General features: G+C 59.7%; 4 protein-coding genes across 28 annotated transcripts; 1 reads left to right on the top strand and 3 right to left on the bottom strand.

Moving 5' to 3' along the window:
* Nucleotides 1–22,945: 22,945 nt before the first annotated feature.
* NRARP (NOTCH regulated ankyrin repeat protein) lies at nt 22,946–23,487 on the bottom strand. The gene has a single exon (XM_060299898.1). The coding sequence runs from the start codon at nt 23,438–23,440 to the stop codon at nt 23,096–23,098; it is 345 nt and encodes a 114-aa protein (XP_060155881.1). The 5' UTR covers nt 23,441–23,487; the 3' UTR covers nt 22,946–23,095.
* Nucleotides 23,488–28,748: 5,261 nt separating this feature from the next.
* EXD3 (exonuclease 3'-5' domain containing 3) lies at nt 28,749–106,030 on the bottom strand. Of its 12 annotated transcripts, none has more exons than XM_030838154.2 (22): nt 105,367–106,030; nt 90,550–90,663; nt 82,641–82,705; nt 79,182–79,355; nt 78,676–78,843; nt 73,774–73,827; nt 72,579–72,718; nt 65,170–65,267; nt 58,717–58,790; nt 58,573–58,611; nt 56,802–56,968; nt 56,293–56,416; nt 55,786–55,996; nt 55,562–55,671; nt 54,873–55,035; nt 54,628–54,794; nt 53,974–54,129; nt 45,283–45,336; nt 44,936–45,067; nt 31,163–31,256; nt 29,438–29,476; nt 28,749–29,138 (listed from the first exon to the last, which is right to left on the bottom strand). In XM_030838154.2, the coding sequence occupies exons 2-22, from the start codon at nt 90,641–90,643 to the stop codon at nt 28,825–28,827; spliced, it is 2,637 nt and encodes an 878-aa protein (XP_030694014.2). In that variant the 5' UTR covers nt 90,644–90,663; nt 105,367–106,030; the 3' UTR covers nt 28,749–28,824. The 12 variants fall into 12 exon arrangements, 9 of the variants coding, with proteins under 9 accessions (XP_030694014.2, XP_030694015.2, XP_060156063.1 ...); XM_030838155.2 differs by having other exon boundaries at nt 90,568–90,663; XM_060300080.1 differs by lacking the exon at nt 105,367–106,030 and adding an exon at nt 95,083–95,218.
* On the top strand, nt 105,613–116,013 carry NOXA1 (NADPH oxidase activator 1). Of its 11 annotated transcripts, none has more exons than XM_060300091.2 (14): nt 105,613–106,215; nt 108,073–108,155; nt 109,027–109,135; nt 110,142–110,276; nt 111,396–111,503; nt 112,438–112,497; nt 112,744–112,787; nt 113,257–113,389; nt 114,643–114,682; nt 114,897–114,955; nt 115,157–115,311; nt 115,438–115,566; nt 115,657–115,771; nt 115,873–116,013. In XM_060300091.2, the coding sequence occupies exons 1-14, from the start codon at nt 106,039–106,041 to the stop codon at nt 115,999–116,001; spliced, it is 1,476 nt and encodes a 491-aa protein (XP_060156074.1). In that variant the 5' UTR covers nt 105,613–106,038; the 3' UTR covers nt 116,002–116,013. The 11 variants fall into 11 exon arrangements, with proteins under 11 accessions (XP_060156074.1, XP_060156072.1, XP_060156071.1 ...); XM_060300089.2 differs by having other exon boundaries at nt 114,520–114,682; nt 115,452–115,566; XM_060300088.2 differs by having other exon boundaries at nt 114,520–114,682.
* ENTPD8 (ectonucleoside triphosphate diphosphohydrolase 8) lies at nt 115,992–119,448 on the bottom strand. Of its 4 annotated transcripts, XM_060300086.1 has the most exons (9): nt 119,256–119,448; nt 119,055–119,172; nt 118,341–118,491; nt 118,057–118,216; nt 117,742–117,972; nt 117,403–117,666; nt 117,110–117,220; nt 116,767–116,901; nt 116,376–116,692 (listed from the first exon to the last, which is right to left on the bottom strand). In XM_060300086.1, the coding sequence occupies exons 1-9, from the start codon at nt 119,379–119,381 to the stop codon at nt 116,504–116,506; spliced, it is 1,485 nt and encodes a 494-aa protein (XP_060156069.1). In that variant the 5' UTR covers nt 119,382–119,448; the 3' UTR covers nt 116,376–116,503. The 4 variants fall into 4 exon arrangements, with proteins under 4 accessions (XP_069901746.1, XP_060156068.1, XP_060156069.1 ...); XM_060300087.1 differs by lacking the exon at nt 117,110–117,220; XM_070045645.1 differs by lacking the exons at nt 119,055–119,172; nt 119,256–119,448 and having other exon boundaries at nt 115,992–116,692; nt 116,767–117,220; nt 117,403–117,972; nt 118,341–118,917.
* Between the last annotated feature and the right edge of the window lie 1,621 nt (nt 119,449–121,069).

Genomic DNA, 121,069 nt, shown 5'->3' with positions numbered 1-121,069 from the left:
TGCTGAACTCGGGGGAGGCCTCGAGTAGGGATCCCTCAGACCTCAGAGGTCCACTGCTTCCCAGGCCTGGGCTGGGGCCTCACGCTTGCCATCCTGGCTTCTCCACAGCCCTGACTCCGCAGGCTCGTGTCTCCCCGAGCAGGACTGCAGGAACCGCGCCGGCTGCCTGGGGTGGGTGAGCCTTGGGGCCCCTCCTGGGCTGGGCTCCCAAGGGGGGCGAGGCAGTTTCAGTGCTGTCTCGTGGTGGGCACGCGGGTCAGCACGGCCCCACCCACCCGGGAGGAGGGCGCGGCCTGGGAGGTGGGCGGGACAGGAGCACAGCTAGGGGCCGAGGGGAGGGCTGGTCAGGGTGGAGGCGCCGCCAGCGTGGACTGTGCCGGGAGCTCCAGTCCCGCACCGCCGAGCTCAGCCCGACCCCTGCCCTCCCAGAACCTCAAGGACCACGGGGGCTGGTGTCTCTAGAGACCCTGTCAGACGCCCCATCCCTGGGGGTCCCGCATGGTCACAGCCGCCTCGCCGCCATCCATCCTCTTCGTGGTGGTCATGGTGGTCGGCTGCAGACCTGGATGCGCTGAGGTTTGTCAGAGAGAGGAGCCTGTTCCGGCACAGGGAAGCGGCTGACCTGCCAAGCTGGCACGCAGCCCCTGGGCCCCGACGGGAAGGGTGGGGAGGGGGCACGTCCTGCCGGGAAAGGCTGGATTCCTCCCGGCTCCAGGGCTCCCTGGGGGCTGCGAGGGATGGCCAGTTTGCACGGTGCTTCTAAAGCAGGAGGCAGACCTGCAGGTATCCAGCTGAATACACCGGAGAGACAGCGGGTTGTCCGTGACGTCGCTCTAGCCCACGTCCTTGCTCTTTAGCCTTATGTCATCGGGTCTCTGCTTCCCCAGGGGCATTTAACCACTTGCAGCAAGAGGGGTTTGCTGCTGCAGACACCTCCTTGCTCAGCAAGTAGGTAATTGCAGGCTCGTGGTTACCTGAAACCACCTTGGCTGGTGAGTTAAGTGACCATCACTGAGCTGAAACTGCTTTGGCTCCGGAGTGGCTAACTCTCCTAGTGTCAGGGAGAGATTCCTCATCATATGTCCATTGGTGCTCATTCCCATCCGTGGGAGGAAAGCTCTCCCTGCAGAGGTAAAGGCAGAATCTCTTACGCCTGCTGGAATTTGTTGTTTAAGGCAGTTATAGAGGTTTAATGGGACGGATCAACGTGAGGCTTCTGTTCAGTTATGTCGGGAGAACAGGACAGTGAATACAGCAGGGCACACCGTCCTGTGTTCTCCAGCCATCAAGACAATGGGCTGCCCAAGCATAAAGGCCATCCCCCAAACTTCCACATATGGAGGTGAAACCAGGGGGCGCACATGAAGCCTCCACACGAGTGATGGAATCTCTGGGTTCCTTCATTGGTGCAGAGGCACTGGCATTGCTTAGCCAAGGCTCGGAAATTTTGTTGTTACACAACAGGAAGTTACCTAGATGTACGGATATGTCAGCGAGTTTACAGATGACTCAACTTGCATTGCCAGCTCCGTTGAACTTTCATGCAGATATTCAAAGGATCTTGTTTTCCTATGCCAGGGGTGGGTCAAATTGAAGCAAGGAATACATTTAGGTGGGCTTAGCTCCCTAACTCTATAAAATGGGCCTGCAGGACAATTTGGACAGACAGCAGCATCTGGAACCCCAGTGAAATTACTTATAGGCTGAACCAAGAGGCCGTTGCTATGCTGGGCCAGCTGAGGATTCCAATGGCAAATGGAGCAATCGGAGAGGTTTCCCCCTTTCTTCAGGGACTGGGAGATACGAATGAGGGTGTTGTCCTTCCATAGAAGGGAGGGAGGAACAGGGTGAGGGACGGTATTGAAGTAAAGGTATACAGGCCTGGTCCAGACGTTTTGGGAAAGCTGTTGGCCTCAGATGTCCTCTGCTTCGGGTTCTAATGGGCATTATCTTCAGGTCGCCAGAGAGTGTACAGGTCCAGTTGGGATTTGGTGCCTCCTTTAGATGGGACACTGAACCCAGGAGTCCCCTCTCTGGAGTTTGGTGGCACAAGTGTTAGTCAACAGGATTTGATGGGGCCCTGCTGGCAAGCCTGGAGAGGATCCTTTTGGAGGTGCCTTTTCCAGTACCCAGAATCTCCAGGCTGTGGGCTGTGACATTCGGGGTCTTGGTCTTCCGGGAGTGCGCTGCAAAAGGAGTGCTCTGCCAGAGCTTGGTGATTTTCTTTCTTTTTTAGTTTTTCAAAATTTAATTGAAGTATAGTTGATTTACAATGTTACGTTAGTTTCAGGTGGACAGCAAAGTGATTCGTTACACACACACACATATGTGTTCTTTTTCAGATTCTTTTCCCTTATAGGTTATTATAAAATATTGAGTTATCTATTTTATGTATAGTAGTGTGTATATGTTAATCCTAACTATTTTCTTAAACTTTTTTTTTTTTTTTTTGACCACACCATGTGGCTTGCACGATCTTAGTTCCCCCACCAAGGATCGAACCTGGGCTCTCGGCAGTGAGAGCACGGAGTCCTAACCACTGGACCGCCAGGGCATTGCCCAACTGGTTATTTTCAGTAGAAGCAATGAGGCCTTTACAATGCAGAAGTATTTCTCCCTTTCTCAGCTCGGATCAAAGAACCACGTGCTTTGGGTGTCCTGTTCAGGGACAACAGACTCCATTGAACGTGTGCACATACGTCCACTGTCATGAAAAACAAAAATACTTAGTAAGAGTTTCAGAACTCTTGAGGGACCAGGTAGGGAGAAAATGTAAATGCTTCAACCTTTGATGCCAACGTACACTTTACCAAATTGTTTTAAGTTATAGACAGCTTAAAGGAGAGGAGAAAAGGGGATCCGTTATGTCTGGAAAGCAAAACATTAAAGCAATTGGTTTTCCATTAGAGTTTCAGAAATTCTTACACAGTTCAGTCGTATGATCTTAGAGTTATAAGAAAGAAAACTGTTTCAGAGTACCCGTCAGAGTCCTTTCCGTGAATCTCTTTAAAGAGGAACACGTTTGGAGAAGCATCAGAGTAACGCAGTAACTATAATGACAGAAAGACTTGAAAATGCCCATTATTAAAAATCTGATGAGAATTCATTATAATGGGAGTGGCAAGGGGATCAGCTTATCTTTTTGACATATGTTTAAAATGGTGAGCGGTTGGAAATTCCCTGGTGGTCCAGTGGTTAGGGCTTGGCGCTTTTGCTGCTGGGGCCCGGGTAACTAAGACCCTGCAAGCCATGCAGCACGACCAAAAAACCCAAAAAACAGAAACAAAACAAAAATCATGACCAATAACATTATATCAGGACATCTCAGAATTTAGCAATTTCATGATTTTGAGCGCGTGTTAATATGTACCTATACAACTATAAGGTTAAAAGTTTCTGTATTCCTTCTTATTTAGAAGCCTATTACAAGCTTCCCATGTAATCTAGCTCATCAAATAAGCCTGATTAGTTCAGCATTTTACCAGGTGAGAGACAAATCCTTTGAGATTCTCCAGGGGCCCTCTGGAAGAGCCCAGTTAGTGTGAGGTCAGCAAGACTTCATTTATAACATGATTTGGGGTAAGTTTGTCAAAAGTAACAAAAGGTTTTGGACATTTGACCAAACAGGACCACAGATCACTATGAAATGATACTTAATTATCTGTCTGACCAAAGTAACAATAAAAGATTTCAAAGGCAAATACAAGAGGTTACATAGTTGTAAGCAAAACTTAGCTCTTTTATTTATTTATGTATTTTTAAATTTTTTTAGCTCTTTTAATATTGAGAAGAGGACTTCCCTGGTGGCGCAGTGGTTAAGAATACGCCTGCCAATCCAGGGGACACGGCTTTGAGCTCTGGTCCGGGAAGATCCCACATGCCGCGGAGCAACTAAGCCCGTGCACCATAACTACTGAGCCTGCACTCTAGAGCCCGTGAGCCACAACCACTGAGCCTGCGCTCTAGACCCTGCGAGCCACAACTACTGAAGCCCGTGAGCCTAGAGCCCATGCTCCGCGACGACAAGAGAAGCCACGGCAATGAGAAGCCCGCGCACCACAACGAAGAGTAGCCCCCACTTGCCGCAACTAGAGAAAGCCCGCGTGCAGCAACAAAGACCCAATGCAGCCAAAAATAAATAAATAAAAAATATTGAGAAGACTCAGTTTTCTTTAGTAATGAAAGTCCTGAATAAGACAACGTAAGCACAGGAAATAATTTTGTTAAAACACAAATCTTTGCTTTCTAAGCAGTTTACTTTAAAAAATGGTAAAGAAAAATTCATAATCTCCCACGAGAAGCAAACCAATATTCCAAGAAAACCTTGTCCTCTTAGCAAATGAAAGAAAATTGTTTTAGTTTTACCTAAGTACACTACTGATTTTTATTTTTTTATAAATTTATTTATTTTTGGATGCATTGGGTCTTCGTTGCAGTGCACAGTCTTCTCATTGTGGTGGCTTCTCGTTGCGGAGCACGGGCTCTAGGCACACGGGCTTCAGTAGTTGTGGCGCATGGGCTTAGTTGCTCCGTGGCATGTGGGATCTTCCCGGACCAGGGCTCAAACCTGTGTCCCCTGCATTGACAGGCGGATTCTTAGCCACTGTGCCACCAGGGGAGTCCTGCTCCAGTTAACTTAAAAACTATAATTAGGGGTTAAGCATTTGGACCCTAAGAGGGTTCAATTTTATTTTATTTTTATTTAATTTTTATTAAAGTTTTTTTTGATGTGAAGCACTTCTGAAGTCTTTATTGAATTTGTTACAATACTGCTTCTGTTCTATGTTTTGGTTTTTTGGTCTCGAGGCACGTGGGATCTTAGCTCCCTGCCCACGTATTGGACCTGCACCCCCTGCATTGGAAGGTGAAGCCTCAACCACTGGACCGCCAGAGAAGTCCCCCTGAGGGTCTGATTTTAAAGGGGCAGGTTTTCACAGGGGAGGGGAAAGGAAGAAACAAAGGGGGCGGAGTCTGAGACAAAGGGGACGGAGAAGACCCACAAGATGGTGCCAGAGACAAAGAAGTGAGGGGAGGGGAACTCAAGGAGCACAAGGCTTCAGAAACTGTTGTGTTCTTTTCAAGTTTTTTAGTTGTTTTGGCCAATTTGGAAATGGTATCTTGCAAAGAGGCAATTCTAGACTTTGGTGCACAGTTGCAAGCTTCCAGGTACCAATGAAAATAAATATCCCATTCTTCTTATTTAATTTTAGAACCACATGGGACTTCCCTGGTGGCGCAGTGGTTAAAAATCCGCCTGCCAATGCAGGGGACACGGGTTTGATCCCTGGTCCGGGAAGATCGCACATGCCGTGGAGCAACTAAGCCAGCGCGCCACAACTACTGAGCCTGCGTGCCACAACTGCTGAAGCCCGTGCGCCTAGAGCCCATGCTCTGCAACAAGAGAAGCCACTGCAATGAGAAGCCCGCGCACCGCAAGGAAGAGTAGCCCCCCTCGCCGTAACTAGAGAAAGCCCGCGTGCAGCAACGAAGACCCAACACAGCCAAAAGTAAATAAATTAATTTAAAAAATAATAAATTAAATAAAATAAAATTTTAGAACCACAGTTCTCCAATTTAATCTTAAGAAAAACAAGTTTGGGAAGATTGAAAGTTCCCTGTAATGGCCGTGATAATTCTGGATTACTTTTAGTTGGTTCAGCCCACTTAGTTAAAAATGAGCATGTCAGGGGACAAAGAAACGAGCATGTCAGGGTCCATAGCTTTCAAACATGAACCTTCCAGAGTCCCTGAGGGAGGGCTGCCCTCAGAGCGCATAGATGACCAGGATCCCTTTTCCTTAAGTTCTCCTGGAAACCCAAGAAAGTTGCTGGAGTCCTAGCCCAGATTCCAAAAGGAATAAAGCAAATTATTCGATTCCAGTTAGCTCGATCCCCCCACTCTTGCACACTCCAGAAGACAACTGAGTATTCACCAAGGGCGAAACCTTGAACCAGAAAGGATGAAACCTCTCCCCTGAAAGGACAAAGCCTTTCCAGATCCCGAAAAAAGCTAGAGAACTCAAAACGCAAAGAAGCAGTTTGGAATACAAGAAGAGACTCAGGGAAGTGATGAGCATGAAGGGCTCACAGTGTGGGTACCTCGCTCCATTCCAGGGCCTGTCATCTCTTGGGGTTCGCCGCCTTCAGATCCCACTTCTGACACCATATAAATATATCAACTTCAGTAAATGGTAGCCAGTTGTTTTACCAGCGAAAGCAAGCTTATTCAGGAATAGCAGAGGAATTGCAATTTGGGATGTGGAAACTATGGCAGACAAAAAAGCCAAATCCAGAGAACAAGGAGGGGGAACTTGCTTTTATAGGGAAAAGGAGGAGTAGGGAGGGGCTGTGATAACCAAAGATTCCATTGGAGGAGCTGGGGTTCAATGGAGTCTTCCCATTGACTGGGCCCCTGCAGTCTCTGATTGGCTGGGCTGTCGGGGGTGGAGGGAAGTTTCCTTCCTCCTGACTGATGGTAAGTAGAGGCACCTTCCTGTCCAAGATGTAGGCGGAAATCTCTTCCTGTTTGGGGTAATTGAAGTGCATATTCGTGGAGAGAGCTCCCTACAGACCCGTCCTGACTCCAACTTTAACTGAGGGTTCTATAATTAATTCCACAACTTAAACTTCTTCTTTTGACTTTATTTTGTGCCTTTTAGTTGTCCAGTTTTTTCTATGCTTCTTTTTTCTTATTTCTCACTTCTTTTTGTACTGGTACCCTCCAGTGCCCAGTGTTCCATTTTTCTCCTTAATTGGTTGGCAGTTATACCAGGAACACCTAATCTAACACGTCTTATATCCTCACTGGAGCAGCGAAGGGACTTTCCATCACATGGGCTCCCGTTTAGCCCTCTCCAACCTAAGGACGATTCTTGTCCAAGTATTTTAACTCTGTCCCTTTGTTTCAACCCTGCATATGAGATATTATTATTGTATTTCATTTATATTGATTTTGATATTTTATTTTATTGATTTATTTATGAACTAGTTCCTTCAGATGCTCTATAATCAGTGTTCCAGGTTGTGTATGTGCCTGTGGACTGTTCTGGACTCTCTATTGCCTTTTGTGGATCAGTTTGTTTTCCCTGGGCCGAGATCATGCTGTCCTGATAGTTATGGCTTTATAAGTCTGCAGAAGCCATAACAGCTAGCGGGATATCATTATTCTTGAAGAGTCACGTGGCTCTTCTTGGGCTTGTTTTTAATTTGATTTTGTTAAATTCTTTGAAAAACCTTTTAGGATTTGATCAGAGTTGCATTGACTCTACAAGTCAATTTGGGGAATAATGATCCCTTTGCCCTGCCGTACACTTATTCAGGGCTGATCTACTGCTTTTCAGTGAAGTTTGTAATTTGCTGTAGACACGTCTTCCTCGTTTTTGTTAGATTTGTTCCCAGAAACAATACATTTTTTGGCTGGTATTGTAAAGGGTTACTATTGTGTAATATAACATATGTCAAGAAACATGTATAAAACAAAATATATATTTAAAGTTTTATGGGAATTCCCTGGCAGTCCAGTGGACTTGGTGTTTTCACTGCCGTGGCCCAGGTTCAATCCCTGGTAGGGGAACTGAGATCCTGCAAGCCATGCGGTGTGGCAAAAATATATATAAATAAAAAATATATATATTCTATATATATAATATATAGAATATATAAATAAATACAGAAATAAAAAAGTTTTACTGTAAAGCAAGCACTCATGTGCTCACCATCCAGGTCAAGAAACAGGACGTGGTCAGTCTCCTAGGAGCCCCCTAGCCTCCCCTCTACTCACTGGCTCCCACCCCCACCCCTCCCTGGGGCCTCTCCCCTGCCCCACGCGATAACCACCCAAATTTTAAGATAATTACCACCTTGGTGTTTTTTGTTTTTAATATTTATTTGTTTGGTTGCACTGGGTCTTTGTTGCGGTACTCGGGATCTTCATTGTGGCATGCAGGATTTTTAGTTGTGACATGTGGGATCTAGTTCCCTGAGCAGGGATCGAACCCAGTCCCCCTGCGTTGGGAGCACGGAGTCTTAACCAGTGGACCACCAGGGAAGTCCCTACCACCTTGTATTCTTCATACTTCAACCACCTAAATTTATAACCCTAACCAGTCTGGTTGAGTTTGTTTTTTATGTTGTAGCTTTCTTGTTTATTTTTTTAAAAAACAGCTTGATTGAGATATCACTTCCATACCACAAAATATACTCGTTTTAAGTGGACAATTTATTTCTATTTTTTATTTTTTTTAAAAATTTTTATTTATTTATTTATTTTTGGCTGGGTTTGGTCTTCATTGCTGTGCGCGGGCTTTCTCTGTTTGCCTTGAACGGGGACTACTCGTCCTTGCGGTGCGTAGGCTTCTCATTGCAGTGGCTTTCTCTTGTTGCAGAGCACGGGCTCTAGGCCGGAGGGCTTCAGTAGTTGTGGCGCACGGGCTTAGTTGCTCCGCGGCATGTGGGATCTTCCTGGACCAGGGCTCAAACCCGTGTCCCCTGCATTGGCAGGCGGATTCTTAACCACTGTACCACCAGGGAAGTCCCGCTAATTTATTGATTTTTAGTAAATTTGCAGAACTGTGCAAATATCACCACAATTCAGGTTTAGAGTATTTCCATCATCCAGAAAGATCCATCCTGCTCGTTTTCCATGAATCCCTGTTCCTACCCGTTTCTCAGACAACCACTAATCCTCTTTCTGCCTCTATAGGTTTGCCTTTTTAAAAAAGCATTTCAGGGGACTCCCTGGAGGTCCAGAGATCAAGACTTCGCCTTCCAGTGCAAGGATTGAGGGTTTGATCCCTGGTTGGGGAGCTAAGAACCCACATGCCTCGCAGCCAAAAATCCAAAAAAACCCATAAAACAGAAGCAATATTGTAACAAATTCAATAAAGACTTTAAAAATGGTCCACATCAAAAAAAAATAACTTAAAAAAAATAAAAAAGCATTTCATACAAATGGAATCTTTTGCAGCTTTTCGCATCTGACTTCTTTCACTCAGCACGTTCTTGAGGCTCACCCGTGCCATGCCCAAGGACGTATCGGCAGTTGGTGTCTTTCTTTCTATTGCTAAATAGTATTCCATTCAATGGATCAAAGACAGTTCGTTTACTCATTCACCAGTTAATGGACATTTGGATTGTTTCCATTTTTTTTGCTCTTATGCATAAATGGTGCAAGGAACATTTGCCAAAAATTTCTTTGTATGGACATGTGTTTTTATTTATCCTGAATCAATAACAAGGAGTGGAATTGTTGAGTCATATAAAAAGATTTTTTTTGTTTAATTTTTAAAGAATCTGCCGAACTGCTTTCCAAAGTGGCAGCACCATTCTTCATTCCACCAGCAGTGTATGAGAGTCGCAGCTTCTGCACATCCCTGCCCAAACCTGTTACTAACAGTCGTTTTATTACAGCGATACTAATGTGCGGTTTTACTTTGCATTTCCGTAATAACTAACGGTGCTGGGCATTTTTCCATGTGCTTATCAGCCATTTCTATTATTCGGGTTGTTTGTCTTATTATTGAGTTGATCTTTATATATTTGGGCTGTAAGTGTTTTATCAGATATATGATATGCAAATATATATTTCTCCCAGTCTGTAGGTTGTTTTTAATGTTCATAATTTAAAAATGTATTTTTTGTTTTTCAAATATTTTTATTGAAATATAGTTGATTTACAATGTTACATTAGTTTCAGATGTACAAAAAAGTGATTCAATTATATATATGTGTGTGTGTGTGTATATATATATATTCTTTTTTTACATTCTCTTCCATTATGGGTGATTATAAGATAGTGAGTATAGTTCCCTTAAAAATGTCTTTTGGGGCTTCCCTGGTGGTGCAGTAGTAGAGAGTCCGCCTGCCGATGCAGGGGACACGGGTTCGTGCCCCGGTCCGGGAGGATCCCACGTACCGCGGAGTGGCTGGGTCCGTGAGCCATGGCCGCTGAGCCTGCGCATCCGGAGCCTGTGCTCCGCAACGGGAGAGGCCACAACAGTGAGAGGCCCGCGTACCGAAAAAAAAAAAAAAAAAAAGTCTTTTGAAGTGCAAAATGTTGGTTTTTTTGTTTTAGTTTTTAATTTTTATGAAGTCAAATTTCTTTTTTCTGGAATGGATCATGCCTTTGATGTTGTATCTAAGAACTCTGCTTAATCCAGGGTTGTAAAGGTTTTTCTAAGTTTTTTTTAAAATAAATTTATTTTTTAATTTATTTTTGGCTGCATTGGGTCTTCGTTGCTGCGCGTGGGCTTTCTCTAGTTGCGGTGAGCGGGGGCTACTCTTCGTTGCGGTGCACAGGCTTCTCATTGCGGTGGCTTCTCTTGTTGTGGAGCATGGGCTCTAGGTGCCCGGCTCAGTAGTGTGGCTCGCAGGCTCTAGAGCGAGATCTCAGTAGTTGTGGTGCCCAGGCTCAGTAGTTGTGGCTTGCAGGCTCCAGAGCACGAGCTCAGTAGTTGTGGCACACGGGCTTAATTGCTCCGCGGCATGTGGGACCTTCCCAGACCAGGGCTCGAACCTGTATCCGTGGCATTGGCAGGCAGATTCTTAAACACTGCACCACCAGGGAAGTCCTAGTCTATGTGTTATTCTAAATGGTTTTATGTTTTTAGCTCTTACATTCAGGTCTATGAACCATTTTTGTACTAATTTTTGTACATGCTGTGACACGAGGGTCTAAATTAATCTTTTTACACGTCAATATCCAGGTGTCCCAGCAGCATGTTTTGAAAAGACTATCGTTTCCTCATTGACTTTTGCTTTGATCCCTGTGTCAGTTAGGGTTCGACCAGAGGAAAAAAATCAGTGGGAGATATATTATAAGGAAATTGTTTCTAGAATCAGTTTACAAGACTGTAGGGGCTAACTAGGCTCCGCGGCATGTGGGATCTTCCCAGACCGGGGCACGGTGTATAGTTGCTTTATAATGCTGTGTTAGTTTCTTGCTGTACAACAAAGTGAATCAGTCATACGTATGAATGTATCCCCTCTTTTTTAGATTTTTAGATTTCCTTCCCATTTAGGTCACCACAGAGCACTGAGTAGAGCTCCCTGTGCTATACAGTAGGTTCTCATTAGTTATCTATCTTATACACAGTAGTGTATGTATGTCAATCCCAATCTCCCAGTTCATCCCACTCCCCCAGATTAATTTTTTTGCATGTGGATGTCCAGTTGCTCTATGACCAGAATCTTGTGGATTTTTTATTTCATTTGTTGAGCTTTTTTAAAATATAAATTTATTTATTTATTTTATTTTTGGCTGCGTTGGGTCTTCGTTGCTGCGCGCGGGCTTTCTCTAGTTGCGGCGAGCAGGGGCGACTACATTGCGGTGCACGGGCATCTCATCACGGTGGCTTCTCTTGTTGCGGAGCACAGGCTCTAGGTGCGCAGGCTTCAGTAGTTGTGGCTCGCAGGCTCTGAGCGCAGGCTCAATAGTTGAGGCGCGCAGGCTTAGTTGCTCCGTGGCATGTGGGATCTTCCCGGACCAGGGATTGAACCTGTGTCCCCTGAATTGGTGGGCGGATTCTTAACACCTGCACCACCAGGGAAGCCCTGTTGTGCTTTTTAACTCCAGGTTTTTCCATTTGGTTATTTTTTGTCTTGCAATTCTTTATTACAAAACCCCATTATTTTCAGTCTTGAAAGTTTTAGAACCTAAGCACCTTCTCTTTCTGAAGAGTTGAAATGTTTGCAGCCAGTAGAAAGTGATGGAAGTCTACAAAAATATTCTGAAGAGCCAAAGGAGAAGCCTCAGACTTGCCTCTGGAAACACCAGCGGCTGAGATGAAGGACTGCACAGCAAAGTTTTCCCTAGAATGCCAGACCTCGGGCCAGCTCTTGCTGCACTGTGAGAACGGATGCATCTTATCACACGATACAAGAATCAATCGAAGCCAAAATGACGGAGATTGAAGTGGAACCTATGACATATCTCGATCTTCCCAGTGTGAAGCTCTTCACGCAAATCCTGACTACCATAAAAGATTACAGAACCAGAGGAAGGTCTTAGATTGTATGGCAATGGTTATAGAAGAACTGCAATTATCAGTGGGGCAGCTTCAGGCCTTCATGGGCACAAGTTCTCAGTGCTTCCAGTAGGGGTCAGTACAGTTTGGGAAGAGACGCCACCAACAGCCAGATCCCTCGCCGGCTTCAAACTTCCGGAGCTTCAGCTGCAAGCCCCGCCCACCACATGTTGCTCTGGGTCTTGTCAGTCACCTTCTGCAGCTTTCCTGCCACAAGATGCTCAAGAGGAGAGGAATGGCAGACTTCCCAGCGCCTGGGGACTGCCTGGCGTCTGAGCTGGTATTCTCCACCCTCTCGCCTTTGGAGGTGACCGGGTGGCTATAGGGTTCCTTAAGTTTTTTCTAGACGTGATGGGAACTGTCGACTTAAAAAAATGCACAACGTGAGAGTTGCGATTTGAGTTTTATTTGGGGCAAAATGAGGGCTGCAACCCGGGAGACAGCATCCCAGATCGCTCTGAGAAACGGCTCCACGGAGGCAGGGAGGAAGGTCAGTATAGATGTGGTCTGGGTGAAGGGGGAGTACATGCAGTCAAGCGTTATTTTTTGTAGAAGGTTTCTGCTCGTCTCGTGCATGTCACTGCCAGTCATGAGGAGCAGACGTCGCCGTGAAGGATTTGAGTGCTTGTCTAGATACGAGGAGATACAAGAACTGGGCTCATAAAATTGTCTCCTGAAAATATCCATCTATCGGAAGACCTGTTCTGCCAGTGTCACCCAGAGCCCAGAGCGCCTCTGTTCAGCGTTTCAGGGGCTGTTGCAAGGCAGCAGCCGCAGCAGCACATGATTTACGCCTTGTAGAGGCAGCTGGCAAGTGACAATGGCGAGCGCCAATTTGTAGCTGACAGAACGTTGTAGGAACACTTTTCCCAGGAATGTACAAAATGCTTGGAACTTTTTTCGGAATTAACCTCAGAACCAGTGGCCCATTCTTTTGAATATCCTTCATGGTCAGAAGTCATCATCCTGTGAAGAAGTTTTGCAGGTTTTGAAACAATCCAAAATCACTCAGGACGAGTCTGATGACACATTCGGGCATTTCAAGTCGTAAAGTTATGGGACTGCCGTTCCAGTGTGTCTCAAAGGTGGTTCCAGGTGCAAGAGTTTTGCATCACTGGGGTACATGCATCACTCCACACGATGTCCAGACTGTGGAAACGCCATATGCTCCGTGTCCTGATGTCCACTGTGTGCTGTAGCTTTTAGTTCCAAGTTGACATTCTGAGTCCCAGACCCATGGCAGGAAGGGACCAAGTGCCTTTTTTTTTTTTTTTTCTTTTTTTTGCGGTACGCGGGCCTCTCACTGTTGTGGCCTCTCCCGTTGCAGAGCACAGGCTCCGGACGCGCAGGCTCAGCGGCCATGGCCCACGGGCCCAGCCGCTCCACGGCATGTGGGATCTTCCCGGACCGGGGCACGAACCCGTGTCCCCTGCATCGGCAGGCGGACTCTCAACCACTGCGCCACCAGGGAAGCCTCAAGTGCCCTTTTTAGCTCTTCTCTGTACTTGTTAAAATCTGCATTACAAATTGCAGATTATAACTACACAGTTATAAAAAGCTATTTTTATTTTAAAGAGCTTTCAAAAATTGAGATATAATTCACATACCATACAGTGCGCACAATTCAGTGGTTTTTAGTACATTCACAAAGTCGTGCAACCATCTCTATAATCTAATTTTAGAACACTTTTGTCACATCAGAAAGAAACCCTGTGCTTCCCCATTATTCTTACCAACCCCGCCCCCTGCCCTAGGCAGCTCATAACTGGGTCATGTACAATATTTGTCCCTTTGTGTCTGGCAGCTTTTACTTAACATAATGTTTTCAAGGTTAATTTTCAAGTAATATCAGTATTTCATTCCTTTTTATGGCTGAATAATATTCCATTGCATATATATCCCATATTTTGTTTGTATCTTCATCAGCTGATGGACATTTGAGTTGTTACTACTTTCTGGCTATTATGAATAATGTTGCTATGAAATTTGGAAGCAACTTTTTTGTTTTTTGGCCGCACTGTGCAGCATGCAGGATCTTAGTTCCCTGACCAGGGATGGACCCCATGCCCCCTCCAGTGGAAGGTGAAGTCTTAACCGCTGGACTGCCAGGGAAGTCCCTGCATACATTTTTTTTGTGTGGATGTATTTTTTTTTAAATATCTATTTAGTTTGGCTGTGCTGGGTCTTAGTTGCAGCACGTGGGATCTTCGTTGCAGCATGTTAAGTTGTGGCATGAGGAATCTTTAGTTGCGGTATGCAGGCTCTTAGTAGCGGCCTGCATGTGGGATCTAGTTCCCCGACCAGGGATAGGACCCAGGCCCCTTGCACTGGACCACCAGGGAAGTCCCTGGATGTATGTTTTAATATCTCTTGGGTGTACACCTAAGCTTGGAAAAGAGTAATACATATGCTACGTTATGTGGAAACTCTGTTTTTTCTTTTCCTATAAATTTATTTATTTTTGGCTGCGTTGGGTCTTCATTGCTGCACATGGGCTTTCTCTAGTTGCGGCGAGCAGGGGCTAGTCTTCGTTGTGGTGTGCGGGCTTCTCACTGCAGTGGCTTCTCTTGTTGCGGAGCACAGGCTCTAGGCACACGGGCTTCAGTAGTTGTGGTGCATGGGCTTCAGTAGTTGTGGCACGCAGGCTCAGTAGTTGTGGCTCGCGGGCTCTAGAGCGCAGGCTCAGTAGTTGTGGCGCATGGGCTTAGTTGCTCCGCGGCATGTGGGATCTTCCCGGACCAGGGCTCGAACCCGTGTCCCGTGCATTGGCAGGCAGATTCTTAACCACTGCACCACCAGGGAAGTCCCTAAAGTTTCATTTTCTAAACGTTAATTTGATAAGATGATTTTCTAAAGACACTCTGGGGTCAGAGTCCCAGTCCTTAAGGATCAGTGCCCAGGAGAAGGGAATGGAGTGTTTTGGAAAGGTAAGGGGTGGGCCTGTGCTCCCCTTCCCCTGGGCTCTCTGAGGTACCGTGTGCTGCCAGCACATTTACTGAGGATAATTCTGTCGACTGAAAAACTACCAGTGGAAACTATCCTGTGTTTTGTGTGGTACCAGCCAGATTTTTCTAGTGGGGAAAAAAAAAACCCAGAAAAAAAAAGACCTCCCCCTCCCCCACAAAGTTACTGCAACCACATGGGTGAGTCTGGCACTGAGGGCCAGAAGCCAGGAAGTGCAAACCACACCAGTCCTTTTATAGATAATCCTATGACCTGTGGTGATAGAGCGGTCGGCGGTGACCCAGGACTGGGGGGCGAGAGGAGCCAGCTGAGTCGCGGTGTGGAAGAACTTTGGGGGCTGATGGAAATGTTGTATGCTTTGGTTATGGTGTGGGTTCTGTGGGCATACACACCAGTCCATACTCATCACACTCTAAGTGGCTGCATTTTATTGTATATAAATTATACTGCAGTAAAGTTGATTTTTAGGAATATGAATGATAAACCTAATCATTTTCTTTTGACCTTGATTAAAACGAAAAGAAGCCATGCCCCAAAAGACATCTTGGGACACTCGAGAAGGAGAACTTTATTGACAAAATAACCTTGAGAATTCCAAGTCCTGGGTTACTTATTACTTTGCTCCGAGATAAGGGAGAGGGAGGTTGGAGAACAGGGAACGGGGAGCAGAGGGGGAAAGGCTGGCTCTCCTCTGTACCGAGTCCTGCTCTCGCCTCGTGCAGGGAGCAGGGGTGTCCCAAGTGCTTCCTGGGCCCTCCGTTTCCTGACGGCCACACGGCAGGGCCTTGTTCACCTAACCTGCAGCATCGTTTCCCGTGGAGAATGGCTCTGGGGCTCCTAGGGCACAGCAGCATGTCTGCTGGACCCATCACTACACAGACGGGCTGTGCTCCCCCCGTCGTGTTTCTCGTGGGGCTGTGCACGTATAATCGGTCAGGTCTGGGAGGTGTAAATCTCAGCGCAAACAAGCACCCAGGTGTGCTTCCGCTTTTCATCCTTTTCAGTCCATTGCTGGACAGTTTTAATCCTTAGAAAGTTCTTCAGCACAAACCTCTAACGTTAGAGTGTAGAGTGTATTCCCGTCAGGGAAAGCAAGGCAGAGCGTAAGACACAGACAACTCTGCCTGACCACGCGGCCTGGATGCTGCTGTCGCCTGGGCAGGGACAGACCACTCCCAAATCTGCAGCTCTTCTTCGTCTATGGCCCCATTTTAAGCTGGGCACATCACTGAATAAAGACTACATTTCCCAGCCTCCCTTGCAATGAGGTTGGGCATGTGGCTATGTTTTAGCCAATGGGATGTGAGTAGATTTGGCAAAAACAGACTTCTAGGAAGTGTCCTGGAGGGAGGGGGCCCAGGCCCTAGTTCACCTCTTCCTCCTCACTGTTGGCTGGAATGTAGACTTGATGGCTGGACATGGGCTGCCATTTTGAGCCATGTGAATGAAAGGTCCACCCAGCAGAATAACAGCCTGTATCCTAATGCCACACACCAGCCCCGGACCACCTGTTCTAACTTCAGTGATGAGAAATACATTCCATCTTGCTTACAGGCTACTGTTCTGTATATTGTCATATGTCTCTGGAAAGTTTATGGGACAATTTGGGTTGGGCTCCCTTGGGGGTTCTTGTCCATAGGGTACCAACAAGGAGGCAGAGGTGGATTTTATCCACTGGCGGGACACGTACTGGGGGTAAACCTGGTCTCCAGGCCCCACCTCTGAGCCGGCCAAGAGTTCAGACAGAGAGAGAAGTCCTTTCCTTGCTTATGCCCAACACAGACACTTCCTGTGGAATGGGGGATGGGGTGGGGAGACTGCTGGCAGACTCTGCAATTCCAATGCCAGCCTCACCTGACCATCAAAGCCTTGCCCGCCACCCTCTGCTGAGGCTCCAGGCTCTGTGGGGTGCTCTGGAAGCACCCCACTGCTGGCCCTGATGGTTCTGACGGACGTGGTCTGTGTCTTGAAGTGACTCACATGGTGGCCATGTCCACAGGGCTGTGACACATCCTGTGTCCTGCTGACCACCCACTCTTTGTGACTCCGGGGCCCTGAAACGTCCTCCCTTCCCCTTTTGACCAAATGGGAGAATACTGCACCACGGCCAATCGCTCCACGAAGACCGTGACGGGGTCACTTCCCCAGGCCCTGGTTTGGTTCTACTTCCGGGGCCTGCAGAAGCCAGGAGCCACTATGGGTTGTAAAACCAAGAATGTGGCCCACTGGCCAGCTCTACAAAGATCTTAAGTCATCGGCCACTGCCGTCGCCGACCTACAGTGCACCCTGAAAGGGGTTCGGGGGGAAGACGGGACGAGGCACTCTGTGATTTGGGAAAACAGGTCCCTTAGAGAGTTAGATAGATTTCAGGAAAAATTTTAGTGAACCGGATTCCTGCCTCTTTCCATACACAGCAAAAAAGGGCTAAAATCATTAATGGAAATACCCCTTCCCCGTGACTAGCAGTTACCTTCTACCGAGATGTGTGCTTGGCTGCACACACCCCCTGGCCCAGACCACACAGATCCTGGCCGCTCCCCCACCTCTTCAGAGCAGCCCCTCAGAGCTACTGAGAAGCTGTCTCCCAGGCTACAGTCCTCGGTAAGATCCGGAAGAAAACTCAGCTCACGGCTCCTACGTTGTGCATGTTTAATGCCAGTCAACAGGTTCAACACAGCTGCCCCTTCCAGGGACACGCCCACCCTCTCCAGGGCCCTCCTGCCGGGCAGCGGGCCTCTGTGGCCGCCCTTCTGCAAGGTGACCCCAGTTCTGGCCCTGCCCCCTCCCCCAAGCCCCACAGATTGCCGGTGTTGTCACTGTAGCCTAGGCCGACCAGGCTCTGCTGGACGTTCTCTCCCGTGGTCGCCCGAGCGAGACCTGGGCCCACCTGACTTGCTCTCAGCCTTTCCGGCGCTTTCCTCTGCGCAGCGCGCACCTTCGCCCCGCCTCGCACGGGACGGCCACCGCGTGAAGCGGACCCAGTTTCTCGGCCCGAGCTGGGCCCGAGCGCCCCCATCCGAAAGGCCTTCGGCTCCCTACCCCCAACCCCTCGCGCCGCGGCCCCGGCGCCCCGCGGCCGACCCCCCAAGGGCCCCGGCCACCTTTCAGGGGACGAGGTCGCGGGCTCCAGGCACGCGAGGCTGGTGCGGGGCGGCGCCACCAGTAGGCCCGGGTCCGCAGCAGGCGGCGGCGGCGGGGGTGGGGGGTGCGGGCGCCTGCGCTCAGCGAAGGGCGGGCGGGGGTCTCGCCGCCCGGGCCCCCGGGCCCCAGGGCGCAGTGCTCGCTGCCTCCGCAGGGTGGCAGCACAGCCCGCACCGCGCGGTGCTGGGCTGGCGTCCTCGCCCGGGTCCGAACCCTGCCATCGGGCGCTGCTCGCCGTGCCCGTTCGTGGGAGTCCCGCCCAAGGCGGGGGGCGTCCCGGGCTCCGAGAGCCATGTTTCGGGGGCCCTCGTCCTCATCCCTCGTCGCCCCTAGGACGCCGGGTGGGCGGCGGTCAGGGTCCCCGTGTCCAGCTCGGGCCGCCTCCACCCCTCCCCCGTCTCGCCGAGGCCCAGGGTCCTCGGGCGCCGCCCCCGGGAGGGGGGCAGCACGCGCCCGCCCCAGCGTCCAATCACCCAGGCCGGGGGGCTGCGGGGGTGTCCGGCCCTCCGTCTCCGGCTCAGACCCCCAGCCCGCGCGGGGCGCACCCAAGCCCCACGCGCAGCGGCGTCTGGTGGGCGGGGAGGGGGTGGGCGGCCTCCGGAACGAGCCGCCCTCCAGGCCGCGACCCCAGAACAGAGATGACAGCTGGTCTCTACTCCTCGCACCCCTCGCTCGGCGAGTGGGTGCGCGGGGCGGGGGCGGCGGGGGCGGCGCCCTTTCCCAGCGCCCGCGAGTGGCCCCCGCCGGTTCTGAATGCAGAGATCGGGCCTCTGTGAGCGCCCGTCCCTCCCCTCTCTCGGTCGGGCCCCCACTGCCGAGCCCCCGGCCTCCCGACGCTGGTTTCCCCCTGCGGGTGCCCCCACCTCGTCCCCCCTCCCCCGCCGATCCCCCGCCGCCCCCCACCCCCTTCTCATTAGCATAGCAGCTGCTCGCCGAGCGGAACCCGCTCGCAGGAAAGGGCAGAGGCCTCGAGGATGAATGGGGCCCGCGGCTTTGGAGGGGGCGAGAGAAGAAAGACCGACAGACGGACGCGCCGAGGGACAGTCCGACGTACAGCCAAGCAGAAGAATGCGCCGGGCAGAGGGAGGGGCGTGTTGGCGGCGAGCGGGGAGCCCAGGCCTGCCGAGGCGGAGTGGTGGGGGAGGGCGGCCTCCCCGAGACCCCGGAGCCCCGGGAGGGGCTGCGCTGGAGGCCTCGGGAGGAGAGGAGCCGTCGGTGATTCCCATACTTCCCAGGGCCTGCACCCGCAGGCTCCGCGGCCTCAGGCTTTGTTTCCCAGTTGCACGCAGCGCCTCCTTTCCTGTCCTCAAGGCCCGGGTGGACGCCGGCCTCCTCTCCGCAGGCTCCACTGCGACGTCAGGAGGTACTTGGCCTTCCGAAGGTCAGAACTGCAGGGCCGCGTCCCTGTGCCTGTGTGCGACCGGGGCTGTGCCTCCCTGCGCTGAGCCAGGGCCTTTGAGGGACAGAGCCCGGAAGGCAGCCCCTTCCCTCTCCTCCTCCGAACCCGTCGCTTTGGCCCTTCGCTCTGGCCGGCTGTGTCCTGGCTCCCACGCCTGCTGGCTTTGGACATCACTCTTTCTGGCTGAGCATTTTCCTGCATTTCCTGGTCTCCCTCTGGCATCCCTTCCAACAGTAAACACTTCCTGCGTCCGGCCAGGGTCAGGTCAGAGAGATGGACAGTTGGACAGGAGCTGCCAACACTCCTGGCCAGGGGGGTGGGAGGTGGGGGGGAGTGGGGCGGGCCCTGCCCTTGCCCATTTGGTCTGCTTTCTCCATGGCAGCCACTCCAGGGGTTCCAGAGGCCCAGCCCCGGGGAGGGTCAGCTGTGCCTTCTTTCTCTCCCTGGCCACAAAAAGGCTCGAAGAGCTGTTCCCACCCCTGAAGACCTGCCTGAGGCGGGGTGGTGGGGACTCCCGGGTGACAGGGGTCCCAGAGTGGGAGCCTGCACCCTCTGCTCATCTGTTTATAGCTTTGACCCCCTCTCCTGCGCGAGTGCCTGGGGTGGGACGTGGAGACGAGGTCCGGCCCACCTGGGGTCCAGGTAGTGCCCAGGCCTTATACCCCAACAGCGTCCAAGTTCTAACACCTCCTCCTTTGGGGCCAGGCACCCCCAGCACCCTCAACCACTCCCCCTGAAGGCTCAGGTCAGGCCTTCCCCTGGGGCCTCATTTGCATCAAATATTCCACTCACCTCTGTGCCGTCTAACGAGGGAGCTGGTCCACCTAGTGGGCCAGCTGGGGGTCAGTAAATGCTTGTGTAACCAACTGAAAATTCACTCGGAAAATCCTCAGGGCAGAACAGAGTTGGAGATGCAAAGTAGGAACAGGGTAAGGGCAATGCGTCTGTCTTGGGACAAAATGTAGCTGCGCCCCCCTGAGGGGAAGCTGCCACCCTCAGGCTTCTCACAGGGGCTCTGGAAGCTTTACAGGAGAAAGTTATCTTGTAACTCTCGAGTCCCAGTAAAGTTAGAACTTCCTTCCGTCTCCTAAGGGGGGCCTGATCCCTCCTAAGACCCCCGTCTTTCTTCCTTCCGTCTCCTCTGGGCGGGCTACTCTTGCCCCTGGGGGATGTCCTCCCCTGCACCCTCTCCCATGCAAGCTTCCAGGGTGGACCCAGAGTTGAACTCGGGGTCTGCGCCCTGGGGGAGTGGCTGCCTCATCTCCCAGGCACCACCAGGGACCGGAGCAGAGGAAGGGGTCTCTTACTCATCAGAAGTTCCCCAAAATTTAAAAGATACCCTTTCTGTGCAGCAGGTGGTCCAGCAGAAACCCACAGTAGCAGGGAGCTAGAGGGGCCTGATCCCTCCTAAGGGGGGCCTGATCCCTCCTAAGACCCTTGGCATCTCAGGCTGGCTTTGGGAGGGGGAAGGGCGGGAAGAGCTTCAAGTAGAACTTTCCACGTGGAGGCCTTTGCCAGGGAGCAGAGGAAGTGGTTGTGGGCGCCCTCAGGTGCCCCACTCCCATGGCTGGAAGCAGGCAGGCGGGCCCTCACAAGTCCTGTGCGTGGCCACTGCGGTGCCTTTGAGCTGAGCCAAGAGGCAGCTTACCAGGCTCTGTCTTCAGGTGGAAACAAGCCAAGCGCTGCACAGCCGTCACCCGCAAACAGCATGTTGCCGCCTGACCCTCGTCCCGGTGCCAAGCCCAAGAAGAACCAACAAACTTTTTTTTAATATAAAAAGATCAATGAAAAATTTATTTATAAATTTTTCACGCTGGGCTACAAGTCTATATCGTACACTCAGGAACGTGCCGCAGACTTCATCCAGTTGGAAGTGATCACACCGGGACCCATACACAGCTTCCATGTAAGCCTAGAAAGTCTTAACATTAATTAACATAATTAAAAAAGGTATTTGCATCTAGAAAAAATATACAGAAAAACTCCTTTTGGAGTAATCTGTGCCTCAGTTTCAATGTCTGCTTGTTTCACTGACATTATCAATATATTCTTCTCACACAAAGTTTTATAAAAAGCCACAGATGACTGCCCAAATCTGACCAGCCACGCACAAAGGGCCTCCACCCACCTGTGTCCTCAAGTGCTCCCCATTTTTGCACGAAGGGTCAGCAGCACTTCTACCCAGGGGAAGCCTCATTTAAATTTGAATAATTCAGCCTCCCTTTTATTTCTCAGGATCAAAACAACAAGGGGTGTGGGGTTGCATAGAAAATTGGAACCTCTGAAACCAGGAAGGGCGCCTTTCGGGACAGAAAGTGACGCAGAAGCACCGCCTTCGTCCTAGGTCCTCGCGCGGCCCCTCCCGGCGGCCCCTCCCCCGTGGCAGGATTTTCGGATTCGAATCGGGTCCTTGAAGCTCCGGGAGGCTGAAGAGGGGCAAAGCGGCCCTTCAGCTCACTCAGCAATTAGCACAAGAGATTCACAGTCTTATAGGCATTTTATAAAAATATAAATATGGGTACAGTTGCCCTCACAACGCTGGATACAACGCCCTTTAAAATTGGGTCTATAACCAAGATTCAAAAAATACACCTAAAACTTGGCTTAAAATATGTTAATATTTTATATTCTGTCATAAATGTTATGACATTTAATCGTGGCAAATCCATTTACTTTTTTAAAAAAAGTGTGCAATCGACTGTTAACTATAATAGAACTCACTAGAAAAGGCTTGACCCCCACCCCCACCACCCCATCACCGCCACACCCGAGCACCCAGGCTCCCGCGGAAGCTTTGCAAACCGGCAGGCTTGGGGGATGGTGGCCTCTCACCGGACAAGGCGGAGGGAGGCCGGGGGCTTCCAAAACTCACGCGGATTTGTGTGTGTGAGTGTGAGAGAGAGGAGGAAAGGGAGGGCGGGGAGGAGGGGAGAGAGGTGAGGGAGAGAAGCCGGAGGGAGACGGAGCAGCACGGGGAAACCAGCAGGCTGGGCGGTATTTCAGTGCAACCAAGAAATGACAGACTCAAGTTTTTAGTTTTAAGACTAGAAAAAAAAAATGCATCTTCCCCCCCATAACCACATTGACCACGCGAAATATTTTCCAAACAGAAAACTCAGGCGCACAAACAAAACCCACAAATATGCACACACGTGATAAATAGTTTAGAAGCCCGGGAAGAGCAGAGCGTCGTCTCCGTCGCGCGTCGGCCACGGGTCCTTCCACCTTCAGGAGAACATTTTGAGCGGAGGATCCGGTGTCTCGGGATTCCGAACTTGCTGGTAGCGAGACTCAAATTTCAAAGGGGCTGGAGCCCGCGCCCTGCCCCCACCCGCGCGGCGGCGGGCGGGGCCGTGGGAAGCGCTCCGGCCGGTCCCCGGCGGCCGCGGGGGGCGCCGACCCCGGGCCGCGGGTGGGCGGGCGCGGCTCCCGTGGGCACCGACTTGCGCGCCGGACTTGTGGTGGCCGCGGGCGCCGAGGGCCGGGCGCACACCGAGGTAGTTGGAGGGAAGGTACAGCAGGGAGGACACGCGCGGGGTCCGCGCGCGGGTCGGGGTCCGGGCCGGCATCACCGGCCGCTGCCCGCGTACTTGGCCTTGGTGATGAGATAGAGCACGATGTCCTGGTGGCCGCCGAACGCGGCGATGTGCAGCGCGCTCCAGCCGTCGCGGTTGGCCAGGCGGATGTCGGCGCCGAACTTGACCAGCAGCTTCACGAGCTCCAGGTTGCCGTCGATGACCGACTGGTGCAGCGCCGTCTGGCCCTCGGGCCCGAACGAGTTCACGTTGAACTCGCAGTTGGTCATGTTCTGCAGCAGCGACTGCAGTTCCTGCGTGTTGCCCTTGCGCACGGCCTCCTGGAAGATGCGCTGCGTCTGCGGCGCCGAGCAGGTGGACAGCTCGGCCTGGCTCATGCTGCCGCCGGGCGCTGGCCGCAGGCCGGGCCGGGGCTCAGCGCGGGCGGCGGCTTCGGCGCGGGCCCCCGGCTGCCTCGGGGCGCGCCGCGGCGCATGGAGGGCGCGGCGCCCCTGGGCCCCGCACGCCGCCGCTAGGCGCTCCGGGCAATGGGGGCCAGGGGCCGCCGCCGCGGGACCCCCGCCACATCCAGCCGCGCCCGGCGGGCGGGCGACCGGGGCGGGCGCTGCGCTCGCGGGGCCGGCCGGGCCGGGGCGGCGGCGCCGCGCGCTCCCGGTCCTTGCTCGCTCCGGCTGCGGCTCCCACGCAGCCCCCACGCGCCTCCCCACGCGCCGCTGCACTCGCCCACCCGCCCGCCGCGCCTGGGCGACTTTTACCTCCTTTATATTTGCATAACAATAGGGCGCCCGTGACGCGCGCGCCGGCGGCCCGCCGATTGGGCGGCGCCCGCGTGGGGGCGGTGCCGGGGCGGGGCGTGTCGGGGGCGTGTCGGGGGGGTTGTGCAGCGCGGCAGGGGGCGCTGGAGCCAGGTGGCTGTGTGTGTGTGTGTGTGTGTGTGTGTGTGTGTGTGTGTGTGTGTGTGTGTGTGTGTGTGTGTGTGTGTGTGTGTGTGTGTGTGTGTGTGTGTGTGTGTGTGTGTGTGTGTGTGTGTGTGTGTGTGTGTGTGTGTGTGTGTGTGTGTGTGTGTGTGTGTGTGTGTGTGTGTTGGGGGGGGAGTCCGCGTCTCTACCGTCGTCCGGCCCACTCTCCCTCCGGCCACCCGGGGAATTCCAAGCTCCCTGTGAGGACAGATCAGGCCCGGCCCAGGGCCGAGCGCGACCCCGAGGGGACCCGAGGGCGACCTCCCCTGGGTGGGTCTTCGCGGGCATTTCAGACTCGGGGGGCCTGGGTGGAGATCCCGGGTCTCACTCTGCTCTCCTGGAGCGCTGGCCACGGACCCTCAGCGTTCCCAGCACCCCGGGCGCTCGCGGTGACGAGACCCGCCAAGCCCGGCCCGCGGGACGCATTTCCACGAGGCTGACACCCCCATGAAGAGCTCGGGCCTGTGACCTCTGCCACGCGGGGCCCTCCCGCTCGAGGACGGCTCCCCTGGCGGCCCGGGTCACCCCGAGTTTGCTCCCTAACTTGAGGGGCACGAGGGGCCAGGCCCTGAGGCTTCCGCCCTGCCCGGAGAAGCAGCAGGTCTGTAGGTGCGGAGGCCCAGGGCTGGGGGCGGTTTGGCAGTGGGGCTCCTCAGTGGGGGCCTGCCGCGCTCTCCTGGGCCACCCCCATCAGCACGAACGGGCCCGGTAAGGCCTGGCCAGGTGAGCAGCCCCAGGGAAGGTGCCAATGCTGCTCTGAAAGAGAACTCTGAAATGACTCATTTCCAAACAGTAAATGCATCTTTTATTGACACTCGAACACTGCAGCCCCATTTCCTCGATAGGATTGAGCAGTCCAGAGCTCTGCCGTGGTCGTTGGAAATTAAGGAGGAATGAATCTCGGAGCAGTAGGCCTGGGGCAGGGACTGGGATTGTTTCAGAGGCTGCTGGGAATTCCCGGGGAGGCAGCTCAGGGCCTCGGCAGGGAAGACCACCCTGTTAGGCCTTGTTTGGGGATGAGCTCGGTGGGTGTCTGCCCCATGCCCCCCAGGCCTCGAGACTCAGGGTGAGCCCTCACCTTGCTCCGTGACCTGGGAGGAGTTGCAGCCAAACCGAAGGACACACTGGGCGAGACCTCAGGCCTGACCCTGGCTGACTCCCTCGGGGTCCTTCCAGTGGCCGGGGAGGGCCGCCAGAGCCCCTTGCTTAGCTCTTCTCTTCCTGAGGCTGGTGGTCCAGCTGCTCTGTTCAGACCTAACCACCCCACTACCCCCAGGAGCTCTCCACTATGCAGGTGGGTAAGCCCGGGGCTGTGCGTGGCCTGGCCGTGGGTGCCCCTATTGGGAGCCCCTCCTTTGCCCCACTCATCCTGTGGGGACGTGTCCATGGGCGCAGTAAGGGGGCCTGGATTAGTGGCTGCTGAACTGACCACCTCCCCAGCACCAGAGTCAAGGCATGGCTCGGAGGGAGGCCCAGCTGAGGCTGTCCTGGGCTCTGTGCACCCAGACCCACGTTCACCTCTGGGCAGGGACCCTTGGAGTGGGGAGGTGTGACCCTGTGCAAGGCCATGACCTGTTGGGCAACCCGCCCCTGCCTGCCGCTCCCTGGAAAAGCATGGAGGGGAGGGATCTCTGAGGACATGTCTAGGGCAGGACCTCCTTCCAGTCACATCTGTGGTTTTTGTGTATCCGCCAGGGCCTGGCTGTGCCCAGGGCCGTCCCCAGAAGGTGGTAGGTTCACAGAGAAGCCCCAGCCCAGGTGGGCTGAGGCCCCCTGGCCTGGAGAAGAGCATCTGGAGACCCCGCTGGGTCCGGGAGCAGAGCCTGGGAGAAAAGTCCCATTGACACCCCTGGCGGGCGTCAGACAAAGGGCCCCTGTGAGCTCAGTGTGGGAACGCGCGGCCGCCACCTCGAGCCATGAAATCGTCAGCTCGGTGCCCCTGGCAGGGACGGTGCGGCTGGAGTGGCCACAGGAGCGTAGCCTGAGGTCGCTGCCCGCCCCACCCTTGCTTCGCAGCATGGGTCAGACAGGTGTAGCTCCGGCTACCACCTGGGCCTCCCCCTCAACGTGCTGCTCGTTTGTGGGGCTGGGGTGATGGCCACCCTGTCCACCTGTCCACGGGGAGCCGATGGAAGGCCCGTGGCTTCTGCTCCACCGCGGCTGAGGGTAATTTTTCTTGGGGTCGCTCGGGTCCACGCCCCATGTGCCAGGAGCTGCCCTGTTCAAGGACAGGACAGGGAGAGGGACATGTGGGGCACGGGCTCCAGGAAGCACTTGCCCATGTTTGCTGAAGGACATGTCCAAAAGGAGGATGTTTGTTCCAAATGCCTTGCGGGGGGAGGAGGCTCATCCCTGCAGACCCAGTCCTGGGGCTCAGAGAAGCCCCTCCCATGTGCGTGGCATTCCTTGGTGGTGTGGTCACTTCCACAAACAGGCAGGGGGCTCACTGGCTCTGAGGGAGAAGCCCTCAACCTGGCTCTGGGGGGACAGACCCAACCCTGACTGCAAGCCTGGACCCCTGTCCTCCTGGGAGCTGGCCCAGGGGTGACACCCTGGAAGGCCATGGTGGGATGGAGTCCAGGGCTGGAGAGGGCTCGCACCTCCTTCTGGAGATCCCTTCTGGGGTCCTCCTTCTGGGGACCTTCCCCAAGGCTGGGAAGGTCTGGGAGGGGCGGTCGGGAGAGGACAGTGTGGAAGGGGCGATGGCCAGAGCTGGGCCAAGGCCCGTGGCCACCTTAAAGCGCTCGGCAGGGGTGGGAGGGTGAGCGGGCAGGCGGGCAGTGGGGGCGGGGCTTCCAGCTAATTCATTAAAATGTGTCGGGGAGCGTGGGAAAGAGGAGAGTGTTTCTTCCCAGCAGCCCAGACACCTGGTAGAAGGGCCGAGAGGATAGAGATCAAATAACAAACACTCAGCCCCGGGCCAGCGGCGGCCTGAGCGGAGGAAGGACGCCCGGGGCAGGAACTGCAGCAGACAATCGCTGCAGCGGCAGGCCTGGCACCGGGGCCACAGCCCACCCTGTCGGCCTGGCGTCTGACCCCTAGCCCAGAAAGGGGCCTGAAGCGGTCACGGGGCACGGAAGGCACTTCCCGATGGGCCAGGACCAGGGTGGGGGCTGGGGCCTAGGATGGGCTGGCAGGGAGCGAGTGAGCCCGGAGGGTCCCCGGACAAACGCAGCCAGTCTGGGCAGCAGAGGGGTGGGGAGGCGGGAAGCCCAGCTGGATGGGGCGGGCGTGGCGTGAGGACCAGGTCCCAGTCAGCTGTCCTCTCCTCTCCCTAGAGGGCTGCGCAGGGGGAAGGGCAGAGCGGAGCTGGGGCCGGACCTGCCTGGCGGGCCTGGAAGGACACGGGCCTCGTCCCCCTGAGCCTGTGGTCCTGGCCTCTCCCTGGCTCCGGCCTCTGTCTGTCCAGGGCCGGCTGCGACACCAGGGCCTCGGGTCACAGAAGAGTCTCCAGGATGCAGCTGGGCTGGGGAGCGGGGCCGGCACCCCCGGCTGCTTCCTCTTAACCCTACGGGGGGAAGGAGTGTGGACGGGGCTGCCGTCCCAGGACAGGACGTGCGGCTGGAGGTCCTGCTCTTGGAAGCAGCACCCCAGCGCAGAGGGTCCCCGCCCTGGTGGGCGCCCACTCACCCTGGCACCCCTGCCCACCCCTTTGGCTCGGTGGCAGAGCTGGCCCTCGCACGCAGCCCACGTCCCTGGGATGGCCTTCCTCTCTCCATCTGTGGGGCGACGCCCTGGCCCAGCAGGCCCCTGGGTGAGTGCCTGGGACGGCATGGCACCGTCCGTGCCCCGCGGGCCTGCAGGTGTGCCCCGCCCTGGGGAGAGGCGGCACCCTCCCCCGCCCCCAGGCCCCGCCACTCGGAGGCTTCCGCCTGGCTCCTCAGCAAATCTGAGCTGGTTTCCGCCCCGGGGCAGGAAGGACAGGAAAGGGATGTGAGCCGGGGTGGGTGTGCATTCCTGGGGGTGAGCCAGGAGGAGGCAGGCGAGGGCAAGACGGGTCTGTGCCCAGGCCCTCTGCTCGCAGGAGCCCCGACCCGGCTCCACCGCCCGGCCCTGTGGGCCCTCTGGGTGTTGGCACTGGCTCTGAGCCTTAGTTTCCCTTGGGAGTGGGGGCAGCAGCAGCTACTTCCTGCCGTTGGGAGGATGGAGGCTCAAACGCACATGTGCTCGGGGCCCTCCAACACGGTGCTGACTGCTGGTCTCGCTCACGCGAGGAGGCCACCCAGCCCTGAGCCTGCGTGAAGGAAGGAGGCCCTGTAGGAACATGGCCCAGCCGGGGCCTGTTGCCTAGGAAGGACCCCCATCCGCGCTCACTGGAGTCTGAAGCGCCAGGAGGGTCTCGAGGGCAGCCCGGCTGGGCCCCGGGCCCACTGCGGGGAGTGAGTGGTGCAGGGGCCGGCACGTACCGCCACAGCAAGGTGGGTGGACCACGCAGCACATGGGGCCCAGCCACCCGTCCTGCACCCCTCCAGCCCCGCTGAGCGCCAGCAGACTTGGGGAGCCCCCCCCCGGTGCGGCCCTCGCGCCTCTGCCCAGGCCGTTTCCTCCTGCAGGCATGCCTCCCGAATGCCTCCTTGCTGAGCGCCGGGCAGTTCTTGGCTCAGGGTCCAAGCCTCCTGCCCGCGAGGAAAGCGCCGTCTTCCCGGGACGGCTGCGAGGGACTGAGCGCGCTCGGGGCTATGGGGTGAGACGGTACCCAGCAGCGGGAGTCCACGGCCACCACCCGTGCAGCTTTTCCACTTTATTGCCGGCTGCCTGGGCCCCCAGGGGTGAGGCAGGCCACAGGGCCGTGGGCCCAGTCCTCAGGAGGGGCTGCTGGCTGGGCTGGGGGCTCTGCTCGGCTCGCGGGAGCCGGGGACACCTTCCAGAACCTCTCGGAAGTTCTCGGCGACTCGGCCCAGGTGGGAGCCCTCCCAGAAGACTTTGCCGCAGCCCGTGCAGCAGTAGAAATGCCGCAGCCCCGGCCTCCGCAGCACGCCTGCCGGGACCCCCGACAGCTGCAGTCGGGTGCCGTCGCCCAGTGTGGCCGGCACGCGGCTCTGCAGGTCCTCCTCCTCCAGCCAGCGGCAAGAGGGCTCGTAGGTGCAGCCCCCAGGGGCCTCCTCTGGGGCTGAGCCTGGACAGGCGGAGCAGCCACCCTGAGCCCCCGCCCTTAGGCATGCGGCCCCCACCCCACTCTCTCCAGGGGCCCCTCCTTCCATTTCCCTAGCCACCCCCCCACCCTGCCTCCCCTACCCAGGGACCTCTGGATCACAGGTGACTGACCCCTCTCTCTTCCCAGCCCTCCCTGACACTGCCCCCCAACCCCCCAGGGCACAGGGACCAGCCCCTCAGAGTGGTCCCCTCTGCCCCATCCTGGGGGGGGTCCAGATGCCGGGGCCCCTTGTGTCCTTGGTGGGTGCTCCCAGGGCTCACCTGTCTCCCGTTCATCCTCGATTTGGGCGGCCTCGTCACCTGTCAATCAAGGATGTCAGGGTCTGTTCTAAGGATAGACTGGCAGCCCCAGCGCCCACAGGGCACCTTGAAGTGCCCAGCCTTTCCCCCACCCCCAGCAGAGAGGGCAAAGGGCAGGGGACCAAGAAGCTTTGGCGCCAGCCCATGGGAACTCACACCTTGGGAGGTTCTTGGGGCTCAGAGGTCCCTGGGAACCATGTTCTGGGCGTAAGATCGGCCGATTAGGGAACTTGGGGGCCTGAGAACCGGCGGGCAGGGGGGGTGGGGGCGGCCCGTCGGTGGCGATGAGCAGATAAGCCCACTGCCAAGGAGGGAGTTTCGCAACCAGCCAGCACCAGGTCGGTGGGCGGGCAGGGGCCCAAGGGACCGCTGGAGCTCAGGGTGTGGGAGAGACCCTGGGAGGCGGCCTCCTCCTGACCCTGCGGGAGGGCCCCACCCGCACCGAGGGCACGGTGTGACGGCCAGGCCGGCAGCAGCCAGGGGCCAGTGCGGGATGGAGGCGGCGACGGCCGAGGAGCCCTGGCCAGCAGGTGGGAGAAGCGTCCCCCAGGCCCGTTGACCCTCGTAATTTGCTTGGCAAACATTTCTTTGCAGATGGTTCCAGATTAACTGCAGCCAGATCTGAATGGACGAGGCGCCCACACCAGCCCTGTCGCCCCCGTGGAGCCCAGCGAGGCCATGACCTCCGTCTGGCCTCCCTGCTCCGCCACAGCCTGTCTGGCCCCAGCCCTTACCTGCCAGCTCGTGAGGGTGCTGCCCAGGACAAGTGTGAGCCTCTGGGTGGGATGTCGGGGGCTCGGCGGGGCTGGAGCCGGGGGGGGCCCTGTGGGGGGCGCTGCTTGTGCCCTGCCCCTCCCCCCAGCCTCCAGCACGTCCTGGCCATGTTGTGGAGAGCTGAGAGCTGCACAGGGCCGGACACAGGCCGTCGTGACAGCTCAACCACTACGTGGGTGGCCCCAAATCTCCGAGGGAGGCGGGAAGGACAGTGAGAACAGCTGGAGGAACACCAGCTGTGCAGAGGGGCCCGGAGGCACCCCGGTCTCAAGCTCACCCCTTCGGCTGCCCCAAGATGCCCTCTGTAGCCACCCCATCCCGCCCTCCACGGAAGGAAACTGAGGCCGGGCCCCTGAATAGGACCTGCCCTGGTGGGGGCGGACAGCGGGGCTCGCCCTCCTTCCTGTGCACCCAGGCTCACCTGCGTTCAGACCGCTACTGGGCAAGGCCAGCGATGCAGGTGTACGCAGGTGAACGTGTGCGCTCTGCCCGCGTGCGTTCATCTGTGCGCACGTGACCGAGTGTGCACGGGCACACGTGTGAGAGCGCATGTACCAGTGAGCGTGTGTGTCTTCATGTGCAAGATACACATATGCGTCCGTGTGCAGGTGCGCTCCACGTGTGGGGCAGGGTGACTGAGCAGGGCCCACGGCAGAGAAAGTGGGGGACACTATCCTGGGGGCCCTGAGTGCTGGAGCTTCCCGGTCTCCTGGACCAGTGGCCTGCACACCACACAGAGGGGAGCAGAGGCCGTGGCCCTCGTCCCAGCCCTGGGCACTGTCCACCCCCACACCCCCACCCTGGCACCGGCACCTCCCTGGCCGTCCCCGGAGGTTAGCCCTGGGAGCATGCAGCAGCTGGGCCACTGCCCACAGACTCCACGGAGCCCTCTCCTGAGCGAGGCACACTCACCTGTACCGCTAGGGCCTTCTGGGTGGCCGCTGAGCCACACAAGCTGCTTCATTACATCCTTGGAGACCTTCAGGTACTGGTGACAGTTGCAAGCCTAGGGACGGAGGAGGTGCTGAGTCTGTGGAGATGCTCTCCGTCCCTCCAGCCCCAGCCCTGTGTTCCTTGCAGCTCTGGGTCTGCCCAGGGGGTTTCACAGAGACGCACGACACCTCCCTTCCTCTTCTTGCAAGACCATGGGACGCACCACCTCCTGGGAGCCCTCCCTGACTACGTGGGCTCCAAGTGGGCCCTGGGCAGGCTCTTCTAAGTCCTAAGATGCTAGAGGCCTCTGCCGTCACCCAGCTGTCCTCCCTAAATCCAGAGCCAAACCTGGGCCCCCTGGGATGGTTCAACATTGGTGGGGGACGCAGGCCCAGCATCAAAGGGTCAGGGTGGGCGGCCCTAGAGTTGCTCTGACCCCTCAGCCCATTTTGGGGCATGCTGGGGCCATGTCAGTGTCCATGCCTTTTTTTTTTTTTTTTTGTGGTATGCAGGCCTTTCACTGTTGTGGCCTCTCCTGTTGCGGAGCACAGGCTCTGGACGCGCAGGCTCAGCGGCCATGGCTCACGGGCCCAGCCGCTCCGCAGCATGTGGGATCTTCCCGGACCGGGGCACAAACCCGTGTCCCCCTGCATCGGCAGGCGGACTCTCAATCACTGCGCCACCAAGGAAGCCCGTCCACGCTTCTTGATGACTCCTGCTGCCTGCCCTGTGCCAGGGGCTGGCATGGTCTGGCGGCTCCTGGGCACCGAGTGTGTGAGGGGCAGAGGAGCAAAGCCATTTTCGCTTCCACGCAGAGTCCGGGTCGAGGACACGTAGCGGGCTCAGCCGCACCGACCTTACTGTCCCCGAGGGTGGGGTGGGGCTTGTGGGGCCCATCCTGCCCTCGCAATGTGGCCACCCTGGGGCTGCTCCATGACAACCGCTGCCTGGCGGGGTGTCAGGTCTGGACATAGGATTCCCAGAGCGAGGCAAGAAGATGGGGTGGGGGGCCCGGGCGCCCGCTGAAACCCAGCTCCCAGGCGGGTACATGCAGGTATCCTGTCACGGGAGGGGGGGTGAGCCTGTCCACGGGGAGGAGGGGCCGCGATGGGTGCTCAAGCGACGGCTCCGGGCCCCCTCCTCACCTGGTGAGCCCTGTCAGTGCCCTGGACGACAGAGCGCCTGGGGTGGGTAGTAGGCGGTGGCCACGGGCTCCTGGAGCCACGGGCTTGGGGCGGGGAGAGGGCTCCTGCCCTGCCACCCCCCCCCCCCACCCTCTTCCCACGGCCTTTCATCACGGAGCCTGCTTTACCTGTGGCCTCACTGCTTGGCCTCCAGCATCACAGCCCGGGGTGGCGGGGGGTGGGCAGGCGCCAGAGGGCGGGGCCGCCTCTGCTGGGGGGCTGGGGGGGCGGGGCTGATCCTCACGCAGGACCCTCCCCTGGGCCTCTCTGGGGGCCTCCCCCCACCGACCGCGGCCAGACTCTGGGCTGGCCTCCAGCACAGGGAGACCGCTGTGGGCTTTGCCCTCCTGGTTGCAGGTCCAGGGGCTCTTGGGGCAGGAGTGAGGGCAGAGCCCAGGCTGCAGGTCAGGCCCGTGGTCACTCCAGGCCCAGCTGGGGAAGAAGCTGAGAAAAGGCGGGCCGTCTAGCCTCCGGCCGCTGCCCTGGGCTGCCTGCCACAGAGGCCCAGGCTCTCCCTGTCCAGGCCACCCGAGGGGACAGCACCAGCAGGTGTGGGAGGGACGGCTAGCGGGAGGAGGGTGGGGTGGGGTCCTCCGCAAGGGGTCCGCCAGCCTTCCCAGGCCTGGTGGTGTGTATGCCTGGGCGGGGCCGCCAGCTCACGCTGAGTCACTGCGCAGACAAACGCCCGGTGCTGTTGTCCGTGAGGGCCGGCCCCACCCTCGGGAAGCACCGGTGCTAGTTTTCCCACGGCCGCTGCCCACTGTCGGGTCTTGCTGCCACCCTGGCCCCCACCCCCACTCCCGGCTGGAAAAGCCGGTTCTGGGCCACCTGCCCGCCCCCAGTCCTGTGGTCCCCATCTGTAGGAGGGCCTGGCGCCCAGGGCTCCCCTGTCCATATCCTGTCCACCTCACGGCCCAGCAACGCTTGCCTCACCACCTGCTGTGGGTGGCCGCGGCCCTACCCTTGTGGGGCTCAGCGCTGAGCGCACAGCCATCACCCTCCCCACGCAAAGGGGGACGGAGCCCCTGACCTCCCGTTGTGGAGAAGGGGCCTCCGAGGGGCTGAGTAGCTTGCTCACGGTCACACTTTGGCTGACCTGGCAGGGTCCTTACCCTGCCAGCCCCCAGACAAGGGGGTGCGTGCAGGTGGTGTCTGAGCCAGGTCCACTTCCTGCAGGGCGTGTGCAGACCCCAGCCTCGGCTGCCAGCAGGTCTGGGCAGACGCCAGTGGGGGGCCATGGGCGCCCTGGACGGGTGGACAGTGTGGTCTTGTTGGTCCCGCCCCGTCTCCTTGCCCCCATCCAGCCTGGGAGCCTGGGGGCAGGGCGGGCCTCCACCCCCAGAGCCTGGCTGGGTGGGAGGGGCCAGGTGAGTCGGGCAGGAGGGGCTGGGAAGGTTCCTGGCTCCCCTGTCCCAGGGGTCCACCTGCATGCCTGCTTGCCACAGCTTCCGAGGGTGCTTGGGGCCAACGTCCACCGTGACGCCCAACCCCAGGGCATGAGGCTGCCTCTCCGGGGTGGGCTGCCAGCCGGGACTGGCCCAGGGAACTGGTGGTGGTCCGGGACCCAAAGCCAGGCAGGCCAGGTCTGGTGGTCCGCCCTCTACGGCCTGTTCCCTCCCCCCAGGCCCAAGGAGGGCAGGAAAGGCCACTTTCCTGGGAGGCGCCCCCAGTCCTTCGCTGGGCTTGGCGGGTGTGCGAGCTGGCGCCCTCCGTTCCTCTAAGACTGGGACTTGGGGAGGGGGAAGCTGGAGGGCTGAGGGGTCGGTTCCCAGGTGCTGGGAGCCATACCCATGAGCAGGCCAGCTCTCAGCTCTGAGCCCAGGAATCCCACCCCCACCCATCACTCTCCCCGGGGAGTGACTGCCACCAGCGCAGCCAGAGCTGAGCAGGGGCGAGGTCACGGGGTCTGTCCTGAACTGTGTGTCCCCAGGCACGTCTGCTCCCACCAGCTGTGGACGCACACTTGCCGTGGTCCGTGGTGTCTGCTGTGCCACCAGGTAGTGGACGGCTGGTGCACCGGTGCCGGGAGTGGGGAGAGGGCTGTCACTGGCAGGCCGGACTGGGCCACAGAGTGCGGTGGGAGGGGCCTCGCACACACTCCTGCCCAGAGCCCACCAGCCCCTGCCAGGGCTGAGAGCAGCGCCGTGCGAACTGCTTATAAACACCCTTGAAGCCCCATCAGCCCCGGGCCTCCCCGAGTGGGGTGCTGAGGGGGGCGCGGTGGGAGATGGGCCTCACCAGGGGCTGCCAGGGCACAGGGCGTGAGAGAGGACCAGCGGTCCCTAGGGGACAGGGCGGCAGGAAGTGGCCTTTCCAGGCTGGGAGCCTAGTGGAGGGACCCAGTTCTGAGCAGGACCTGGGCAAGGCTCCCCGCCCAGCCAGCAGCCGGCCTGACCATGCTCCCTGGCAGGCCAGGCCCACCACCCAGTGGGATGTGAGGTACGGTCAGTCTGGTACCCAGGCCCCAGGAGGCCCCACGGGCAGGGCGGAAGGGGGCTTGGGCTGAGGAGCTGTGACACGCTCTAGAGTAGGGGCCCATTTCTCGCTCACTTACAGCAAATTTATAGCAAAGCACAGAAGAGCAGAAGAAAATAAACAGCATCCCCGCGCGGGCACTGGGCGAGAAAAGCCAGCGTGGGGTGGCGGGGTCTCTGGCACCTCCCCGTACACACCTACACTCGGCAAGTGTCTCCTACTCGTGCCAGAGGGGCTGCAGGGCACCAGTGTCAGTTCCCAGGGCCCTATGGCCCATTTGGTCCCTGCCAAGCGCCACCCCCTGCCCCACCTTGCCTGAGGTCCTGAGAGCGGTGGGTCCAGAGGCCTCCCAGGGCTGCCTTGTGCACCATGACCCCCCAGAGCTGCCCCCAACAAATGGTGCAGGGCCAGGGACAAAGGGCTGGTATGAAAGACCCCCGGCCTGGGGGCGGGCCTGACACCTCGTGGACAGGCACTTAGGCGCCGCCCTGGGTCTGCTCCGCACCTCACTCTCCCACGCTGTCCGGCAGCACTTCGAGGGGTCCTGGGTCAGCTGCCCCCCGAGCCCCCTTCAAGACAAGCTGGCCTGGCCCAGGAGGGCCCTGCTGGCCCTGGCACTGGGTCGGGGTCTGGGAGAACTGGGGCCCCTCCCGCCACAGCCGAGACCCCAGGCACTTGCAGGGTTCAACCCCCCACCTGCCAGCCAGGGGCACAAGCTGGGGCAGCAGAACCAGGCCCCAGGCCTCCGGGGAGGTGTGTGGTTGAGATGGGGCCTGCCTGGGAAGGTTTAAAATCCCAGCCAGTGCTTTTCTGACCTGTGAAGCAGGCTTGCGGCCCTCTATCCCCACTGCTGGAGACCTAGGATGGCAGCCCTGCAGGGGCCCCGCTGTGTGCCCGCCCTGCCCCCAGGCCTAGGAAGGTCAGTTCCCACAGGCCCGGCCCCTCCCCCACCAGGCCACGGTCCATCCCCTTTGTGGGGCCGGGACAATGTCTCCGCAGACAGAGCGGGGGATGGGCCTCTGGCGCTGTCGGCACCCTGGGGGGTCAGGGGCCACGGGTGCCGGGGCCTGCGGTCTGTGACAGACCCTGACAGCGCCAGGTCTGGGCACACGCGTGTGCACTGGCACTCCGCAGACGTGTGTCTCAGAAGCACCCAGGTCCTCGGGGTGCAAGGGCACCAGCTTTGGAGCAGCTGAGTGTGTCCACGTGTGGGCGTGAGTCAGGCATGTGAACACGGAGCCTGTGTGACCTGGCATGTCACGTGAGGACAAGGGGCCTGCGTGAGTGGATGTGCCTTTGAGTGCTCGCCCAGCAGCCTGCAGTGCCCCGCACGGGGGTGGGGGTGGAGGTCCGGAGGTGTGTTCCTGGGGTGGGAGGAGTCCTGACCGGGAGAGTCCGCCTTTCCCAGCAGATGGGGAGGGGACAGTGGCATCTGGGACAATGGGAGGAAAGCCACGTGCCCCGGGCAGAAAGATAAGCATGGTGTCCAGGACACAGTCTGGACGACACAAGGCCTGACTGAGGGGCACTGCCCGGTTAGGGCCACCCCGGTTAGGGACACACGGGAGGGTCTGAGCCCCTCCCTCAGGCTCTCTGGGGCCGGCAGGCCTATGGCCCGGGAATTGGTCACCCCCGCCCTGTGTACCTTGGTCCTCTCAAGCCTTCACCCCCTTCTCCTTCCAACTGTGCCAGCCCCGGCCCAGGGCCCACTTAGGACCTGGACGTGCAGACCCCGCTGCATGGCGACAGCCGGACTGACAGCCCAGCTTAGGCCATCTAAAGCCAGTCAGAATGAGACCCCACGTCCAGCTCACTTGGATGGGTCGGGCCAGTGTCCACTGAGGCAGACAGAGGGGTGTGAGCCACTGGGCCTGGACAGGTGGCCAAGTCCCCCCCTTCTCGTCGCATCCTGGACTCTGACACAAGACAGTCACAGCCCCCCTCCAGGGGGGGCCAGGGAGACCACTATGTGAATTTCAGATGAAACATGGGATTCTGCTCTGAAGTTCGCGCTTATCAGGGTCTGTCCTTGCATTTCCCAAGTCCGGCACCCAGCTCTCCCAGGCTCATAGAAGGAACAGAGAAAGTGAGAGAGCTGCACGGGAGGCCCCGGACGTGCTCCCACGGCAGGGAGACCCCAACGAGGAGCAGTGCACACTGTCCCCAGGCAGGCATGGCCAGGACCCCCTAGCTCTCTCTGTGAGGTGAGGGTGGGTGGGTAGCCACGTGCCCTGGGTTACATCAAACAGAATCTGGGCCAGAGGATGCCCTCTGGACCCAGGCCCTGGGGTGGCTCCCCATCCCCTTTGGCCCCTCAGCACCTCCCCCTAGGCAGCACATCCCCCTTGACGCCCATCCCTGGCAAGACGCTGGGCAGCACACACCCCCACTCCGTGGCCCCCAGTTATCCCCACTAGCTGGTTTTCCCCCTCCCCCCACCGTCCACACCGCCACAGCCCCAGCACCCTCCTAGGCGGCACGTACACCTCCCCTGTGGCCCCTGAGCACCCCACTGCGAGCACATAGCACCCCTCCCTCGAGCACACCCCCAGGCGGCACACAGCCCCCTCCCAGTGGTCCCGAAGCCCCCCCCCCCAGGTGGCCATACCCCTCCACCGTCCCCGATGAGCCCGGGAGGCGCCCCCTTCCCGGGGCTCCCGGGCACCCCCAGCGCGGCAGGCGCGAGCCGTTCCCAGACGGGGGAGGGGCGCGGGCCGTGAGAACCGCCGGCGGCGGGCGCGTGGGAAAGCGGGAGGAGGGGCGGCGCGGAGGGCGGGGCGCGCCTGGGAACGGCCCCCGCCCCCGCCGGCCTTTGAAAGGGCCACTCAGGGCGCCCGGCCCAGATTCAAAAGCAAACGGCCGCCCGCCCGCCAGCCTTCCCGCGCCGGCGGGGGCGGGGGCGGAGGACCTCGGCTGCCCAGGGCCGTGTGGGAGGGGGCGGGCGCCAGCCGGCGGAGAGAGGGGTGGCAGGCTGGGGAAGTCGGGGAGGGGCCGATGCGGTACGGGTTGGGGGCAGCCCTGGTTGTCCTCCTCCCACCGACAAGTGGAGCTGGGCCCTCAGACAGCAGGTGGCAGCCCTGCAGCCTGGAGTCTGTCACCCACTCACATCAGGCCTGCACAGGGGGCCAGGGGACAGTCCTGCCCCCGTGCTCTCAGCCCAAGGAGAGGGGGGCTCCAAAGGGTGGTGGTATTCCCAGGATTGGGCTGGGGGCCTGGAGAGCTTCCTGGAGGAGGTGACATATAAACTGGGGCTTGGCAGGCCTGGTGGAGAGAGTGGGTGCTCAGGTGCTGCAGGAGCTGGGGTGTGATGTGGGGTCCAGTGCGGTCAGGAGGGACCGGTGTGGACAGCAGGCTGTAACGAGTCAGGGCGCTGGCAGTGTGGAGGGGTGGGCGTGGGGCTGAGCCCAAGGGCAGGCGTCCCCCGGCCCTTCCCCCTTCCTGCACCTTCCAGGGCCACTGAGTCAGGCCAAGCAGGAGAGGGCCCCCTCTTCTACTGCCACCTGCGCCTGGTGCAGTGCGTCTGACGAGATGGGGGGAGGAAGAAGCAGTCCCTACCCAGCTCAGCCCCCCACTTCCCGGGGGCCCCCCCGCACTGCACTCTCCCCCGCCACTCCCCCAGCTCCAAGGAGGAGAGCACCGTTCCTTCTCCCGAGGCCCTGCCCTACCCCTGGCTGGCTGGGGGCACACCTAGACCCCCACCTGCCCAGGTATCCACCTGCCACGCTGCTCCCCTGTGGAGACCCCGTATCCCTGTGGAGACCTTCAGGGTCTGTGCTGGTCCCAGATGTACCCGATGATGGGCTCTCAGCAAAGCTCCACCCACAGTGGCCCCGCTCAGGGTGGCGGGTGGGCGGAGAGTGGGGCTGCCTGGGAGGGGCTGGGAAGGGGGTGCCCCCACACCCCAGCCGGTCTGACCCGTGCGGATGGGGAGGGGCAGGTGGCCGGGTGGGAGTGGGGGTGACACATGCCTGCTCCTGCTGCTTGCCCACCCACAGGGCACCCACTGCACTGCCCATCGACCCAAAGGCCCCTGCTCTGTTCGGACACAGATGGAGTAGTCACTGCCTGGCAGGCCCTACTCTGTCACCCTGAGGACCCTCCCCAGACCCAATCCACAGCTCCCTGGGGCCTCCTCCATCTGCAGCCCTGAGGGGCTGGCTGCCTCTGGCCCCTGACCCCAAGGCTGGTGAGCCTGTCTTGCCTGCTGCATCCGGGGCTCGGGGGACAGAGGGTCTGCAGAAGCTAAGCCCGCTATCCTGGGCCAGGCCCCCTGTCTTTGGAGCTGGCAGTACTCAAAAGGAAGAAGAGACCACCTTCCCTGCTGGATGCCAGCCTGGCCCCTGGGCCCGGTCATCCCTGCCACCGACCCCAGCAGCGGGGTGGGGGGCAGGGGCTTTCCTGGAAGGGCTGCTTGGTTTCTGCGAAAGCAGCTGTGGGCAGTGTGTGAACGAACACACAGGCGGGGCTGCTGCCAACAAAACCTTATCTACGGACCCTGAAGTCCGCATTTCATGTGATTTAGCTCGTGGGCTGTGATGTCAGACATCTGGGGGAGGGTGCGCCTTCTGCCCTTCCGCCAGCCCCAGCCCCGGCCACAGGACCCTCGGACTGAGATGGGTGCCCTCCCCCACCCACCCCACGGACCTGGCTGGCATCGCCTGCCCCTCGCTCAGAAGGCAGGTCATCTGCGCCCCGCCCTCCCTCCCCTTTCTTTCGAGCCCACTGAGCGGTGGTTTAGAGCTGGACTGACACCTCTGGCCAGTGGCTCCTGCTGGCTCCGTGGCTGGGGCTCAGAGAGTGGCACTGATGTGGGCCAGGAGGGCACAGAGCAGCAGGATGGGAGACCCCAGACTTTGTGTTTTGGGTGTCCTCTTGCGGCCCAAGGTGTCTTACTGACCTTGGGCCTGAGAGCACAGAGCCGAGGGTGCCCACATGGTCTCTGCCCCTCCCTCCAGCTCCAAGAGGCCTGTCCTCTCTGGCCTGCACTAGCTCCCCCTGAGGCCATGTCACACCAGCCTGTCTTGGGGCCAGCGTCTTGGCCGTGGCTGTGGACTCGTCCCTCCATCCTGTGTGTCTGTGCACCAGTGTGCCCGCCGTCCCACCCTGCACTGTGACCTGTCTGGGCTACACGCCTGTCCTCTGTCAGGCGAGTCTGCGTCCTCTGCGTTCTGACTTGAAGCATCTCGGCCCTTTTAAAAAGTGAACATCCGTCAACATCCAGGAGGTACATCCTGGGGGGGGGCCCAGACTGCACATGGGAGCACCTCTTAGAAGCACACGGTGAGGACCAGGGTCCAGAGGGGAGTGGCCCTGACCGCCGGGCCCCGGGGCACCTTCCCCGCAGACAGACACAAAAGGAGCAAGGAGCCGGGTGCCTGGATGGGCGCCTGGCGGGAGCTGGGCTGGGGACTCGCACACCCGACCTCCCCGGGCGCTGACCAGCAGGTCCCCTGGCCCAGGCTGTTCCCAGGGCCTCAGCACACATCTCGGACCGCATGGGGGCCCCTGGTAGCCCTGCGGGGGGATGAGAGTCCCAAGTGGGGCAGGCATGGTGGCAGACTACCAGACGGCTGGTGACCAGGCAGCCCTGCGTCCGTGCGATCCAGGTCCTCAGTTCACGCCAGCCCAGGATCCTTCCTAAAGAAGTAGGCCACCGGGAGCAGGGGTCCCCAGGCCCGTGCGATCCAGGTCCTCAGTTCCCCCAAGAGCCATCTGGTGGGAACCAAGGCTGGGCTCTGGACGAGACCCAGAGGGGAGGGGCGGGACCGAGAGGAAGGCCCTGCAGGCTTGGGGGAGGGCCTCCTGGGGCCATCAGCTGGGCCCACCCTGCTGTCACCTCCGGGGGGCTACGCTGAGCTTGCCGACGGGGCCAACACCCGGCTGGCATCCTGAGTCTTGGGGCGTGCTGGGCCCCAACCCCTGATGAAACCTGTCTGGTAGCTCCCGCCACCCCCGAGGCCTGTGACAGGAGCCAGCCGCCCGGGGTCTCTGCCTGTGCAGGGTAGGGGCCGCTCCTTCTGCAGCCTCTGTGCCTGTGTGACCCTGGGGGCACCGAGTGTGGGAACGGGGCTGGGGGCCACGTAGCACAAAGGCCGGGGAGGGGCGGGGTCAGTGGCCGCTGCGCCTCTTCCTGTCTGTTCCTGCATCTGCAGTTGGCCCTCAGGGTATAGGGAGGGTCTCCGTGCTCGGGGACAGGCTGGGCATGGGCGCCCCGGCCGGCCCCTGGGTCTGGGAGGGCTCCGGGGCCCCCACCACTGCAGGCCCCCAAGTTGTGGGTGTGTGTGCTGGGGGGCCACTGGCCCGAGGTTCCCCTCGCATGCCCAGGCCCCGAGAGCCCTCTGCCCACACCCGTTCCCGTGCCAGAGATCAGCCTGGGCGGCCTCCTCCACCCTCTCAGGGCCCCTGCCCAGACCTGGGGTCTCCCGGGGGGGGGGGTCTGTGAGCCTGTCCCCGAGGCCCAGCCTCCCGTAACTGCAGGCTCCCCGCCCATCACCCTCCCCTTCCTGGAGACCCCTGAGCTGGCTCTGCTGAGAGCTCCCTGAGGTGGGGTGACTGTCATCCTGCAGTGGCCTCTCCCCTCCTGGGGCCCACTTCTAAGGGCTGACGTCACTGGGGCCACGGCCCAATCCGCACCACAGCAGAGGGGGCCGGAGGAACAGAAAAATAGACGTTATGCCCGGCCACGCCTGCGCTCCTGCTTAGGGTTTTTTTAAACTCAAATTTCTTTGATAAGATCCTTTCCCATGGTGGACAGCACTGGGAATGTCCTCTTGGCGGACGTTCCCGATGGACAGTCCCAGGCCCAAGTCGCCAACTCCGTGGGCCAGGACCCTGCCCTCTACGAGAGACCCACTGCCCCTAGCCCACTGGGCCCCGGGGTGGGCGGGCGGGCCACCTCCCTGTGACAGGGGCCTCCCCCACGTGGCCGGGCACACAGTCCCTCCAGCCTCACTTGCCCTGGCCTCGCACCCCGACGAGCAGCCCCGAGAGTGGCCGGGCAGGCTCTGGGAACGCTTCGTGTGTCAAGTGGGTTTTCCCTCTGGGAACAGCACCAAAATAGCAGAAGGAAGGAAAAGAAAATGGAAACTCAGCCTGGCGGCGGGAGCTCTCCAGGGAGGCGACCAGCTCTGGCCTGGGCAGGGGCAGCAGAGGCTCTGAGCCAGCGTCCAGGGTGCTCGGGCCCTCGGGGGCGCAGGACAGGACCCTGCCGGCTGAGCACAGCACGGAGGCGCTCTCTGGGTCAGTCCTAAGCGTGCTGCTCCCTGCTGGCCGGCGGCCAGTGCCCTTTGATGTCCAGATGGGCTTAGGAGCCACCCTGGCCCTGGCCGTGGCCTCTCAGTGCAGAGCAGGGTCTGCAGCCGCAAGGAGCTCCTGGTCACTGGGCCTCAGGCCATCACCTCGGGGCATCTGTGCAGCCCCTTTTCTGGGCTTCTTGGGGTCCACCTGCGAGAGGGCCACTGGTTCCCCTGGGCCGGCCCCGAGGACAGCATCGCTCTGGCGCTGGGCGGGCAGCCGTTCCCGGCCGCTGCTCAGGCTGAGCTCCTGAGGGGAGGCCGCGAGTACCGTGGCCGAGGGGCTCTGGGGGCAGGCGGGGGGGAGCATGGCCCGAGGTGCCCAGCCCGGGTGCAGACACTGCTGCAAGTCGGCAGTGAGACTCCTCTGCTCATCGTGACCAGCTCCATGGCCTGAAGACCACGGTGGGAACCAGTCCACTAACCCAGAGCCAGCTGGGTCCTCCCACCCTGCCCCGGATGCTTCTGTGGTGAGCGAGGCTGGGCTCAAATGCAGAAATCCGAGCTTCTCAGGGACCCCCTTCTCTGCCCGCCTGGCCCTGCCATGCCGGCCTTTTGGGGTCCTTGTGCACAGATGTAGATGTCCCCAAACAGCTGTCTGCCACCCAGGGAGGGTCCTGCCCTGGGGCACACCCAACCTGCCTCGCTCTGGAGCTGAGCCCCGCTGGAGGCTGCCGGACAGCCACGGGCCTCAGAGGCTCCCCGGCCCTGGGACCCCCTTCCCGACTAAGGCCCACTGGGCACTGCTGCCCAGCCTCACACCCGGGCTCCCACCTGCCACCCGTGTGGCCGCACACACAGGTCTGCCTGGCGCCCCGCCCCACTCCCGGCAGCCCCGTATGGCCACTGGTGTGGCCACCTTCTGCTTCTGGGCCCTGAGCCGTGGACCCTGTCTCTGTCCTCCTCACCAGCTGGGCACGTGTGTAACGTGTGCACATCTACCACAGAAGGACAGCGCTGGGCAGGGCCCCAGCTGGGCAGTAAGCCCCTTCCCCCCGCCCCAAGAGCTTGGTGTACCCCGGCGTGCCCTCCAGGCCAGATTCCCGGGAGCCCAGACCCAGCACCTGCCGGGCCGCCGGCCAGGGGCTCAGCCTAAAACCTAGGATCCAGCCGCGCCCGTGAATCGTATCCTGGATCTTCTGTGCCTCGTCTTTGCGCGCCCCCCCGCCCCCCCCCCACCTTACATGGGCAGGTGCACCACCTGCTCCAGGTCTCCTGCCTCCCCGCCCTGCGGTTAGAATGCTGCAAATCTGTCCCGCCTGCTGCGGCCTCCCTGGGCCCCGCTGCCCCCTCGGGACTGTCTCCTGTCTCCCGGGGGCACTGGCTGGCCCCGCCAGAGTGCGGCTCTGTCTCTTGCCTTTGCACCAGCTCCACGCCCCCCTACGGGGCCCACGCCGGGGCAGGGCAGCGGCGGGGCCAAGAGGCAGGGCACACGTGGGGTGAGGGCAGCGGGGCCCTGGGTGCTCTTCCCGCGAAGGGCAGCGGCCGCCCTCTGCGCCTGGCCCTCGCAGGTCCGAAGGCTCAGGCACCCCCCAGCCAGTGGCCTGCGGCGCGAGTGGCGTTTTCCTCCTGGCTACCCAATTTCCGTTTTCTCAAGAAGACACCAGCAGAGGCTCTGAAAAGCTCAAGAAAATGTCCCCCCGCAGGCCTCGCCTGACGTCCTGGGGTCTTTACAACACTTGCAGCCTTGCGCAGGGACCCGGTCCCGTCCTCCCGAGCTCCAGCCCAAGGGAAGGCACTTCCCGCCGCCCGGCTTGGCCAGCGTCCGTCCTGGCAGGGCAGGGGCCCAGCTTCTCCACAGACTGCACCCCAGGCCAGGCGGTGGGGGTCCAAGGACCTGAAAACAGGGGCTTCCCTCCCTCCTCCCTCCCTCCCACCTGCTGGGCGCCGGCCTGGGGGACCGTGCAGAAGTGCGGGGCCCCGCCGGCCTCCACGTGTACCCGGATGGGGGAAGCCAGGCTGAGCTGTCACCAAACAGCTGGGCTTCGGGAGCCGCTCCCAATGCAACATCGTCATGGCCTGAACTCCAGAACATTCTGGGAAGAGCCAGCACCCTGCACGGGGACCGGCCCCGGCCCTCCCTGCCTGCCGCACCCGTGCAGACCCCAACGCCGAGGGCAGCCATACCCCAGCCCGGCAGGGCCGGGCCCAAAGGCCGCATTGCCTCCCCTCAGCTGCACAGCTCACGACAGGGCACCCAGGCCAGCAGGGGAGGGGAGGGGTGCCCCCTCCCTGGCGCCCAGTCCCCAGACTCCTCACGGATCTTAACCTTGGGTACGGCTGCCCCGACCTGGGGATTTCCTCAGCCAGACCTTTCTAGCCGTCAGGGTGGACCCAGCAGCAATCCATGGCTCTGGACCTTGCCCTCGGAAAATGGGATCCGCCCCAGACAGATGCACTTTGGTGGGTTCCCTGTATTCCCTCCAGAAGCCCAGTGGGAGGCCAGCCCTGGGCCAGGAGGACAGTCCCAACCCTGAGCTTGGACACTCGCCCTGAGCTGCCCTTTCACTCTCAGCTGCCCACCTTGGCCATGCGGGCCCCGACGCTCTGCCACCTCTTGGCCACAGACTACAGTGACCGCCCCTCCCCCACCCCACCCCCGCCAAGCTCCCCCGTGCCGTGGGCATGGGCGTCTGGGGGTGGCGGAGAGGAGAAAACGCACAGACCAGGCAGTGGCCACTGCTCACATGGGCAGAAACACCAAGGCCATCCCGCCACCGTCAGGGCCTCGCGGGCCTCGCCCGTCAGAGCCTGGGGCTTCCACACTGGCCCAGGGCCAGCAAGGGGCACGCAGCACCCACCTGGCAGCGGCTGAAGATGTCCGAGTGGGTGACACGCACGTTGAAATGCCTGATCACGGCTGTGGCTTGCTGCCGGGCCTTGAGGGAGCAGTCCACCGAGAGGCAGCGCCCAGCCCCAACCTGGGCCCGGAGCTGTGGACACATGCAGCCGTCGAGCGGTGGGCCAGAACCCAGAGCCCACCCAGGCCCCGCCTTCCCAGCTCCAGGCCGAGAGCCTCCGCTCTGCCCAGGGTGGGGCAGTGGTGCCGCTCAGCCCCCCTCCCCTTGGCCCCACGACAAGCAGACCCTGAGGTGTGGGCGGCTCAGGAAGTCGAGGCTCAGATGTGAGTCATCTGTGGGGTCCTCACCTTGTGGTACGGCAGCCCTGAGGTCAGGATGACCCTCCCCTCCTGCCTGGCGACCTGGGCGGGAGGGAAAACTGGCAGGTGAGGGTGTCAGGCCAGCCCCTGGGGCTGGGGCTTCTTTTGCCCCCCTTTCGCCAGCCCCCGCCCCCCACCCCGTGCCCCAGAGCTGTCTCCGCCTGGCACCTGAGTGGCCACCAGATTCCCGCAGGCTGAGGCGGGGCATCCCCTCCTGTTATAGATTTGGTCTCAGAATCGTGCAGACGCTTCACAGAATTGCAAACAAAATTAAATTTAAAAAGCAATTTCTAAAAACCCAAAGATGAAACAAGTGAACTACAAAGACAGAAACATTCCAGATGACACGAAGCCACAGTGAATCGACCATGTATCTCTAGGGCTACAGACCCAAAATGAAAACTACCTGGCAGTAATACTATTGTTGGTGATGATAATATCAACATTGTTATTCTGAAATACCTGTGTGTGAATTGTAACGTAAAACAGATGGGTGGGCTTCCCTGGTGGCGCAGTGGTAGAGAGTCCGCCTGCCGATGCAGGGGACGCGGGTTCGTGCCCCGGTCCAGGAGGATCCCACGTGCCGCGGAGCGGCTGGGCCCGTGAGCCACGGCCGCTGAGCCTGCGCGTCTGGAGTCTGTGCTCCGCGGCGGGAGAGGCCACAACAGTGAGAGGCCCGCGTACCGCAAAAAAAAAAAAAAAAAAAAAAGGGCAAGGAAGGGACCTGAAAAGACGTTTCTCCAAAGACACACAAATGGCCAATATGCACATGTAAAGATGCTCAACATCATGTCATCCGGGAAACGCGAGTCAAACCACAAGGAGACACCACTTCACACCCATCAGGATCGCTTTTATTTTACTTTTATAAAGGAAAATAAGTGTTGATGAGGATGTACAGCGATTGGGAGCCCTCATGAGATGCCGGTGGGAATGTAAAATGGCGTGGCTGCTGTGTGAAACAGTGTTGCAGTTTCTCAAAAAATTAAACACAGAATTACCATATGATCCAGCAATTCCACTTCTGGGTATAGATCCAAAAGCACTGAAAGCAGAAACCTGAACAGATGCTTGTACATCAAGGTACATAGTAGTAGCACTATTCACAATAGCCAAAAAGGTGGAAACAACCCAAGTGTCCACCATCAGATGACAAAAACAAATACACACACACACACACACACACACACACACACACACACACACACACAATGTACAATGGAATTTATCCAGCTTCAAAAAGGAAGCAAATGCTGACATGTGCTACAGCATGGATGGACTTTGAGGGCATTATGCTCACTGAAATAAGCCAGACACAAAAGGACAAACATTATGTGATTCCACTTACATGAGGTCCCTAGAGGAGTCAAATTCACAGAGACAGAAAGTGAAACAGTAGTTACCAGGGGCTGTGGGAGGGGGAAGAGGAGAATGATTGCTTAATGCATATAGAGTTTTTGTTTGAGACGATGAAAAAGCTCTGGATATGGACAGTGGTGACAGTTGCACACACTGTGAATGCACTTAATGCCACTGAATCGTACACTTAAATACGGTTAAAATGATCAATTTTATGTTATATATATTTTACCACAATTAAAAAAAAGCAATAAGCAAGTGGTTACTTCGTAGTGGTAACAAATATATATCTATGTGATTAATAAAAAAGCAAAATTAAAAACAAACACACACAACTGAAGTAAATATGAAGAAAGACCCAAACAAAAGGGCAGTCGAGAGTAAAACCAGGAGTGACAAGAACGGAAGGCAGACGTCCCAACAGCAATGACAGGTGCAAGAGACAGTGGACTCTTATCGGAGTTCTGTCAAGCTATAGCTATAAACCCTGCAACATTCTTTTTCAGAAGACAGAGGAAACAGAGTTTTCAGGGAAAAATGGCCCCAATGAAAGGTCATAGCAAAGGAAGTTCTTTTAGTGAAAAAGAGCCTGCTTTTTCTTGGAGTGCATGTGCATGTCCATACATCATAAACTCGAAAAGGGACAGAATACATAAAACAGATTTAATGATGTCTAATTTTTAGAACTAAGAAAAACCACAATGTGTTAAAAATACTGGAAAATAATAGCAGGTAAAACGGAAAGCAGGCAAGAAAGCTAAATTGACCTAAAATCCCTGGATTAATTTTAACTTTAGACATTGTCAACTCAGAAATAAATGTTAAAATTTCTAGGCCAATCACTAAAAGAACAGAAATAGAATTTATAACTTTCAAACTAATAGAGGAAAAAAATAGAAACAAGGATGAAAAAGACAAAAAAATATAGGAAATAAAGGGAAAAAAGATCAGAAGAAGTAGGAGAAATAGAAAGCACAAGTTATATAGTACAACTAAACACAAATTATATCAGTAATTACAATAAATGTAAATGGATTAAACTTGGTTTGGATTAAATTGGTTGAAAAGCAAAGACTGTCAGACTAGATTTTTAAAAGTCCATCTAGAAGCAGTTTGTAAGTACAGTAATACACCTAATAAGAGCAAAGAAAGGTTGAAAGCAAAAGGGTGAGAAAAGGATATACAAATACTAACCAAAGAATGCTGGAGAAATGGTATTAATATTAGTTCAAATAGACTTTACTGCAAAGAGCAGTACTAGAGCCAAAGAGGTTCACCTCATAATTGTAAAAGATTTCACTCAACAGGAAGATATAAGAATTCTAAAAGTTGTATGCATGTGCACCTAATAACAACTTTAAAACATATTAAGCAGATACTGACATGACTACAAGGAGAACTTGGTGAACCCACTGTCGAGGTCTTCGATAGAAGCAGGCAGAAAAACAACCAAACAAGATATGCAAGACTTGAGCAAACATTAAGTAAGCTTGACCTACTGAGCGTGTGAGAGCAAGAGAGGGAAAGGAACATGGCTGGAGGAGACTGTGGCCTTTTAAAGCCACATGGAACATTTGTAAAAAGGATCATCTGCTTGACTACGAAGCAAGTCTTCACAGATATCTAAATCAGCAGTATACAGGCTACAATTCAGATAGGTGAGAAATTGATTTTTAAAAGATAACTAAAAAGCTCCCAAACCCCAAGCTTTCTGAAACTGAAAAACAGCCTTTCAGAGAACTCAAGTCAAGTAAGTAATTATAACAGACGCCCAAAAATTATTAAAACGAAAAAGTAATGAAAATACTACATATCAAAACGGATGAAATGCAGCGAAAATGGACTTCAAGAAAAATTTATTGCCTTGAATGTTTACATCATAAAATTTTAAAGGCTGAAAATTAAAGAGCTAAACACTCCACTTGGAAATAACCCCAAGCAAGCAAAAGGAAGGAAACTGTAAAGATAAGAAGAGAAATTAATGAGACAAAAAACACAAGAATGAAATAGAAAGGATCAACAAAGCCAAATGCTAGTTATTTGAAAAGACTTAGTAAATTGACAAACCTCTGTGCGATCAGGAAAGAGGGGGAGCACGAGCGAGCAGCAATCAGAATGAAGCTGACCACCTGCAGGTACCGCAGAGCTTTCACAGCGGAGCCGGACACCACCGCGTACGTGAAACACTCTGTGAAATGGGCACATCCAGAAAGAGGTACGGACTACCAAGTGACTCAAGAAGATGCAGACAACTAAGTAGTCCTAAAACTACTAAATAAGAAAGAATCAGAGACTCCTGGAAACGCCTCCCCCCTGAAACACCAGGCTGAGGAGGCCTTGCAGGAAGTCGGCCAATGTTTGAGAGGATAATCTAAATGTTACTCAAAGCAGCAGAAAGCAGAGAGGAGGAAAAACTCCCAGCTTGTTTATGAGGTGGAAGAGAAGATGGTGAGGAAGAGAAGTTCTGTGTCAGACACGGTCCTGGAGGCAGACCCAGCCACGTGACATGCTGGCTAGGCTGGGTCCAGACTGAAAAGGTTCGTCACGTGCACAGGTCACAGGGATGCTCTCAATGGCTGCGGAGAAAGCATCAGGTAGGATTCAGCTTCTTTCATGATGAAACGTGCAGCGGATATGGCACCCGGGGAGCCTCCCCAGCCTGGTGTGGGGGCCTGGCAACCACCGTGGTTCACGGAGAAACATTCCCTGTCAAGTCAGAACTGAGACAGACGGCCACGGTCACCCCCTAGTCAACCCCACCTTGGAGGCCTCGACCACTGGGACAGGATAAGGGAAAGAAAGAAGACCCATACAGACTGGAGAGGAAGGAATGAAACCAACCTGTTTGCAGAAGATATGTCCACAAAGAGAACCCCAAGAACTGAGTCGATTCAGTGGAATTTAGGAGACTTTTGCAAGGTGTCCAGATGTAAGATCAACGCTCGGCCAGCTAAGAACTAAAGGCCCACCGCAGTTCTGTGTAGCCGCAGAAAAGCGAGCAGCACCGCGCGTCGTGGCAACAAAGCAGAAGGTTCCTGGGGTGAAACCTCACAGACGTGGCAGGGCTTCGTGGAGAGCTTACAAAACGTGCGTGGAACCCTCGCAGAAGAGCGAGACCAACACTCACGCACAGAGGACTCGACGTGATGACACGTCACTGTCCCCACCCTGGCTCACAGTGTCAACGAGATCCAAGCAAAGCCCACGGAGGGGCTGTTTCCGGACCACCACGGGAAGGTGCAGGCGGAGGGGGAGCGAGGTGGGGCTCCCCCTGCAGATGCCAAGATGAACTGAGGCCAGAGGGGGGAGGACGGAGCAGCAGCGGGGTCCCCACACCATCCCCAGGTCCGGGGATTCGCTGGAAGGACTCAGCACACCATCAGGGAAGGACAGAAAGCAGAACCAGCTTACGGAAAGCACCTGGGCAAAGCACAGAGGAAACCACTCAAGCCCCGGAGCCTGCCTGGTGGAGTCGGCCTGTGCTGAGTCCCCCCTGCGCCGGCCACCGCAACACGCGTCACCGGGCAGATGCATTAGTGACTCAGCACCCGTGGTGTGCGCCGCGGTTCAGTCACCCAGGCACCCTCTGCAACCCGGAAGGGAAGCAGGCGTCTAGGCAGACCACGCTGTCTGGACAGCTGGGGCACAATGAGCCCCTCCCACCATCGGGGCAAGTTTTCCACCAGCTGTTTACCGGCAGGACCATCGGTGCCAGCGGGCCTTCCCAGCCCAGGGTCAGGCCTGCTACTTTCTGCCTGGGGCACCCCACAGGACAGGGGCACAGGCAGCGAACGAGCGCGTGGAAGGGTGCTCAGCTTCACTGATATTCGGAGGAAGGCGAGCGAAAGCGCAGCGAGATGTGACTTCCTGCCGACGAGACTGGCAGAATGGACGGTGAAGCAGCGACCGCGAGTGTGACCTGTGTGTTGTCACCCAGCGGCTCACGGGATGGAGCCCCGAGTGTGGTTCTGAGCTGCCTCAGCACCGCCGCCCCAGGACTGAGGGGCTTCCTCCTGGGCCCTCCCGGCCACTGGCCAGCCCCTTGGGCTCTCCTTCTGCAGGGCCTCCACGGGGAACCCCAGCCATGTTCCGAGGAGCTTGGCCACATCACAGCATGGCCCACCAGTGGCCTCTTTACCCCTGCAGACCGGTCCTCAGTGCCCTAAGTCTACCAGATTAGCAGATCAGACCCAGAGACCCCAGAACCGCTCAGAAATCACTTCCTGGAGACTCTTCTGGACGCGCTTATCTCCCCACGTCTATCCGTCGGGGTCCCCAGAGCAGCAGGACCGCCTGGAGGCACACAGAGACCTGCTGCAAGGAGCCAGCCGAGGACGCAGGTGGCGGCGGGGGCTCCGTCGGGGCAGACTCTGCGCCACTGTCCGTGCGTGCACTTGCTCCTCAGTCTGGCTCCTGCCAGGGTGGCTGCCCGGCCTGGCCATGTGCCCCCCAGCTTTGCTCAGGCCACGCCCGGGGAAGCCACCACTGAATGCTGGCATCTTCCTCCATCCAGACGGGCTGAGAACCTCCCCAGACATCACGCCCCAGCTCTTCTTTGCCGACGGCTCTTCGCTCAGCAGACTCCGTCCTCTCACACTTGAGCCCAAGCAGCAGGAGGCCCAGGGTGCACCTCAGTGCGGCTTGGCTGGCGCCCCGGCTCATCCTTGAAAGGTCTACTGCCCGCAAGCGTGGATACAGCGCCCGGGCCTCTGCCCCGCGTGGCAGGACCCTCCTCCCTTCCCTCACCAGCAGTGCTGCCTTTCTTTAAAAAATGTTTGAGTGTTAACAGCGCTCATCACAGGAGTCAAAACCCACAGTACAGCCCTTCTATACCGAACAGCCAGTTCATCCACTCAGGGGGTCTGGACGGGAAACGCGTGATTGGGAAAGATCCATGGAAGAGAAAATGTAAACGGCCAAAGGGACACAGCAGCTCCCACGGCTAGAGACGTCCTCTCCGGAAGATGCCCTCAGGGCTCCGGCCGCACCCAAGACCATCACAGGTGTGAGAAGTGCGCAGTCGCCCCCGGCCCAGAATGCTGCCCCCAGCACCGCTCGCGGGTGGCCGTAAACCGTCCCACCCCCGCAGGGTGGGCACTGAGGACGAGGCCCTGGGACCTCCGACCACAAGGCTGAGGGGACAAGTTAAAAGCCTCACGGGAGACGTGGGTAAAGTCCGTCTGTAACGCAGGGGCTCGAGCTGCAGCTCCAACCCCAGGAATAAGCACCTCGGTCCCCCTCTCACACCCCTTGGGAGGGCCCTGGGCCCGTGGCCTCACGGGCTGCGATGTTCCAGGCGCCGAGGTCTGAACCCCCGGCTCCAGTCCGCCCCTGCTCTGCTGCCCCCTCTGCTCCGTCTGGGCCGTCGCGACCCCAGCACTTCCCCAGCCTCTCCGGCTGCTCCATCTCCCGCGTCTGAGGCATCATCACAGCAGCGCTGCACCCCTGGCTCCCAGATATACTGATTTTCTAACGTGGCCACAGCCACTGGAGCATGAACTCACACTCAGCTCTGTGGGGTGGGAGCGGGCGGGCCCCAGGGGCTCACGCACAGGACCCCCGGTGCTCCGGTGCCGGCGGCCCGGCTCTGGTGACGAACCCACTTCCAGGCTCCTTCGGTGCCGCAGGATCCAGTCCCGGGGGCTGCTGGATGGAGGTCCGTCTCCTCGCCCTGCGGCCCACACCGAATCCTTCCTGTGCTTTGAGTCTGATGATTGCCTTCCGTTTCTGCTGTCAAGGGCTCACGTGATGACACTAGCTCCACCCATATAATCCAAGGTCCTCCCTCCGGGGCGGCCCCTTTGAGGTCAGCTGACAAGTAAATCACACCTGCAACTCCCTTGGGCCGCATCATGTAAAACTTCAGAGGGTAACGTGGGAGTGCGGGTGCAGACTAGGGGCCAAACCCTGCCTTCCGTCTGCTGAGACCGGGATACTCTCGGGGCCAGTTGGGAAGGCCCCTCCTCCCTGGGTCCCGTGACCACTGACGCCTGGTCTGCGGTCCTCGAGATGCCAGGCTGGCCGTCCTAGTCTTGCCCCCATAAGCTAGAAACAACCCTGGTTGGGGACAGAGGGGTTTCCGACAAGGACGGCATCCAGAGCCACCCGAGGCACGACCACATCCTCCTCCCCTGGGCACCAGGACCAAGCGACCGGAAGAGACGGCTGTGAGGGGCCAGGGCTGGGGAGAGTGGACATCCTCGCACAGACGTGGGGCTGGCACGGGAGGCTCCCGGCTTCCCCCTGCAGCCCCGGGCAGATCCCCTCTGCTCTTCCGGCCCCAGCTTCCTCATTACTGGGGGTGGGGGCTGCTGGGAGGACCCGGCTGGCGGTGCGGAGTGTGGAGGGAAGGGCCACTGCTGACGACGCCCCACAGCTCTGCAGTCCCAGGGTCCTTGGCCAGCTCTGTGCTCCGGCCACCCACCTGGTGAGCCTGGGGACCCCTTCCAGAAGAATGTGTTCAAATTCATAAAAGAAACCACATATTAAAAGCCCACGTTGTGACCCGGCCTCCTCTACGCTCTTTCACGGCTGCACGCGTCACAGCAGACGAGAGTGGAAACAGCCCGAGCGTCTGTCAGCGGCCGGGTGGGTGGATCCGCTGCGGTCCACCCGATGGAGCGTTATTTGGTGGTAAAAAGGAGTGAAGCGCTGACAGACGCTACAACATAGCTGAGCCCGGAAAACAGCGCGCTTGTGAAAGAAGCCAGGCCCGAAAGGCCGCGTGCGCGAGTCCACTGACATGCAGTGTCCGCAACAGGCGGCTCCCCGGAGACCGAAGCCAGGCTGCCAGGCGCTGGGGAGGGGCGCGGGGGACAACTTCACGGGTGAGAAAGTGGTTGAAGGTCGACTGTGGCGATGGCTGCGCAACTCTGGGAACGTACAACAAACGTGCGGTGCGTAAATCACATCTCAGGAAACCTGGTAGAAAACGCTTACCAGCCACGTTCTAACCCCTGCATTCCGACAGCCCTGCTGGGGTTTCTGCAGGGCCCTGGGGGGTTCGTGCCTCCAGCGGTGTTGTGAGCACCTGCTTCTCGGAGGAGGGGAGGGCCTCACGGGCACACAGCGTTTCCAGGGGCCAAAAGACAGCGAGGGGGCCAGGACTACCCTGAGTCTGCCTGTGTCAGGCCACCCCCCAAAGGATCCTCAAGGGCTCCAGGCCTGCAGACCACAGGTGCCGGAGCCATAAATGTCTCCACCCCGGCATCCAGGGGGCCCCGCCCTCTGCCCTAGTGGCGCGGGGGTCCATGCAGCTGGGGCCCTGCGGCCACCCCAGACACTGCCCCCTCTGCCAGCGGACGCGGGAGGCCTGCTCACCTCGGCGGCCCTGCGGTGGTCCTCGCCCGTGGCCAGCACCAGCACGTCGATGCCCAGACAGCGGAGTCTCCGCGCCAGCCCCTGCAGCATGCTGTCACACACCACGCGGAAGGCCCTGGCCGGGACCTCGGGGGCCGCGTCCTCACCCGCGGGCACCTGCAACACAGCCCCGCTCAGCAGCCGTGGCCCGTCTGGCCCACCCTGGACCCGGTGGGGAGCGAGGGTCCCAAGGGCCGTGAGGTCAGCTCGTCCTGAGCAACATGCACTCAGTGCAGAAAACAGCAGAGAAGCTGGGCCCCAAGGGGAGCCGGCACACCTCTCCTGGGGGGGTGGTCGTGTGCACGCTGGAGCAGGGCCTGGGTCCCTGGGGCACACGGGGACACGGCCAGAGGCTGCCCTAGACCTTGGCAGGGGGCACGCCAGACCTGGTGTCAGGAGACCGTTGAGACCCCTCCTCCTTTAGGAAGCTAACCCGCGGCTTTGCTCTCCTTCCTTCCCGGCAGAGGGTCCAGCGTGCGGGACACAAGCCCTCTGGACGGCTCTCCCCGACACCCCACACCCACACCGGTCTCCAACCCTGTAAGGTCCCAGTTCTAAGGACAGGGATCTCCCCGTAGGAACTGTGATAAAGGAGTCCTGGCGGGCTTCGCCTACCTGCTGGGGTGAGGTCGAGGCCTTCTGAAGGGGCGGCAGCTCCCCAGGCCCTGCTCTCTCACCGCGTCCCAGCCTCAGGCTCCTGGCCAGGTCCCCCGACAGGCGGAAGCGCGCAGGCTCTCTGCACAGAGCCCAGTACACCTCCAGCAGGCAGTAGGCATCAGCGGCTGGGACAGGCGAGGTCAGCCTCAGCCTCCAGCGTGGGGACAATCGGGGGTGCGGGGCAGGGGTGCGGGGGCGCCCACCTGCGTAGACCAGCTGCCCCTCGCACAGCGGCCGCCGGTCCCAGTTGGAAAGCTGCTGCGCCTTGTCCAGGGGCTTGCCCAGCACCTGCTGCACCAGGAGGCTGAGGCCCCGCGGCCCTGCGGCCCCATCCGCACCTGGGGCTGGCCTGTCTGCTGCCCGCATCTGCAAGACAGCACCCCTCGTGGGTGAGGGGCCCGCCGCAGAGGGAGGACGGCCACCGCACGTGCCTTGGCTGCCCCACGAGGAGCCCTGGGGCAGGCCCTGTGTCCTCCATGGAGGACAGGGCCGCAGGAGAAGAGCGCTGGTGGCCAAGGCAGGCTGTGTCAAGGTCTCGGGGCCGTGGTTACCCGCCCACTGGTCAGCTCTGGGGCCAACGCCTTAAGCCCCAAGGGTGTGTGCTGAGAGCTCCTGGGGTGGGGGGTGGTAGGCAGAGCCGGGCTGGTTCTGGGGAAGCGTGGGGACGTGTGGTGACACGGCCTCCCTGGGGGACCCTGTGTCCCGGGTCCCTGGTGACCTGTGGCCAGGGAGCAGGGCCGGGGCCAGCCCAGAAGGCATAGAGAGCCCGAGGCCGAGTCCCGGCCCGCAGACACCCCGCCAGCCTGAGGTGAGACCCCTGCCCCGGTATCGCTGTGCAGGCGGCTCAGCACAGCAGGGAGCCCCCCACCCCCAGCATCCCCCCAACGCTGACCTGCCTGTGCACCTGCAGCAGGTCCACGCTGCCCCGCAGCTGCTTCTCGGCCTGGGCCAGGGCCGGGCAGGAGGCACCCAAGCTCCGCAGGTCCCCCGCCAACCCATAACCTGTGGGCGGGGGCCGTCGCTGTGATGGGCACCCAAGGAAGGGGCCCTGGCCTCACCCTGACACCCTCCCCTGGGCAGGCAGGGCTGCGGCGCGGGGCCGGGGGCTGCGCTCACCCAGCTTGGTGATGGAGGGGTCCGCGAGCAGCCGGGACACCAGCCGGAAGAAGGCCTGGGGCGCCTGCCCTCCTGCTGGACTTGAGAGCCGGGGCAGGTCCAGCAGGAACACGCGGCCCTCCACGGCCACCTGCATGAGCGACGCCCGGGGCCGGCCCCCGGCTCCGAACGAGGGCCTCCACTCCAGGTCCATGCCGACCACCTGGCCGGGCTGCAGACAGAGGGGCTGGCGTGAACGGCACAGCCAAAGACCGGGAGGAGGACACGCCCACCTGCCTGGCCGCCTGAGGGTTGATGTCCAGGGGAGGCGGCCTCTGTGGGGAGAGCTGGACCGGCCCTGCGAGTGCCCACACAAGGAGTCGAGTGCCACACCGATGCTCAGGTCCACACCGGGCTCAGGACTCAGGCCCGGAGTCCTTAAGCCAGAGCGCCCGGTGTGGACAGAGCCCCAGGAGGCCTTGGTGAGCAGCCCCCGAAGCCGGCTGCCTGCGGGAGTCAGGCACCCACCTGCAGGAGCTCCTCCTGGTGCCTGGCCAGGTCCTCCCACGAGGCCAGGAAGTGGAGGTGCTCCCTGGGGATGGGCAGCTGGTAGTAATCGTCCTTCCCGTCCTCCAGAGGGGCCTCAGCCGTCCTGGGGAGGAGCAGAGCTGCAGCACCGCCCCCACAGCACAGCCCGGCCTGGACCCTGGGGCAGCGGAGTGCTCAGGGCCCGCGCGTGGGCCGGGGTCTACGCGGTCTGCTCCCCACGCCTCTGCCCTCGCAGACTGCAGGCGGCCGGGTCCTCAGGCCCCTGGGAGTATCTGGCCGGCTGAGGGATCTGGCCATGGGGTCTCGCTAGCACCCAAGGGGCTGATCCGCCTGCCTCCTGCTGTGTGTCTGCATTCTGCCTGCGCCCCTGCTCGGCTCTCCCGCGCTTCTAATTCCCAAACCACCAGCACGTATGACTTATGGCCACTTTCGAGGGCGGGGGCCCAAGGGCGTCCTCCTTGTGGGCCTCTGAGCCTGGGGACGCTCACCTCTCCTGGATCCTGAGTTGGCGGAGCTCTGCGGCCACCGAGGCCGGGAGTCGCTCCTCGGGCAGCAGGAGGTCCAGGGCACACTGGGCGACCAGGGCCGTGTTGTCGTGAGATGTCAGCAGCTGCAGCAGCTGCTCCTGTAGCCACTGGTCCTGCCCGACCAGGCCCTGGGGGACGGGATTTGGGCTGCTCGCCTGGTCTGCCCCAAGGGGTCGGGCCCATCCAGGCAGCCCCCAGACCCAGGTCTGCCCCTCAGACTGGCCCTGCATCCCCCCCTCAGACCCCAACCCCCGCCAGACCCGGCCCTGAACTTCCCCCGAAGACCTGGCCCTGACCCCGACTCAGACCTTCGTCCTGACCTCCCCCACCAGACTGGCCCTGCATCCCCGCCTCGGACACCCCTCCGCCCCGCCAGACCCAGCCCTGATCTCTCCACCCCTCGGACCCGGCCCTGACCCCGACTCAGACCTCGTCCTGACCTCCCCCCCTCAGCCCCGCCCTGAGCCCTTCATAAGCAGGTGGCTGTCCTCTGAAGACCAGCAGTTCCCATGACTGAGGCTCCATGGTGACCGAGCTGGCTTGAGCCAAGGTGCTGAGGGGCCTGGACGTGTCAGAGGGAAGGGCCGCCATCCTGAGCCCACGGCCCGTCTTGCCACCCACTCCGCCTCGGCCTTTCTCCGCACGCACGAGCCCCCACCCAACACCGCGGCTCTGCTCAACGGCCTGCTCCCGGGCCTGGGACCCGCACCGCCTCCCTGAGCACGGTCTGCCCCAGCCCTCACCACCAGCATCTCCCTCTGCACCTCCTCACCCCTGCCCCTGGGCGGCCGCGGTGCCGGGGGGGGTGAGGCCACGGAACAACCCTGCACCCACTGTGCCCTCAGGGAGGCAAGGCCCGGTGTGGGCGCCAGAGGCCCACGTGGCCCACAGGGTCCCGACGGCGGTGGGGTGTCCGTGTCTGCGAGGCCACGGGTCGCTGTGGGCCCCACCCTCCTGAGGAGTCCCGGCTGGCCGGCAGGCGGGGCCACCTCCCCACACGGCTCTGCCCCCAGCAGCCTCAGGCCGCCCGTTTCCCGCAGGCCGCGGGTTCCCACGTGGACAATACGTGGAAGCCCCTCACATTCTTCAGGATGTCCGCTGCCCTTCCGGACGGCTCGGCCTTGGCACCCAGGAGGGACCGGCCTTCCGGGCCTTGCCTGGGGGTCCGCGTTCCTCTCCGGTGACTCACCACCCCTGCCCGGTCACTCCGGGGGCGGCTCGCACTGCCCTCCACTGGATGCCACGCAGGCACCAGGCCCTGCACGTGCGCTCAGGAGGGAGGGGGCCCCCCATTCCACTGGCCACTGCAGAGCTCCTGTGCACACGGCACCCGGGACCCCCAAGAGCCCACCCTTCTCCCAGGCCGATTCACCTGGGGCTGGGGATAGCTCTATACCTGCGATGACCCCCACTCCAGCTCTGGCCTGAGGACAGAGGCTGCAGGACGACACTGTCATGGGGTCGCAGTCCGGCCCTCCGTGTCCCCACATCACCCCAAGTGGCGCCTGCCTCTTTCTCGGGGTCTTCAGTCTCACCAGGCCTCGGGGCCCAGCGCCATGGCAAGCAGGGCGCCTGAGGATGGTCTAGAATTTCCTCTCGGTGAACCTCTCCTCATCCAGCGCCTGAGAGCTCTGTTCACAAGTGGTGAAGGAGGATCCTGGACCCCCGGCCGCTCCGACCCTGCCCCACGGTGGGGGGCCGGTCCTTGCACACTGGGACCCTCTGAACTCACCTGCACATGCTCGGCCCAGCTCTCCCGAGATACGCTTCTCTGCAAAAGTGGACACCAGCGCAAGCCTTTCTAGCGGCAGCCCCAGAAGCACAGCAGCGGGCCTCGCTTGGAGCCCCTCTCCACCCCGGGCCCCAGTCCACACACCTCTACCAGTCTCTTGTAGCACAGATACCGCAGGGCGGCCAGGCGCTGCTGGGTGATGACGTTGGGACACAGGTCTGAAAGAGAGGGCGGGCTCTGGGCAGGGCTGGGACGGAGTGAGTACGGGATGGGGCAGGGGTCGGGGCTTGTGTGGCTCTGCCTGTCTTCCCCCTCCCCTCTGCCCACCCCCCCCGCCCCACCCCACGGGCAGCCTCCATTCCACCTGCATCAGAGCGGCCCTCCCAGCCCTGAAGGAGGGTGCCCCGCCCCCATGCAGCACCCCAGAGCCCTCCTTGCGCCCTCCGCCCGCACCTGCCGGGCCCATCCTCCCTTTGGGTCTCCTGGACGCCCACCTCTCAGGGTCTTCCTGCCTTGTCTCCAGGCAGCTGGTGCCTTTGCTTCCTGGCCCCCCCAGAACGTGAGTTTCTCAAGGAAGGGGTGGTCTTGCTCATGTGTTCACAAATTATGCTCACCTGTTGGCCTCACCTTCATATTCTGTTCAGAGCCCAGGGGGGCCTGGGAAGGGCACCCGCTGTCCACTCACCCGCTGTCCACCATCCACTGTCCACTCACCCGCTGTCCACCATCCACTGTCCACCACCCGCTGTCCACCACCCGCTGTCCACTCGCCCGCTGTCCACTCGCCCGCTGTCCACTCACCCGCTGTCCACCATCCACTGTCCACTCACCTGCTGTCCACTCACCCGCTGTCCACCACCCGCTGTCCACTCACCCACTGTCCACTCACCCGCTGTCCACTCACCCGCTGTCCACCATCCACTGTCCACTCACCCGCTGTCCACCATCCACTGTCCACTCACCCGCTGTCCACTCACCCACTGTCCACTCACCCGCTGTCCACTCACCCGCTGTCCACCATCCACTGTCCACTCACCTGCTGTCCACTCACCCGCTGTCCACCACCCGCTGTCCACCACCCGCTGCTGTTCCTCCCTCCTGGGGCCAGCTGTCCTTGCAGCCTGGTGGTCCGGGGGGGATGCTGACCACAGAGCCTGCCCACCCGCACCTCCCAGTGGGGGCCCGGCCTTCCCCGGACCCTGGCCAGGACCCCATGCTCTCGAGGGGCGCGGCCGCCCCAGCCAGGACCGCACAGCCAGCACAGGGAGCACCCTGGCTACAAGGACGCTGTCCGAGCACACAGAGGTCGGGGCTGCCCAGAGGCCGGGTCCTGCCAGCTGCCCCCCAGCCTTCCCTCCCGCTTCCTGCCGAGGCAGGGACGCAAGACCAGAGGGCTCCAGATCCACGGACGTGCCCCACAGGCCGCTCGGGAGCCTGGACGAGACTGCAGCAGGGAGGGAGGGACGGATGAACAAGTTACTCAGGGCAGGAGGCGACGCTCAGGACAGAGACAAAGGTGTCGAAGCTGCTGCAGAAGCAAGTCTCGCTCGGATGGAGACAGACAGACACCAGCTTTCCTGACATTTCTACAATGCTGTGCATCATTTTGCCAATGAGATACTTTGTCAAAATCCTATGGGTACAGTATCGCATCGACAGAAGGCACTCAGGCCGCTGTCTGCGCTGATGGTTCATCCAAACCCAAACATAAAGGAAAAGGTGCAGATGGGTCAGGCCCAGCCACCTGCCAGACGCTGCCAACTGGAAACGCAACCCAAACGTGCCCTGCTGACTCTGCCCAGACACTGGGGCCTCCACCGGGACCCAGGCCTGGGGAGGGCGGGCTGGGGGAGCTCAGGGCTGAGGGGTGAGCGGGCCCTACCCTGCATCGTGTCTGACTCTGTCCTCCCAAGGAGGGCATGGGGTCAGTGCACGTGGAGGCCCACGCTGCAATGGCGGATGCCCAGCGAGGACCATGGGGGGCGTTGGTGCCCCTCCCTCTGGGGGGGCAGTTTTTAGGACGTTGGAAACGCTGGCCTGTGTTGTCTGAAATTAGGAACTGCCAGGTCTACTGAGAAGAGGCAGCCCTGCCACCGTGAGGCCTCCTGGCTGGGACAGACCCCGGAGCCAGCTGGGGGGCGACAGAAGGGGCCTTGCAATGCATATACCCGGGAGGGGGCCTGGTGGAACCTATGTCCCCAGCAGGGCTGCCGGCCGAGGCCCCACGGAAAGAACCTGCCGCTGCCCTCTTGTCCGCACTCCTGGCCCTCCGCACGATCAGCAGGGAAGGCCCCACCTGAACCGCGGGCTCCGGGCACTCAACTGCTCCAGCCTCGGGCCGGCCGAGACCTGTCGGGTGGGATGGACCCTCCCCAGGCGGGCACGCCCTGTCCTGGGAAGCACGCAGCTAAGGCCAGCCTGAGGCCGCCAAAGGCTGCTCTGGCGCCAGGCCTGGCCCACCACGGCCATGACGTGGCCCCTGAAGTCAAAGGATGGTGTGCCAGGGCTGCTGGATGGTGAGCTGCCCCCGCCACAGCCCTCCCATCATGCCTGGCTCTGTGGGCCTCCTGCCCACCTCCCTCCCCGGCCCTCGAGGCTCTGGTCCTGGTCCTGGGTGGGCGGGGCCCTGCCTCAACCAACCACCACCAGCCTTGCGGGAGGCCCTGGCAGCCGGGGCCTGGATGTCCCCACCTCATGTTCCCACGGGGCAACGCTCCCAGAGCTCCCTGACTGGTGCCCAGGGCAGGTGTGCAGGTGAGCCTGGAGGCCCCTGTGCCTGGGTCAGGGGTCCCTCCAGCCCACTCGCTTGGCTTCAGCTCAGGGCCAGGTCCCCAACTGCAGGGCGGTGGACGCAGTCCAGTCTTCCAGGCCCCTCAGAGCCCAGCACCCCCCAGCGGTCTGCGTCGCTGGGACCTTCCTCAGAGCTCCTGAGTCTAGAACTCACCCTCTGGGTTTTAATCAGCAGCCTGAGGGGGGCTGGCTCCTTCCTGCCCAGCCAGGCCTCTGAGGTGGGCTCCTGTGTCTCGGGTGCAGTGCCAACCCCCGCCCCCACCGCCAGTGCAGCCCGTGGCCCTGGCTCCCAGGGCCCTGATGCACCTGCGCCGCTGGCCTGGGTGGTCCCACCCCTCCTGCTTCTCCCTTCTGTGCACGTGGTGCCTCCAGAGGGGCTGAATCAAAACCTGTCAGTGGGGATGTCCCTGGTGGCGCAGTGGTTAAGAATCCGCCTGCCGATGCAGGGGACGCGGGTTCAAGCCCTGATCCGGGAAGATCCCACGTGCTGCAGAGCAACTAAGCCCGTGTGCCACAACTACTGAGTCTGCGCACCACAACTACTGAGCCCATGTGCCACAACTACTGAGCCTGCGCTCTAGAGCCTGTGTGCCACAACTACTGCAGCCCGCGCACCACAATTACTGAAGCCCGTGCACCTAGAGCCCCGTGCTCTGCAACAAGAGAAGCCACCACAAGAAGCCCACGCACTGCAATGAAGAGTAGCCCCGGCCTGCTGCAACTAGAGAAAGTCTGCGCGCAACAACGAAGACCCAACGCAGCCAAAAATAAATAAATATATAAATTCCTTTCTGGAGGCAGGCAGCTTCATCAGATGATTTCTCAAGGTTGGCAGGTGCAAAGTTAGCCTGCAAGTAAGCAAGGCAGACAAACCAGACGAGGACCAGAGACAGTGCTGAAGTTTAGATACAGACCATAACACAGCCAGGAGCACGGTACTCAGAGACAGAAAAAACAAAATCAGAAATGTCTTCAGGCAATGGGAAGGCATACAAAGGGAAACAGCAGATCTGAAAAAGAACCAAACTATAAATTCCAGGGCTGAAAACATAACAATCGAAATAGAAATAGTGGATGGATTTCATAGTACGTTGGATACAGATGAAGAGAGAACTAGTAAAGTGAAAAAGACAGCAGAAGCAGTTACCAGGATTAGACAACACGGAAGAAAAGGGATGAAAAGTATGTAAGAAAGGTAAAATACATGGAAGATATGGGGACTCAATGTACATTCAGAGTCCCAGGAAAAGAACAGAGGGAAGACAGGGGAAGGAGACAACATCCGAAAGAGGTAATGACCGAAAAGATTCCAGAGCAGATTGAAGACACTGATCCACAGATTCAAAAGCCCAATAAATCCCAAGCAAGACAAATAAAAAGAAATCTGTAACTAGGCTCCTCACAGTGAAACTGCAGAACACCAAAGACAAAGAGAAGAGTCTAAAGGTATCCAGAGAAAAAGAGACATTACTTTCAGAGGGGAGAAGTTAGATCTCTTCCCAACAACACATTTCAACCCAGTCAAAGGACTGACATCATACCAAGCATGGTCCCTGATCACAATGAGATTAACAGACCATACCAGAAAGATAACCAAAAATGTCATAGCTTGGAAATTAAAAACACACTTCTAGGGACTTCCCCGGTGGTGCAGTGGTTAAAACTCCTCACCCCCAATGCAGGGGGCCTGGGTTCGATCTCTGGTCAGGGAACTAGATCCCACATGCCCGCCACAACTAAGAGTTTGCATGCCACAACTAAGGAGTCTGCCATGCCGCAACTAAGGAGCTCTCGAGCCTCAACTAAGGAGCCCATATGCAGCAACTAAGGAGCCAGCACAACCAAGAAAACAAACAAAAGAAGAAATGAAACATACTTCTAGTTAGTTCATGAGTAAAAAAAAAAAATTATGATAGAAATTTAAAGTGTCTTGAGCTGGACGATAATAAAAATAATACATATTGAAACTTGGGGAATATATTCAAGAAGAAAGAAGGGAAAGATTCAGTTTAGTGGGATGAGCAGGGCATACAACAGACAGGATCAAAAAACCAAAAGCAGGGCAATGAAAGCAAAAATCAACATATGTGCGACATCAAACAAAACCTGCACAGCAAGGGAACAATCAACAAAATGAAAGGGCAACCTTCAGAGTGGGAGAAAATGTTTCCAAACCACGTACAGATAAGGGGTTAATATCCAAAATATATAAATAACTCATAAAACTTAGTAGCAAACACCCCCAAATAATCTGAATTAAAAAGTAGGCAGGGGAGGGCTTCCCTGGTGGCGCAGTGGTTGAGAGTCCGCCTGCCGATGCAGGGGACACGGGTTCGTGCCCCGGTCTGGGAGGATCCCACGTGCCGCGGAGCGGCTGGACCCGTGAGCCATGGCCGCTGAGCCTGCGCGTCCGGAGCCTGTGCTCCGCAACGGGAGAGGCCACAGCAGTGAGAGGCCCGCGTACCGCAAAAAAAAAAAAAAAAAAAAAAAAAAGGCGGGGAACTGAAGAGATGTTTTCCCAAAGAAGACACACAGATGGCCAACAGGCACATGAAAAGATGCTCAACATCACTAATCAGGGAAATGCAAATCAAAACCACAATGAGACATCACCTCACACCTGTCAGAATGGCCGTCATCCAAAAACCAACAAATAACAAATGCTGGCGAGGATGTGGAGAAAAGCGAACCTTAGGACATTGTTGGTGGGAACGTAAATCATTGCAGCCACTCTGGAAGACACTGTAGAGGTTCCTCAAAAAATTAAAACTGGAACTACCGTACGATCCAGCAATTCCACTTCTGTGTAGGTATTCAGAGTCTATGAAATCACGCTCTCAAAGAGATACCTGCACCCCTACATTCACGGCAGCATTATCCACAACAGCCCGGACACGGAAACAACCTGAGTGTCATCGACAGATGAGTGGACAAAGAAGCTGAGGTGTAAATATAAAATGGAACATTACTCAGCCATAACAAAGAAGGAGTCTTAATGACAGTACCTTTGGAACCGTAAGTGAAATAGACAAACTCCCTGAAAAAAAACCCCACAGCTGACGAATCAATAGTCATGTTTCCACCATGAAAAGCAATCCAGGTTCACAGGCCATTTCTCCTCAACTTCTCAGGAAGAAAGAATTCCAATCTTAGACAAACACCCTCAGTGAAAAGAAAGGACAGGCCGTCATCCACTGCGTGTTCAGAGGCCAGCTTAACCTCGTACACAAAGCCAGAAACAGACATTTCAGGAAGGCGAAGTCTGAATCCAGCTTCAGTTGGCAAACGAGACCTAGCAGTCTACGTAAGTGGCAACACAACCCGGCAGAGACGGGGCCATGGCAGGGATCCAAGATTCATTTAACGTCATATAGTCAATCAACCTGATCCACCCCACAGACAGACCAAAGCGGGGAAAGCATAGCATCAGCCCAACAGGTGCACAAAGAGTATTTGATAGAATTCCACATCCGTTCCTGCTCAACACTCTCACGGGCCAGGAAGTGAGAAGGATTTCCACAGTCTCACACAGTGAAGCTATAAAACACTGTCAGTAAGACTGCTCCTCTGAGAGGGTGCCCGTGATCACCAAGGGGGAGGGGGCAGGGGGCACGGTGTAGGTGTGGCCTCGGTGGTCCTCACCCACGGGGCCCAGACTCCCAGGGGCACCCCAGGTGGACAGATGCTGAGGGGAAGCAGGGAGGAGACGGGAAGGGAGCTGGGGGTCGGTAGACCCCGGTCCGCCTGAACCCCCGGCGGCACCAGCCTGGCACCCGCCCCAGCGCAGGGCGTGGGGGCCCCACTCACCAGGGTCCAGGCCATGCTGCTCCAGCAGCCGCAGGACCTGCCGACCCAGCGCTCTGGGGCTCAGCCTCTCCAGCCTCAAGGTCGTCTGCGGGTACCTTCTGCAGGAGAGAGACACGGCTCGTGCCCAGCAACGCTTTCTCTCGATTAACGCATCTCAAGATTTTACTTTTCATCAATGTCATACACGTGCACAGTTCAAAAGCCAAGTCTTCTTCCAAGGCTCAGAGAAAGGCAGCACGTCAGCACGCCCCTCCTGCCGCCAGTCACCCGCACGACAGTTTTGAGGTGGTCTACATTTGCCCCATGTTTCCAAGAACCACTTTGTATTGTGGCCTCTCGATGATTCAGTTTTAGGTGTTTTGTACGATGTCTCACCACAGAAGGCTCCTCTCCCCAGACAACAGCACCCACGGTTCCAGTTAATTGGGCACAAGCAGCTTCTGCCATATCACGATGGTGCAAATGCAACTGGCGGCTAGGCCACAGCCTCCTCTTCTCTGTGGGTTAATCCTTGCTGGTCTGATTGCTTCCTTAGCCTCCTGTCCTGTGGACAGAGCCCACATCACCCTGCGCCCCTCTCCCCGCCACTGGCTGCTCCCAGGCCCCTGTCCAGCACCGTCCTGGTGGCCCTGCACCTCGCCTGTCCCTAGGCCAGGGCAAAGCGGCTCTGCAGGCGCCTCCCAGGGGCGAGGCGTGGACCTGGAGACGGTGCCCTAGGCCTCACGCTGGACTGCGTCTGGCTGGGCTGAAGCCTGCGCCAGCACTGCTCCTGGAACCGGTCTGACTCCTGCTCTTTCTGAGGGTTTAGGGTCCTGGTCCTCAGTGTGGGTCTCTCTCCATCCACCCAGGACTGGGTCTGGAGTGAATTCCTCCATGTTTTCCCTTCTTTCTTTCTGGAATTCCCATTGTTTGGATGTTGGGTCTTCTTGACAGAATCTGCCATTTTTTTAAAAAAACAAACTTTCCTCTGCTTTTCCTTTGTTCATTTATTTTGTATGACGTTGGGAAGGTATCTCCAAGTTTATCTTCCAAACCTTTTATTGAGACTGTCATTCTGCCATCACGTTTTTAACTGACAAGTCTGTTCTGTATTCCAAAGGCGCCCTCTGTATAGCTCTGGTGTTTATTTCAGACACAGAAACTCTCTACAGGCCTACAGCTTTCGTGTTTGTTTTTAAGTGATTTTCTGCTTCCTCTAAGCTCCAGATAGGCTGGCCAGAGGTCTCAGAGCCCTGGCTGTGTTCCCCTGCTCAGGGGGCTTTTCTGGGGGATAGAAATCGTCAAACTGATTCTAAAATTCATATACAAGTGCAAAGGGCCCAGAATAATTAAAAACAACTTTGACATAGAAGAACAGCATTGGAGGGCTAACCCTGTCTGACTCAGGACTTGCTGTGAGGCTACGGCGGTCAGAACACGTGCCACAGACAGAGCAGAAGAGGACAGAGAGACCCACACATATATGGACACCTGACAGAGGCACAAAGTCAACTCTGTGGGAAAGGACAGTTTTTTACAACAAATGCTGCTGGAACAATTAGACATCAGCTGTTAAAAAAAAAAAGAAGAACTTCAATCCACACCTAGCACCCCATATGAAAATTCTCCAAAAATGGGCCATAGATTGAAATGTAAAACCTAAAATTATAAAACTTCTAGAAGTAAACAGGAGAAAATGTTTGTGCCCTAGAGTTAGGCAAAGATTTCTTAGCTATGATACTAAAAGCATGATGCAAAAATTTTTTTAATTTATAAACTGGACTTCAACAAATTAAGAACTTTTGTTCTTTGAAAGATCATTAAAAGAGTGAGAAGATGCACCACAGGGTGAAACGTCTGCAAATAACATGTCTGTTAAGGGCCTTTAACCCAGATTATATTTCTAAATCTCTCAAAACTCAGTAATGAAAACAGTCAACCTAATTAAAAAGTGTGTAGGGACTTCCCTGGTGGTGCAGTGGTTAAACTGCGAGCTCCCAATGCAGGGGGCCTGGGTTCGATTCCTGGTCAGGGAACTAGATCCCACATGCATGCCGCAACTAAGAGTTTGCATGCCACAACTAAGGAGCCCGCCTGCCACAAATAAGACCGGTGCAACCAAATTAAATAAATAAAAATTTTTTTTTAATAAAGTGTAAAAGATGGAGCAGCTAATTCACCAAAGAAGACACACAGATGGCAAATAAGCAAATGAAAATACACTTTACATCCTTAGTCATTAGGGACTGCAAATCAAAAGCACAAAAAGATACCACTCCACGCCCATTAGAACCGTGGACGTTACAGGCTGACCAGGCCGTGGGCCAGCGAGGATGTGGGGCTGGCGATTCTCGCCTGCTGCTGGAGGGAATGGGGAACGTGCAGCCGCCCTGGAAAACATTTGACGGTTTCTCAGAAAATTAATCCACACGCATCACATGGCCCAGGCATCACACTCCAGGGTGTTCACCCAAGAGAAATGAAGACACACGTCCACGCAAAGCCTTGGGCATGAATGTTCGCAGCAGCGGTGTGTGTAACAGACAAAACCTGGAAACCCCCAGATATCCATCGATGAGTGAATGGATAAGCAAAGCGTGGTGCAGCTACACGCGGCAACACCACTCGGCACTAAGAAATGAAATAACGTGGATGAATCTCAGAATAATTGTGCTGGGGGACAGAAGCCAGATGACAGAACTCCGCTTACATAACGTACCAGAAAATGAAAAGGAATCTACAGTAACACAGAGCAGATCAGCGGTCCTCAGGGGGTGGCGGCGGGGGGTGTGTGTGCTCAGCACCTGGACTGTGGTGATGGTTTCGTGGACACGTACATACATCAAAAGTGACAAACTTACACACTCCGAACAGAGTTCATTATATAGTAATCATACTTGAAGAAAACTCAGAGAAAAATGATGCTTGCTGTAGTTTTCTTTTTATTTTCAGTACTATCCTTTATCCGATAAAGGAAGTTTCCTTACATTTGTAGTTTGCTGAGAGTTTTTATCATAAATAAGGTTTGAATTTTATAATTTTTATATACGTTGAGATGCTTACATAGTTTTGTTATCTAATCTGTTGACAGGGTGAATGCCGATGGATTTTTAAATGTTTTACCAACCTCACGTTCCTTAAATAAATCCCACTAGATCATGGTGTATAAACTTTTGAAAAAATCGATTTTACTTTTTTTAGGGCAGTTTTAGGTTCACAGCAAAGCTGAGCAGACCGTGACACACACTGGCAGCATCTCCACCAGATGGTCCACTTGTCACAGTGATCAACCCACCTGGACACGTCATCCTCACCCACACACAGTCCATGGTTTACCTTGGGGTCGCTCTTGGTGTCGCACATTCTATGCGCTTTGACAAATGCCTAGGTACCCACGATTACAGTGACATACAGAGTAGTTTCATTGCCCTAAGAATCCTCGGTGCTCTCCTATTCGTTCCTCCCTCCCCATAATCCCTGATTCTTCTATTGTCTCTATAGCTTGGCCTTTTCCAGAACGTCATACAGCTGGAATCTCACAGCAGTAGCCTTTTCAGATTGGCTTCTCTCACTTTGTAATTTGCATCTAAGTTTCCTCCCTGTCTTTTCACGGCTTGATGGCTCATGTCTTTCTAGCTCTGAATAATATTCCATTGTCTGGATGGACCACAGTTCATTTATCCATCCAACTACTGGAGGACATCTTGGTTCCTTCCAAGTTTCGGCAACTATAAATAGAGCTTTTATAAACACTCAAGTGCAGGCTTTTGTGTGGACAGAGGTTTTCAGTGTCTTTGGGTAAATACCAAGTAGCGCGATGGCTTGGTCATATGGCAAGAACGTGTTTAGTTTTGTAAGAAAGCACTAGACTGTCCTTCAAAGTGGCTGCAGCACTTTGTATTCCCACCAGCAGTGATGAGAGTTCTCGTTGCTTCACATCCTCGCCAGCACTTGGCGATGTCAGTGTTCTGGATTCTGTCCATTCTAATAGGGGTGTCATGATAGCTCGTTGTTTTAGTTTGCATTTCCCCGAGGACGTACGATGTAGAGCATCCTTTCACGTGCTTATCTGTCATTCGTGTATCTTCTCTGCTGAGGTATCTGGATCTTTGGTCCGTTTTTAAAATCAGGTTGTTGGTTTTCTTTCTTTTCTAAAAAAATTTATTTATTTAATTTATTTATTTTTGTCTGCGTTGGGTCTTCGTTACTGTGCACGGGCTTTCTCCAGTTGCCGGGAATGGGGGCTACTCTTTGTTGCGGTGCGCGGGCTTCTCACTGGGGTGGTTTCTCTTGTTGTGGAGCGCAGGCTCTACGTGTGCAACTTCAGTAGTTGTGGCTCACGGGCTCAGTAGTTGTGGCTCGCGGGCTCTAGAGCGCAGGCTCAGTGGTTGTGGTGCATGGGCTTAGTTGCTCCGCAGCACGTGGGATCTTCCCGGACCAGGGCTCAAACCTGTGTCCCTTGCATTGGCAGGCAGATTCTTAACCACTGCGCCACCAGGGAAGCCCATGGTTGTTTGTTTTCCTACTGCTGAGTTTTAAGGTAACTTTCTATGTTTTGGATAACAGTCCTTTATCAGATGTGTCTTTGCTAATATTTTCTCGCACTTTGAGCTTGTCTTCTCATTTTCTTAACTCTTTAATATATTAGTTGATTTGATTGCTAATATTTTCTTTAGTATTTTTGCATCTATGTTCATGAGATACACTGCACTTTAATTTTCCTTTCTCCTAATGTCTTTTTCGAGTTTTGGTATCAAGCCTTAAACTAGCTGAATAAAACAAGTTGGGGAGTTCCCTGGTGGTCCAGCGGTTACGAATCCGCCTGCCAATGAAGGGGACATGTGTTCCATCCCTGGTCCGGGAAGGTCCCACAGGCCTCGGGGCAACTAAGCCCGCGTGCCACAACTACTGAGCCTGCGCCCTAGAGCCCGCAAGCCGCAACTACTGAGCCCACGTGCTGCAACCACCGAAGCCTGCGCACCAAAGCCCATGTGCCACAACCACTGAGCCCACACGCCTCAACTACTGAAGCCCGCATGCCTAGAGCCTGTGCTCTGCAATAAGAGAAGCCACCGCAATGAGAAGCCTGCGCACTGCAATGAAGAGTAGCCCCCACTCACTGCAACTAGAGAAAGCCCCCGCGCAGCAACGAAGACCCAACGCAGCCAAAAAAAAGAAAAAAAAGTTGGGATGTGCTCTTTCTTTTTACATTCTCTGGAAGAATTTGTGTAAGATTGGTACAATCTCTTCCTTAAACACTTGAAGGAATTCACTAGTGAAGCCATCTAAATCCATAGTTTTCTTTGTGGTGAAGTTTTAAACTACAGATGCAATTTATTTAATAGATATAGGACTATTCAAATTTTCTATTTTTTCAGTTTTGTAAGTTGTGTTTTGCAAGAATTTGGTCTGTTACATCTAAACTGTTATATGTATTTGCATCAAGTTGTAAACAACATTTATTACCATTTTAAAGTCTGTAAGGTCTGTAGTGACGTTGTACTTTTCATTCCTGATACAGGTAATTTGTATTTATCTCTTTCTTTCTTAGCATCTCTTTATGATCTGTGCCTAAATCAATTATTTTATTGGAAGTTACAAAATGGTGATTTCTAACTTTATCATTCCTTTCTATTTATTAGCTGACATACCCCGTAAAAGAGTTTTCCTCCCTGCCTTTGAGCATCACTCCAGACTCATGCATTTTTAAAAATATTTATTTATTTATTTATGGCTGCGTTGGGTCTTCGTTGCTGCACACAGGCTTTCTTTAGTTGCAGTGAGCAGGGGCTACTCTTCGTTATGGTGCACGGGCTTCTCTTGTTGCACAGCACGGAGCTCTAGGCACGTGGGCTTCAGTAGTTGTGGCACACGGGCTCAGTAGTTGTGGCTCGCAGGCTCTGGAGCACAGGCTCAGTAGTTGTGGCGCACGGGCTGAGTTGCTCTGCGGCATGTGGGATCTTCTCTGACCAGGGCTCAAACCCGTGTCCCCTGCATTGGCAGGTGGCTTCTTAACCACTGCGCCACCAGGGAAGTCCCACAGACTCATGCATTTTTATAAATTTATTTATTTTTGACTGTGTTGGGTCTTCGTTTCTGTGCGAGGGCTTTCTCCAGTTGCGGCGAGTGGGGGCCACTCTTCATCGTGGTGCGCGGGCCTCTCACTGTCGCGGCCTCCCATTGCGGAGCGCAGGCTCCAGACGCGCAGGCTCAGTAGTTGTGGCTCACGGGCCCAGTTGCTCCGCGGCATGTGGGATTCCCCCAGACCAGGGCTTGAACCCGTGTCCCCAGCATTAGCAGGCGGATTCTCAACCACTGCGCCAGCCACCAGGGAAGCCCCAACTCATGCATTTTTAAAAATCCAAGGTATTATGCTCTATTACCGTGCTTTTATGCTCTACTATTGTTTTCATTCTCAGTCTACTCCCCAAGGAGCCTTTGTTCCTTTTAGTGGAGAATGGTATCTAGAAACCAAGATCTGGTTGCTAGGTGTGCTCACTGCTAGGGGATGTCATCGCTTCTGAGCCCTTTCAGAGCATAGCACGAGGACATTTAAAAGAATCATGAAATATCCACGTTAAATCTAACTCACGGGCCCCCCCCCCACTCTCCACCCGTGTGTCTCCCCTCTTCCCCGTCCGTACTGCTCCACCTATATTTCTCTCTCCTTTTTAATGCATAATAAAAGCAATGGCAGCAACACAACATGTGCCTGGCCTGCTGCTTTGTTCACTTCGTAGGGTGTGAAGTCACGACAGCCCTTTGAGACAGAATTAGTCCCATTTTAGGGACGAGGAAAACACCCAGCTCCAGGGGAGGGAGGGTCCAGAGAGGCCTGCCGCCAGAGCCCAAGGCCTGACTCTCAAGTGAGAGGGTCCGCGCTGCAGGGCACACGGACAGGGCGCCCAGCCCCGCTGCCTGCTGAGGGACAGGTGGCCAAGGAGCCTTGGCAGTCCCAGTGCACTTCCCCTCAGCCACCCCAGGGAGGTGGGAGGAAGCCCTTCTCCTTCCAGATGCCCATGCTCAGGGGACGCCCTGGGGTCACACGCACACGCACACACGTGGGCTCCCTGTTGGCATGCTGCCTCTTCTCTGTAACTGCTGGGACAGGGTTCACAGCAGGCGCTCCACAAACATTTATTACATGAAGGAAGAAACGAAGGAACCAGTGAATGGATAGGAGATATGACTTGCAGGACTGCGTAAGGAAGGAGTCCCTGTGGAGAATTATTTGTGCTCATCTCAGAGCATTAAACTCTCTCACCCGGTGGCTGCCAGCCCGACCTCTTGGCTCCCGAAGCAGGTCCCTTGCCCACCTGGCCGGGGCTCACCTGGAGAGGTGGTGTGGGGTGTGGGGTGACTTTCCCACGTGCCTACTGCCCCTGCCAAGTCCCTGCCCCCACCCCACCCCGGGCCCCCGTGGGGCTCACCTGGCGACGACTCTGATGTCAAAGCCGGGCTGGCACCAGGAGTCCATGAGGGCCAGCAGCCTCCGCTGGAGGTCGGGAAAGCCATCCACGTAGCGTTCCACGAGGTCTGCCTTGTCCTGGAGGAGCAGGGGGAGGCACATCTACGGGGAGACACACCTTCAGGCCGCAGCCCCACTGCACCCGAGACCGCGGACTCACTTCCAGCCCAGTGCAGGGAGTGGCCAGAGCGTCAGAACCAAGCGGCCTGGAGGCTGGTCCACGCAACCTGCCTCCCCGGGGAGCCTGGGGGCCCAACCGAGTGTCTGAGGACCTCGCGAAGCCCCACGCCCGGCTCACGGCCTGCGCCCCATGCTCTGCCCCTGCACACACACACAAGCCCCGCCGCTCCCCGGGCCCCGTCCCTGGGGGGCTCTGTGGTCACCCCATCTCCATCGGGAAGGATGAGAGGCTCCAAGACACAAGGGGGCTCCTGGAGGGGCCCCATTGTCCCCTTGTCTTCACCGAGCAGGGTGGGGTGGGCAGGATGGAGATCAACTACCGGCCATGGCCCTGCTGGCCCAGAAATGCCCATCACGGGCAAGACGGCACCAGCACGTGGCCTGGCGCAAGCTCACAAGACCCCCAAGCTGCCTGAGCCCTCAGGGAGGCCCCGAGGGAGCCCCTGGCCGTGGTGTTGGGCACTGGGACATACGGGCCACTCCCCTTGAAAGAACCAGCTCTCGACAAAGCCCCCTCCCAGTGGCCCCTGTGGAAGACCCCTCCTCACCTGCCTTCCCCTCCCCCAGGTGGTCACATAGGGCAGGCTGTCTGGAGCCCAGATTGGACAGAGGCCCATCTGCCAAACCAGGGCTCCAGGTGGGCGGTCCTTGTGGGAGCCCCCATTCTTGAGAACCCTTCCAGCCACCCCAGAGCAGAGAAGGAACGCCTGGTGAACTCCTGGCGATCGGCCACTTTCTGAGCACGTTACACCAATGCCTGCTGACCACACACAGGCCCTTGCTGGCCCCTCCCTTCCCCTAGTCCTGGACCCTCCTCACATGAGCAGGTAGTCACATGTGACCCCTGCCCTCCAGCGCCCTGGCCCCAGCCGTGTGGGGCGCAAAGCTCAGGGCTCAGTGGGAGGGACCCTCCCTACACCACATTTCTGGAGCCCTGGAGCTGGAAGCTACGCGGTTTGCATGAGAATGACCCTTACCTTCTCAACATCAAGATCTGCCTGCAGCCGCAGCTTTGCGCCCAGCACGATGGCCTGGGAAACAGAGGGACCAGATGACACTGGGCCTGGGGGACAGGCGGTGCCACAGGTGGGGGCTCCCGCCCTTCTGCAGCCCCCACTCCCACCCCGTCACCGCCCAGTCGCTGCAGGCACAGCCACGGGGCCGGAAACCAGGCAGTGCTCCAGCCTACAAGCCCCCCTGTGCCGAGCCAGGCCCCGCACGCGGTGGGGTGGGTGGAACGACCCCTGTGCCCTCCAGACTGGGGTGCGGCCTGGTCGGGGCCGCAAAGTGCGAGCTGAGCCAGGTGGCCTGGGTCCTGGCTTGCTGACGAGGGGTGGAGGACGCAGAGGGAGGGACAGAAGCCCCCGTCGCCTAGCCATGGGGCCTGGGCACGGCGCACGCCGCTCTCCCCACGTCTGCTCTTGCTGCCCCACTCCTCCCGGGAGCACCCCTCCCACAATTCACAGCGCCCGCAGCGAGGGCACTCTGTGCGCCCGGGAGGCCCGAGGGACTGCGGCGGCCCCGACACGCGGGGCTCCTTCAGGCCTCTGAGCCCTTTCCACAAGCCACACCACGTGCCCCAGTGACCAGGAGTCGTCGGATGGGGCAGGCTCGCTCCAGGTCCATGGCAGCGGGACCGGCGTGGTCGTGCATTGGGGGCACGCAGAGAGCTGCCCCAGGAGCCACAGAGCAAGAGGCTCTGAATCCCCCCACCCCCAGGCAGCCCCTCATATGGGGCAGTGGGCACGCTGGGCGGCCTGCCCTACACGGGGCGCACGACCCTCCCCCGACTCAGCAGAGGAAACGGCGCGGCCCTGGGCGCCCGCACGTAGCACAGGCCGCTCTGCTATTAATAATTTCCATACGTCGTGCTCCCATTATGAGCAAAAATAACTAGCCGGGCAGCCCGGCCCCGCCCCCTGCAGCTCACAGAAGGCCCAAAATAGCGGCCTGGGAAAGGCTGCTCCGGTGGAGGCCTGGACCGCGCGGCGGGGGCGCGGGGCTGGGGGGCCTCTCCCTGCGCGGCACTGACCCGGCGCCCCGCGGCCTGGCCGGTGTCCAGGAGCTCAGCCTCGGCCAGGCCCCAGGGGGCCCAGGGCCAGGGGAAGGGGGGTGCAGGGCTTGGGCGAGGGGGATAAAGCAGAAATGGGGGAGGGGCTGGGGCGGGGCCAGGGAAGGAGCCAGGGTTGAGGAGAGGGTGCAGGGCTTGGGGGAGGGGCCCAGGGCTGCGGGCAGGGCGCAGGTGCCACCACGTGGGGGCCTTCCTGGGCACCACTCCAGCCTCACAGGATGGCACCGACCTCTTCTGGACGGGAAACCCCCGAGAAGTTGAGGGAGATCCGGACCCTCATCCAAGAAGGCCAGAGTGCCCACACTGGCGGCCTCACACACTTTATTCAGAACCCGGGGTGGTCAGAACCCCGTCCCCAGTGTCCTGCATCTGCTGGACCCTTGCCTGGCTTCCAGGCTACTGAAGGGCCAACATCTGGACCTGGGCTTGGTCGGGCCATGCCACGGTCGGAGAAGGGGCCGTGGGAGGGACGACTGGGGGCCTGGGACCCTCCTACCCCCCAGATCAGGCCCTGGGCAGTGACCTGGGAGTGGGGAGGGGAGGGGGCAGCGAGGTGAGCCCCTTGCTTCTCACCACTCTGCTGGGCTGTCGGCCTCCATCGTCTGAGGATCCAGCTCCTCAACAGGCCCCCCCCCCGTCCCCCTCCCCATGAGGGGTGCACAGCCCTGGCCACAGGACGACACTGTCAGAGGGTTTGGGTCCCCTTCTCTCTGCCTGCTTCCTCCAGGGCAGCCAGCCTCTATCCAGGCCAGGCTGGAGCCTCTGTGCACCCAGGCTGCCCTCTTTTGGCCAGGCAGCCTGCGTGGACACTGAGGGGTGTGGCCAGAGCATCCAGGGCTGGAAGGCCATGGACACCCCCAGGGACAGTCTGGGAAGTGCCCTTGTCCTGCCCCCGCAGCCCTGGGGAGCTCCGTAGCCTGGAGGCTGGGGGGCACAAGACGAGGAGGGGGACCGTTTGGCCTCACCCGGCCACGGGAGGGCGCCCTAACTCCATCGGGGGCGGCCACGGTTACCTGGCAGCAGAACCTCCTCTAGGAAGCCCCCGGCCTGGACTCCACCTTGGATCTATTGGGCCTGGCTGAGAACTGGATTCTGGTCACTTCTCAGTCTGAGCTTCTGCTGAGGGGCCAGCAGGCCAGGCTGCCCACGGCTTACCACCGGTCACGTGGCCACGTGGGGGGCCCCGCGGATGCAGGAAGATCGCCTGCTGGCCCAGGTGCCTGCAACTGGCTCCAGACCCAGGCCGCGGAGCAGGCCCAATGGGAGGAGGGCAGTGGCCGGGACCTGCAGATGGACACTGCCCAGGGCTGGGCCCACCTGGCACCTTGTGGGCCTCCCTGACCTCCGCCCAGGAGGTTGAGAGCCAGCCGCCGAGAAGAGGGCTGCCCTGCAGCCGGGTCAGGGTGGGGCTGCAGGGACCTCTGACCAGACGGACCCCAGAGCTGCCGCTTTGGGGGAAAGTAACTGAGAAGACCAGAGGGGCTGGGGCGGTGACAGCGGGAAGAGCCCTGCACGGACGCCCGACTGCCCGCTCGGCCAACAGGGGGGCTGGGCAGGTGCCCAGACCCGGCGGCCGGGCCCCGGGACGGGCCTTCCGTCCTCGGCGGCTCAGCGCGGGCCTGGAGCCAAGGGGCTTTTTTTTTTTTTTAAAGCAAAGCTATCTTTTTACCTTGATAAGCTGTTTAAAAAATGTAAATAAAATAATGCAGCAGACAAAAGCAGGCATTCACGCGGCTGGGGCCGGCCGCCGCCCTCGACATGAAATATCGCAGCGCATTAAGTCGTGAGTCCCCGCTAATCCGAGCGGACAGGCCTGAAGGCGGCCCCTCGGCGGCGCGGCGGTGGGCACTGGAGCGTGCACTGCCTGCCGGGCCGCCCCGCTCGGGGACAATGGCCTTTCTTCGCACGAGGGGCCTGTGCGGGACAAGAGCCCCCTTTGTGTGCAAGTCTTGCCTCAGAGCGCAAGGGAGGCGCATTCGGCCGCCCAGACGCTCTTTGAAAGGCCTGAGCGTAACAGGAGACGCGACACACCAGCCCGCCTTCTGCCTCGGCGCCCGTTCAGCCCCGGCCGAGCCCCGAGCAGCCGGGCGCCCGGCCCCTGCGCCGCCATCGTGGCCGCGCAGCACATCCTCCACCTGGGCCTGGGCCGCACACCTCCGTTCCGACGGGCCTCCTCACCGGGAAGAGGGCCCCGTGTGGGGTGGGCCTGGGACCCGCCTGGGTGCCGGCCGCACCCCACGCCTGTTGGCACCCTGGCGCCAGAAACTTTGGGCCCCACGAGGCAGCGGGTAGGTGAGCCCGGAGGGAGCCTCTGGGCCCTGGGTGCTGGACTCACCACCCAGGGAGAGGGCACCTTTGAGCCGGGCGCCCGGGGCTGCCCCACCTCCCCTGCCCTGCAAGGGCATCGCGTGTCTCGCATCTCGGGGTGCGCGGAGCCCAGGGCCCCCTGCGCCTGCAGCACAGCTCAGAGCTTCGCTGACAGCGCCCCCTTGCTGCTCACCCGTGGGCCCCGCCGCTCCCGACCTCAGCCGCAGACGGGTCATCCGCGGTGAACACTGGGCCAGGACCCCAGAGCTCCCGCTGCATCTCAGAACCTTCCGGGCTTCAACGAGGACCGCTGCTGCTCACGAAGGACACTCAGCAAACCCACCGAGCTTCCAAAAGCCCCCAGTTCCCACCCAGAGACCTGCAGCCACTAAGCCCCACGTTTGCGCTCCTGGCCCAGCCCTGCCCACGACAAGGGAGCAAAACGCCCTCCCCCTCGGGCGGCCCCCAACCCACATGCGTCGCACACGCTGGGGACTCCTGACTGACGTGGCTGAGAATCTGCGCCCCAAGCCGGCACGATGCCCCACAACCGATCTTCTGAAAACCACAGGTGTGCCGGGGCCGGTCCCTGGGGTGGGAGCCAGCAGGGCCCTCGGGACGCAGACCCTCACAGGGTCACCACCACTGGCCCGACCCAGTCCGAGGGACCCAGCAAACAGGCAGGGGTGGGCACCACCCAGAGCGTGGCCCCCGGCTCTGGGGCAGGGCCGCACGACAGGTCCGGGAGGCCGAGCGCAGCCTACAGATGCCCGGCCACGTGCTCTGTTACCGACCAGGACTAGAGCACAGTGGCCAGTCCCCCGGCCTGGCGTGGTCGTGGCTTCAGGGCCCCCCACGCAGGGAGGGTCTGTCCTCATGGAGCAGCAGCTGGGCCCCAAGGGGCCTCGGCTCCCCTGCCCCCAGGCCAGCACAGGACCAAGTGACCTTTGGGTGAGTCTGGGCAGGGGCAGGAGAAGACAGAAGCGGGCCCCGGGTCTGATCTGGGCCCGGGGCACAGAGACTGCGGCTAGCTTCTCCCACACCCGCACTTCTCAGCCCCCCGGAGAGCAATTCTGGGAGTTAACAAAGGGAGCTGGGCCGCAGCCACGCGGGCTTCTGGGCCAGAGCTGGGCGTCCCCACGCTGCTGACCGAGGGGGAGAGGCCGGCGGGCACCTGGGGAGGAAGGGCCCTGAGCGTGGTGCAGACCAGGCAGGGTGTGGGGGGCTGTACCCAGCCTCTTTCTCAGTCGGTCAGCGCGAGGGGCTCCCAGGGCCGCCACACCAGGCACGAACCTGACATGGTCCCCAGAGCAGCTGGCCCCCAAAAGCCTGCACACCAGACATGAGGCCCCCTGCAAGGCCCCCCACGCTGGAGGGCAGAGGGGACACTTCTGGGCTCGGCACCTCGAGCCCCAGCCTGGCTCCTGCCCACCCCGCTGACCCACGTGGAGGCCCAGCCCGTGGACGAGAGGCCCAGAGCCACAGGGAGGGTCTCACTCACTTCTTTGAACTTGCCCTCCTGGTGCAGCCGGTGGACTTGAGCCAGCAGGGGGCTCCGGTCTGCGTCCTGCAGCTGGAAGATGCTGACCAGTGGCTCTATGAGGCCGGGGGGGCTCTCGGCGAGGAGCTTGACCGCACGGGCCTGCAGCTGCTTCAGCCCTGGGCTGCCCTGGAGGCCCCAGACCCAGCTTCAGTGGAGGCGGCAACCGGAGTCGCGGGGCCTGGTGCGGGTGGGGGGTTGGTGCTTGGGCAGGCCCAGTGCGGCCAGCACCTGGCAGCCCAGAGCCAGTGGGTGGACGCTGTGGGTGAGCAGGGGCTGGCTGGCAGGGGCACAAGCAAGGGAGCCGAGGTCGGCCCGGCGTGTGGCTCTCGGGAGGCCGAGAGCCCCCGACCACCGTGGGCGACCTCCACAGGCCACAGGGGCCCGGCCAGGTGCGCGTGGGAAGCCCGTGCCGAGGCCGGGACGGGCTGGGAAGGGGCAGGCTGTGGGCCGCGGGCAGGGCTCACCCGGGCCGGCCCCGGGCACAGCTGTGCCTGCAAGCAGCGCTTCAGCTCACGGGTGACCCAGGCCTCCAGGGAGGGGCCCTTCCCCCGCCAGCCCCGGCTGCTGTCCAGCATGTCCAGGAGGGCGGCGAGCGGGTCCTCCAGGGCGGCGAATCCCCTCTGGGCTTCCTCCCGGAGCTGTGGAGACACAAGGCCTCGCTGTGTTGAGTCCTCCTGCCGGCCTCCCCCACCCGCACGGAGCCGCCCACACCTTCCTGGTCCGCTGCACCCAGGCCGGGCACAGGGACCGTCCAGGCCAATGGTCCTGCAAAGGCTGGGGCTTGCTCCCCAGGCCAGACCCTGGGCGGAGCTCCTCTGTGCCCTGACCACCCGCGTGGCACGCATGGGACATGGCGCTGGCCCTTCAGAGACGGTGACAGGTCAGCAGGGCCCAGCAAGCAACAGGAGACGGAAAAAAGGAAAAAACCCCAACTGAAAAATGCCTTTTGTTTACTTTTCTACCTCCTGTGCTGGGAAGCTCTGGGGGACACGTAAGAGCTGCAAGACAGAGACAAGAACAGGTGTGTCCCCAACACCCACGTCCAGGGGGACAACATGCATCTCACCACCGTCTCTAGAGCAGCCGGGCGTCCTCTGCGTGACCAGCAGGGCCCTGTGCACGGCCAGCCCGCCACGCCCTGCCCGCTCCAGTGGTTCAGGTCACTGCGGCTCCCTTGACCGAGGACCTGCTGGGGTCCAGCCCAGGGAGGACCTGCAGGCGTCAAGTGTGAGCTCAGGGGGCCGAAGCCCTCGCACCCAAGGGCTCTCTGGAAGGGGCTGCCCTCGCTGTGGCTGTTGGAACTCACCTGAGATGGCCTCAAACAGACCCTGAGGACAGCTGTCACCCTCCAGGATGGATAGGCAAGGCCACACACACCTCTCAGGGGTCTGAAGGGCACCAGCCGGGGGCTGCGGTTCCCACAGAGCCTGGGGGCCCCCGTCCAGCACTGCCCGAGGAGGGGGCGGGGTCTCCATCAGCAGCACCACACCCCTTGCTTGGGAAAAGGAAAGGTCTAGAAGGACCCAGCTCTGGCCTTTGGATTAGGATTTATTTCCATGTGTGCTCAGGAGGTTGGTCCTGGGGACGGCCCTGGGGACCTGGCCCTCAGCCACCAGAGGGAAAAAGCTGCACTAAGGTGAGCTCACAATGAAAAACAACAGGACACACAAGGAACAATTCACCATGATGGTGACCGCAAGCAGGGTGATCAAAGCTCTAAGAGTAAAGAACAGTAAGGTACCGGTTTGGGGATGAAAATAGAATATAAATATGTCTAGAATTATAAAAGAAAAAAAAATCAAAACTAAGTAAAGAATAAGACGCAAGTGGCCCTGAGCGGTAGCTGCAGCCCTGGGGTGGAACTCACGCACCAGGTTTGGGCCCCAGGGGTTTACGTCTGGCCCCGTGTCGCCCTCCCGTGCTACCCCTGCCCTTGGCGTGGTGGGCTCAGCGTCCATGTCGACGATCCTCCGGACCCCTGGCTCTGAGACCCTGGCTGACCTCCTCTCTCCTTCCCTCCTGCCCTCTGGCCTCCCCTTCGTCTCCAGATTCCCTGTCCTGTCCGGTCCCTGAAAACTCCACGTGCTCTGCTGGGCTCCAGCTGCTCTCATGCGGCCGCCCCCTGGGTCCCTCTGCTGCTCCCTTGGCCCCCAGGACACTCTGGCTCATCTGCACCCTCGTCCTCAGGGCTCGAGCCACCGCATCTCCAGCTGCTGGCCCCTTGGTTATCACACACGTCTGAGCTTGGACTGCACAGCGTGGTGCCGGCTGCTCACAGGAACCCAGGACAAGCCCTGGTGAGCAAACGTGTGTCCCCTCCAGGCGGGAGCTTTCGCCAAGTAGGGAACTCGGAGTGTTTATATAACTAACCACAAAACAAGCCTGTCCTGTGCAAAAACCAAAACAGATGGACCGGGCTCCTTCACAGCCAGAAACAAACAGCTAAGCGACATCAAGACACAGCCCTGTGTTTCTCTGGAAATGTTGAAGGAGACACGGCGAAAATCAGAAAACAGGAAGGACGATGCACCCCTACACATCAAACCGGTGACGAACAGAACTCGGGGGGAAGGTGCGGCGTTAAATGCAGCATCGGAAACCAAGACTCCTGGAAACCGATGCCTTGGGCGTCCGGCTACCTGAAGGCTGAGATCAGCCCCGGGAAAGAGGCACAAGGCCGGGGGAGGGGCAGCGCTGCCGGGAGACGCGGGGGGTCAGGAACCGGGAGGGACCTCCGGCCGAAACCGTGGTGACGTGGAGGAAGCGGACGCTTCCCAGAGAAATAAATCCAGAGACAGACACTCTGCCCAGGAACAACCATTAGGGAGACCGCCCCCAGGCTTCATTTGCAGGCCCCCCACCCGTGCCCCGCCGCCCCCGGGGCAGCGCCCGGCTCGTCCTCAGGCTCTGCGGCCCTCTGGCTCCTGCCTTCAGTGAACAGGGATGGAGGGTCGAGCCGAGCTCACAAGCCGGCTCACCGTGACACCAGGGCAGAGGATACCACCTCGCAACGAGCCCGCTCCCAACTGGAAGGCTGAACAGCACCACAGCCCTGTTGCCTGAGTCTCACCCTCAAGCCACACGGCACGAAACTGGAAAATCAAAAAACGTTTGGCTTTTGCAAAAACTCTGGATTCTCCAGCTGATGGCTAGAGACGGCTGCTCTCAGGCCTGAGCGCAGGCAGTGGATGGGCCGCTATCTGCCCAAGGCCCCGCAGCTCAGCCGGGCGGGGAGCCCAGGCCTGTCCAGAGAGGAGGCCGGCTGCCGGCCCTCCTCCACCACGCAGCGCTGTGGAAGCCTGGAGTTTACCTGCTCCGGACGCCTGCCCGACCAGCCTGCCCCAGGTCTGGGTGCCCTGCCCACCCTCGGCGGGCAGCTGGAGGCCAGGCTGGCACGAGAGGATGTGGCCCTCTCCCTCCAGCCACGCGTGGGCCCGTCCTCCCCAGAGCCAGGGCAGCCTCCCTCGCCCTTTCCATGCCTCAAGGGAGCAAAGTGCAGGGAAGGAGCGGCCGAGGGCCAGTAACTGCACCACCCCCGGGGGCCGCGAGGCAGAGCTGTCCTCCTGGCACAGGTCACGGCAGGACACGGTCTGGGCAGTGGCAGCTGCCACTGCAGGACCCCCAAGTGGCCGTGGAAGACCCTGGCAGCCTCCCCGCCAGAGCTCCTCCCGCCGGACCACACGCATCCCCCCCGCTGTCCAGGCGGGCTGTCCTGCTGCCCCTCTGGGAGAGGGGGCAGCGGGCGAGGCCCGGCAGGTGCCCCGCACTGCCCGGAAGTTGGTGGTGGGCACAGGCCCTCCCTGCCTGCTCTGAGCGTCCAGCAGGCCTCGTCCCACGGCTCCAATCCCATGCACCCCCCAGAACATTCCGACACGGCAGCCTGCTGAGGCTGGCGGCCAGGTGCCCACACCCCGAGGGCTCACCTGTCCCAGCTCCCGAGTGGACCACAGCGTCTGCAGGGTCTGCAGGAACAGCAGCGGGTCCCGGCCTGAGGGGACAAGACAAGGGCCGAGGAGGGGCTGAGGGGCAGGCGGGGGCCGAGGCCTGGGGGCTCCCACAGACGCTGCCCAGCGCTCACGGCCCCTTGTGCCCTCTCTGCCCCTTCCCCAGGACCGTGGCCCCGCCACCCAGCAGGGCTGCTTCCCGCAGTGCCCACCGGGGTGGGCTTCCCCTGACAGCTCAGGGAGCCTGGCCTCAGATTTAAGCCGCGGTGGGTTCAGAGTGGCCGTGTGAGTGGGGAAGGGGCGTCGGCCGCCGGGGCTAAGTCAGCAGTACTGACCTGGCCCCCCACGGGCAAGGCCCGCCCAGCGGGGTACGCCGCCCACAAACCCATCCACCACCCACCATGTCTGGCCTCTGGCCCCTGCCGAGGCCCCGAGGTGGTTCCAGCCTCTGTCTCCCCCGTCTCCCCTCTGCCCTGTCCCGGCCCCGGGTGAGCCCCATGCAGGCTGGCCACTCCCCAAAGCTTCCCCACCCCCATGGCCGCTGCTCCCTGAAGCCGCTGTCCCTGCTGCAGAACGGGGCGTGGAGTCATGACACAGGTGCCACTCAGCCCGGTGCTGGCCGGGACAGGGGAGGTCGGGGTCACCCTCCTGCTGGAAAAGGGTCGGCGCCCTCAGGCGAGATCCAAGGCCAGTGCCAAGGAGAGCTCGCTGGCCTGGAAAGGTCGCTGCTGCCAGCTCTTGGCTTGCGAAAGAAAGCTGTTTCCGAGGCCAGGGGACCAGGGACCCAGCTCCGAGGTGCCCATGGCCACCAGCGCCCCCTGGCTGCGGGCCCGCCCCTGGGCCTCAGGCTCCCTGCACTCCAGGCGGGGCTCCCTCCTCCCCAGCGCCTCACTGCAGCCCTGCCAGCCTCAGCAGCACCTCCCCGGCCTAACCCACTCCCCCACCCCCGCTCCCTGGCAGCCCGAGCCTTGAGGCCCAGCCCCTCCTTGCCTTGCGAGTTCTGCTTCAAAGGCCCAGGCGCTGTAACCTTTCCAGCCCCGCTGAGAAATTACAGACAAACCTTCCGGTTCTTTTTTTTTTTAAGCTGAATGACCGCACTGTATGTATGTATTTATTTACCTGGCTGCGCCGGGTCTTAGTTGCGGCATGCATGCGGGATCTAGCTCCCTGACCAGGGATCGAACCCGGGCCCCCTGCATTGGGAGCGCGGAGTCTTAGCCTTCTGGTCCTTTTGTTCAGAACCGGCAGGCGCCAAGGCCCAGAGCCCAGGGAGGACTGGAAGGAAAGCAGCCAAGGGGGGTCTGGGCTCCCAGCGTGTCCCCGACCCCAGCCCAGGGAGTGGGAGAAGCCCCTGGCACTTAGCCAGGACCTCGGCCACACCTCGCACATGGTGGGGGTCGGGGTCAGGGGTCAGGACCCCAGCCATGCCCTCACATGGTGTGGGTCGGGGTCAGGCGTCAGAGTCAGGACCTGATCATCAGTGCACACACTGGGGCAGGGGAGGCCACTAACAGACTCTCCTGGCCAAATCTGGGGGATCAGGAGCCCAGGTGGCTTCACCTGCGAACCTACCCAAGAATCAGGGGGACGACGGCAACCTTCTGGCTCCATGCAGGAGGCGGGACGGAGGGAAAGGCTGGGGACCTGAGCCACACCCTGGGGGACAGCCCCCGAGCACACGGGCTCAGGGACCCGGGAGAGACGCCCGTGTACACCACAGGAGGGTCCGTCCCAGAAAGCAAGGCTGGCTGGACAACTGAAGGTCCATCAGCCTGGTTCGCTAGTGAAATAAAGGACGGAAGTCACATGATGCTCTCAATAGATGCAGAACAAGCACCTCTTAAGGGAGAGTTCTAGTTATAATTTAAGAAATAACTCAGCAAACTAGAAGAGAAGGGACTTCCTTAGCCAGACAAAAGGCGCCTATAAACCCTCAGCGAACACAGAACTCAATGCTGAAAGCTTTCCCTAAGACGCAAACACCAGGAGGATGCCCACTGTGCATTCGACGCCAGTGCAGAGCGGCAAGAAGGAAAAATTAAGGCCACAGAACTTAGAAAGGAAAAAATAAAAGCATCAGCACTCTGACCAATAAACTCTGGTCCCTCCAGACGATGGAATATTATTCAGCACTAAAAAGACATGAGCCATCAAGCCATGAGAAGACAGGGAGGAAACTTAAATGCCGATTACTAAGTGAGAGAAGCCAATCGGAAAAGGCTGCAGACTACGTTCGTAGTATGATTCCAACTCTATGACGCTCTGGAAAAGGCAGAACTATGGGGTCAGTATGAAGATGAGGAGTTGCCGGGGGCTTGGGGGAGGGAGGATGAACAGGAGAGCATGGGGGGTTCAGGGCAGTGAAACTACTCTGTGAACCTTCAGTAGTAGATAACATGTCACTCTGCATCGTCCAAACCCACAGAACGTACAACGCCAAGAGTGAGCCCCAAGGTAGACTACGGACTTTGGGTGATGATGGCGTGTCCAGGCAGGTCCCTCACTCGTCACAAGTGTCCCATCTGGTAGGGATGGTGATAACGGGGGAGGTGGTGCATGTGGGAGGGGCAGGGGTAGATGGGAAATCTCCACGTTCTTCTCCATTTTGCTGTGAACCGAAAACTGCTCTAAAAAATAAAGTCTTTAAAAATAAAAACAATACCCCAAAACGTCGTTTCGCACTGAACAAATGATTCATTTTTTAGAAAGCAATGAAGAATCTAAAGACAAGTATTAGAATTACTCAATGGACTTATTTCAGCATGGATGGTGAACACAAGGACAGTATTAAGAAATCCATTGTTGGGGCTTCCCTGGTGGTCCACTGGTTAGGGCTCTGCACTTCCATTGCAGGGGGCCCGGGTTCAATCCCTGGTTGGGGAACTAGGATCCCTCAAGCCACTTGGGTGCGGCCAAAAAAAAAAAAAAAGAAGTCCACTGTTCCCTCCATACTAGCGACAGACAGAAATGAACATTTAAAAAATATCAGGTACAGTAACATAAGAAATTTCAAATTTCTTGGGATAAATGTAACAAAAGAAGTTCATGCAAAAAATATAAAATGTCACTGAGAGGGGCTTCCCTGGTGGCTCAGTGGTTAAGAACCTGCCTGCCAGTGCAGGGGACACGGGTTCGAGCCCTGGTCTGGGAAGATCCCACATGCTGCGGAGCAACTAAGCCCGTGCGCCTAAACTACTGAGCCTGTGCTCTAGAACCTGCGAGCCACAACTGCTGAGCTCGTATGCCACAACTACTGAGCCCACAGGCCACAAGTACTGAGCCCACAAGCCACAACTACTGAAGCCCGCGCGCCTAGAGCCCGTGCTCCGTAACAAGAGAAGCCACCGCAATGAGAAGCCCGCACACCGCAACGAAGAGGAGCCCCTGCTCGCCGCAACTAGAGAAAGCCTGTGTGCAGCGACGAAGACCCAACACAGCCAAAAATAAATAAATTTAAAAAAAAACGTCACTGAGAACAAAATTAAAAGGCCTGATTCAGGACGGGCTATACCGTATAATCAGTAATATGCAAGTTGTCAATTCTCCCCAAATTAATCAGCAGACCCCACACTCTAACCCAAACAGTAGCAGTGTGAGTGGGTGCGGGGGGACTATCTTAACAACCACAGGGAAACCACAGGACCGCCCCACCCAGGCCAGAGCCACAGGGGTTAAGGCTGAGCGTGTGGCCCAGGGAGGGGGGACTTGGAGCCGGAACTGGGCCTGCATGGGCCAGGGTGTGCGGCCAGGGTGGGAAACGGCATAACCTTATTGAAAACACTGGGATGTCACCCCCATCTCACACCTACAGAAAACCCACCAGGGGCTGTAGGTCTCACTGTGAAGACAGATCAACAGAGCCTCCGCAGGGCACCTGCACAATACCTCGATGACCTCGGGACACGGTTAAGTCAAGAATTCCTACCAAAAGAAAGGGCCTAGCAGGCGCCAGCCAGAGGTCTCCCTCTTCCCCACTGGGCTCTGCAGACCACGCCCAGTGCAAGGAAAGTCTGACAGGGTCAGGCTGGGCCAGGCTGCTCTCTGTTCACGGCTCCCCCAGGCCCAGTGCCCTTTTGGGTCCAAGCCACAGGCCAGGCTGCACCCTCGGTCACTCACACCCTCGGCCTTCAAGCCGCTGCCCAAGCGCCGCTGACCCGCCGGCCTGGCCCCCTCACCTGACACTGCACGTGGGATGTGGGTTTGCTGTCTGTCCCCTCCCGATGCTGCCAGCTCCCGGCGGTGACCATGTTGGCCCTGTTCAAGGCCGTGGCCCAGGCCTTGAGGGACACTCTATAGTGACTGCTGGACGTGCCAAGGCCAGACTTGCACACGCAGACAAGGTCACCAGCTTCCGTGGCCATGGGCAGACACCCGGGAAGCCCAAGTTGGAGCTGGAGGGGCCCCGGGGCCGGTGTGAACGTGGGCCCGGGCCTGAGTGCAGCAGGCACCAAAGGCCGGCACAAGGAGGACTCATCGAGCACGGGGTGCCCGGCCCGGGGCCACCCTGCCAGCCGAGAGTGGGCCAGTCCCGCTCCCTCGACACAGGGATGCACCACAGGAGGCCGGGCTGAGCTAGGAGGGCGGGCACGGGGGCCTTCCGTACACAGCGTGGACATCAGCCGTGGCTGCAGCCTGGCCACCGCTGCCACCTCCCCAGCCTGGGCCCGGGACTGGGCCACCCTGATATCCTGGACCTGCTGGCCAGGGGTGGCCAGACGGCAGGTCAGGGGCGGCAGGGCAGGTGGCCTCTGGCCTGGTACCTGCCCCCTGACACCGCCCCAGGAGCACGTGGGTGAGGGCGGGCGGGCAGCAGTGTGTCCAGAGGACACTGAAGCTCAAGCTCAAGAATCAAACTTCGGGGCCTCCCCGGTGGCGCAGGGGTTAAGAATCCAATCCCAGTGCCGGGGACGCGGGTTCGAGCCCCGGTCCGGGAAGATCCCACATGCCGCGGAGCAGCTGAGCCCGGGCGCCACAACGACTGAGCCTGCGCTCTAGAGCCCGCGAGCCACAACTACGGAGCCCGCGTGCTGCTCCTACCGAAGCCTGTGCGCCTGGAGCCCGTGCTCCGCAACAAGAGAAGCCACCACAATGAGAAGCCCGTGCACCACAGAGAAGAGCAACCCCCGCTCGCCGCAACTAGAGAAAGCCCGCACGCAGCAATGAAGACCCAGCGCAGCCAAAGATACACAAATAAATTAAAAAAAAAAAAAAAAAGCACTGCTGAAGACAGAAGAATAGAGAGAAAGGCAACGGGCCCCAAACAAGTGGTTCATCTCTCAGGATCCCAGATTCTGTGGGTCAGGAATTTAGACGGGCTCCTCCCCAGGGCCTCAGGCACACACCCGAGCCCGGCTCCCAGGGCAAGGCCTCGGGAAGCACCACTCAAGGGCAGAAGCAGACCCCACCTTGTGGGAAGGCGTTGTGAGCCCCCAGTCCTGCCTGACACTGGGATGAGATGGCGTCAGATGCTCTTTGGCCAACCATAAATGTCATGAAATCCAGTAAAAACAGCAACGGATTTCTGCAGAAGCAAGCAAGCTATCCTGACGTCTACATGGAAAATAAACAAGAAACGAGAGAGAAGCAACGAGAGGTTTAGTCCTGCCGGATGCAGCAGGTCATAAAACCACCGCCACCAGATAGCGTGATGCCGCAGGTGAACAGAGCAGAAAGCCGGGGAGACTCCACCCGTGGGGAGCTCAGTGTTGCTGCGTGTCCCAGTGGTCCTCCAGGACGGACTGGACCCATTCCTCACCTCTCCCAGCAAAATAAATTCCACCGGGTCAAAGACTAACGAGGATCACAGCTAACGCCTCCACAGCCCACACGCAGGCAGTCTTTCATTCACAGATGGAGCTAAGCATAGGGCAACAACTATTTTTCTCAGGTAAGGAAACAGAAAGGTCACACAGCCAGGAAGGTGGGTGCTGTGTCGCCTGTTTTCACAGCCTCCCTCAGGTCACAGCCCAAGGATGGTTCCACAGCCCCAGGGGCTGGGGGGCCCCCCACCCCAGCCCTGACACAGGGAGGGCCAGGCCTGGAGGTTCCGGGTACTGCACGAGCCTGTGAGGGGTGGCGGGGCGGGGACGGGGCTTCCTGGAGGGTCGTGCCTGCCCCTCCCTCCATGCTGAGAAGTGATTCAGCTCTGTCTGCCTGACTTTCGAATTTCCCAAGGAAGGGGGATCCACTGCTGCCCGAGACCCTGGGACCTGCTGGACTTCAGCCCGCAGCTTTTCTGATTCAGGTACACTTGCTCATCCAAAGGCCACGATTTCAGGAGAAAACCAATTTTTGAGCCCAGCTGACTTCTCAGTTGGGGAATGTTTTCTTGTTCCCAGGAGAGGGGAGGACGGGAGGGAAGGGCCACAGGTCTTCCCCGGCCTGTCCCTTCCCCTCTTGCCCCCAGCATCAGGACAGGCGGGGGAGGGTGGCATCCAGATGGTCCAGGACAAGCCGAGGCCCTGGGGCCTCAGGTGTCAGAGTCCGGAGGCCACAGGTGAGGAGGGTCCTGCTCTTGGCAAAACCAGCAGAGGCGCCAGAAGCATCCTGGGGGAGGTACCCAGATCCTGGTGGAGAGATGCCCACTGAAGAGGGCTTCCCTGGCCTGCGGTCACTCACAGCAGGCCAGGGGCTGTGTCTGATCCCCAGTCCCAACAGGGTGGTGTCAGGTCCTGAAGACTCTGCACACTGGGGACAGATGGGGAAAAGCACGGTCTGAAGGTCTGGGGAATCTTGAGCAGAAAACGAGCCCATTGTGGGCGGCTGAGGGTGCCTGGGCAGCCCCCCGGAGACTCCGCTTGGAGCAGGCTGTGTGCACCTGCGGAGGACCCCACAGGAGACGGGGGGCCGACGCCACAGCCTCTCGGGACCCTGGGGTGGGTGGCAGAGGCTGGGAAGAGGCCCCAGGTTCCCCACCACCTGCAAGAAGGGGCAGCACTTTGTCACTTACTGGGGGCCCCCCTCCCACCCCTGCGCCCACCAGAGGTCCCCAGCCCGGCACAGGGGCGGCCCCCAGGGTGCCGGGGCCGTCAGGGAGGGGCGCCCCACTCTCCAACCGGACACCCGATCCCAGCCTGGGAGGAGCCCCTCCTCCTCCAGCCTTGGTCTCCCCTTCCACGTCACCACCTGTCCTTGGTGGGGTGAGATCAGGCTTCACGTGGCCCCGCGTCTGCCCTGCCCACGACACTCACCAAACGCAGGAGACACTCAGAAAGAAAGCCTCCCGGAGCCCACAGACACCACCGCGAGGAGTTCGGGGCTCCCGGAGGAGAAACGGAAGGCAGAGCCTCCGCTCTCTTGGGGCCAGGGACCATGTGGGATCCCGGGGCTCCCAAGCTGGAAGCGCCAGTCTGGGGCCCTCACTCTTCAGACACCTCCCAGCCCCCCCGTCCTCTCTCCCTCTTGGCAGGACTGATAAGATGCCTTGTGTCCGCACTTGGTGTGGGGCGCAGAGCCAGGCTCCAGAGAGAACCCCGCCATTCCCACCAGCCCCCTGCACCCAGCTTCACCCACACTTCAGTGTGGGCTCCCTGAAGTGTCCGTCCAGTCATGGCCAACCCTCGGTGTCAGACATGAAGCAAGTGGCCAGGAGGCGGTCCACTGCAGGACCACGAGGCCACATTTCCCAGGGCAAAGGGAGGTGCCCGCCCGCGGCCCTCAGGACAGGAAGGCCGTGGCAGCAGCCACCTGCCTGCTCCCGTCCACACCTGAGGCCGCTCCACACGTCCCAGGCCCCTAGAAAGCCACATCGCCTGGACGCCTCCCACCTGGGGTCCCTGCCCGGTGCACACGCATGCACCTGTACACAGATCCCACACACACCCACCCCATGCCCAGCCCTGACAAGTGCAGCCAGGCTGGACCTGGGCCGTGCGGGGTGCAGACTCACCCATGGGGACACACTCACCACCAGCTGGGTCACCAGCAGTGTCACCAGCAGCAGGCTCTCCGGCGGCATCTCTGGCAGGGTCTCCGGCGTCCATCCTCAGGGGAAGGCAGGGAGCTGCTCAAGGGACCAGTGGAGAGGGACAGTTAGGCTGCAGGTTCCACACAGAAGGGAACGGGCCCTGACAGGCAGCCACGCAGGGCCCACTTCTGTGCTTGGGGTGGGGGTGGGGGCTCAGGTGGCCTCGGCTTCCCCGGCTGGACCCAGGATACTCAGCACTAACCTCAGGGGTGGACCCACCATGGGGACCCCTGAGCCAGCCCACACGGGCACACCCAGCTCCAAATCATCCAGGCTGGCCACAAAGTGGTACCATTCCCAGGCGGCCAACAGGGTCCTGCCAACGTGTATTTTATACAAGACACTTTTCCACATTTACGGAGCTGGTCTAGTTTTTCCTCATTTGCGGTGTGATTTATGTCACGGTGACACACACGGCACCTCCTGTGTAAACCCGAGTCCTGACACAGGCCTGGAGGGGCGAGCCCTTGGGGCTTTCTCCTCCCCAACTCCCACACGCTTTTAGCTATGCTGTTGGACATTTACATTCACATTTCTCACTAACACGCTGATACGGTTGTTTCCTGAGTGTCCAGTCTTACACCTGACTGACCAAGCTCAAGGTGAGAATTCACTGTCACGCCCCAGCCCCCCAAACCCCGACAGCCCCTGAAACAGCTCTCCGAGCGTCTTCTGCTGACACGCTATCTGCAGGAGACAGGAGCAGAGCAGGGCTGAGCTGGGTGAACTCCGGATACTTTCCTGCCTTGTTCAGTTTGCTCCAAACTTGTGCTCTGGCCATGCAGACTGACTGGTGTCAGACCGGCCCTCCCACTGCAGACAACGTCCACCGGACACGTTTTAGGCGGCCGACTTCTGGACAATAGGCTGTGCACGACGGGTGATGCCCAGGCTGGGGGGCCCAGGGATGGGCCGGCTCCCAGCTGGGGGCGACCTCCCAGCTAAGATCATGACCCGGAACCTGGTGAGCAGAGCATCCCTCCGGTGGAGGAGGAGGCCGCGCATCTGCGAGCCAGGGCACCAGCTGGAGGGGTCATTCAGGGCCAGAAGTGCAGGTGAGCAATGCAGGATCCCCAGGGCTCCCAGAGGCAGCTGTCCCCAGGCCGAGAGTTCGACAGGGGCACTAACAGTCAAGCAATGCTGCACACTCTGGGCTCCAGCCCAGTGACGGTGGCGAGTTAGCCCTGCCCCAGACCAACTCTGCCAAAATCTAAAACCAAGTCCCAATAAAATCCGTGGAACAGGGCTTCCCTGGTGCCACAGTGGTTAAGAATCTGCCTGCCAATGCAGGGAGCACGGGTTCGAGCCCTGCTCCGGGAAGATCCCACATGCCACGGAGCCAACTAAGCTCGTGTGCCACAACTACTGAGCCTGTGTGCCACAACTACTGAGCCCACGTGCCATAACTACTGAAACCTGCGCGCCTAAAGCCCGTGCTCCACAACAAGAGAAGCCACCGCGATGAGAAGCCCGCGCACTGCAAGGAAGGGTAGCCCCCGCTCGCCGCAACTAGAGAAAGCCCCCGCGCAGCAACGAAGACCCAACGCAGCCAGTAAACAAAAGAAATAAAAAAATCCATGGAACACTCTGTATGTTGAGTCCCACTAAGATAAAGATCCACCCTAACAAAATGTCAAGCCGTGCCCCCCAGTTCAAGGTAATCAGCTAGAAATGAACTGTTCACTAGAACAAAGGTCAACATTCTTCAGCGGAAGGTAACAATCCAGTCTCTACAGTGTAACATTTACAATGTTCAGTACATGATATAAAAGTCACAAGACCTGCAAATAGGAGGAAAATATGACCCACACTCAAGGGGAGAGAAATACAGAAGAGCACATAGTGGAAAGCAACTCCAAGGCAGCTCACAGGTTGGATTTAGCAAAGACTTTAACACAACTATTGTAACTGTGCAAAGAATGAGTGAAAAACATGTTCAAAAAGTTAAAGGGAAATATGGTCTTAAATGAGTAAACAGAGAGGTACAAACGGAAATTACATGAAACTACATAAGAGAACTAAATGGCAGTTCTCCAATAAAAAGTATAATAACTGAAACGCAAAACCCACTGATTGGGCTTGGCCGCAGACTGGAGACGGCAGATTACAGAGTCAGTGAGTCTGAAGACCGATCAACGGAAATTATCCTATCTACAAAACGGGGGGAAAGATTGAAGAAAAAATAACGCGACCTCTTCCCTGCTGGATTTCCTGCAAGGCCATCATTAACAGGACTCTGACAGCACCCTAACACCTCCCCAGGATGTTCAGACAAGCCTGCAAGTCTGCCCTTGCTCCCAGAGACACCCCTTCTCGAGCCTCTGCCCGCCCGCCTCAATCCGGATGGCTGCTCTCTAGCCTGGCGGCACAGCTGCTGCACTAGGACTCCCTCCCCATCTTCTCTCCTGGTGCATCCGGCATTTCCTGATTTGTAAGCCTTCATGTTTCTCAGTTTTCCTCCTGGTGCTAGAGGAACACATTCTCCACGAGTTTCGTGAGAAGAACTCAAGGGAGGGGCATTTGACCGGTCTTTGTTTGTCTGGAAATGTCTTCGCTGGGCACTAAGCCTCGGCTGGAAGGCTGGCTGTGCACGGGCTGCAGGTGAGAGGCCGTCCCCAGGTATGTGATGGTGACGGTCCTTCCAGCTGCTGACGTTGGTGCTGAGAGCTCTGAACCACCTGACGCCCGACCGTAGGTAGGACACTGCTCTTCTCCTCCTGGGGGACCTTCCCCTGACAGCATCCAGGTGTCAGCAGGACAGACGGATGGGGCAGGACCCCCTAGGCGTGCTCATGTCCTTCAGTCCTGGGAAACGTCCTCCTGGACGTCACTGTGGGTAACGGGCCTGGAAGACCAGTCTGTCTGTCTGTAGGGAAGGAATCCTCCCTTCCCCACCTAGGGTCTCAGTCCCCACCCACGCAGACCTCCCCAAGGCCCTGTTTCCAGCCTGGAGCCTCCCCGGCTCTGCAGCCAGGCTCTGCCAGCCCTCAGCCGTGGGCTCTGCTTTCCCAGCCTGCAAGACCCCTCTTCCCTCCTCTCTGCCTTCAAGCACTTTTGGTTTTCCTAATGTCTTTACTGCCATTTTAATGGACCTCGAGTGGGGCAGGTAATCCGGCCCCTGTGCACAGGCACCCCGCCCCTTGCCGGGACCTAACCCCAGATGGTCCTTCCCACCTCCCACCCCAAATCTGACCCAACCCCGGGGGGCCTGCCACTCCCGGAGGCTGTGTCTCTAAACAGAGACCCATCCCCACCGCACACCCTCTTTGGGTGGCCGGGGGGGCGCACCATCCTCCCAGCTGCCGAGTTCCCGCCAGGGAAGGGAGTGCAGCACCCCGAGCTGGTCTCTGGGCCCTTCTGCTGGCGGTGCTGTCCCAGGGCGCGTGACCGCAGCTGTCCCGTCCACACCGAGGCCCCAGCCAGGGCACTCCGCAGGGAGGAGCACTGTCCCTGCGTGCTTGTCCCGCACAAAGCAGAGGTGCCACTCACGCCCCTCACGGCCGCTGTCCCGCGAAGCCCGCCCGGTCACAGTCTCTGACGGGTCCAATGTCTGTCCCTCTTCTGCAGGCCCTTTGCTGGGGGTCCCAGAGCAGCAGTGGGCGCTGAGGGGTGGTCCAACTCCACGGCCCGCTGACGGGCCTCCGTGACCACACCCCGCCTCTCCGGGGCCCATCTGGCCGGGGCAGGGGGTGACCCTTGGGCCGGCGGAGGGTTCCCAACAGGGGGAGCTGCAAATGGCCCAGGCCCCGTGGGCCCCTCCCCGGGGAGGTGCCGGGAGCCCGGCCTGTTTCTTCCCCTGTCTTCCTGTCCTTCAGCCCAACAGTCAGGCCTCACCCAGGCCCAGTCCCCGTGGGGTCAGCTCACAGCATCACTGAGGCCTCAGCAAGGCTGAGCGCTCGTCCAGCTGGGCTGGCTCCACGGGGTCAACACCGTTGCTGGCCGCCTCTGGAGCCCCTGGCCATTCGCGGCACACAGCTGTGTCCAGATCCATCCAACCACCAGCCAGCCCGCCAAGCAAGCAGCAAACCCCGGGCCAGCGAGCTCCCGGCGGGGCTGGGGCCTGCATCCCTACGCGAGGCCAGGGTAGGGGCCGGGGCTCTCCCGGGTGCAGCGTTCTGGCTCGGCACCCTTTCCTGTCTCCCACCCGAGAACACGGGGCCAAGCACCCACCTCCCACGCGAGGGGTTAAGAGCAATTGGGTTGTTTAAATAAACCCCAAAGGGCGCCGGGGGCTTCTGAAAGGGTCTCCTGCCCTCCTCGTTCCTCCCAGCACGGGGCGGCCCGAGGGACATTCCTTCTTGAGAAGGCGGAGGCTTTATTTCTGCGGGGTGAACGTCCTGCCCACCCCGCTGTGTCAGGCCCCCGCAGGAGGAGCCCCAGCCCAGCAGTGCGCCCACTCCCTGGCGGTCACGCTCTTTCCACCCGAGCCGCTCGGGTTGCTGTCCCTGAGCTCACCGCCCTGATGGCCTCCTTCCCGCTGCAGCCGTCCACTTTGCTGGTCAGCCCAGGAAGGGGGCAAATGGCCAGTGGCTCTTTCACGGGAGGGTGCTTTTCCCTAACCCTCTCCATTAGGGGAGTCCCTGCTGCAGGCGGGCTTCCACCTCCCTGTTGGCACCACTCTCCCCCTTTCAGGGGCACAGTGGCCAGCGCCTGGCCACTCGGAGGCAGCTGATTGGCTGGGGCCTCAGGCCGGCCCCAGGTCAGGTGGACAGAGCCAGACCCTCCTTGGGAAAGGACTGAGGCCATCGAAACTCGGCTCTGGTCTGTCCCTGAGCCCTGGAATCTGAAATCAATCTACAACCAGCCACAGCAACTAAGCCCAATGTGCTTCTGAGATTGAAAACTGCTGACAACGACCAAGTTCAAGTTCACCCCACTGCAGACTTTAAAAATTGACCTCACTTTAAAATGAAAAAGTCTGCCTGGAGCCCAAATGGTCTTTAGCCGGAATCGTGGTGCTGGGTCTGCGGCGCGTGCCGAGGCGAACGGGTCTTCCCAGGGACAGGAGCTCCCGGAGGCCCCGCGGTGAGCGCCACCTGGCAGTTTTCAAACTTTCCTTAAATCAGAGTCACCAAATACAACTTGTTTAGCGTTGTGACTTTTGCTGAAAGGGGCTAAGCAGAGCCAAATCCCTGCAAGGAGCCCCGGCACACGACCAGATCTCCACTCACCCCAGAGGCTCCTGCTTCCCCAGCTCCACTCCCTACCTGAGCAGGAAGCCCCCAGCCCAGCAGCAAACCCACCTAGAAACAGACTCAAACCCCAGGAAGCGCGCAGGGGGGTTCCCGGAGAGACACACCTTGCAGGTCGGACCGCCTCCTCCTGAGAGCTGGGACCTACCTGGGAGCCTCCCGGGCGTCTACCAGAAGCCTACCTGTAAACCTACCTGGGCGTCTACCTGAGAGCTACCTGGGACCCTACCTGAGAGCTACTTAGCAACCTACCTAAGAGCCACCTGGGAGATGGCCTGGCCTGCTACAGGTTCTGGGGTGATCAGGGTGCCCAGATGTGCCTGCCCCATGTCCACCAGCCTCCTGCTTGGCACACTGACCAACCTGGCCCAACGCAGATGCCTCCTGGATGCCACCCCTCAGCCAGGCCCAAGGGGATCCAGCAGGCCCAGTAGGGGAAAGAGGACACCTCCCAGGGATGCTGCCGCCTCCAGACAGAGTGCCCCCACGTCCACCACAGCCCAGCCCCACCGAGAAGCAGAAGGGGAGTACAGAGTGGGTGCTCGTGGGCACGTCCCCCCACCCGGCCCGACTGTGCCCAGAGACCCCTCAGGTCCAAAGGAGGCCAAGCCAGGCAGGAGCCCAGCTTGGTCATGAGCTGGGCTGGGGGCACGTTCTTCAGGCCAGTCGCCCCTTCTCAAAGCAGCGTTGTGAGCGGGCGGGGCGGGGGCGGCAAAGCCTGAGACCCCGCGGGAGCCCAGAGGACGTGGGAAGGGCAGCGAGGAGTGGACGATTCACTGTTCCTGACCCGAAGCTGCCCTTCAAACAGCCCAGAAAGGAGAGCTGAAGGACCCCACAAAGAATCACATTGCTGGCCCAGGCCCGTGCCTCCCGTCCATCTGTCCATCTGCCCACCTGGCCCAGGAGAGCACAGAACACGATGCATTCTCTCAGCACCACGGGGAGTGACGGAGCGACCTTTAGAGAGGTCAGCACAGCATTCTGGTTTGGGCGCCAGATCATGCTTCCTGTGTCATTTTTCTGTGTCGTTTTCCACAACTATGGGAGCGCTGGCTGCGTGTCCCCCCAGGTATGCCCTCTGCCCTCCATCGTGGGGCAGATGGGGTGGTGGAGGGTGATGAGGGCGGCCTCCCGGGCCCATTTCCCCACGTGCTGTAAGCGCAGAACGCACACGGGGTGGCAGCAGAAAGGGCCTCAGTACTGCCTTCCGTGTCCAGTGCGTGTCGCAATAGTAACGTGTTGCGTGTGCCAGGCTTAAATAAAATATACCACTAAAGTTAATTTCGCCTTTCTCTTTATAGAAAATTTAAAACCACACGTGTGGCTCACGTATTTCTGCTGGACACACTGGTCTTGACTGAGAAAAGCAGCTGACCACATAGGAGAGCGGCCCTGCAGGCGGCCGGACGCCTCTCCACTGCAATCCCCGGCCCTCGGGGCAGGACGAGGGGACACCGGACCCCCAGCTGCCACTCCCCACAACAGCTACGGGGAGACGTATCCTGCTGCCCCCGGTCCCAAATGCAGAGACACCCAGGATCCCCAGAGACCTGGGGGTGCAAAGCCTGGGCCCTGCAGATGTGGCCACTCAGGCCGCTTCAGTTAAATAACAGCGCTAACTTGAAAGCCATTCAAACTGAATTAAACTTTTGTGCGATCATCTCAGTGATTTTTTTAAAGCTTTACTGAGGTGTAATTCACATACCATGGAATTGAACCTTTTGAAGTATACGATTCAGTGTTTCTAGTATATTCAGGCATGTGTAACCATCACCCCTAATCCAGAGCTTGTCATCACCCCAAAAGATCGCCTATCCCCGCCAGCAGTCACCCACCCTGGCCCCCCGCCCTCCTGCACCCATGACCCTGCTCCTGTCCCTGTGGCTTTGCCTGTTCAGGACGCTTCGTGCACACGGAGCCGTAATACACGTCCTTTCCTGTCTGGCTCCTTCCACTAAGCACGACATTTTCAAGGTTCATCCACACTGCGGCATCTCAGCTGGGTAACGTGCCACGGTGTGGACCCGGCCGCGGGCACGCCTGTGGGCAGGGAGCGCCGGGCCAGACGTGGCTGGTGTATAACTCTCGCGGAACCCGCGGACTCTTCCAGGGTAGCTGCCTCAGGACGCTACCCCCCACCCCACCGAGTTCTTGCCAACACTGGTCGATCTCTTAGTCCCTCCATGCCAGAGGTGTGATTTTTAACTTCCTGATTTGACTTAACGATTGTTCCTTTCTTTAAAAATTAAGGTTGCCAACTTTAAACACCAAGGGTCACTGCGATGGTGTCAAACTGAGTCGAGTTACTCCTGCAGCACAAAGGAACCAGCCCTGGGAGTCTCGGCCAGAAGGCTCTTCGGGCCCCGTTCTCACCGGGTGCCAGACTGCAGTGGGGGCCGGGGGTAGAGGTCAGGGGTCACCGCCATTCGGGTGGGCTTTCCTGCTCCCTGCCTGCTCTGACTGAGGGCCTCCTGACGACCAAAAACGAGGCAGAAATCGGAGGAATGACGAATGGCTACTTAAAAACCACATTTTACATTAAATATTCAATGTCACGGGGACAAATCCTTCCAGTGTGTCACGAGGCTGTGTGTCACCGAAGCGGCCACGTCGGGACAAAGGCCCGGGGGGCCTCAACCCACTCGGCACCGGGGGGCACCTGCCAGTCCTCTGGGTTTTCTCTTTTACTTTTTGCGTTTTCTAAATATTATACAATGAACACACTCCGCTTTGTATTCATGAAAAAAGAAATCAAACCACAGATGTTATTCTTAAAAGTTAAAATAAACTATATGGAATCTTAAGTTACAGGGGATGCCAGCCACCCGCCCACCCGGATGCCCGGGGGTCTGAGCTGCAGAGCCGGCCGCTGTGTCGCTGGCTGTCCGTGACCACCAGACACATGTGCGGTCTCAAGCGGCGGCCAGTGGTCCTGACTCAGGGTCCTGGGGCTGCAGCCAGGACTGGTGGGGAGCCCGGGGGCCCACGTCCCAGACGGCGGGAACTTCTGAGCCCATCTGCTCTCTGCTCATCGCCTGCTCCAGTCTCCTGCTTCCCCCAGGCCCGTTCTGATAGGAGGCCTTGATTTCTTGAGGAGGTTTTCACATTTATTACCATAACATCAGGGCGTTCGGTGTAAATCTTGTTTACGTGTGTGCTTCTCACCTTTCGTGAACGTTCAGCAAGTTTTTACTTCTCTTTTGTTTTCCCTTAATTAGTTTTATCAAAAGTTTAGTTCACTGGTCTTTTCAAAGAACTAGATTTTGGGGAATTCCCTGGCGGTCCAGTGGTTAGGACTCGTTGCTTTCACTGCCGAGGGCCTGGGATGGATCCTTGGTCAGGGAACTAAGATCCCACAAGCCGCTCGGTGTGGCCAGAACAAAACAAAACAAAAACACAAACACAAAGAACTGGTTTTGGGGTTTGTACCTCCTGATTTAATTATTTAATTAAGCTTTCTCCTTTTTTTTGAGTTATATACATATTTTTTCAGATTCTTTTCTATTACAGGTTATCGTAAGAGACTGAATATAGCTCCCTGTGCTATACAGTAGGGCCTTGTTGGTTATCTATCTTAAATACAGTAGTGTGTATATGTTAATCCGAAACCCCTAATTTATCCCTCCCCCCACCTTCCCCCTTTGGTAAACACAAGCTTGTTTTCTGTGTCTGTGAGTCTGTTTCTGTTTTGTAAGTTCATCTGCATCCTTCAGATTCCACATATAAGTGAGACCACATGATACTTGCCTTCCTGCCTGCCTTACTTCACTTTGCGTGATCATCTCTAGGTCCATCCATGTTGCTGCAAATGGCGTGATTTCCTTCCAAGCTTTTCTCTTTATTAACTCCCTCTACTGCCTTTTGTTTCTTGGTTTTGACTTCGGGGGCACGGTTTCCTTCCCCACTGCAGACGAATGCCTTCTGGTTAAACGCAGGCTTCTTGGACCTGCCTTTTGTCGTGATAGCCCAGACGTCCCTCTGCCCTCCGGCCGGCCCTCCTTCCTTGGGAGGTGGAAGCCCCCGGACTGGCCCTCACCCCTGGGGTTTGGGAGCCGCAGCGCTCGCAGACTCCGGCGATTACTCCACGCGATGAGCTCTCCTTCACGAGCTCTGGTTCTGTAGTACAGGCTTGTTGCTGCCGGTCTGCTCGAAGTTTCTAGCGTCTGGCTTCCCCTTGCTCAGGGACAGGCCCCGGCCTGCAGGGTAGCCGGCCCGGGGCAGGACGCCGTGGGCCGTGCGGGGGCTGCGAGTGGACATTAGCTCAGGGACCAGCAGCACAGTCTCTGGTCTGAAAGCGCAGGGGGTCCCCGTCCGTGAAAGCAGAGACGGGTGCCCAGGTGCTTCCAGGTCCGATGCACCCAGCCAGCCAGCCCCCCGTAGGATGCAGCCCTTCGCCACGGGCCCCTACAGGACAGAACTGAAAGTCTCCTGTTTTATTTACATTCTCCTTTCAACTCTGACCCTCCAGGGAGATTCACCTGGAGCCAGTTGCTGTGTGCGTGGCTTCCCTGGAGTGTGGGCTGCCCTGGCTGGAGGGGCCCTGCTCTTGTCCGAAGGCCGCCCTTCCTTGTCATTCGCACTTTTCTTCTTTAAGCCCTCTTGGTGGGGGCGGGGGCAGGGTCCTCGGCACACGTTGGCAGCCTGTAAACACCTGAAGCGGTGGGTCTGATGACCCACCCAGTGCCCCGGCTGAGCCCCGGGGAGAAGCGTGATCACCGAGCTCTGAGCTGGGAGGCTCTCCGCGGCCTTGTGCGATGGACACAGCCCGGGGGGACCCAGACCCACACGGCTGGCCTCGACACCAGGCGCCCCTGTCGCATCTGAGCCTGTTTCTATTTCCTGAGGGAAAATCTCACGTGGCGCTTTGTTTTTTCTTGGAAGTGCCCATTGTTTAAAAAGAAGACAAAAACTCTTTGTACTGGGCGAAAACCAGTTCCCAAGTACCCAGCTCCTGCCCATCTGATTGACATCTGTGCTCCAGAACCAACCAGTTACTGAACTCTTCTGGCCACTGAGGCTTGTCCTCACTCAGGACACGCCCCTGTGCCGGCCTCTACTGATTTACGAATCACGGGATCCTACCAATCTCAGCAGCCCCACCCCCACGGAGGAGGATCCTGGGAAGTTCTCACCTGCGGCAGCGGCCAGTGTCCTGACCAAGGCTGGCTTGGGGCTCTCTGGGCCACAGCCGCCCCAGGCACCTCCACAGCTACTGGGGAATAGAGTTTATTTATATTTTTGGCCACGTGGGGTCTTCCTTGTGGCACGCAGGCTTCTCTCTAGTTGTGGCGTGTGGGTTTTCTCTCTCTAATTGTGGTCCGTGGACTCTGTAGTTGTGGCCATACAAGCTCAGTAGTTGTGGTGCAGGGCTCAGTAGTTGTGGCGCACGGGCTTAGTTGCTCCACAGCACGTGGGATCTTAGTTCCCCCACCAGGGCTCGAACCTGTGTCCCCTGTATTGGAAGGCGGATTCTTTACCACTGGACCACCGGGGAAGTCCCCTGGGGAGTAGATTTTTAGCTCAGATACAAGGAAGTTTTTCTAAACAACCTCTAAAGTATTGAATTTTAGAGCTGGAAGAATCTTAGCGGTCACTTAATCACTCCAATTTTCAGGCTATCTGTAAAATAGAAAGACTTGTAATTGAAATCTTCTTAAGGATTTTTAAAAACTAAACATTTTATGTTGAGATAACTGTAGATATACATATACTTGTAAGAAATAATAACAGATGTCCCATATACCCACGCACATACACCCCAAATCACAACCAGGGCCTTGTGTCGCTTCAGTGGAAAACCAGAACGCTGCAGCCCCATGGAGCCCTCCTGTTCCCTTTCACAGCTGCCCCAAGTCGCTGATCTGATCTCCACTCACATCATTTGTCATTTCAGGCAAGCTGCAGAGATGGAGCCACACAGTCTGGCCTTCCCAGGTCTGTGTTCACTCGGCACACTCCCTGAGATGCACACAAGTTGCTGTGTGTGCCCAGGGCTCACCCTTTTTGCTGAGGGGGCTCCCTCAGTGTGGACGCAGTCTGTTTGACCAGCGCCCCCTGCAGGGCGTCTAGGCTGTTTCCAGTTTTGGGCTATTAGGAGCAGAGCCGCAATAGTAATCCGTGCACACTGGTGGCACAGGGATGGTACTTTTTTCATCTTTTTATTATGGAAATAGAAAAGTTGAAGAGTAGTGGGCACACAGAACACCCAGAGAGTAATTCAAACAACGGGACCCCGGGTGGTGAGTGCACAGAGGCAGGGCCGGCCAGGCACCGACAGGCGGACGAGCCACAAGGAAGCCACCAGAAACCCTGACAAGTGCTTGGGTGGAACCCTGGTGGGAAGGCCGCCTGGAGCAGGATTCAGAGTAAAAAGCACGATGGGAAAACAGTCAAACAGCTACACACGGTGACCACCTGACCCGGCTCCCAAGAGAATGGAAAACACACGGCCACACAAACACGTGCACACAAGTGTGATTCGCAAGAGCCAAACACTGGAAGCAAAACCCTAACGCCCACCAGCGGACCAACAGAATCGGTCCATCCACACAACAGCATGTGATTCTGCCTTAAAAGGACTGAAGGACTGACACACGCTACAACGCGAATGATCCTCCAAACCATGCTGCCGAGGGAGCGAAGCCAGACACGGATCAAACGCTTTATGACTCCACTGATATGAACTGTCCAAAAGGGGCAAATCCACAGACTGGACCACCGGTTGCCCGGGGCTGGGGGAGGCGTGACAGGGAGTGACTGCAGTGGGGACGAGCTAGTGGTGATGGCCGCACAACTCTGTCAGTGTGACAAAAACACTGAACCGTACACTTTAAAATGAACTTTACGATATGTGAATCATACCGAAGTTTCTAAAAAGCACCCAGCAAAGGTAACAGAGACGCTGAGTACTGGCAACCCTTTCAAGGAGTCTTGCTGCAAAGGGGAACAAAGAAATGGTGTGGGCGCAGGAGGGGAGTGTTTTGTTCAAGATGCGAAGACAAACACCTGTTTCGAGGGGGGAAATGATACCTAGAGGGAGCACCCCAGGAAGATACGTGGGGATGAGGAGGGGGCAGCGCCAGGCCCAGGGGGGCCCCGCGGGAGCGGGCGCGTTCCCAGGGAGGAGGCAGGGACCCCCTTCCAGCTGCCGCTTTTCCTCCGGGAGCCAGGGGGGTCCTGGGCTGGGAGGCAGGATGGGGCAGAGGTGAGGAGAGGATGAGGAAGGAGCTGGGCCGGGGGAGGAGCAAGTGCCCGCACGGGGCCCGCGTGACCCCCCTGAGGCTCACGGTCAAGGGGGACAGAGACCAGTCGGAGGCCAAGCTCCTCCAGCCCCGACAAAGGGACCGGGGCCCAGAGGCCCCCGGTGGGCGGGGCTCGTCAGGGGGAGGGCGTGAGCTGCAAGGACGGAAGGGGTGGGGGTGAGGGCTGCAGCGACGGCGAGCCCCAGGTGGGCCGGTGGGAGGGGGCAGCTGAGCTCAGGGACCCTCTGGGGCTGTGAGGGAGGCGGGAATCCTGAGGCTGGACCGGGCAGGGCTGCGGGGAGGCTGGGGGGTGGGAGGTCTGGTCAGAGGAAGGGAGCGTCCACACGGGAATTCGGGGAGGAGGGAGCATGTGTGTGGTGCGGGCCCTGCCCACCTCCAGGCCAGCAGTTTGGGAACCTCAGAGCCCACACTGGTGAGGAAGCAGGGTCCTCGGGGGCACAGCGGCCCAGGACACCTTTTGAGCACTTCTCAAGCATCATGGCAGGCCCTTCTCACAGCAGCCCTGCTGGGTCGTCCTCATCGTCTCTGGTCCTCAGGTAAGGAAGCCTGCACAGGTAAGGCACAGGGAGCTGGCCCAGGGCCATACAGGGAGGAGACTCAGCCATAACTGAGCAGAGTCACAGGCCCAACTGAGGAAGGAGGAGTCCAGCGTCAGAGGCAGTTGGGTCTCTGTGTTACTGCTGGGCTCCGGGCTCTGACATCTCCCGAGACACAAGCCTCCCCTGGACCCTGGAGGGTGCTCTCCTGAGTACGGAAAAGGGCAGAGCCCATCTACGGGAGTGTTTCTAGGGTTGGGTGCTGTGACGGTTAACTTTATGTGTCAACGCGACAAGGCCATGGTGCCCAGATATTTGGTCAAGTACAGCCACATGTTGCTGTGAAAGTATTTTTCAGATGAAATTAACCTTGAAGTCAGTAGACAAAACAACACTGGTAAAGCAGAGACTCTCCACGATGTGCGTGGGCCTTGTCCAATCAGTTGACGGCCTTAAGAGAAAAGACTGAGGTCCCCTGAGGAACAGGGATGTCTGCCTCTAGACTCTTCCCTGGGTCTCCAGCCTGTCACCGCCCGCGCCCACCCCCGGGCTGAGAATTCTGGACTTGCCAGCTCCCACAAGTGCGTGACCTAATTCCTTAAAAAACAATCACTCTCTCTGAAAAAACCTAACACAGGTGCTAAGATCATGGCAGCAAATAAGACATAAATAGGGGTGTCCGTGGGGCGTGTGCTGAGAAGGGAGAGGTCCAGGCACCTGTAGGGGTCCCCCGACTTTAAGGAGCAGCTCCCGGCCTCTCCTGGGGATGGAGCCCCAGGACCCTGTGGGCAGGCACCACCTCGCTCCACCTGCAGGGGCACCGTCTCTAGAGGCTTCTTCTTTCTCCGTGAAGGAGGAAGGGGGACCTTCTGGTGTTCACGGTGTGAAACTGAATGAAGGGAATCCTCATTAAAATGGAGTCGGGAAGGCTGGAAGGGGGAGCTCTCACACACCACCACTCATCGTGTCTGCAGACCCCAAACAGGCAGACATGTACCTCACATGGACCCAGAGGAAAAGGCAGGTTTTCTCCCCGCCGGCAGCAGCCCAGCCAATGGGAAGCATCGCCACCCTGAACCCCGTTTCCTCCAATGGGCTCTCCCTGAAAGCGGCCCCTCCCAACTTCCTCCTTTTTCTCTGTCAAGTAACATTCCTCTCCTTTATTAGCTGGTCTTGCCTATAGTTTTCGCTGTAGCCCTCTTGTCCTGAGTTGCAATTCTCTGCTGTTCCTGAATAAACCCATTTTGCTGATAAAATAACTGGCTGTTTTATCTTTAATGTCAACCAGAGACTTGGGGGGGGCGGGGTACACAGGGGCTCCTTGCTTGGCGTCCAGGGTCTCCCGGGCCGCACCACGTGGGGCCCACCTGCCCACACAGGGGCAGCGCCAGCCACGGGAGGTGGGGGCTGGACCAGTCCTGCCGGCTGAGGGAACGACGGAGAGTGGAAGGGTCTCCCTGGGCGGAAGGACGCCCTGACAGACGTCCCCAGAGGGTCGCTGGGGAGGACCACGACTTGCTTCCTCACGTGAGCCTCGGGCCTACCCTCCGGCTCCGACCCAGGGTCCTAGACTGGCTGTGCCCAGCCAGGGTGACCCACCCCCGGAGCCCTCCCAGCTGTGCCCATGCCCAGCACCGGCCGCGGGCGCGGGAGGCCCCAGGGGCACCAATTGTGGCCAGTGCACGGCCCAGGACGTGCTCCACAGCCCCCGCCCCTCGCACGCCCGGCCCGCGCCCCGCGGTCGCTTACCTGAGTCGGCGGGGTCCTCCCGGAACCTTGGCCCGGCCGCGGCCACGGCGTCAGCAGCGGGCCCGGACGGCTTTCCCCAGCGCACCAAGGCCGACGAGGCCTGGCGAGCTGTGGGCGGCGGGCCGGGAAGCGCGAGGAGGAGGACCTCCAGGCGGAAGTCCAGAGGGGCGGGGCTGACTCGGGGGGAGGAGCCGGGCCTCTGTTTGGGGGCGCGGTTAGTACGGAGGGGCGGGGCTGGGTCCGGGGAGGAGCCGGGAGGCAGGCTAGGGTCTTGGTCAGGCCGGTGGGGCGGGGCCGGCTTGGGAGAGCCTCCAGGCCGCCGTTTGGGGGCGTGGTCAGTCCGGGGGCGGGGCTGACGGGGTGGGGCCGCTCTGCCGCCAGGGGGCGCCGTGGGCCTCAGGAGGCCTGGCCCACCTGGCGCTCCCCGGCCCGCCCCGCCCCTCACCGAGTACCTGGCGTCCGTGTCGGTCCCCGACCCTTCCGTCCTCCTCAGAGGGCCCCCGTAGCCCCACGCCGGTCTCCGGATCCCGGGGCCCCTGCTCCGCGGTCCTCGGTCCCCAGCCACCCCACCGGACCCGTGACGGGACCCCCAACGCCGCCGGCCGCGCCCGCTGCGCCCCGGCCAGGAATCTCCGACTTCCGCCGTGGGGCCGGGCTGGTGTTCACGTCGTCATGCCCTCGCTCGGGGACCTGGTGCGCGACTGGCACCGGGGCGCGCAGGCCGTGGCGCGTGGGGACTGGGACCACGCCCTGCGCCTCTTCTCGAGCGTCCCGGAGCCGCCCGCCAGGATGAGCTTCAACGTGGGCTGCGTGCACCTGCTAGCCGGGGACCCGGAAGCCGCGCTGCGGGTGAGCCAGGGCCCCGACAGCCTGCGCCCCCGGGGTTGGTCGCAGAGACCCCACCCCAGGGGGACGCTGCCCTCTGGCCCTGGGGGGGTCGATGAGGGGTGGGATAAAGTCCCAGCTGCAGGGATGAGCCCAGGACCCCTGCCCTTCCTCCCTGATGGCCACCTGAGGATGTCTCCCCAGGTCCGCCTCAGTGAACACCTAAGCAGGGGAGGCCTGTGTGGGCAGGGGACCCCAGCGGAGCTGAGTCAGGGCCGGGATGGGGGTGCAGGGCTCTGGCACTGCCTCCACTGTGTGGTGACCATGTGCCAGGCTCTGCAGTTTTGGGGAACGGCCGGGATGAACACTGGCTCAGGTGCTCTTGGCCGAGGTGCTAACATACCCGCAAACAGGCTCGAAGCTGGATGGGGCTGGGAAGGGGCACCCAGGGTGTAGGGTTTGGGCTGGGCCTTCTGCAGACACCTGTGGTGATGGCCAGGAGGTAAGGTCTCTGGTTGCTGCCCAAACCCCAGATCTGAGCGCTCACCTGTCTCCCACCCACTCCCCAAAGCAGAACCAAGAGCTGGGGGTACACATGGGCGCACACACACACGTGCCTCCGCCGAGGGGCCGGCAAGTCCACTCTCCGCCCTTCAAGCCCCCAGGTTTATTACGGTGGTGCACGTTTCACGGGTGACAACAGAAAGCCAGCAGCACACCGAATCCCCCTCGGAAAGAGCCGGGCTCCCGCGTTGTTCAGGCCATCAGTGACAGCTGCCGAAAACGTGTTCAAGGGACCTACCCTGTCATTCTTCACATCTGTGTATGAATCTACAGTTATCTCAGCAGCAATGTCAGTGTTAAAATGTTATCCAACAAGGGGGGTGCAATCACTGGACACCAGTGTGAGGCCAATCCAGTCACCACTTCCTCTAAACCGTGATTTAACCAGAGGGAGGGGACAGAAGTTCTGCGCAGAGGGGTGTGAGTGTTAAATTCGCCTCCACCCTAACCGCAGACGGAGTAGCAGAGGCATGTGTTTTGGAAATTTTTCTGAAAGCAGATGGAACGGCTACAATTAATAAAACTGGTTGTCTCCGAGGACCTGGACAGGGTGAGAAGGGTGAGGCTGGGAATGCAATCTGTTGCCCTACGGAAGCTTCGATTCGCTGCTCTGTGTGGCAGGACAACAGACGGGCTTCCCTAGAGCTGAGTGGCCACGTCAGTACTGTGTGCGGACCTTCAACCTCGGGTCAAACTCACTTCAACAAGCCCCCCACTTGGCCATGACACCGATCCAGTTGCCTGGATTTAACTTGATAGCTGCTGTATGCCCCCCTCTTGCTTGTGTTTAACTGGTGGCTGCTGTCCTCCTTAGGAACAGATGATGTCATCTCTGAGTCTAGTTTCGGGAAGAGCTGTGTTTTACACATATGTTAAGACTTCAGCGTTTTTGCTCTTTCTGATTCTAATAGATGAGAAGTGCGTCAATTTGTACGAAGTACCAAAACTAGGATTTAAAAAAGACAAAAACCTTGCATAACTTCCCCCCCCCCGAAGGTAACTATTATTAATGCGATGGAGTGTTTCCTTGTCCTCATGGTAAACAGGTTGGTTTGTGCTGCCACCGAACTGCCCTTGAGTGCATCGCAGGGCACCTTGGGAGCCCAGGCGGCTTTGGGTTGTGGCCGTGACGTGTGCGCCCAGCCTCAGACCCAGAGGCCCCCTGGGTGGGCGCGGGAGACCTTCTCCTGCAGGTGGCCATGATGGGGGCCAACACGATTCCTTGATCCATTGCTGGGCATCCGCCTGGACCGCATCTGTGACACAGGAGTGACGGGGTTACAGACCTGGGTGTTCCATGGGCATTTTTGTCCCCAGGCATTTGACCAGGCAGTGACCAAGGATGCCTGCATGGCTGTCGGCTTCTTCCAGCGAGGAGTGGCCAACTTCCAGCTGCGGAGGTGAGCACAGAAGTGCCCTGTTATTTCTCTGATGGCCCTTTGGCTCTGCAGAGCCCTTTCCTGTGTTCCTCTCTGCCCACGGGTCATCTCCTCTTACTCACCCTTCCTGGGCGGCCCCAGGGGAGCCCAGGAACAGGATGCTGTGGTCGTGTGGCGGCAGAAGCAGCGTAGGGCCACACCTTGACCCATGGCTCTTTACGGGGTTCAGGGGATCACAGAGTGCTTGTGCCAGCTTCCCCTCCTTTGCTCCTACATCCCTGCTGTAGCCGGGACAGCGCGATTATACCCGTTCTGCCCACGTGGAAACCGAGGGCAGGGCTGGAGGAGTGGTGCGTCCCAGGACATGGAAGTGATGGGGGTCCTCTCTAGCCACCCGGCCCTCGGCGCCCGGCCCTTCCCAGAGAAGAGATCCGGGCTGCAGGACGGGCCCGGCCCCCACAGAAGGTCCCACTGGGGGCAGGTGGGCTCTGGGGGAGACCTCCTCTTCTCATCGACCCAGGAGCCTTCCTGGGGGCGATGGGGATTCTGGTGGGGGCTGGGGAGCTTCCAGCGGGGCTCTGCATGGGGAGGCCCGTGGGGTGGGGCCCGAGAAGCAGGCAGGACACTCCCAGGGCACTCTGCACACCAAGGTTTGGGAGAGGGTCTGGGGTACGCTCCCCTCGCAGGGGAGCGAGGCGCCCAGAGGACAGAGCTGGAGCCCCACGTGCTGCTCAGCCCGTCTGTGTGTGGACCCCCTGTGTTGAGACCTGGGTGACCACCACGGCCTCCACCACTGCAGCAGGAGCTGGGGCAACATGGGGCTGGGCGAAGCTCCGCCCCCTGCCCTCTGGCAGCTGAGGGCCTCCACGCCAGGCTCCCCTGCCGCCCACAGGTTCCGGGAGGCCCTGTCCGACTTCCAGCGGACCCTGGCACAGCTGAGGGGCAACGCCGCCATCGACTACACCCAGCTGGGCCTGCGGTTCAAGCTGCAGGCCTGGGAGGTGGGCGTGCGGGGAGCGGGACGCGGCTGGGCGCTGGGGGTGCTGTCTGTGGGCAGGCGGCCCAGGTGGTCCTTCTAGGCCGCTCGTCCTGAAGACCCCATCCTCCGGGTCCCGCTGTCTTGTCACTGTCACAGCTGGGGCCGTGTTGACTCAGGTGCTCCCTCTGGCCAGAGGGGCCCCCAAATCCCACCGGGGGGTGCAGGGGAGGGTCAGAGGTCAGCAAGAGGTGACAGTCTGGGCAGGGGCTGGGCCGAAGCAGGCCTGGCTGTGGGCCCCTGGCATCCCCGCCCTGGGGTTCTCGCTTGGCGCCGTTCCTGGCCTCCTGGGGCGGGGTGGGCACTGATGGAGGGGCTTAGGAGGAGCGCCCATGCGCTCCCAGAAACGTGCTGCCTCGGAGCCCCTGGGAACCAGCCGTGTCCCAGTAAGCCAGGCGCGGGGGACGTCCCGCCGGGGTGGCCCCGGCCCAGGGCACCGTGCGCCAGGCGGGCACCTTGGGAGCCCAGGCGGCTTTGGGTTGTGGCCGTGACCCCAGCAGGCCATGTGGCAGCAGCTCTGGGAGCACCGTGTCCCCGCGGAGTGCGGGCACAGAGGCTGCCGCGGGTGAGCGACACGCACCCTCCGCCCTCGCCCTCGTGGCCGCTTGCTGCTGTTTCCCAGCACATCCAGCCCAAAACATCCTTCCACACGGGGGGAGGGGCGGGCGGAGAGAGGCCTTCCTCAGCCAGCACCCCAGACTCCCGGGGGCTCAGTAAGCAGGGCAGCACGGGGAGGAGGGGTCAGGCCAAATGCAGCACGGGGCTGCGAAGGCCGAGAGGCTGCTTCCGGAGATGGGAGGTCCGCCTGACATTCAGAGCAGAGAAGCAGAGAGGGCTGATCCGCTCCGGCTGGGGGTCTGTGGAATGAGGCCTGCGGGGCAGAGCCGGCCCCGGGGCAGAGCCAGGTGTGGGACCAGGCGGTGGGGCTGGGGGGCGTCCTGGGCCTGCCGTCACCCCCGCCTCACTCTCAGGTGCTCTTCAGCATGGCTGCAGTGCAGAGCCAGCTGGGGCTCTGGGCGGAGGCCACCCACAGCCTAGAGGAAGCCATCTCCAAGGGGCCGGAAGGGGCCCGCGATGACCTGGACATCGCCCTGGGCCAAGTGCAGGTGAGGGGCAGGTGAGGGGGCAGGTGAGGGGCAGGTGGGAGGTAGGTGAGGGGGCAGGTGAGGGGCAGGTGAGGGGGCAGGTGAGGGGTAGGTGAGGGAGTAGGTGAGGGGCAGGTGGGAGGTAGGTGAGGGGAGGTGAGGGGGCAGGTGAGGGGCAGGTGAGGGGGCAGGTGAGGGGAGGTGAGGGGGCAGGTGGGGGGAGGTGAGGGGCAGGTGGGAGGTAGGTGAGGGGCAGGTGGGGGGAGGTGAGGGGCAGGTGAGGGGCAGGTGAGGGGGCAGGTGAGGGGGCAGGTGGGAGGTAGGTGAGGGGGTAGGTGAGGGGAGGTGAGGGGGCAGGTGAGGGAGAAGGTGAGGGGAGGTGAGGGGGCAGGTGGGGGGAGGTGAGGGGCAGGTGGGAGGTAGGTGAGGGGCAGGTGGGGGGAGGTGAGGGGCAGGTGAGGGGCAGGTGAGGGGGCAGGTGAGGGGAGGTGAGGAGAGGTGAGGGGGCAGGTGGGGGGCAGGTGAGAGGTGAGGGGGCAGGTGAGGGGCAGGTGCAGGGCAGGTGGGGGGCAGGTGAGGGGAGGTGAGGGGGCAGGTGGGGGGCAGATGAGGGGAAGTGAGGGGGCAGGTGAGGGGGCAGGCGGGGGGCAGGTGAGGGGCAGGGGAGGGGAGGGGAGGGGGCAGGTGGGCAGGTGAGGGGCAGGTGAGGGGAGGTGAGGGGGTAGGTGAGGGGCATGTGAGTGGGCAGGTGGGGGGCAGGTGAGGGGCAAGTGGGGGGAAGGTGAGGGCAGGTGAGGGGGAAGGTGGGGGGCAGGTGAGGGGATGTGAGGGGGCAGGTGGGGGGCAGGTGAGGGGCAGGTGAGGGCAGGTGAGCAGAGCCAGACTCCTAAGCTGACTCAGGTGGCTTGCCCAGCCCATAGCCTGCAGTTTGGGGCTCACATCTGTCTGGCCCCCAAGACTGACTATATGAGCTGAAGAAACTTCTGGAGGGAGGCAGCCTATGTGCCCAGGTGTGGGCTGGACTTCCCCTGGGCTATGGGAAGTAGGTGACAGGGCCAAGCCGTCCCTTCTGCTTTGAGGCTCCTGCAGCCTCAGGCCTGGCCCAGTGCTCAGGTCTGCATTGTCCGGACCCCCCTCCAGAAACAGGCCCCCGTGCAGCCTCGGCAGGTCCCCAGGGGTGAGGTCTTCCGGCCGCACAGGCGGCACCTGGAGCACCTGGAGCCCGTGGATTTCTTGGGCAAGGCCAAGGTAAGGGAGGGGTAGCTTCTCGCTTCTCAGGCCCCAGGGGCTCAGGGGCCAGCAGCACCCAGCAGGCCGCAGAGCGGCAGGCAGCCAGGCCCCTGCTGAGCTCACACCGTGTCCCGAGCTTCCAGGCTGAGTTCACAGGGACACCCGGGGTCATCAAGGCCTTGGTGGGTGGACAGAGGACACAAGGCTCCTGGGGCGGGCAGCAGTGTTTCCAAATGGGGCTCACAGATCTGGGTCTTGGAACCTGGCAGTGGAGCCCACCAGAAGCTGCTGAGGACCCCCAAGGTGGTGCCGACCCTGCCTACCTCCGCCTTCGACTCGCTCTTCTGGACTCAGCATCTCCTGAGTTTTGTGTTTCTGTGTCCTCCCTGCATCTCTGCCTCAGAGAGCAAGACCCTGGGGAGGCCCGAGGCAGGCTGGCCTGGGCCACCTCTGCCCACCCTGGGTCAGGGCAGGGCAGCAAAGTCACAGGATGACGGGGAGCAACTCGCCCCAAAGTCGGGAAAGGAGGTTCCCTGTGCACAAAGGAAGATGCACTCTGCTTTCCAGCTGGTGGCCCTCAGCCAGGCCTGACACCCCCCCCGGTCACCCGAGGGCTAGGTGTCGTGCATCTTTGCTGGAGGGCTGCGTGGAGGAGGGGGCTCTGAGCTGCATTAATCCATCAACTTGGAGTCCTGTTATCACAGGAGATGACTGCTTCTAAGAAACAAGAATATTTTAAAGGTTGTACGAAAAATAAGTTAAAATGATCAGCACAGATGTTTTCCTTCTTCAAACATATTTTTCCCACCTCCCTGCCCCCACCACGTGGTCCAACGTCTTTGGGCCAGGCTTGGGCAGCACCCCCCGTGCAGATGGGCGACTTCGGGGTTCAGAATGGGCAGCGAGGGCTGGGCACCCCTGACTCGGCCGGCCCCTTGCTGTCCCTCCGCAGGTGGTGGCCTCCGCCATCCCTGACGGCCCGCACGAGGACGCCCGGCCTCAGCAGCCACAGGTGGGTGGGCAGCCTTCCGGCCACCTGACTTCTCCTCTGACGTTTTGCAGGTGGGGCCTTCCAGACCCATTACTCTTAAGGATGCCTTAAACCCTCCCCGCGGGCTTCTCAATGTCCTTCTGATCTAAACGTGGGGGGCGTCCCATCCCGGGAGAGAGCCAGTGAAAACTGTGCAGCCTTGCCCCCCAGCCCCCGACGCTCCGTGGGGTCTGCATCCTGAGGAGGGGGGTCACTGTGTGCCCACAGGCTCTCTACGCACGTGGTGAAGCCAGGCCTGGGGCTGCCGAACGGTAGGAAGGGGCCGTGGCCCCCCACTCTTCTTCCCCTGTCGGCAGAGCCCCTTTGCAGGCCCAGTGTGGCCACTCCGGGCCAGGGACCAGGTGGCTGTGTCCCCTTTCTGGACCGGCTGGAGCCCTGGTGCAGGGCGAGGGGTCCCGCCTTGCTCAGCCCTCCCTGTGCCCCCGTTTGTCCTGAGCCTGTTCTGCTCCTGGGGAAAGAGCCTGCCTGCCCCTCACTGAAGCTCTGCTCAGGCCTGGGGGTGGGCACCAGAGGCACCAGGGTGGGGTGCAGACTGGGCTGCAGGCCGACGGGAGCAGCCCTGCCGGCCCCACCAGATGCAGCCTCACAGGTGGTGGTCCGACTGGGGTGCTGTTTGTTTCCAGCTCAGGGCTCTCCTAGGCCCACCTTTCATGGAGGACCTCGACCTCTGTGCTGGCTGGGTGAGGCCTGAGAACGAGGACCCCTCCCCCTTCCCTCCAGGGCCCGTGACACAGGCCCCTCCAGACCTGGTACCCGCTGTGGCCCCAGGACGCCCCTCGATGTGGAGACGGAGGTCAGCTCTGGCCAGGCTGGGCGGGCTGACCATGGCACACTGGTCACCAGTGATGAGCAGGTGGGTGAGCGCGGGCAGGGCAGGCAGGGGCCGTAGTATTTGGAGGACCCCCGCCCCAGGCTGAGCTCCGGGACCAGCCACAGCTGGGCCCTGCAAGGGTCTCAGGGCAGGGCAGGTGGCCTCATCACCTGCTGGGGGATAGAGATTTGGCTTCCTCAGGCAGGCCAGGGCCTTGGCGGGAGCCAGCCACAGTGACCGGACGCCATGGGTCAGGGACACACTGCTGCTCACATGTGCACAGACAGGAGCCTGGGTGTCTGCTCCCCACCCTGGGCCCGGCAGAGGCCTGCAGCCCGTGCGTCATAGCCATGAGGCTCCCACCCCTCAGCTGGGGCCCCCGGCCTTCCTTCTTGGACATGGGACTCCCCGAGATGCCCCAGGCACTGGGTGAGGCCGAGGAAGGGAGGGGCACAGGGTTCTCCTGGGCAGATGTGCCGGGCAGGTGTGCCGGGAGGCCGCCCAGCACAGAGAAGGTGGTTAAATTTCACATTCAGTTTATCAAAGGACTCAGTTTAAAACGAGACGGTCACTTCACTTCCTCTTTCACTGAAGTCCAGCTAACTCGGTGGACAGTTGGTGCCCTTGAAAGCCATCCATCACAGCTGTGCTTGATGAAACCCCGTGGCCCTGAGTTCACATACTGGGCGTTCGAGCACTTGACCCTCCTGACAGTGGGCAACAGCTTCCTAATTGCTTTAAACAGCTGACAAGTCTGATAAGAATCTAAACACTCCGTTTACAAACTTAGTCCAACTTTCAGATCCCACCTGAAATCAGCATCTGAGTCAGCTGGTCGGTGTGGCCAGGACTGGGGCCCTCTGGGGTTTCTGCCGCCCCTCAGCACACCCACTGCTTAGGGTCCCAACAAGGGTGAAGTCCAGCGGGTCCCTGGCTTCGGTCCCCAGCCCCCAGGGTCACCGGGAACCCCAGCTGGAGCTGCCGCCTCCTGGTGGGCCAGGGGAAGACGGATTGGTGCCCACAGTGCAAGGTGGCCTGTCTGTAGTCTCCAGGCCTATAGGGACCTGGTTCATGCCCCGGATTCACCTCCAACGCCGTTAGATTTGTGGCTTCCTGCCTGGCCAAGGCTGTCTTGCAGGCCATGCCCCTCACCACTGGCTCTGCTTGGACAGTGTCTGGGCACCGCCCCCGACGAGCTCCAGGCCCAGGGAAAGCTACCTCCACCCTCAGGGCCCCACCCCGGCCTCAACCCCACCCCGGCCCGGCAGAGCCCCAGCCTGCGGCTTCCCTTGCAGAAGCCTCACGTGGAGCAAGTTGGCCAGTGGGTCCCTCCAGGTGAGGCGCCCTGAGCAGCTGGTAGTGGGAGGGCACTTTGTGGAGGGAGCCCCAGGCAGGTATCTGGGCGGGGCTGGGAGCAGCCTCTTTGTCCTCCAGGGAGGAAGCTGGTGGGCTTGGGGCTCCCGGTGGTGTCAGCATCTCCTCTACTCCAACACGTTCTACTCTGGGGGTCGGTAGCCACCGGAGTCCCTGACTCCTCCCCGCTCCGCAGGGCTGCTGGTGGCTGGGGGGCTGGGCCCTGGCTCCTCTGAGGATCCTGCAGGCGCTGGGGTAAGAGGCACTGGCTCTCATAAGGGATGAGGGGCTCCAAGGCCAGACCCCATCCTCCGAATGCCTCTAGGGACCCCAGCTAAAGAAGCCTCACGAGTCCAGAGCCCCAGCCCCTCCCACCCTCCCGGTCCCTGCCCTGCCCCCTGGCCTGAAGCCCACCCTGGCAGTCCTGGGCACACAGATCTGGGGCCTTGGACCCAGGGTGTGGCTGCAGGGGGCCCCGAGCCCTTGGTGACCTTCACAGTGCAGTGCACCTTCACCCTGGCCCTGAGGGCCCCAAGAGGAGCTGACCTGTCCAGCCTGCGGGCCCTGATGAGCCAGGCCCTCCCTCCCCAGGCCCAGAGTGGGCAGCTCAGGTGAGCTGGAAAGCCGGGTGGGAGGGCTCCAAGCTGGGCACCTATTAGTCCCGGCCCTGGGAGAGGCTTTTGAGGTCAGAGGTCAGCACCCTCCCTAAAGCCCCTGCCCGCGCTGCCCACTCTGAGGCATCTCTTTGCAGTTACCGAGACCCTAGTGACAGCAGGGGCTGGGTGCCCCTCACCGGGGAGGAGGCACTGCAGAGGGCCTGGCGGGGCGCGGCTGCCGGCTCTGGGGAGCTGCGGCTACGGTGCCAGGTGAGCCGGGGCGGGAGGCGGCCCGGGGCGGGGATGTCCAGCCCTTCTCTCCGTGCCGAGCTTACCCTACAGCCCTCCCCGCTGCCGCAGGGAGTGGGCGGCCGGCCTGTCCTCTACCAGGTGGTGGCCCGGCACGGCTACTCCGCCCAGGGGCCCGAGGACCTGGCCCTGCAGCCCGGAGACACGGTGGACGTCTTGTGCGAAGGTAGAGCTGGCACTGCCCCCGCCCCCCATCGCCCTGCCGGGGCCCCGGGGCAGACGCGGTGTCTGCGAGCAGATGTGGTGATGCCCTGACGCCCCCTGCAGTGGACCAGGCGTGGCTGGAGGGCCACTGTGACGGACGCGTCGGGATTTTCCCCAAGTGCTTCGTGGTCCCGGCCGGCCGGCGCACATGAGGAGCTTGGCGCTAAGGAGTCCGTGGCAAGGAGGGTTTAATAAAGGCGATCTGCCCCCCAAGGTGTGGTCCGTCTTCTGGGCTTGGCCACTGAGGGGACCTGACTGAGGCTTCCGAGGGTGTGGGGTGGCTGCTTTGGGAAAAGCCCACAGAGCCTGAACACTGGCTCTGCCAGCTCCTGGAGAGGCCAGGGCCCGCTGCCGGCCCCTCCCAAAGAGCCGGCCCCTCTACCTCCAGCAGTCACCCCTACCCCCAGGCTTGGCCTGGCCCTGAACCCGTAGGTCTGCAGTCACACAGCCCTGAGGGCTGCAGGGGTCGCGATGGCCCAGCCCTCGTGCAACATGGGAAACCCGCTGGGGCGCCGGCACCTGAAGGCCATGGTCGGGGCCACGGTACAGCCTCCGTGGCCAGAATGACCCCAACGGCAAAAGGGGGCCATGTGACCATGGGGCCAGCGCCCACAGGGCGAGCCTTGGGGGTCGGGGCTCAGGAAGCCTCCGGCCAGCTCAGGCCTCTGCCTTCCAGCATCAGGTGGCAGCCAGCCTAGTCCCGGAGCCAGAGCTGCACCACAGTGGCCCCGAGAATGGCCGTGACGGTCAGCACCAAAAAGACGACTCCGGCCACCCAGACGCCATAGCTCTGTGCCCGCCACTGGGCGGGCGCCTCGGCCGGGATCAGGCTGGTCAGGTTCAGCATGTAGCCCAGCGTCCAGCCGATGTTGGTGCCACCGGCCTGCGGGCCACACGGCCGGTCAGGCTGCAGGCAGCGGCCTGAAGCCCCAACCCCCTCTCGCCCTGAGCCGTCACCTGCTCGCGGAACTCGATGCCGCCCCAGGTCTCCTGGCTGAACCCGTAGCCCTCGAGCAGGAGTGTGAGGATGTACAGGCCCGAGGCACAGTAGTCGCGCAGCTGGCCATCCTGCCCGGGCGAGCTCGCCTCCACCTGGGGGCCCGGGAGGCCAGGAGCCCCATGAGGCCTCACCTCCTGGGCCCCCAAGGCTGGCGCCCCTCGGAGGCGTGCCCCTGAGTCTCCTGCCTGGAGCCCCCCAGCCCCCCGGCCACACTGCCTGGGACGGGGTCCCCGCTCGGTGGAGTCTGCAGCCCAGGGAGCTGGGGCCCAGGTGGGGGGCGGGTGGCCCGCATCCACCCACCAGCTTCCAGGGCCTCTGGCAGAACTCCCAGATGGTGGCATTGGCCGTGGCCAGCGGCGGCCTGGAGGTGAGGTTCAGGAAGTGGAAGGTGTGGTAGAAGTTGGAGAAGGCCTGGGGGAGGGGGTGAAGTGCCCGGCAGGGCGCAAGGCGGGGGCCCAGGATGAGCCAGGTTCCGCCCCGCCCCACCCCGCCCCACCCCACCTGGGGTCCCAGGCTCCCCAAGGGCCCCCTGGGCTCGGGCCCTGGGGCCCCGAGGGGAAGCTTGGCCCCGAGGGCAGGCCGCAGGGGCTCACGTAGAACTGTCCCCGCACGGGGGGCTGGTAGACGCTGTCGAAGGCGCAGTCTCCTCGGCCGTCGCAGCTGGAGAAGTTGAAGAGACCCCGGATGGCGGCGACACAGGCCCCGGGGTTCCCCGTCCCCTCCACAGTGAGGTTCTGGCCGAGGTCTCGGGGGGCTGCGGCCTGGACGCAGGGCGACCCGTACAGGGGGGCCAGGGCCAGCGTGCCCCGGTAGCCGCTGTGGTAGCAGGGGTGACGCACCAGGAGGCTCGGGCTGCTCTGCGGGGAGGGTGGGGGCACCTCTGAGCACCCGCCTGGCAGGGTGCCCCGCCCCCCTCCCGCAGAGCAGCCCACCTGCACCAGCCCGGCCAGGAGCCGGTTCAGCATCTGGTCGCGCCCGAAGCAGAGGTAGCTGTGGGTGTAGACGCTGTGTTCTGTGCCATAGAGGCGGAAGGTGGCCTGGGTGGTGGTGTCCAGGATGGGGCCCCCAGGCACAAAGGTGATCTGGGTGGAGGCCCCACCCATGTCCAGGGCGCCCACCGACGTCCCCTCCAGAGGCTGGATCCATTCTCCGGAGAAGGAGTACTGACCACAGACAGGGGGCACTGAGTCCTGGGGCCGCGATGACCCCCCCGGGCGCCCCTCCCACCCTGGGGCTGTCTGTGGCACCTGCACCAGCAGGCCCAGGATGTAGTTGATGGTGACCCAACCTAAGGCCCCTTCGTCCTGCCCAGCCAGGAGCTCAGCGCCCCAGAAGGCCACGGGAGACCGGCTCAGGGCCTGGCTGACCGCTGCGAAGACGTCCTCCGCCTGAGAGCTGTTCTTCTGGCTGCGCGGAGAGGACAGGCCGCTGGAGCTGGCAGAAGCCACCCCTCCTCCATCCCGCCTGAGCAGGACCACAGCTCTCACACTGCACCCCAGGGACGCGTGCGGGCCCACTCCAGCCCCCACACCTGAGCAGCCTCATGCCACCTGTGGCCCCCAGGAACATGGGCGTTTGCTGATGCTTGGCCTTTGGGATCAGTGCCAGCGCCTCCTCCAGGCAGCCCTGCAGGCTCTCGCCAGCCTGTGCAGGGTCAGAGGCGTAGGAAGAGATGCCAGGCCCTGAAACACAACACCACAGGACAAGGCTCCAGGCCCCGAAGGAAGCTGGGCTGAAAAGCAGCCCCCGAAGATGCATCATGACCCTCGGAGCCTGCGGACGGGACCGTATCTGGAAAAAGGGTCTTTGCAGATGTCATTAAGTTAGGGATCTTAAAAGGAGAGCACCCTGGATTCCCCAGGTGGGCCGTGAAACCAACGACTGGCCTCCTCACAAGAGACAGAAGAGGGAGATTTGAGACACACAGGGGAGAGGCCACGTGAAGTCCGAGGGAGAGGTTGGAGGGATGCCACGTCTGGAGCCCCAGGAGCTGGAAGGGTTTGTTTCGGGTCTCTGCGGGCTCAGGCAGGACAGATCCAGAGCCCTGGCCCGGCTCCCACTGACCGGCTGGGCACCCTGGGGCAACTCACTGAACCTCTCTGAGCCCCTTTTCTTTAGGCTGATTTGCTACTGCCCAGCTCCAGCCTGTGCCACTTCCCAAACCTCCACCCAGCTGGGAACCCCAGCCGGGCAGCGGCTGGCAGCTCCCAGCACCCGTCCACCGCCGACGGAACTGCCCACTAACCTTTCACCCGGCAGGCCAGGGCCTGGCTGACCACACCTGTGTCATTCTCCTTGTTTGCCAGCCACTGATACACAAAGAGCGATGTGTGGGAGGACCCAGCGTCGAACACGATCCCGAACTGGGAGTGACACCAGGGTCAGGAGGGCGTAGGGGCCGTCACGGCCCAGCCCAGCCTCCCCTGGGTGGGGTCTGGGGGCACACCTTGGTGTCTGCAGGCAGGAGGACGTTGGTGGCCTCCACCAGGAAGAGAATGAGCGTGGTGAGGCCTGAGACCGCTGCAGCCCCCAGCAGGGCTGTGAAGGCCCGTTCCTTCCATGTCAGCCCCATGGGGGTGGGACTGGCACCTGTGGGGTTGGCAGCAGTGAGCACCCAGACTCTGCTGCCTGCAGATGCCGCTGCCCTGGAGAGCCCCTCGGTCCTCCCAGGGGCTCAGACAGCCTACCCCGGCTGGGTCGATGGGCAGGACTAAAGACCACGCCGGAGAGCCAGGCTACACATGGTGTCACAGCGTCACAGGGGCCGGCAGGGGCCGGGCACCGGGACGCCCTGTCTGGCGACAGGCTAGGCTGCAACACACAGCAATGAGGAGGTCCCGGAGACCCCCTTTCTAGTGCCACGCCGGGGCCCAGCGGAGCCACCCCCGTGTGATCTGCCAGCCCCACTGCCCGCACCCTCCCAGGACCCCAGCTCCCCTCCCGTCCCCCGCAGGATAAGGAGCCCCAGATCCACAGTGAACTCCGGGAACCCGGGGCCCCACCTCTCCCACCTACCTGGCTCCTCCCTGCAGCCCTCACCCCAGGCCTCTCCCAGGACAGTTTTCTAAGAGTCCTGGGGTCAGGCCTGAACTCGGTGGGGACAGCTGACCGACTGCCTGGATGTCTAATTGTTGCCAAGCAGGTCAGCGGGTCCCGGAAAGCACGGTTTCTCTACTGAAGGACCTGAAGGCTGAGGGGTTCTGAACAGATTCATCTGGTTTCTGTTTAAAAACCCAACCTCGGGCTTCTCTGATCTGAACCTTTTCACTTGGCCCCATGACGATCCCTCGCAGCCGGCCCAGGCTGACCCAGGAATGTGGTTTGCACGGGGCCACGGCACCAGCTCAGTGGCTGAGGCCTCTGCAGGGCCCTCTCCAGCCCCCAAACGTCCCTGAGCGGAGACCCACGCACACGAGGTCACCAGGGGCCTCGGGCCAGTTGCCACCACTGTCCAAAGGAAATGGTCTGAGGTCTGCAGAGCTTTGAGGCTCATGGACTTTGTGCGGCATCAGTATCCCCGCAGGAATGCGGCTGTTCCCAGGGGGCGTCCGCCTCTCAGGGCGAATGCAGGGCCCTAGGCTCCAGGCGGCCCGTCTGCGTCATGATCCCATTTTAAGGAGGGAAGAGCGAGGCTCAGAGAGGACGGGTGATCTGCTCGAGCCACCGCCAGGCCAGGCCGGACGGGACCCAGCCTGTGTCCCCAAAAGCACGCTGGCCACAGGCCACTCACAGAGACAGACCAGTTACAGGCAGGGCCAGGGACACCGGTACCCCCCTCACACCCCCCTCCAGGGCGTGTAGCACCCTGAGCCCCCAGCCTGAGCCCCCAGTGGGTGGGCAGAGAGGCTGGGTAGACTCCACACAGAGCACGCCCTCAGGACCGGTCAGCACCCCCAGACCAAGACGGCCCCTCACCTGGGCTGGTGGGTAAGCAGTGGCAGCAGCGTGGAAGCTGGCCCGTCTGTCGCCTCTCAGGCACCTGCCAGGTGCCGTCCCGCCTCTGCCCGCCACCCGACGCTGGTCACCGCTCCCCTGAGCCCGGGTCCGCTGTCAGGCAGGTGACGAGCCGCTGCTGCCTGCCCCCACCTGGGGTCACCACCCCCGGCCAGGGTGGTCCCCTCCGAGGCTGCTCAGACTTTGCCCTCCGACCCCGCCCTTCCCCAGTGGGAGGACGGTGCCAGTGCTCAGGCGAGGGGCAGGTCAGCGGAGTCAGGTGACTGGAAAGGGCCCAAGGCCGAGGGCTCGGCCAGAGCAAAGGCC

This window comes from Globicephala melas, chromosome 6 (assembly GCF_963455315.2).
Source record: "Globicephala melas chromosome 6, mGloMel1.2, whole genome shotgun sequence".
Classification (NCBI taxonomy): Eukaryota; Metazoa; Chordata; class Mammalia; order Artiodactyla; family Delphinidae; genus Globicephala; species Globicephala melas.
This window is presented reverse-complemented; position numbering and strand designations above follow the sequence as displayed.

Bases quoted from the DNA above. Each gene is read 5' to 3' on its own strand.
- NRARP (XM_060299898.1), bottom strand. From the start codon at position 23,440: ATGAGCCAGGCCGAGCTGTCCACCTGCTCGGCGCCGCAGACGCAGCGC.
- EXD3 (XM_030838152.2), bottom strand. From the start codon at position 80,192: ATGGAGACCCCGCCCCCTCCTCGGGCAGTGCTGGACGGGGGCCCCCAG. The intron at 72,719-73,773 runs GTAAGGGTCATT...GTCTCCCCGTAG, and splicing joins CAGATCTTGATGTTGAGAAG to ATGTGCCTCCCCCTGCTCCT. The intron at 45,068-45,282 runs GTGAGGACCCCA...ATGTGTCCACAG, and splicing joins CAGGGCTGCCGTACCACAAG to CTCCGGGCCCAGGTTGGGGC.
- NOXA1 (XM_070045646.1), top strand. From the start codon at position 106,039: ATGCCCTCGCTCGGGGACCTGGTGCGCGACTGGCACCGGGGCGCGCAG. The intron at 110,277-111,395 runs GTGAGGGGCAGG...ACCCCCCTCCAG, and splicing joins TCGCCCTGGGCCAAGTGCAG to AAACAGGCCCCCGTGCAGCC. The intron at 112,498-112,743 runs GTGGGTGGGCAG...GTGTGCCCACAG, and splicing joins CCCGGCCTCAGCAGCCACAG to GCTCTCTACGCACGTGGTGA.
- ENTPD8 (XM_060300085.1), bottom strand. From the start codon at position 118,570: ATGATGCATCTTCGGGGGCTGCTTTTCAGCCCAGCTTCCTTCGGGGCC. The intron at 118,217-118,340 runs GTGTGGGGGCTG...CTCTCCGCGCAG, and splicing joins GGTGGCATGAGGCTGCTCAG to CCAGAAGAACAGCTCTCAGG. The intron at 116,693-116,766 runs GTGACGGCTCAG...TGTGGCCCGCAG, and splicing joins GCATCGAGTTCCGCGAGCAG to GCCGGTGGCACCAACATCGG.